Consider the following 144179-nt stretch of genomic DNA (forward strand, 5'->3'; position numbering starts at 1 on the left):
GGTTTTATTCAAAAATGGTTCAAATGGCTCTAAGCACTATGGGACTTAACATCTGAGGTCATCATTCTCCTAGAACTTGGAACTACTTAAACCTAACTAACCTAAGGACATCACACACACCCATGCCCGAGGCAGGATTCGAACCTGCGACCGTAGCGATCGCGCGGTTCCAGACTGAAGCGCCTAGAACCGCTCGGCCCTACCGGCCGGCGTACGGTTTTATTATTACTTATTTCAAACATAGTGCTGTCATTTTTGTTTTACGTCTCATTTAGTAAGATAAGTGGATCTAAAAGATAATCTAAAAATTTAGTTTTGGCATGGAAATTGGTTTTTACTCAATGATTCGAAAAGTAAAGAACGTAGCTTCATGAAAAATTTGACCACTTGTTTTTATGATAAACTGAACCCAGTTCTTAGGTAGAGCTCTCTAACTTCACATTCTTTCGAGATTTCGAAAAACGTGGAATGGTTCAAGAAGTAAAAGAGCTACCTTCATGAAGAGCTCTATAGAATGTTTTTATAACTGACTGAACGTAATTCCAATATTACACCTTCCTGTTTTTAATATTATGTACTTTTAAAATTATCGAAATAATTGAATTTTTAAAGATATTGACTATCAGATCAGGCAGAGACTCAAAACATTTAACATTGGCTTAGTTTTACATAAACAGGCCAAGTTTTATAACAGTATTTAAACATGTAATTTTACTTAAGGTTACAAGGCCTGCTCTTTGATATTTGTCGAGCGACAGAGAAAAATTATTAACCCTCTCGCTTCATTATACGCATTGATAAGTGCTTGCTTCTCCACAAGCTGGTAGTACAGCAGAAGGTATCCCAATTGGAAATATTTTGAGAGGGTATTTTTCAGTTCTTACACTTCTATTACAACCAATAGAAACCTCCTGAAAGCGTTGGTCAGAACTGGGTTATGGGAACTATTTTTAATTTTATTGTCGGACAATTTGTCACAGATGAACAATATGAGGGAGGAAGATATTAGTGTTTAACGTCCCGTCGACAACGAGGTCATTAGAGACGGAGCGCAAGCTCGGGTGAGGAAAGGATGGGGAAGAAAATCGGCCGAGCCCTTTCAAAGGAACCATCCCGGCATTTGCCTGAAGCGATTTAGGGAAATCACGGAAAACCTAAATCAGGATGGCCGGAGACGGGATTGAACCGTCGTCCTCCCGAACAATATGAAGATCTAGCTGTTGCAGCATAGCCCAGGATGGCCATTATAACCAGCCAAAGGGCATACTGGCCAGCCAATTGCATAACTCTTCAATTTTTAGCTAGAGAAATCCTTGTGTAGCATTCTTCAATGTAACAGTCTACCATAGTGGTGTAACAGATTACTGCATGCTGTAATATAATCCAACTATTCATAACTCCATCACAGAAAGAGGAGATGCTGGCTCAAAACACCATGGCAGAAACAGTATAAAATACTCCTAGCTCAGATGGTAGCAGTACTTCACTAGTCCTGTGTATTCATTAAAAATCAGAAATGGAGCGAGTACTAGTCAAACGTGGAGGGTTGCATTTCTTAGGAGTCAAGGCGCTACTGTGACGTTTCTGCTATACTGGCTTCCTTTCTTTCTAGTTCAGTTCTGTGAGTATCACAAATCTGGGAAAGGTGGCTCTGCTGATCGCTGCCTGTTTGTCGACTCTTTCTCTCTTACTGAAGCGTGTAGTGGTGTAAGGCAAGTTGTCTTTTTGGGTAGAAGTTCAGTGCACGATCCTGATCTTGCTCTTTCAATGTAGGATTGGCAGTGCCATATGACCCATTGTTGGGATCAGTTGGCCTCCAAAAAAGCTACTTACTGTGAGGCTGTGCCGGGTGCAAGACTAAAATTAAGTGACGCGGTATATGTGCTTCATTACAGGAAAAGTGATGTCTAGAAAAAGTCCGATACTGTGGTTCACTCTTCAGACAAAAGACATACAAAGGTCGCAGAATGCAAACAAAATGCTTGTACTCTTGTTTACTCCACCTCCATCAAGAGGAAACATGTTTGCTCCGCCGAACTAAAACGGGCTGCTGGATAACATTAATGTTGCGTCCCTGCGACCGAAAAGCGCGCTATTTCCGTACACTTTCAAATATCACAACTTGTGTTTATGGGCTAATATGGAGTTTGGTGCTTATCAAACATTTCTGTATCGTTTCTAAGACTGCTGTAACTTTATTTTAATAATTAATCACCATTTAGAGAAAACAATTCGTCCTTATGTGCTGTTTTATGCACTGTCATCTCAGATTTAGCAGCTCGTCAAATCTCTGAGTAGAGGTCAAATATTAAAATTATTCTTCGAAATAGTCTTATACAATACATACACATCGCTATTTACATACACATACATACATAGGGGAAGCTCGATCAGAACAGAAACTTGGAGGAGAAAGGGACTAGGTGTTTGCACCCTAGAATCACTTTGCAGAACTATCATCCAAGCCACAAGGTTGGTAAGAAGCCATTGTCGAAGAGTTCATCTTTGCTTGTGGTTCCAGTAACCTGTTTGCGCTTGCTTTTCGCGTGTGTATTGCAATATTAGTGGCTCTTTATCTGCTGTGTAAGAGAGAACAGTTTATCTACTAGTCTTCTCTTTCTTAAAATCTCAAAACGCACACTAGGTCGTTTATTTTAGTGCGTTTAGAGATTTTTTTTTACATAGCGCTTTGTGGGTTTTGAACTGTACCGAACCTTACAGAGCTGGGCGGAACAGACAGGGCCGCACAGACCGACGTTTCGTTTTGCCTCACATAGTAGAATATTCTTTGCCAGTTTTGATTTTTTAGTACTCATGTTTATTCTAAAACTTCTAGGATACATAACTGTATTTTCAGGTATTCCATATTTTTTTAATAGTGACGATTCTTCTTTTTTCGTAGATGACCAGAAGATACGAGCACAAAACTAATCGTAAGAGTTGGTCTAAGGCAGACGTGGACGACTTAGCGACTGCTGTTTGGAAAAGGAAATGGGCTGTATTCAGTTCAATGTACGTAAAAGAACTCTACATTGGGCAGTTCTGAATGGTTTTAAAACGAGACATTTGAAGCTGACAAATCAAAAGAAATTTTTGTTGTGTTTTCTACAATAAGCAAGAGTTAGAGCTTGTTGGTTATTTATAAGATATGATAGATCGTTAGGACTGAAAACAAAGACGCTTAGAAGATTAACTTTTCAGTTGAAAGAGGGAAACAAACTGAAGCATTCGTTTAGTAAAGAACTGAAAATGGCGGGTGAAGACGTGATGGATCAGTTTCCTTCAATGCGTCTATCATTTTGCCACTTATAAACTCATATAGTTTTTGCGTTTTTGTGTGTAAGGAAACGTAAATTAGTGATAACCCTTACACTATATTAAAGTTATGAACATAGTTCCGTTCTGCCGATGTCCTGGGGCACAATGGACCAATTTTCAGATTTTTGTAATTTTCTTGTACCGCACTCTTGCCTGTGTGTCTTCGCATCTGATGCCTTTGTTTCATTGTTTAAAGTAGGTATTAGATGTCAGATACTTTTTAAAACTTTCTCGTTGCCGTTTTAATTTAACTATCATTTTAATGTTAGCGTTACTACCCTGCCTGGAGTTACTCTACATGGCAGGTATAAACTGCGCAACAGAATTACAGGTGGGAGTCCTAGGTGCCTTCAGGTAGGCAGCTACTATACTTCCTTCCGATACCAGGTGCCTACCTATAAGCATCTATTGCTGTTTAACGGGTCCTCTCTGTAAGGGCACATTTTTAAATTATTAATAAATGTCGGGAGGTGCAGCTGAGGTACTGCCAAATTGAGTGGTGGGGGGTGGGGGAGGGGGGTCTTCAGAAGGACCCTTTGCCGTTGCATTTTCGCCTGTGTCAGCGTCCCAGTCCTCCGTGATCACGCCACAACAAGGTGTAAAACAGGAGGGCATAAAAAGCATAAACACCCTTGGCCGCTTCCGATCGAATTTCGTCGTAGGGTTCTGAACGGTGGTTCCAACCTGTATACAACAGCAACCAATGAGGTCACAATGCACTCGGGAGGGCTGCGATCACGTTCAATGGAGGCGCAGCCCCACAATGTCCTTAGGGAAAAACTGAAACCTTTGGGGATGTCACCAGCGTCAAAGGCTGTTAAGGAAAGGACATCGTCCTGCTGCTCACTGCGCTGAGAACCGTCGCTTTCGACAGCGAAATGTGCGGAAATCAACGCCACAAGGAAACGAGTGATTTCATTGGCGTCATTTATGCCACCCTCTGAGGCCTACTCGTGCCGATCCTCAAAGACGGTGTGTGTGGTGCATTTTCCTCGGCCACCCATAAGAAAACCGCGTGATTTCAGCAGTGGGTGTCGCCGTTCGGACCTCCACCACAAAGGCGTCAAAAGAAGGAGTGAAATGTGGGTAAGAGAGTATTGACATTCTCATCGTGTGAAACGTCCACGGTGGCGTCAGGTATAATTGTGATGAAATATAGTGCCAATGTGACATCATTAACCTATTTTACAACTCACGTGAACTTCTGAGCCCTGGCCTTCCGTTTTGTGTGTGTGTGTGTGTGTGTTTGTGTGTGTGTGTGTGTGTGTGTGTGTGTGCGTGTGTGTGTATCGACGAGTGGTTGTTTGAAGCGTCGTCGAGCCAGAGAATGTCATCGCAGGGCGCCATGATTTTGCAGCATTAACGACGAAGGCCTGTAATGTGATTTACTCACGTAGACTGTATAGTCTTCACTGATCTGTTTTTCCTTGTTAATCGAATGTTTATGTTGTTCGCGAACTGCAGTAGTTCCTACACTTTTCACGATAATTAAGGCCATAGAAGCATAATCTTGTCATAATGTACTTCTGACAAAAAGCTATTATGGTAGATCGAGTCCGACGTTTTGGGCACTGGGTTGTGTTGTTTGGGGGAAGTGACCAAATTACGAGGTCATCGGTCTCGTCGGATTGGAGAAAGACGGGGAAGGAAGTCGGCCGTGCCCTTTCAAAGGAATCATCCCGGCATTTGCCTGGAGCGATTTAGGGAAATCACGGAAAACCTAAATAAGGATGGCCGGGCGCGGGATTGAACAGTTGTCCTTCCAAATGCGAGTCCAGTGTGCTAACTACTAGGCCACCTCACTCGGTCCGGCGTTTTGTTAATCAATTCTCTGTATGTTCATCTATTCAGAGATGGTTGCGGGACTCGGTTGTTCGATATAGTATGTCAAATGAAACACCTTCCAGCCGCCTAGTTTACAAACTTATTTTATTTGGCTACCAGTTTCTGCGATTTACTACGCTATCTTCAGGCCCCTGGCCGATGTGTTGGAAGATTCCACTTAGGTTCTGGTCAAACCAGCGACCAGCAGTACTGGTATTAGTAATACCTGAACCCAGGTAGAATCTTCCTACACGTCGGTCAGAGGCCTGAAGATGGCGTAGTAAATAGCCGAAACTGGTAACCAAATAAAATAAGTTTGGAAACTAGAAGGCTGAAAGGTGTTTCATTTGAAATGTTGTTAAATATGCCTTTTGCGCTCTCGTGGAGGTATTTGCAGAGAAACTTTATTCCCTCACACATATTTCTTTATATCTAACAGAGAAGTACCAGTTTTATATATGAAGCTTTAAGAAGTTTTTAGTATATGGGTAACGAAATATTTCTTTCATTCCCTATTTCCCCCCTTAGGAGTTGAATTTTTGGAAACATTGAAACAAGTATTTTCCCCTTTCTAACCGAGAAGTTAAACACCAATTTTCAATTATTTAGCATTAAAAATGATTTCACAATGAAATATTTTCATTAAATATTTCACCTCCTATTTCACCCCCTTATGGGTTGAATTTATAAAATCACTGAAACACAGAATTTTTTATTTCCAACGGAGAAGTCAAATTCAGATTTTCATAAATTTATCTTTAAAACTGCTTTCGTAATGATATATTTTCGTAAAATGTTTCATCACCTATTTAACCCCTTTAAGGGTTGAATTTCCAAAAACACTGAAACACGTTTTTTTATTTGCAACCGAGAAGTCAAATTCCAATTTTGATAGTTGTACATTTAAATCCATTAATGATTTCTTTATTGAAAAAAAGACTTTCATCCACATAGGGATTAAATTTACAAATATACTGAAAAACGCATTTTTTTTATTTCACACTGAGAAACCAAATATCAGTTTTCGTAGGTCTAGCTTCAAAACTGCCTTGTTGTTGTTGTTTGATGCAGCTACCCTACCCTGTACAAGATTCTTCATCTCTGAGTAACTACTGCAACCTCCATCATTCTGAATCTGGTTAGTGTATTCATCCCTTGGTCTCCCTCTGTGGTTTTTTCCCTCCATCCTTCCCTCCAATACTGAACTGGTGATCTCTTGATGCCTCAGAATGTGTCCTACCAACCGATCCCTTCTTCTAGTCAAGTTGCACCACAAATTCCTCTTCTTCCCAATTCTATTCAGTACCTCCTCATTAGTTACGTGCTCTACCCATCTAATCTTCAGCATTCGTCTGTAGCACCACATTTCGAAAGCTTCTATTCTCTTCTTGTCTAAACTATTTATCGTCCATGTTTCACTTCCATACATGGCTACACTCCATACATGTACTTTCAGAAAGGACTTCCTGACACTTAAGTGTATACTCGATGTTAACAAATTTCTCTTCTTAAGAAACACTTTCCTTGTCATTGCCTTAAAAGCGACATATCTGAAAAACATTTACTCCCCCGTTTCGTCCCTTAGACATGGAATTTCTAAAAATTCATTCATAGGCGACGCCTACAGTATAACATCAACGCCCTCTACAAATTTAAAGTTAAAACCGACAAACTGGAGGGACGGATTACAGACGGGAAATGGAAGAAAAAAGGTCCTTTTAACATGTGTCCCGAAATGAACGGTTGCATGCAACAACAAATCGTCCCGAAACGCAGTATAGTGCTGAAACGCACCCAAGTCACAATAAATGTTCAAAGTGGCCTCCGTGGGATGAAATGCACGCTTTTACACGTTGCATTGCGGACCACCGTCTCTTTCACACTTTCTGGCCTCTTTCCAAATAGCATCCAAGGCGTCATGAACACGCTGTTGAAGGGTTTGCACATCAGGAACTAGTTCAGCATACACAACGCTTTTTAATTGTCCCCAGACGTAGAAATACCCGAAGTTTAGGTCCGGTGATACAGCAGGCCATTCCTTCATGCAGAAACCACATAACCTCTCATGTTGCCAAAGGTACATCATCAAGCAGCCTAGGTAGAAGTCCAGGTACGTTCTTCCATCGAGGAGTAGTGGAATACCCAGTCCAAGTGCATGGTCACCGAGAATCCCTGCCCACCCATTGATGCTGAAGCGATGCTGATGAGATGCCTCTACCATTCCCCGAGGATTGTCTGTAGCTCACATATGACGATTATGCATATCGATTAGGCCTTTTCTGGTAAAGGTTGTTTCGTCAGTAAAGAGCACTGATGACAGAAATCCGATAATTGTTATGGTCTGATGCAAAAACCATGAACAAAATCCTTTTCGTAGAGGGAAATGCGCTGCTGATAAACCTCGCACTCGTTACAGCTGATAGAGATAGTAATGGTTATCATGCAGGATACACATAATCCTACTTTGGCTTACAACTACTTGATGGACCACTTGCCTGAAGCTTGTACTAGGGTTCGTCTCTGTATCCTGTAGAACCCGGTCCTCCAGATCTGTTGTACCCACAGCCTGCCCCCTCATTACATGTTCGCCTGTCTTATAGGACCCATGATGACACAGATGGCCAAAAAGGGCTTCAAATGATATATGATGTGTTTTGTGTCTGTGAGGCTACTTGTTTTGGTGTAGCTGTGCTTCCCCTTCACCACTTCCGTCTGCTCGGCCGTTCGCAAACACCATCTAGGCTTGTTCCCGACGTGAAACCCGGACCATTCTGCTGCTTACAGTACGGTACGTCAATCGCACAGCCTGCAGAACACGAGGAACACACGGAAGGCGGTCAGAAGAATTATCATTCGTGAGCACCATATAACGTGGTAACGATGCATCCTAAGAGACATGTTCATAGGGCCTTTTTTCTTTCATTTCCAGTCAGCCATCTGCCCGTCCAGTTTGTCGGGTTTGTTAATGTGCACGCTAACAATGGTCACTACTATCCAATCAGTCACTATATAGCTATTTACTAACAGCCATGCTCAATGCTTGGTAATATAGCTGCAATATCGCAAGTCCTCAGTTATATTACTGACTCTCTATGCTGGTAGAGTTCACTTGAACCCTGCAAAACGTACGCAACGATTTTACGGTTATATCTGGGCGGTGGCGGTAACCTGTGAGTCAATTTTCCGAGTGTACAGAAACAGAGACTGTGGAGATGACGTCACAGGGTCCCCCGGCAAATTTAAAGCGAGTACACACAGCTCATTTCTGATCTCTAATATTCATCCGGCATAGTCTTCGCGACAATCATCAGTTGGTGTGTGGCTAAGCAGCCGCAGCCACAACGAGCAGCATCTTCAACTGGGTCAACCCACTGATTTGTGCGCCGTCAGCTAGCCCTGATGCTTCCAGGCCTAGAGCTGACACCACCGGGGCGGGGCCATCCTTTGGATGCCATTGGCAGGCATCGAGAGTACTGGGTTCGACTCAGAGCATCTCCACACCCCTGCCAAACGCCGTTTTGGTGTTCACCATTCAGCAGTCTCACCATACCTACTGCAAAATGGACATCCAGCTTGCGTCGCCCACGCCGCGTCGCTGGGAGCCCTTGCTACACTGACACAGCATTCTGCTGCCTCAGTGAACCCATTCGCTGGTGCAGCCACTGTCAGCACCTGGGTGAAGCTATCGACTTACAGTATCAAAGTACCTTATAATAAGGAATGTTTTATTCTGCAAGCATCCTTCACTCCGTGCTCGCCTCGATACTGGAACGTCTCGTCTCACAGACTCTTGCACAACCCATTCTGTAGACAGATGTGATCGTCCTGCAACAGTGATTTTAGCATAGCTCTCAATGGAAGCACGAGACCATTACATCATAGTGTAAATACAGAGGTTTTTGTTTATTTTTCTTCACAGTAAAGCTGGTGACTTAATGTCCAAGGTACCAGGCTAGTTATAATTTAACTGACGGTACTCTGAGAGTTGCAGTGCGGGCTTTATACATCGCAGGACGTTGAAACATCGTACGTATGTTCATTAACTCGTGTGCTCACAGTGTATGCCAGAAAAAGTAGTGGTCCCACTTTCTGCAACCAGGTGAAAATATGGCCTTCTAAACAGTCAGAGTGTGGTGTGGGTGCAGGAAAGTGGGAGGAACGGTCCAACACGTCATAACGGTTGTTCTGGCACTTTTATAGGATATGATCACAAGTTACAACATGTCTCCCTAGCTCAGTAACATGCTGCGTCCATAAGCTCCCAGCATATCCGCTGTAGTTTAGAGCTGTACGTCATCGTACGCTATCCTTTATATCAGGACGAGGCCGCATACTTCTGTGATAAACATGATTTTTCAGATATCCCCGCAATCAGAAGCCTGGGCCACACATTTAGAAATTTCCTAGAGATAACGCGGTTTTTACTGAAGTCTTCTAGAAGCAAGTCTTTCACCTGACAAGCGACATGTGGTGTCGCCCCATATCGTATGAAAATACTGGTGTGGATACAGTTACACTCTCGCAAAACTGGAATCACTTGTTGCACAAGGAGGTCCTTATGACTTACAAATGTCACTGTATAGCTGTCATGTCCATGAGGTGTCATCTCACCGAAGAAAAACGGATCAGTAATGAAGGAGCCACTGAAACCACACCACACAATCATATAAACTGAGTGCAGCGTATATTCCTGCCAAAATGTGAAGGAGTAGAATACTGTATGCGACAGTTCTGTTCAGTCACGCCACCGTGCAGAGATAAATGTGCTTCGTCCATCCAAAGAATATTCCCTGGCCACATGTCATCCACTCCCACGTGTGCGAAAAATCGAAGGGCAAAGTCGCAGCCTTGTAGTCTATCTTGGGGCTTCATTTGGTGCACATTCGGAATCTTGTACGGATACATGTGTAAAAGTGCCGCAAAATCTTTTGAACTGTTGACTAGGGGAGAGACAATTCCCGTGACGCATCTCGAGCACTTGCTGCAGAATTTGAGGCGTGTGCTGCACGGTCGGCTATAGCTTCAGCAAGTTACACAACAACTGGAATGAGAATGGGCCGCCTCCCTCTCTCTACTGCACTACCTAATTCACCTGTTTCTTCAAATTTCTTTACCATATTCTTTAGCCCATTATTGGCGTTGGGTCTCTTCACAGTTGTTTCTGTCGGTGACATTCGCGCAACGCAGTGCTGTTACTGTTGCCCTTCTCGTGAAACAACTTTACCAGTGGTGCACGGTCTTTCTTCTCAATTTCCACTGCATTTCACACGAAATACTTCAATCTTTTTAACCCTTTATGACAGTAGTCACTCCACAAAAGAAATTAATATGCATCGCCAAGCGACATATAACGTGTTGACATTAAAACAGCAAACATTTCAGATTCTGACTGCTTTCAGCTTCGTATTTTCACCTGGTGGCAGAAAGTGGAACTATTTTTTATTTTTTTTTTTTTCACCACACTCCACGAGCGAACCGATTAATGAACATATCAAAGGCGTTCAGCATGCTGCGATGTGTACAGACCGAGCGTCATCACGCAGAACACCATCTTTAATTATAACTACCGAGTACCTATCTGATTAATCCAGTCGGCAGAGGAATACTTTTCTGTGTGTTTGATTATCTACAGCTAAGAGCAGGAACAGAGCATTATGTCTTAGATACGGCCCGTTACAGAGAGTTGCGATTCGTTGCAGCCAAATGTTCCAGCAGGCTGGAAGTGGGATATAGGGTATACGTATAAAGAATATTTTGGAAATTGACTTCAATTCCAGCACTCATCTGGTACCCAATGGAAGCCTCCTAATAACCATGGTAAGAACTTGCAGACTGAGATTATTTTTATTTATTTCTGGGCCAATGTTATCACTTTCCCAATAGCAGATATATATATATATATATATATATAGGGTGTTACAAAAAGGTACGACCAAACTTTTAGGAAACATTCCTCAGACACAAAGAAAGAAAATATGTTATGTGGACATGTGACCGGAAACGCTTACTTTCCATGTTAGAGCTCATTTTATTACTTCTCTTCAAATCACATTAATCATGGAATGGAAACACACAGTAACAGAACGTGCCAGCGTGACTACAAACACTTTGTTACAGGAAATGTTCAAAATGTCCTCCGTTAGAGAGGATACATGCATCCACCCTCCGTCGCATGGAATCCCTGATGCGCTGATGCAGCCCTGGAGAATGGCGTATTGTATCACAGCCGTCCACAATAGGAGCTCGAAGAGTCTCTACATTTGGTACCGGGGTTGCGTAGACAAGAGCTTTCAAATGCCCCCATAAATAAAAGTCAAGAGTGTTGAGGTCAGGAGAGCGTGGAGGCCATGGAATTAGTCCGCCTGTACCAATCCATCGGTCACCGAATCTGTTGTTGAGAAGCGTACGAACACTTCGACTGAAATGTGCAGGAGTTCCATCGTGCATGAACCACATGTTGTGTCGTACTTGTAAAGGCACATGTTCTAGCAGCACAGGTAGAGTATCCGGTATGAAATCATGATAACGTGCTCCATTGAGCGTAGGTGGAAGAACATACTACGAAACTAAAATGAGCTCTAACATGGAAATTAAGCGTTTCCGGACACATGTGCACATAACATCTTTTCTTTATTTGTCTGTGAGGAATGTTTCCTGAAAGTTTGGCCGTACTTTTTTGTAACACCATATATATATATATATATATATATATATATATATATATATATGTTTTAACTTTTCGATGATTCGATGAGAACTGTATGCACTGTCCACTCTGTGTCATTTAGGCTATACAGGCGAGCTGTGAGTGGGAACTCCTCGCTGTGTCATCCAGAATGCTGAAGCACTTGCAGATAGGAAATTTCGTTCTTAGTCTCTAATTACACGGCACATGTGCTCGTGTTAAAACAATCTCGCCGTTACTGCAGGAAGAGTAGCGAGTGGCGGAAATGGCAGCAGTCAGCCCACAGGCTGGCCACAGCTAATTACAAGTCTGGGGCCGGGGCGGGCAGGAGCAGCGGTGACCGGTTCCAGCTCCAGCCTCCAGCCTCCGGCTCCAGACCACCAAGGCCACACAGCGCCCAGCCAGCCGTCCACCTGGAGGAGCGCCCGCCGTTTGTTCGGCGCCCCTCCCCCGCATCCGGCCGCCGTGTTGTTGCACGTCCCGTCACAGGGACCGCGAGCATACTTTACAGCCTCGGTAAACACGGCCGAAAACCAGCCGGGCATATTAATGCCCGCGATCGACCAATCGCCAGGATGTCTTATATCGCGCAGGCCTCGCTTTATTTTGTGGCGGAGAGGGCGTCCGCGTGACGTTGGAAAACCCCGCGGTCGCGGCGAGTGTTGTCCGTCCAGTCGTCCGGTACTAAATAATACTCTGGTCGCTGGGCCGTACGTCTCACTTTTCCATTACGCTTCTCAGATCGAATATTTATCGTCTTCATTATAATGGAAGTTCCCCTGCGAGAGAGGTCCAACTGGCGGACAGGGGACGGGCAGGCTGGTCCCTCGAAAGGTCTAGAAACATGAGCAGCGCGAAGGAGCTGTTTCACCGTTCACTCACTGCTGCTCGGCAACTATTCTGAACCTGATTCTCTGCGATTTATTGTCTGCTGCACCTATATAAAAGTAATTAACATATGACTTGTTCAGTCGCTGGAGATAAAATATTTGGCTGTAACGTTGATGAACAGCGCATTGAATTTATGCCTACCGGAAAGCTGCATGGCGGCTATCGGTGTAGCAGACCGTGCCTCATTCACATCCTGTCACTTACATCACACTTACTCCTACATTCAGTTGTAAGTGATACATGGTATATCTAGAAAACAGTTACCTCCGGTTTGTTCAAATAAAGCGGTATACAGTAGATCTTACGTGGAGAATAATGTTTGGGCTATCTTTACATATAAGTCCCATCCGCTCTAAGAAAGCGGGCATTCCTTCCCCTTTTGAATAATGATGCCGCTTGCTATGATAACCTTGTTGCAATATTTTATTTGATAGCTATGTCATTCTGGAATCCGTTGCCGCATATGATGAATAGGCTAGTATGGATGTGACATGTGTGATAACATCAGGATGTAATATCTCTTTAGTCTCCGCCTCCGAAGAAGCTATAAATCAAATGAATAATTTTGAAATAAATAAAGCTACAGTCAGTAACTAAATGCAACCTACTATTACATGGACCACAGATCATAACAGTGATTCATCTCTGGCATCCATTTGTTTTGTCTTCCTCTTTCCGAAGACGGAGACAATGAACAAAGAGAGTCAGTTCTAGTACACCATTCTAACAGATAAGTGGCATTAGCCTTCTCGTCCGACGTTAACAGTAATTTAGTGAATGGAAAATACATTCGGCCATCACGAACAACTTTATGGAAATGGTGGAACTTGATATATAAATATTAGAAGAAATTGTTATCCAGTCGCACATCATCAAGGAAGGTTAAATAACAAAACTTTTTAAAGGACAGAATTCAAAGAACTGAATAATAATATACAATGCGAAAAAAGATTATTATAAAGACAAATGTCGATCACACATGAGGAAAAACTGTCGCTGTTTTTGTTTTACTATTCATTTCTCCTCTGCGACCTGATGAAGTATTACATCATGGTCAGACAGAGAGCTAGAAATTAGATATCGGATTGTAGAGGTGTCCAGTTGCGGATATAGATTCAGGATATCACGTGGTCTTCAGGGCCTGGTCGCGCTGTTTTAGTTCTTAGTGAAACGTAGGAAGAGGTTCAAGAGAATCGTCCAGAGCACGTAAATGTGGGATTCTGAAATACCTACTGATAAATGACGATGCGTGTCTCAATTTCTCGAAGACTGTAAATACTGTGTTAATGACTACCACATTAGGCAGTCCAGTTTAAGACGAATTGACATCTGCAAAAAGTGCCATCAGAGAAGCTTTACACTCGAAAATATGTACAAGGAATGTAACGGTATTACACGTTCCCACCTCTCGCCGTTTAACTCCGTTTTAACAGGCCTCGGAAGGCCCAACGGTACTGACCGACCGCCGAGTTATTCTCAGGCTTCAGGCCGGCCGCGGTGACCGCGCGGTTCTAGGCGCTTCAGACCGGAAATGCGCTGCTGCTACTGTCGCAGGTTCGAATCCTGCCTCGGGCATGGATGTGTGTGATGTCCTTAGGTTAGTTAGGTTTAAGTAGGTCTAAGTCTAGGGGACTTAAGACCTCAAAGGTTAAGCCCCATAGTGATTAGAGTCATTTGAACCATTTTGAACCTCAGGCCTCAGACGTCCTTGGATGCGGATATGGGGGTACGTGGTCAGTACACCGCTCTACTGGCCTTTGTCAGCCTTCCTGACCGTAACCGCTATTTTCTCTATCAAGTAGCTCCTCAGTTGTTCTAACAAGGGTTGTGTGTATCCCGCTTGCCAACAGCGCTCAGCAACAGGATAGTCCACCATCCAAGTGCCACTGCGCCAATACCATCGGCTCTCGGCATATGAGGACACGAAATTCACCCAGGAACATTGTCGAACATGATCGATTTGGTGATCTGGGTGTTAAATATGGTGTGGGAAGGCACAACGTCGCACGCGTGTTGTGACCCTCCAAATCCTGGAACATAGTACATTCAATATTCAATGTAACTGCGTCCGTCCTTTAGGCCTGCATAGGGACCTGGTTTATTATTATGGATGACATCCCGCGACCGCTCCGAATAGCGCAGGTAGAGGAGCTCCTTGAACGAGAGGATATTCGGCGAACGGACTGACCTACCAGTTTCCCCCAACCTAAATCCCATCAAGCAAATTTGGCGTGCGGTGTGGAGACGAATCGCAGCACGTCCGCATGCACCAATGATCGTCCATTAGATGTCAACTGTGCTGATGGAATAATGGATCGCCCTGCCGCAAGTACTCCTTACCAGCCTCGTAGCCAGTATAGGAGCACGTTGCAAAGCATGGTGCGTTTTTGTTCGTGATGGTCACTCACCCTAACAAAAATCTGTCCGAAAGAACAGATACCATCTTCATATAGTTAAGGCTAACCGGCCATTGACCTTCTGTGCGGGTGCACACGTATTGCCCGAACTCTTACGGGACTCGGTAGGATTGTCTGTCGCGAGTAATGAGTGTAATGGGCAGGACACTACGAATGGTGTTTGTGGACACTAAGTTGGGTATGTGGCTCTCACGGGGAGCGTACAAGGGATAAGTCCCGCCAGTCGCATTATCCTATGTGCCCTCGGTGGCTCAGTTGGATAGAGCTTCTGCCATGTAAGCAGGAGATCCCGGGATCGAGTCCCGTTGGGGGCTTACATTTTCAACTGTCCCACGTTGATATATATCAACACCTTTCGGCAGCGTAGGGTCTTGATTTATCATTTCATCAATGATTGCGGTGACTTCAGTGTAATTGGTGTAACTGTGGCCTTTGAATCAAAGCGTCATTTCTGTTCGTCTCACTGTGTAATCTTTCAGTTACTTTCCGTGCCATATTGTAGCAGTTGTTTCTACGTATGGTCCAAGTTTCACGAGCTGTGTTCAAAATGGTTCAAATGGCTCTGAGCACTATGGGACTTAACATCTATGGTCATCAGTCCCCTAGAACTTAGAACTACTTAAACCTAACTAACCTAAGGACATCACACAACACCCAGTCATCACGAGGCAGAGAAAATCCCTGACCCCGCCGGGAATCGAACCCGGGAACCCGGGCCTGGAAAGCGAGAACGCTACCGCACGACCACGAGCTGCGGACCGAGCTGTGTTACTTAGCAGTGACACATCATGCCAAAGTTACTTCCGCTCTTAAGCTTTGCACGCCAGTATATTTTTAACATTTCGTTTAGCCCGTTAAAGAGCACGTAGAACAACCATTTAACTAGAGGCTATCCGTTCTCCTTATCTTCCCTAAATTTCTTCATCCTATCACTATGGATCCGTCGACGTTCTATCGACCATGTGTTTGCTATTTTTAGAGTTTTCTCTGTCAGTCGTTTGGGCGGGAGAGCTTATGAGAGTCGATCTTCTGTTTGTATTGCGTCCGTGTTGTTGCCGGCGACGGTATCCTTCTGCTTGGCGGCTTACCATCGTAATTTAATTTTCTGGTACCCGTTTATGGTGACGAAAATTTTCTTGGCTAGCTGTGGATCGTCCATTCGGATCATATGTCCCTAAAATTCAGGTGTCTTTTCAGTAAACGGTACACAAATTTTCTCCATTTTTGCCTGTCTTTGTACCGTTTGGAATTTGCATCCGAATACTTTCCGCAACATACGTTGTTCCAGTTTCTCGATGATACTGACGTATAGAACTTCTGAGAGAGTGACTCTTTGCGAGCAAATTATTTTTATTTGTGTGCTAAAGGATATCTTGTCATAAATATTCTAGGTGATTGTGTAGATTTTACACAGCTTTTCTGTGCAATGGTACCTAATGGTCAATGCTGAGTAGTTGCTATTCTACACAACAGTCCATACAAGCAAACCAGTTGAGACTTTGCCTAATGTTCCTAGTACCTTAGGTAATTGGGTTATGCACGGATTCGTTTAAAAAGATTGGCCCGATGTAGTCATAGATAGAGCCGCACACGTCTCCTTTCATGCGCCACAGCTAGTTCGCTGCAAATAATCACCTGTACCTGTGATCCTTCAGTCAAATAGTCTATGCACAGGCTAGAATTACGAATTAGTAAAAGACACAGAAATATAAAATAAAAGATAAATGAATAATTTAATAAAATGGTTATATTCTAACGTCTAAAATTGATGTTAGATGACAGAAAATTATTTGGAAAATGTTTATTCAAGAAAAGACATCTCAAATAGACGGAAACTGGTCGTACGATAACCAGTTGAGAGCATTACGAGATGGTAGCAAAATCCCCTAACTGAATTATAATAACGTGAAAATGAACTCCGTTTCGTAATCACAACACACGAAATGTTTACCAACTCAAAACAGTTTAGTGCTCAACGTGATGATATACAGTTTGACACATGCTACACAAAGAACAGTAACTCATACTTTGTGTAGCCTCACCTCCGTAATACAAGTAGAAAAAGTTAAAATGCTACACCAGACACCTCTCGAAATATAAAGGCTTTCAGAGAAATGTAGCAGCCGTTCATAGCCCAAAATCAGTCATCTACAAGACTGAATCACGCACGTCTCCATAGACAGGTCTACTTTCTTCCTGCACTCGATATGAAGAGTCCACAACCGTTCCCTTGAGCTCTTCGTTCGCAAATCTCCGGCCTCCACTTGACTCATGTAATGCTATGCTACTGTTTGCTTTTCCGTTGACTAAAGGCTGTCACTACCAAAAATAAATCGTTGTTAAGTTCTACAGACATGGTCTGACTCAACATGACCACTTCCTTATCCAAACTAATGTATTACAACAATATTTAAATAAAAAATGTTATAAAGATTTAGTTGCAGTCGGATCATTTGCAGTAAATATAAATAACAGTTGATTCATAAATTAATAAGCCAGTATTCTTGCACAAGTGTGCTCGTGATAAACGACAACATGCTGTTATTAAATATTGTTTAAACAATTATGTATGCCTTCTTGACAGAAGCGCCATTTGGTTCCCTTTTCAATTGTTGTGTCCGTTAACAACGCGATGGAAACTTTTAAATTAGTACAATTTTTAAATAACATTTGTTATCAACATTTACATAAAGTTACTGGAAAAATACACTCCTGGAAATGGAAAAAAGAACACATTGACACCGGTGTGTCAGACCCACCATACTTGCTCCGGACACTGCGAGAGGGCTGTACAAGCAATGATCACACGCACGGCACAGCGGACACACCAGGAACCGCGGTGTTGGCCGTCGAATGGCGCTAGCTGCGCAGCATTTGTGCACCGCCGCCGTCAGTGTCAGCCAGTTTGCCGTGGCATACGGAGCTCCATCGCAGTCTTTAACACTGGTAGCATGCCGCGACAGCGTGGACGTGAACCGTATGTGCAGTTGACGGACTTTGAGGGAGGGCGTATAGTGGGCATGCGGGAGGCCGGGTGGACGTACCGCCGAATTGCTCAACACGTGGGGCGTGAGGTCTCCACAGTACAACGATGTTGTCGCCAGTGGTCGGCGGAAGGTGCACGTGCCCGTCGACCTGGGACCGGACCGCAGCGACGCGCGGATGCACGCCAAGACCGTAGGATCCTACGCAGTGCCGTAGGGGACCGCACAGCCACTTCCCAGCAAATTAGGAACACTGTTGCTCCTGGGGTATCGGCGAGGACCATTCGCAACCGTCTCCATGAAGCTGGGCTACGGTCCCGCACACCGTTAGGCCGTCTTCCGCTCACGCCCCAACATCGTGCAGCCCGCCTCCAGTGGTGTCGCGACAGGCGTGAATGGAGGGACGAATGGAGACGTGTCGTCTTCAGCGATGAGAGTCGCTTCTGCCTTGGTGCCAATGATGGTCGTATGCGTGTTTGGCGCCGTGCAGGTGAGCGCCACAATCAGGACTGCATGCGACCGAGGCACACAGGGCCAACACCCGGCATCATGGTGTGGGGAGCGATCTCCTACACTGGCCGTACACCACTGGTGATCGTCGAGGGCACACTGAATAGTGCACGGTACATCCAAACCGTCATCGAACCCATCGTTCTACCATTCCTAGACCGGCAAGGGAAGTTGCTGTTCCAACAGGACAATGCACGTCCGCATGTATCCCGTGCCACCCAACGTGCTCTAGAAGGTGTAAGTCAACTACCCTGGCCAGCAAGATCTCCGGATCTGTCCCCCATTCAGCATGTTTGGGACTGGATGAAGCGTCGTCTCACGCGGTCTGCACGTCCAGCACGAACGCTGGCCCAACTGAGGCGCCAGGTGGAAATGGCATGGCAAGCCGTTCCACAGGACTACATCCAGCATCTCTACGATCGTCTCCATGGGAGAATAGCAGCCTGCATTGCTGCGAAAGGTGGATATACACTGTACTAGTGCCGACATTGTGCATGCTCTGTTGCCTGTGTCTATGTGCCTGTGGTTCTGTCAGTGTGATCATGTGATGTATCTGACCCCAGGAATGTGTCAATAAAGTTTCCCCTTCCTGGGACAATGAATTCACGGTGTTCTTATTTCAATTTCCAGGAGTGTAGTAAACTGTTCGTGAAATGACTACTCAAGAACGACAATATGTGAGGTACTCCGCTGTATTCGTTCGGTGGAGAATACAATGTTGTGAAAAGCAAAATCTAATGGTTCAAATGGCTCTGAGCACTATGGGACTTAACATCTATGGTCATCAGTCCCCTAGAACTTAGAACTACTTAAACCTAACTAACCTAAGGACAGCACACAACACCCAGTCATCTCGAGGCAGAGAAAATCCCTGACCCCGCCGGGAATCGAACCCGGGAACCCGGGCGTGGGAAGTGAGAACGCTACCGCACGACCACGAGCTGCGGAGTGTGAAAAGCATTTTAGTAATAAGAAAACCTATAAAAGATGTCATAAGTCAATATATATATATATAAGATACAGATGAGTGGCTTTCGGGAATGATAGCTATCATGCAATGCCATGGTTTGAAATATCGTTTGTTGAAGTCACATAACGTGTTTAAAGATGTTAACTCAGAGGTTCATTGTGTAAACGTTTATATATTCACTGTGAAATATTGACTTCTGTAGTTTTAAATGTGTTGAAACATTGTTGTGTCACTGGATGCACCTCATTTTTCAGGCATCACTGATAATTTGATATTTGGATTAATATTCGAATTTAAATTATTAGAGACTCTCAGAGAGATGTAAGAAGCCATTTTTCAGCTTGTGTGGCACCCTGCAATTTGTGGCGCATCTCTTGCACAAAGGCCATGCGAACATTAGCCATCCAGATTATCAGTTATTATACCCATTTCCAGAAACACGCTCCTTTTCTCTGCACCTGAGCTCGCCTGGGGCGGCCGCGTGACTCCTCGTCCCACCCACTCGCACCCAGGCCAGTAAACAAATTCAGCTCTCCTCAGTACCAGCCCTGGTAGATGAATAAGTCACCCACATACTCGTAACGTTACATCTTCATGTGTTTTATAGCTTAATTTGACGTTGTCAGTATTTGAAATAATTTCATCTAAGTACTTGATTTTATAAACCTCAGTGGAATAGCCATATTCGTGGTGTGGAATCCCAATCTGCCTGTTTGAAGTCCATGTAGTATGTCTTCTCCTGACAGATTTGGAGATCAGTTTTGACAGCGGTCTCATGAAGTTTCTCGGGGTGTGCCTGATTTCAACAACAGTCCAGGAAACAATTATTGTTAGATCACCAACAAAGGCAAGACACTTGAAACTGATTCTTTTACTATTTGATCTCATATTTATTTCAGATATTTCTTTTGCCGTGTTTTGATGATACCATTGAGTACTTTTTTTTTACTTACTCGTTCAGCATTTACAAAGTCAATCATCAAATTTAATGGTTAGTTCAATGTATTAAGTGCAATATTTTCACACGTCCTGTTTGAATTACAATATTTCTTACAAATTTTCTCAGAATTCTATCCTATATTACAAATACTGCTTAGCCTTCCTGTGACTGTGGTAGGGGATCTGTGTGTGTCCATCAGTCACCCTCACAGGCGTATAACCCCCCCCCCCCCCCCACATGTAAATGGTTCATTGACTGGTTTTCATCCAACTCACATCCAAAACTGCATCCAAAACTGCTCGATAAGCCCTATTTCTTAATTATTTGCTTACATCTATTAACTGACGTTGCGACACTATTCAAAGCCGCTCAGGAGTTCCCCTTTAGGTACAATTCTTCATTCTTTTTGTTGGCATCACCCATCCAATTTCGATTCTTATTTCCATTTACAGCTCAAATTTATTTCCAAGCTGCCTTGAGTCCAAGCCTTGCAGTTCTTCGCCCATTTTCCGGTAGTTGTGAGGTAGGCTGAAGTCGGTTTGTAGACGTCAGATCTTGGCGTACAAGAAGTACAGGGATGTCTAGGATTTTTCTGTATGCTCTTGCAGCTAACTGTGATCGCCTAATTTCAAGCTAGGACCTGGAGCCAGGCGAATGGAGTGGCCCTGAGTGTTATGGAATTTTTCCAAATAGCCTTCTCCACTTGGACGTTCACTTTAGCTATGTGTGCATTTCTCATTCAGACCGTTCAACACTATTCAGTCACACTAGGCACAGCGCCTAGAGCTGAAGTCCTCAATGTGCTCCTTCAACATCTCCACGTCATTCCAACCAGTTTCGACAGGATAGCGTTGCGGGATTTTAGTTTCTGTTTTGTATCTTACAGTTGTGATCTATACGTTTGAGTGTATTCTACGAGGGTGAGTCAAATGAAAACCTTAAATTTGTAATAACAAATCGAAATTTCACTCCGTTATCCTTTAAGTTGGTAAGCTTGCTAGAAACAGCGTGCAGAATGGCCTGTAGGTGGCAGCATAGTAGAGATGCACACATACCGTCGCACTATCAGTATAAAGATGGCCGTCCCACTTGCGACTTGGACCAGGGAAGAACAGCGTTCTGTTGCAACAATCACAGACCTGCATTTTGAGTGTCTTCCTCATCCACCATACTCACCAGACCTTGCCCAAAGGGATTTCCGTATCTTTGGAGCACTCAGAGACGCAATGGGAGGAAAGACGTTCCGTTCTGATGAAGAGGTACGCCACGCAGTGCATGAGTGGCTGTGTGGACTACCAAAGTACTTTTTTCTAAAGAAATTTATGCACTTTGTAAGCGCTGGAGGACTTGCATTGAGCGAGGGGGAGATTATGTTGAAAAGTGATACAGCTTTGTACCACTTCTGCACAATAAATAATTGTTGTTGTTGTTGTTGTTGTGGTCTTCAGTCCTGAGACTGGTTTGATGCAGCTCTCCATGCTACTCTATCCTGCGCAAGCCTCTTCATCTCCCAGTACCTACTGCAACCTACATCCATCTGAATCTGCTTAGTGTATTGATCTCTTGGTCTCCCTCTACGATTTTTACCCTCCACGCTGCCCTCCAATGCTAAATTTGTGATCCCTCGATGCCTCAGAACATGTCCTACCAACCGATCCCTTCTTCTAGTCAAGTTGTGCCACAAACTTCTCTTCTCCCCAATCCTATTCAATACCTCCTCATTAGTTATGTGATCTACCCACCTTATCTTCAGCATTCTTCTGTAGCACCACATTTCGAAAGCTTCTATTCTCTTCTTGTCCAAACTAGTTATCGTCCATGTCTCACTTCCATACATGGCTACACTCCATACAAATACTTTCAGCAACAACTTCCTGACACCTAAATCTATATTCGATGTTAACAAATTTCTCTTCTTGAGAAACGCTTTCCTTGCCATTGCCAGTCTACATTTTATATCCTCTCTACTTCGTCCATCATCGGTTATTTTACTCCCTAAATAGCAAAACTCCTTTACTACTTTAAGTGTCTCATTTCCTAATCTAATTCCCTCAGCATCACCCGACTTAATTTGACTACATTCCATTATCCTCGTTTTGCTTTTGTTGATGTTCATCTTACATCCTCCTTTCAAGACACTGTCCATTCCGTTCAACTGCTCTTCCAAGTCCTTTGCTGTCTCTGACAGAATTACAATGTCATCGGCGAACCTCAAAGTTTTTACTTCTTCTCCATGAATTTTAATACCTACTCCGAATTTTTCTTTTGTTTCCTTTACTGTTTGCTCAATATACAGATTGAATAACATCGGGGAGAGGCTACAACCCTGTCTCACTCCTTTCCCAACCACTGCTTCCCTTTCATGCCCCTCGACTCTTATAACTGCCATCTGGTTTCTGTACAAATTGTAAATAGCCTTTCGCTCCCTGTATTTTACCCCTGCCACCTTCAGAATTTGAAAGAGAGTATTCCAGTCAACATTGTCAAAAGCTTTCTCTAAGTCTACAAATGCTAGAAACGTAGGTTTGCCTTTTCTTAATCTTTCTTCCAAGATAAGTCGTAAGGTCAGTATTGCCTCACGTGTTCCAACATTTCTACGGAATCCAAACTGATCTTCCCCGAGGTCGGCTTCTACCAGTTTTTCCATTCGTCTGTAAAGAATTCGCGTTAGTATTTTGCAGCTGTGACTTATTAAACTGATAGTTCGGTAATTTTCACATCTGTCAACACCTGCTTTCTTTGGGATTGGAATTATTATATTCTTCTTAAAGTCTGAGGGTATTTCGCCTGTCTCATACATCGTGCTCACCAGATGGTAGAGTTTTGTCATGACTGGCTCTCCTGATGCCATCAGTAGTTCTAATGGAATGTTGTCTACTCCCGGGGCCTTGTTTTGACTCAGGTCTTTCAGTGCTCTGTCAAACTCTTCACGCAGTACCTTATCTCCCATTTCATCTTCATCTACATCCTCTTCCATTTCCATAATATTGTCCTCAAGTACATCGCCCTTGTATAAACCCTCTATATACTCCTTCCACCTTTCTGCTTTCCCTTCTCTGCTTAGAACTGGCTTGCCATCTGAGCTCTTGATATTCATACAAGTGGTTCTCTTCTCTCCAAAGGTTTCTTTAATTTTCCTGTAGGCAGTATCTATCTTACCCCTAGTGAGATAAGCCTCTACATCCTTACACTTGTCCTCTAACCATGCCTGCTTAGCCATTTTGCACTTCCTTATTTGCAATAATATTTAAAAAAATATTTAAGGTTTTCATTTGACTCACCCTCGTAGTAGCTGACTGAAAATAAATGGAGGTAACACCTGCTTTTATATAAAAATATTTTGAGATACTAGTAGACAAATGGATAAATAGTAGTTGAAGAACAGCAGTTTAAGTACTTTCACCTTTAATGTGGAATTCTATTATGGAGCAACGAATGGCTCATTGACAAGGATGATAGCCGCTCCGATGTTGTTGATTCTCAGGCGAAATACTCGATATGTATTTAAGAGCGTAGTGGAACTGCGACAAAAGATCTGCGTGAGAGTTATGTACTCCTTCGATTTATATCCTTCTGATACTGCCTGCTGAATAAAAGCACCGATAGTATAGTGTATGCATACAGGCGAGCGATTACTTCCTTTCCACTGAAATGCAGATACTGCCACACATCTTTATTACAAAAAGGGAACGTAGTGAGCAGTAAAGCCTTTGTGTGGCGCGTCATCAGGAGACATAATGGCAGCCGGATGCCAAAACCGGTTCCCCTGGCGAGCCGCTATTTACATTCTTACGGCTCCACAACATCTCGCGCAGGAGAAAAGCGCGACGCCGTAAAGGCATTCCCCCGGCCCTTAATACGCGAGGCGGCGATTCTGCCGACCTCGAGATACTGCGCCACGTCTTCGTTGCTGGCCAGCGACTCTTTCGATCCTGAGGCCAAGCAACTCGCTGAGCTGTTTTGTTTCATTTGGCGGAGAGCTGTTTGTGAAATATTTCCTCTGCCGCGCATCTCTGCGTGTGTCCCGCGGATTACGGCCGTCGGCCAGAAGACGTCTGCTGATTGCTTCTCCCCGGAAAATCCATTACTGCTGCCGACTGGCCCCGGCAAAGCAACGCGCTCGGCCAGTTACGCATCTTGGACGGCCGAGATGTAATTTCCTGGCCGCTGACTACTCGCCAACGTGCCTGCGTCGATTTTCTTGCCCTCCCGCATTTCGCACTGATTCAGCATCTCGGAGATCTTAATCTGCAGGACGCAACGGCGTCTTTAAGCCTCTATACGGCGGTTTCCGTGGCCAGTATCGGACGAATTTGCCATCGAAAAGTTGGTGGTGAAATTGGAAGCGATGGCGTAAAGATATTATCGAGATTCGTTATCTCTTCAGTCTTGATCTTAGATTTTGTGAGTGAAAAATTTGTAACTGTGGTCAGTGCATTTCTCTGGGACAAAATAAGAGCTTCTCTTTCTCCTCCTCCTCTACCTCCTTCCCAAGCAAGGACTAGACCATAGGGCCTGTTCCGACAGAACCATCTCTTCCTCGGCCACTCACATTCCTCAAAAGGACACGCATAAATCTTAGTAGCCCCTACTTTGAGAAACGTTGGTCCCCCTCAGTCACTCCTCTTACTCCTATGTATGTGACTATCTCTCTCTCTCTCTCTCTCTCTCTCTCTACCTCTCCCTCTGCCTCCATTCTCCCCTTGATATTTTTCATTAATCACTTTAGTTATTTGCTTGTTGCCTTTGATATTCTCCAACTTAACAATAACTTGCTTAATTCACAAAACTCAGTAGATCCACCCAAATAAAGCCGACAAGTTTTACTGTATGTCTACCTGATACTACACGTATTTGTTCACATTATTACGACTATGTCTATCAGCTAATGTTTAACTCGTTATCAGTGTATTGCTTCAGCATTTACTTTGTTATAACACGTAACAGATGTCAGTTTAACAAACCAACAGCTCTAGCATACCCAAAATTGAGCTCCCTGCGCCGCAGCCCTTTCGGCCTTTATCTCTGAACCCCAGCCAAAATTGTTATTTATGTATAATTTTACAACCATTGACAACATAATTAAGGCACTTAAGGTTTCCAACATAGCACCTGGTTACATAAATGAATACGAAATTTAAGCTATATGAACGTGAGTGAAAAGCCTTTGCATACCACTTGAAATATCCACTCTAACATTTCCATTAATCAACTCTACCGAAAATCTCCACAATTCTTTCAAACTTACTCTGAAATAATATGTTCTTTTGCTATATGTTCTTTGCACTTCGAAACATCCAGACACCATCCTTCTTTACAAAGAGTAACTGTAACAGTTTACATGTGATGAATTACTACAGAGAAAATAGCCTGTGACCACTAGAGGTTTTCTGCTTTCATTGTTTTATTTTTAGGCAAAAAAATCCCCTAAAACTTGCTCTGAAATAGTGTTTTGTTTCCCTACCAGACAGCACTACAGGTACTCCAAAGTCGTAACACAACTCATACATGTCATATTAACACATATAAATCCACCTGACAGTGGAGGTGTAAACCTTTGAAATGCGTTGTGAATAGAAGCAAATAGTGACGGCAACAGTAAACTTGTTGTATTATTCAAAAAATACTGAATTAAAAAAAAAACTGATTTAGCAAATTTCAGGACATGGTCAGAGCGAATACTATTTAGGTTACAAAATAACTGAAATAAATGCAACACTTGTTGTTGTTGTTCTTGTCTTCAGTACGAAGACTGTCTTGATTCAGCTCTCCATGTTACTCTATCCTGTGTAAAGCCTCTTCATCTCCAAAAGACTACTGCAATCCACATCCACATCGATCTGCTTACTGTTGTCGTCTCTTGTTCTTCTTCTGCAATTTTTAACTCTTCACACCCCCTTCATTGATGTTACAAAATGTGTCCATCAACCGATCCCTTCCTTTAGTCAAGTTAAGACAAGTTAAACTCAGAATTAAACACTTGAAAATTATGAAGACAGTGTCACTCGAACGTGAAAACGTATGTCGTAGCCGATTGTGGATCTAGGGCTACATAGAAAAGAAAACTATCTCTCTGTTTTTAGTGATGAAAGAGGCAATAGCTTATTTGATCTCTCTGTTTTTAGTGATGAAAGAGGCAATAGCTTATTTGATAGTGTATGGTATATTAACACATATATTGCATCACATTCTAAACACATTTTATTCGGAAATCCTTAATAATAAACTGAAATTACCATTATTTCTCGAAGGCATGAAACTAATATGGTTTTACTTTTAGCAGTTGCAAACTGTGTTGTGGGTGTATGTGTGTGCGCCAAATCCCAAAGCAAATTCTTTTACAATTCCTGTTACTGTGTCTCTTCTAGAATGGCTTTGCATAACCTACTATTAAACACAGAAATGACAGTGCAAATTACTTGATGTGTGTGATATCAAGTAATCTAAATTTCGTCTGATTATCTCCAAACAAATGTAAAGAACGATTATCAGTTATACTCCGAATGACTTTCTTGTGAGACATTCACATACAATGGCTAGCTGTTGCGTAACAAAAACTGTGCTCTGTTACAAAATGCATCCGTTAAATTTATATGAGATTTTGTAAATGAACACTGTTGCCAATTTTCTTTCATAGGTTCTTTAGGTCCTAGAATTGTTTTTCCCTTCGCAGTGGATAACTCGGCTCTGCTGTATGCACTGAAAAAATGATGAGCTGAATGATGAACTGTAATAAATCAGTGTGCGGCATCTTGCGTTTTTAATTCTTTTACCAGGCTGCATTAGCAAATTGAACTTTTTTAACTTTTTGTTTTTCTTTCATGATGATCACTGTTCATGCAATGGTGCAATTCGCGAAAGTGCAACAACATTTTTCATTTCAACAGTGAGGAGAATCTTCAGTGAAATGTTACGTAAATAAGCTGAAGAGTATTTTTCAATTAGATGGAAACCTTTTAAAAACACAGAAAAATTTTTGAATAATCTGAACTATTACTGTTTCTTAACATTTACTTTCTCAGCGTTTTCATACGCAATACTGAATACTTTTTACAGTCATATACTTTTTTTAGTTACGAAAAATTTACTCTTTTAGATTTCTAATGAAATATCTATAAGTTAATCTTGCTGGGGGAAACTAATTAGAATACTGAGTACATGACTGATAGTTCTTCCTGGTTAGCCAGACGTAGATTTCATAAAACACAATGAAATACTTATACTACAATAATTAATAAACTAGTATTTGCAGCAAAATAAACTCAACGCAAATTATCTCTTGTTTGAAATGAGCTGTATCACTCTACAGTCCTATCAACTCATCTTCTATCCTCAATTAAGCATCCTGGAACATATGAAACAAAATTCTGCCCCACAAAGCCGCCTTCCAAGGTTCTCATTCTGCAGTGAAATAACAATCTCTCTCACTCTCTGGCCGACAACTGGTTCCCACTCGCTCGCTTGCGCAACCTCTACTCAATTTTACTACAACATCTGGTAGCCAAAGAGCACATATCACTCATGTGTTCTGACGCACTGAAATGATCGTGATGGCAAGCATTACGAACGCCTGTGATTTCTTTTGATATTTTCATTCAAAGATACACCAAGTGGCAAACATAGCAGACAAACTGCAATTTCTCCTTATATTTACATTTTTACAACCATTTCTCCTGATACAGATACATTTCAGACAAATTAACACTGTGTTAAACAGTACATAATGAAGCGAGTAACAATAGTTTTCTGGTTGGGGTGTGGTGGGTACAAAATATATTTACCACAAAGAAATATTTTTTTCTTTGTTACTCCGACACAGTATTCATATTACCATCTGGTCTTCTTATCACAATAAATCAGTCACAAGATCGACTGCTACTTTGCTCAAAGAAGAACCTACCCCAAAATCCACACACATTTGTATGCAAGTTTCTTCTTTCAAGGCTCTCTTCCATTTCAGAAGGCTTAGAGAAACAGTCCTTTCTCGATCGTAATATCCTGTATTCTTTGAAGAATTTTTGCCTGCTGCCTCCAATTTCACCTCGGAGCTTATTTCTTGGTAGACATCAGTATGCTTCTTGCTCCACCTGACTTCTCATTGTTTTGACATTCTGGAGTTTTTCACTTTGTGCTGTTGCAGAACTCAACATACTTCGGAAATTGCAACCTGATTTGGTGGGAAAATTCCACTCAATGTGAAACATTCTGTAGCATTTGGGACTGTAATTCCATTTTCTCTGGCCTTTTACAAGAAAATACCAAACTGCGTTTTTGTTATCGCCTGCTTTTGGATGTCTGAACACCCGTTGATGGCACGTTCGATTATAGAAAGATGTTCAGTGGCCTGAAAACTGTCTTGTTAAAAGGTGAGAGTACATGTGTTGCATGATTGGAAAAGGTATAAACCCACAATTTCATGTTCATTTCAACATTAAAAAACTGCTACCGATTCTGTGTGGTTCGTGTAGCATTCCATCAAAGGCCCTGCAGGTCCCGCTGGCTTGAATTTCGAACAATGTTTTATGCATGGAAAAAATGCTTCCTTGTCAACCATATTAGTAACACAGAAATTTTTTAATGTTTCTCTTAATTGACCATTTTAATCAAAGTAAACAACGAATACAAGAAGAACCTGGCAAAAAGTTAACAGTCAATTGTTTTAAAGAGGTGGTTTCACTTTGGTACCTATCAGAGAGACAGTTTTCAACCACCCATCATTTAATGAGATATATTGCAAACCCCAGTGGTAGCTATACTCATAACCCCTCAAAACTAATTGAGGGGAGACCGCTTCTTTAATATCCACCCCTTAAATTTCAGTTGTGCACAAAGTTAAATGGATAATGCGAAATAACAGCCCTCAGCTTAGACCTTGAAGTTGGCAGTTTCCATAAATCTGATTGTGATTAATTCTATCTGACTGGAACAGTATTTATTTGGATGTGATTTACTGCGAGTGAGGGTATCTACCTCAACACAGGTTTACTGAATTCAACTTAATATAGCTAAGGTACCGGCCGGCCGGAATGACCGTGCGGTTCTAGGCGCTACACTCTGGAACCGAGCGACTGCTACGGTCGCAGGTTCGAATCCTGCCTCTGGCATGGATGTGTGTGATGTCCTTAGGTTAGTTAGGTTTAAGTAGTTCTAAGTTCTAGGGGACTAATGACCACAGTAGTTAAGTCCCATAGTGCTCAGAGCCATTTGAACCATTCGAACCAGTTAAGGTACCAAACAAAATCGCTGATTAGTTTGATTAGTTTAAGCCTCAAGAATATTCACAAGCTCATATAATTATTAAACAACATATGCATTTTACTATGATAACTGTAACAAATCTCTTTCGAAACACAGGCGTAAGTTTCAGTGGATAGCAGTGTTACTTGCCCACCTACGGATTTACTGCTTGCCCGTCTGAGAATTTACGTTCTAATGCAGTACAACGATGATTGCAGTCTACATTATTCTACAAATAGCTAAGCAAGACAATGGCTGTGTGTCCAATTCTTACTGTTTCCAATGGCCTCTCCACACACTTGGGCTTGCATTTGTACATAGCGCCTTCGCAGTTCTGCAAGTGGGAATGTGGCATCTACGAAAAGTGATTTAAATTTAAACACATAACGATAAATTTGGCATGCAATTTCGGTTACCGTGTTTCTGACTCACGTTACTCCACACTAATTACAACCTTTGGCTATCCTCACAACACTTCTACTTCCGTGTTTCTGACTCACGTTACTCCACACTAATTACAACCTTTGGCTATCCTCACAAAACTTCCACTTCTAAAATATTGTAATCAATGCACTCCTTTAAAATTGTGTCTTAGCTATGTGGATAAATATAATATTATTATTCTTTTGTTATTTGGCACAACTATAACATCGATGTTGCGTTTAAAAAATCAGATACTGTAACATTAAATTTCGCATTTGATGTAACACTAAAGCAGAGCAGAGCAGAGCATGCTAGTTCATATGCGGCAAGTGGCCAGACAAGGTGAGCATTCAAAACGCACTACAGGGTGCCAACATGACACGTCTGCGATAGTTGCACATCAGCACTTGGAGCAAACAGAGGACACGCGTATGGGCAGGAGAGCAAATTTAAGGAGGGGGCGCGGGGGAGGGGGGAGGTATTGCAGTGTAGCGAACGAGGAAAGGGGTTAGGAGCAGAACGAGCATACATGAGAAAATGTAAGCGGTTTATTTTATATAGCCATATGAAACTCACAATTTGGTCGTAAACAGTAGCTTCATGTGAAGAAAACGTTCACAGAAATTTAGAGTAATTACAGACACAACTGCAAATTACAAATAATAAAATTCATCGTTCGACTTAATACTGTTGATCTTTCTCTGTAAGTATTTCCACACACAAAACGTATTTAGAAAATGCTCCACCCAACGTTTCTTGATTTTCAGTAGCCGTCTCATATATCCGTTTGTCTAATCTATTACATTAGTTCCCAATTCTGGTTGTGATTTACGGTTAGCTCATTTCAAAGATTGTAATGTTACATAATTTCTATGGAAGGAAGTGGAATACCTCACTCCACCAAAAACAGAGGTGAAGTGAGAGGGAGAGGAGAGAGCGAGACTATTCATCAATAGAACAACGGGGAATTCGACAGTATTCTATAAACTCTCAGTATATGCAGTATTTTTGTCAGCCTCTCCTAAAAGTACTGAGAGTGTCATATGGAAAAGCCACAGCACATATAGTGAAGAAGAAATATGGTTAGGAAGTGACGACACGCTTTCAACTTAAGAAGTGCCGACGCACAGTGGTTCTTTTTTTTTATTTTATTTTCCTTTTCTTTGGCAAGTGCTGCACAGCACTCACCGAAATTCTGGGAAGCGCTGTCGTTAATCTGAGTGAATGGGCCGGGACCAAACAATGAAGGCCATTAGTTGCAAACAACAAAGGGAATCGAAGCAACGGCGTTGCTCCTATAGCAAGGGAGAAGTGTCAACTGTAGCTGAAATAACGCTCCTTTCTTGTCTCTCGTCCTGCTTCTCTGGACCGGAGAATACGTGCGTTTCTCTTCTTCTGCTCCCACTCTCTGCCGTTCCTCATGTGATGTCGTCTGTCTCCTTCTCTCCTGCTTCCTTTCACACTTCGCCTGATATGGATCTTCATGCTTCTTACAGCTGATGTAATGCTTCCAGTCCTAATTCTCTTACAGTAACTTAATCTTAGCATAATTTCAACGAAAGGTTGTAATGCGTAATTTATTAGTTAGTCTTTTCCAAGTCGACGAAGACTGGCAAATTCTACGGTTAGATTTTTGAGAGAATGCTAAATTTTTGTACCGCCTCGTGGACCTTCCTTTATTTTTAATGTTCGAAACCTACATTTACATTCTCCAAACATTAAGTTGAAGTTTTAGACAGTGTAATTATATATATGAACTATGACTATTTATGGAAGAGACAAGAGTCCCAGCCCATGTGCTAAATGCTGTTAAAAAGCCTCTTTCGCTAAATGAAGGCCAAAGCAGCAAGCTAATAACTGTAAACAAAATTGTCTTTTATCGTCTGCTCTCGAATTTACCCTCTGTAGGTGACCAAGTAATCATAACAATCTGAAATCATCCAAGAATTATGCTTAAAAATGTAAACGTATGTTTTGCAATATCTGTGCATAAAACTATGAGACAACAATTCATCAGGAAATTCTTACAAGAGTACTACCTTAATAGGAGACAAGTCACTCAAAATGTAGACAATTTCAGAGACAATGACATCTAAGCTAAATCACCGCGTAGCTTACGGAGCACAGAAAATAGCCTCTTGTTGGAAACCCGAAGTTGGGCAAGTGATAATACTTTTATAGTGTCACGGCAGTTTCTACAATCTTTCGTGGAGCAGAGTAAGTATAGATCACTAATAGAAAAACAAAAATGAAAACTCTATGAAACACGAATGCGGTCTCGAACTTCGATTTTAGGTTTGGCGTGAGCTGATCATATACGAAATGAACATGTACGACTTAGACGAAAATAAGATGCTGCAACAAACTCAAACGCATCAAATAAAATGCACACTTGCATGTGTGTGCGTGCGCGTGCGCGTGTGATTAGCACATAATTATGAAACCATAATGAAATTTAAATGAGGAAAACCACGGGCTTTGAATACCTTGTTGCTCTAAAAATTCGACAAGACTAATCCCTCAAACTGATGATGACACCGTGAGACCTGAGTTTCTCCTGGCGTACATAACTTTCAAATAACGTCCGGGAATTCATCCACGTAACACTTTCAGCGACTTTGCCAGCTGAGCTGTCCCATCTTGAAGTTACATTTCGTCAAAATGGTAGCCAGATTGAACGTGCGTTGCGCTATCGACCAACTGTACATCGGGTGATTGATGATAATTCTGAGTCAACACCTGAGTCTGCTGCCTTTTTGCCTTACGCAGGAAACACTTCCAACAAGAACGGTCGTATTTTACGGAAACGCGATGTGAAATGTGTTTTCCGACCTCCATCTAAAATTAGAGCGCTTTTGAGTTCTGTTAAGGATGATCTTGGTCTGCGTAAGGTGGGTGTATATCGTATTCCTTGTAGCTGCGGCATGGTATATATTGGTCCAATTATCAGGACCGTGGAGGACCGATGTACTGAGCATAAACGGCACACACGATTACAGCAGCCAAGTAGATCTGCTATTGCCGAATATTGCTTGGATACTGGTCACCCCATGTTATATAATAACACCTAGATTTTGGCATGCAAGTCCAGCTATTGGGGCAATGTTATTAAGGATGCAGTTGAGATTAAATTAGCGAGCAACCTCGTTAACAGGGATGGAGGTTTTTGTTTAAACTCTATTTGGAATCCGGCTCTCTCCCTTGTCAAAAAACAGGGGAGACAGAGTCAATGCTACCTCACCTGCGAATTCGTAGTCTCACTATCGATAGCTCTGACTTTGGTCATCATTGGTGGCACTAGTGTTCAGTGTGTGTGTTATCTTTCCTGCTTCAGTCCGAGAACCGAGGTTTTAAATTTGCGTGTACGTCGCCTGTCCGCTGCAGTTTGTCTTGAAAATGGCGGGGTGTTCTCCCGCCGAAATATCGGCGGTCGCTGAAAGTGTTACTTGGCTGAATTCCCGGAAGTTATTTGAATGATGATAACGCTGACTGACAGATACTATTCTTTCAGCTTATTTTCCCACGTAAATTGAAATGAAAAGTTTAGCAAGTGTGTGGCCTGTATGTTTACATGTGTTCATACGAGTACAACAGGTGAACTGGTTTTCCCTGCGAGAAATAATACCTATACAGTGTGATTCAGGTGTCCCTACGTATGGGTTTCATACAACCCACAACACCTTCAAATATGACATCCAAGATTTTCGTACCTTCTCTATCGCTAGAGGCCATGATTTCCGAATTATTAAAGAAAAACGTACAAATATGAGCTTAAAACGTCTTTTTTCTCAAATAGCTTGGAAATAGTGGCCCCTAGCGAAAGTGAACAGAACAAATTTCAACTAAATTAAATTTCATATAATAAGGTCCTGTTCGTTTTTCCCGTGAGCCTAATAGTTTGCACATAGCGTACGAGAGAATATGAAAATCTGACGTTTGGTTTTTTAAGGGGTTGCGAATTGCATAAAACCCATAGGTTTTGGCAACTAAAGCAACCCTTATGATGAAAAATATTTCATACAAGCATGAATCACTCTGGTGAGTGATTAACACTGTAACAAGTAAATTGAGAGAAGACTGTTTAGGGATTCCAGACGTACAAGGTTACATTCGCAGCTCATTTGCCGAATGAAGGTCACTGCCAGCAAATAGAGTTTTAAGTACTGTAATAAGCTGATAGACAGCAGGCATGTATTCTTTGTGATTCTCTTAATACTGGAAAACATTTTGATAGTAGCCCTCACTTGCTTTCAAATGATTTTGCACAGTTAAATGGCGCCTATACTCGGTGGTAAGAGGGGGCGGGGGCGGGGGCGCGGTCCCTGCCTAGCTCTCAGGGAAAGGAAAATAAATATTGTTATCAGGTGTTTTTCTTTCAAGAAAAGGAAAGAAAGAAATACATTGTTATCAGGGTTTTTCTTTCAAGAAAACCGATTAAGAATTGGTATTCTCATGTCTTTAACACTGTCGAAACTGGAACTTTTTTATGGACCCTTACAAGTAACTATTCGTCTTCCAAAACATTGTAAGTACTCCATTTCTCCAGATCAATCCACGCTCACCCCTTACAGTTTGTCGTATGGGCACCATTGGCACAGTTTATCAAGTTATTTTTAAAATGGCCTAATCGTCTCACACTGTTGCCAACACTGTTGTTGCGATTACCAAACCATCTATTCCGCTCTCGTAGCTCCTCCGATATTCTATTTTAAAGTATTTTAATGTTTAACATTCTGTATCAAATTATTATAATGTTTGTCAGTCTTTCATTTTTTCTCGAAAATTTGAGTTTGCACCTCAAGTAACGTTAATTTCAAAAACTCTTACTTCGTTTTATTCTCATGGCACAGTTTGATTCTACATTTGTAAACACGTTTATCTCTTACATTGTGCCTACATACACACAATATCTTAATATTCCTTCTCTGTTCAGCCGCTTCCATTTCACAATTAAGTTTACTGTTACGTCTCTAGATAACCCAGTCATTGTAGCTGTAATAAGTAACGGGCTAACACGAAGTTCTGTAGTTACACTGCCGTCCGGAGTGGCCGAGCGGTTCTAGGCGCTACAATCTGGAACCGTGCGACCGCACTTTGTAAGGCATCCCAGATATGCTCAATAATGTTTATGTGTGGGGTGTTTAGTGGCCAGTGGAAGTGATTAAGCTCAGAAGAGTGTTCCTGGAGTAACTCTGGAGGAATGAGTATGAGGTGTCGTATTGTTCTGCTGGAATTGCCCAAGTTTGTCGGAATGCACAATGGATATGAATGGGTGCAGGTGATCAGATAGGTTGCTTACGTACGTCTCACCTATCAGAGTCGTATCTAGACGTATCCTATGTCCCATGTGAGTGGCCCACACCATTACCGAGCCTCCACCTTCTTGAACAGCAGTGTCCTGCTGACATGCAGGGTCCATGGATTCATGACGTTCGCTCCGTACCCATACAAGTCCATCCGCTCAATACAATTTGAAATGAGACTCGTCCGACCAGGCAACATGTTTCCGGTCATTAACAGTCCAATGTCCGTGTTGAGGGGCCCAGGCGAAGCGTAAAGGTTTGTGTCGTGCAGTCATCAAGGGTACACGAGTGGGTCTTCGGCTCTGAAAGCCCATATCGATGATGTTTTGTTGAATGGTTCCCACGCTGACACTTATAAATGGCCAGTATTGAAATCTGCAGCAATTTGCGGAAGAGTTGCACTTCTGTCGCGTCGAACTATTCTCTTCAGTCATCATTGGACCCGTCCTTGCTGGATCTCTTTCCGGTCGCAGCGATGTCGGAGACTTGATGTTCTACCGGATTCCTAACATTCACGCTATACTTGTGGAATGGTCGTACGACAAAATTCCCACTTCATCGCTACCTTGGGGTACTGTGTCCCATCGCTCGTGCGCCGAGTATAACACCACGTACGAACAGTGTGACTATGTTGTTTTTGTTTTTTTGTTTTTTTTGTGATATCTATAAATGACGAAAGAAAGAGCTTTGAAATTCTTTTAATGGCACAAAAAAGAACTACAATAATACATCCAATCAGCATTCTTTCTCTCCTATTTGTCATACTCGTTAACGTCTGCTTCTACAAAATATTTGTATTACAAAAAGATTTTTCGTGACTTTGTAATGCAATATCATTTAAATAATCTCAATGGTGTAGGGTTAATTAGAATACTGAACACATACTGACCGTTCTCCCCGACTGCCAACGCTTAGGTACTATTAATCACAATTAAATCCTTGGACAGCATTAATTACTCAACTCGTGCCTGCAGTTTCCAAGCCGCGCGGGGTTAGCCGAGCGGTCTTGGGCGCTGCAGTCATGAACTGTGCGGCTGGTCCCGGCGGAGGTTCGAGTCCTCCCTGGGGCATGGGTATGTGTGCTTGTCCTTAGGATAAATTAGGTTAAGTAGCGTGTAAGCTTAGGGACTGATGACCTTAGCAGTTAAGTCCCATAAGATTTCGCACACATTTTTTGAGCAGTTTCCAAACTGCAAGTAAGCATTATTTTTATGAATTGTTGTCTCTTTACAGCCTGAAGCGCCAAAGAGACTGGTATAAGCAAGCGTGTTCAAATAAAGAGATGTGTACACAGGGAGAATACGGCTCTGCAGTCAGCAATGCCTATATAAGACAAGTGTCTGGCGCAGTTGTTAGATCGGTTACTTCTGCTACAATGGCAGGTTATCAAGATTTAAGTGAGTTTGAACGTGGTGTTATAGGTGGCGCACGAGCATTGCGACACAGTATCTCCAAGGTTGCGACAAAGTGGGGTATTTCCCGTACGACCATTTCACGAACGTACCGTGAATATCATGAATCTAGTAAAACATCAAATCTCCGATATGGCTGCGGCTGGAAAACATCCTGCAAGAATGGGATCGGCGACGACTGAAGAGAATCGTTCAACGTCACAGAAGTGCAACCATTCCGCAAATTGCTGCAGATTTCAATGATGGGTCAACAACAAGTGTCAGCAAGTGCAACCACTCCGCAGACTGCTGCACATTTCAATTCTGGGTCATTAACAAGTTTCATCTTGCGAAAAATTCAACGCAACATCATCGATATGCGCTTTCGGAGGAGAAGACTGACCCATCTACCCTTGATGACTACATGACACAGAGTTTTACGCCTCGACTGGGCCCGTCAAACACAGACATTGGACTGTTGATGACTGGAAACATGTTGCCTGGTATGCCAAGTCTCGTTTCAAATAGTATCGAGCGGATGGACGTGTACAGGTATAGAGAAAACACCATGAGTCCATGGACCCTGCATGTCAGTAGGGGACTGTTCAAGCTGGTGGAGGCTCTGTAATGGAGTGAGGCGTCTGCAGTTGGAGTGGTATTGGACCCTGATACGTCTAGATACGGCTGTGACGGGTGACATGTACGTAAGCATCCTGTCTGATCACCTGCATCCATTCATGTACATTGTGCATTCCGACGGGCGTGAGCAATCCCAGCAGGACAATGCGACACCCCACACGTGCAGAATTGCTACAGAGTTGCTCCAGGAATATTCTTTCGAGCTTAAACACTTCCGCTGGCCACCAAATTCACAGACATGAACATTATTGAGGATATCTGCGATGCCTTGCAACTTGCTGTTCAGAAGAGATCTCCATCCCCTCGTACTCTTATGGATTTATGGCGAGCTCTGCAGGATTCATGGTGTCAGTTCCTTCCAGCACTACTTCAGACATTAGCCTTCATCTTCAGGTTATATATCACAGAATAACTCAAAAAGAGATCTCTGTGCGGCACATCTACTATCCAAGCTGCCCATTCCGCCATGATCCAGCATCCTTTCTCCACGACTCCACAACTACCGATTCGACACGATTGCTGTTAGCTTGCCCACGCTTTTTCTCAATAATGTAACCTCTATAAACCGGAGACTGTGTATCGCTCATGTGTTCAGCATGCAAAGACGTTGTAAGTGACAATATTCCGAACAAACGGGAAATTTTCATTAAATTTGAGTATAAAGGTGCACCAAATGGTAGTATACCAAGCTATGTGTGATTTAATACTTCCCGTCTACACCAAATCCTACTTTGTGCTTCCTCCGTAACGACATCGAAGTTGAAGCAAAATAAAATCTGTGCTTCTTTTTTCTTTCGAGATAGGTTGTTCAATAGTTTTGCTCCCTCCGTTGTATATCTCATTTACGGATCGTAAGAATGGAACAGGGATAGGTTGGTGGCTGAATCATTGCAATTTTTTGGGTACTCAAGTTGCAGGCCTTTTTACCGACGCTTACACAAAAGAATATGAAGGCGTTGGATCTCATCAGAAAGCTGTTTACATCATCATATACCGTCTTTTCTGAATTACATCACATTGTAATCGAGTTTCCTGTACCCACAGTGGTCGCTATATCTGGAGACACTGTTCGTTCAAACTATAGCCGCTGGACACAGGTATGGGGGCTAAAATTAAAGAAAACAGAAGCTTTTTGTTGAGCCATTCATCATTACGGGAAATCAAGAGTCCCTGTCTAAAAGACTCGAAGAGACACTCAAACCCCAGAGTACGAGCCCACCAATCAATCTTGCATAAAGTAGCAAAAATCTCAAATACATCGTGTTGGGGGTGTAACTGCAGATAGCTCTACTGATGACCGAGGACGGTGTCTAACAGTGTTTACTGAATCTGCGTGACTAATAATTATACCTATTATGAGCAGTATGTTTTTAGGTTGGTTAGTACCTCCAAGTACCCATTGCACAACCGAATCACTAATGCTTATTTTTCCTTGGGTTGTAGGTTAGTTATTGAGATGTGGATGCATGGACATCAAATGGATAGCCTATACTGACAAGTACAGTCCCCTTCACAGTGCAGTAACGACATTGCACAGAACGCCAGGTAGTAATTAGTGTCGTTTGTTCGCGGGAACAGAGTTGTATGAAGAGAAGAAACATTTAACACACTGAAGCAGGCACGTAGTAAGGTACCAATTATCACAATATCTGTACCTATGCCCCAAACATTCTGCATACCAGAGTAGTTTTTAGAAATTAGTTGCATAAAAGACTCTGAAGGGGAAAACATCGTAGATTTATCAACATCACAAGACGTGCAGCCCTAAACCAAATGGAACTAAAGAAACCAAAGAGAGATTGGGCAACTATCACGAGCAACTTAAAAAACGGAGCATTACCGACGCACATGATAATCGTTTGGTATGAAGTTGCTACGCAAACGATCCCTCTTTGCGAGAAGTATGCATCCCTAGCTCACACGTTTGTTTGTGAAGATCAAACCCGAGTTAGGAAATGGACTTACAAAACTTTAGTGTTCAGATATTAAATTTCGTTACATGAGTCATACTCCATGGATCATTCGAAAATGAGTATTTGCGATGAACAATTTGCTCAAGGGAAATGTAGTAGGCTGACTTTAATTTGTTAAAAATCCTGCTATTAGACTATTAAATTGAACTGTAAGTAAAAATAATTTGTTCTAAAATCTCCATGCTGGTATTCTTCAACAGTGTAGAACGTATTTTAAAATTCCACTCTTATTTTCCATAAGATATTTAAAATGCTATCGAAACATATTTAAAACATGTGTACTTGTGTATCGGAAATCTTCATTAGTTAGAGTTAAACCCTTTAAGCATTCGCAAGGGCTACAATTAGTGCAATTGCAACAATCATAGTTTGAAGTATTTTTCAAAAAGGATAATACTTATTAAGACTAAGGCCATTTATGTGAATCTGTATTGTGAAATAGTTTTCAAAACACCAAGATGTTTAAAGAGATCTCTGAAGGACGTTCTGCAACAGAAACCAAATATCATTCTAATTACATGCTTCTTTATGATGAATATGTATCTTTCTACATCGAATTTCTTCAGTAAATTATTCCGTAACTGATTATCTATTGCAAATATGCTAAATAAAAGTTTATTCAGTATTAATTCGTTAGTGTAGAGTTACAATCAAACATACTGCAAATGTAGCTGAATTAAGACATTTCATTGACTCTAGAATGCAGGTTGTTCAATCAGGTTGCGACGCATATATAGTCCCAAAACGTATCTGATTCTTCATTGTTTCGTTGTTTGAGGAAATCATAATTCAAAATTGTTAAGGCTTTCGTGACCACTTGTTGACAAACTGCCTATTAGCTTCTGTCTCATCAGTAAAATCATTAGATGAACGTCAGCCGAAGGTCCCGAGACAGAAGCCAATAGGCAGTTTGGAAATCATAATTATTGGTTGTGCGTTTTGTTACAAGTCCCGAAATGATATTTTAAGCTTTGTCAAACAATTCCACTTGTCTTGAAACACCTGTTTTAAGTACAATATTTAATTTGTGGTCTACTATCAAGAGCACTACTATCACTTTTATTCCCACGTTTATGTCATTCACTTAAAGAACGTCTTCTAACGAGACGTATTTAATCTTCAGCCAGGCGCAAGAGTTGCGGCAATTAACGATTTTATCTTCGTTCTTCAAAAGAACTCTTACCAAGATGTAGCGCTTACTACTCTTTCTAAACTCGCGAATAGTGGTTACGACAACAGTTATTCCGTGAAACTGTTATGAAATGACTACGAAGTGGCATAACATTGAACAATCAAGCAACACGCAGATTTGAATATAAAATGTTACCGAAAGTCCTCACGCCACCAAGAAATATAAAGCCACTTAACAAATAGGAACTAAAGCCGGTTCATTAAACAATAATTTAGTGCGGTCGTAACATGTTTTTATGGCCGCACTGAATCAGCAGAGTCGTAATCCTTGAGCGATACTACGGAATGGTGAGCCACAAATTTTCGTGCGCGGACTGTAACTGGCGCATTAAAAGCTTCTACATTCTCCGTCCCCGCATTCGGAGACGGGAAGTTTCTTGACATATGATTATAAAACCTGTTGATATGATCACATCCAGCAATAGTTCCACGAAATTGCTCCTTGCTCCAGGAGGCGCTTTCGTTACCAAAATAGAGATATTCCTGGTAGGACAAGGGAAGTAATGGTTCTGACCTAGAGAACACTATTTACTACTCACAAGAACACTGTTTACCACTCACAAAAACCGAATAAAGATTTGCATTAAATTTCGAGACCCCATATTTCCTCTCAAGTAACATATGCTAAACATTATCATCTCTTTTACCTACGCATACGTTCTGTGAAAATATTCAGAGGTCATATTCTCCTCGAGTATTATACCTACGCACGTTGAGAAACGCCTGACAATTTTTTGTGGTAACTTTACATTTAGCGGACAGTTGGAGCTAAGGAAATTGATCAAGCGGAAGTTGCTTTCCTTTTCTGATAGAGCAGTCTTTTCTACAGTCTGTCGCAGAATTTTCGGAATTATGCAGATAATATATAGGATCATAAACTGAGGACTTTGAGGAGAGGGCCTAATAGCAGGGAATTAATATTTAGTTTGTTACTGACGTAAGCAGTTTACACAGTTTACACCCTGTAGCAGCTACTGGGGCTCAAAGTAGCTTTCCAAGGTGACGAGCGCCCGTCTCATTGTATGCTTTACAACATAATCCATTCCATAATTGAACTATGGGTTCGAAATCTCATAGCGCTGTGGTTTCCACACGTTACTTATGACTAGTAACCGCTACCCCCGGTTCTTAAAATTAGCGAACAAAATGTGTTGCGAATAGAGTTTGTAGGAAAGAAGCAATAAGTTAAAATGCCATGCCTGTTTTAGTTCTTGAACAGCAAGAATGTTGTAATCGATAAACTTTTCACTTTTCGTATTCTTGTGCGACGTCAAAGAGGAAAAGTTTCGAAAGGTTTGAAATTATGCGTAAGGTTTGTTTGGAGTATCTACACTACTGGCCATTAAAATTGCTACACCACGAAGATGACGTGCTACAGACACGAAATTCAACCGGCAGGAATAAGATGCTGTGATATGCAAATGATTAGCTTGTCAGAGCATTAACACAAGGTTGGTGCCTGTGGCGACACCTACAACGTGCTGACATGAGGAAAATTTCCAACAGATTTCTCATACACAAACAGCAGTTGACCGGCGTTGCCTGGTGAAAAGTTGTAGTGATGCCTCGTGTAAGGAGGAGAAATGCGTATCGTCACGTTTCCGACTTTGATAAAGATCGGATTGTATCCTATCGCAATTGCGGTTTATCGTATCGCGACATTGCTGCTAGCGTTGGTCGAGATCCAATGACTGTTAGCAGGATATTGAATCGGTGGGTTCAGGAGGGTAATATGGAACGCCGTGCTGGATCCCGACGGCCTCTGTATACTTTGTAGCAGGACGTACAAGTGATGAACGCGGTCAGGGAAAAAAGCGAGTGTCAACTGACGATATTGTTAAGTGAATGGATCACGTGATACGAGAAAGTCGTCTACGAAAGGCAGTTCAGAACGAACGGAGAGGAATCTTGTCATCAGGTATTGTGCTTCTTGACAATGCTCAGCTGAACACGGCAGCTGCAACAAAGACGCTCCTACAGCGTTTCCGATGGGAAGCTCTTGATGACACACCATTCATGCTGGACTTGGTTCCCTCTAATTCTCATCCCCTTGCTCACATGAACCGCTGGCTAAGAGAACAGCATTTTGGCGCAGGCAACGAACTGCAAACCAGCATCGAGACTTGGTGGTTGGCTGCCTTCTGTGACGAGCGGATCTGAAACTTGATTCCACGCTAGGACAAATGTCTGCAGGATGTTTCCGCAATAGCGTGCAAAAATGTAATATGGCATAGGGAATGCTCCACTGAACAATTTGAGGTAGGAACCTGGGGTCGTTGAAGCCAGCTTAAGCAGATATGGAAGTAAATTGTCTACTGCTTTGTCTAGCATTACTGTTTTCCAGCTTATTTACAACTAACATTAGTACGAGTGTAAACGCACTGTGCTGTTTATTTAAATGTACATTCTTTATTTCCTGCAAGGAAACAAGGAGGACGAACTTCATTACTAGGGTCATGATGCAGGTTTTTTTTTTTTTTTTTTTTTTTTTTTAGTTCCCTTGTCCACAAGATGGCTGTGTTGTATCGTATTTACATTGTCCAGTGAAAGAACGTCTTATGAATCAACGACAGACCCATTCGTTACTCAGTGCTATTGAGAGACGACAGAACAGTACGATTGAGCAGTAGCGGTACATTATTTCCTGGTCGCTGGACTGGAAGGGAAGGTCCCATTCCATGGCCTGCCAGGTCACCTGACCTGGAACCGCTTGATTATTTCCAATTGGGGTATCTAAATTCACTTGTGTATGAGACCCCAGTGGATAAGGAGATAGAATCAGTTGCCATAATGGTAGCTGCATCTGAAATGATCCAAAACAAACCAGGAATATCTTTCAGGATGCGTCAGAATCCTGTTCGCCATTGTCTTGGTTGCACTGAGGTTGATGGCCGTGAGTTTCAGTACATTTGGTAAAATTCAGTACAAATGGTACGTTTATTGTTTCAATGATGATATTTGCAGTCAAATGTAGCTAATGTAAGTAAAGAAAGTACACAGTTATGTGATTTTATTCCTGTTATCTCCTTAAGCTGGTTTCTCCAACCCTATGTTCCCTACCTTAAATTGTCCCGTGGAGTATCTTCTATGTATTGTTAAATTTTTGCACGCTGTTACGGGAACACCCTGTATAATCGGAATGGCGACTGTGTACAGAAGTAAGTGGAAGGTGGAGCCAATGTTGCAAATAAAACATTCTTTATTTAATTAATTTATTTATTCAACCCGACTTGGTAAAGGCCATCAGGCCTTGTCTTACATCAGACCAGGTTTTCACTCATAACTGACGTAATAGTTACCTAAGAAATAAAAATTTCGATATGACAAATAGTATTAGAATGATTTGAGTGTGTGAGGTGGCAATATGAGTAAATTATGTTGACAATGAGCTGATAACGTTAATATTGGAAGATTCGTACTACTGTAACTGCTGCCACTAATAGTGATGTTAATAATAATAATAACAATAATAATAATGACAATAATAAAAATAATGATTGTGGCAGGTATATGAAGAATTTATAGGTGCACAAAATCGATGTTTTCTGATATAGCAAGTTCTGAACAAAGGAAATGAGAAAGATGAGGTTTGAAAGAGGCATGTACTAGGGTAAAAAGTGTGTACAGTGACAATGATAATGCTTATTGTCGCTTTAGTAGATACGTCACTGACTATCTTCTAAAGCTGCAGATATTACTCAATTCTCTGATACAATGCGGGAGATTATTCCTGATTCGGGTATCTGCTACTAAGAAGGATATCAAGAACGGTGGAGGGGAACAGAAAGAATTTTGCTCTGACGGTAACGGTCGTTTCTTCCACGTTGTTGATACGAGAGCGTTAAGGTCGAGGAGAAAGATCAGAGACATTCTTCATTCACAAAGCAGTGGAGCAGACAGAGGATATGGAAATCTCTATGCTTGTCGCACGCAGCCAGTAGCGCTGTGCACACAATGGTGAAATACGAGCAAAAAGTCAAACATCACACATAATGAACACAGGCATTCAGCCGGCCGGAGTGGCCGTGCGGTTGTAGGCACTACAGTCTGGAACAGAGCGACCGCTACGGACGGAGGTTCGAATCCTGCCTCGGGCATGGATGTGTGTGATGTCCTTAGGTTAGTTAGATTTAATTAGTTCTAAGTTCTAGGCGACTGATGACCTCAGAAGATAAGTCGGATAGTGCACAGAGCCATTTGAACCATCTGAACCACAGGCATTCACAACCAGTCCCAAGCGCTGTGAGCTTTCCTCAGAAAGGCATTGCACGATAACCTCGCTGTAACCAATAACTGAAGGTATAAGTGTTAGTACAAGCTTCTTTTTCAGGTGGAAAAAATGGATGGGGCCCCTCCTCGCCCACACCAACATGGTGACCAAACCAAATATTCTACTGTCACATCCGTATAACATGTTAGTTTTCAAATCGTGAGTCACAGGATGCGGGCTGTGATGTTGTCCTTGCGTCTGGGTAGGATTACCCATTGACATGGTCCAGCAGGAGACAGGAAGTGGACGAAAGCAATCGAAGGGTAGCGGTTTGTAAGGACAGAGGGGAAAAAAAGTGCCAAGGCACGCGACAAGGAGAAAAAAAGACCTCTGCGACTCTAGGACGGGTAGTAAGGGCAGTAGCGGCTTGCTAGCTGCGACAGTGCATGCAAGGTGTGGTTATGTTAGTGTGAGGTATCGTGCACCGTTACCTTTGTCGTTGCGGGTGCTCGTTGTAGGACATGCTGCGGCTGCTGCGTCTCTGTAGCAGTTCAAGATCGTCACTCCGTCAGGAGAGAAGTTGATATTTGTATCATTTACGGTCAAAGATGGTAGAGAGTCCCGATATTTCGGATTAATTAACCTAGGATGACCAGACAGTACTGCTTGGGTTTGCATGTGCTCTGCTATAACACTACATTTTGCGCCCATTTTCATAGAGCACGTAGGGCTTTTTAAAATTTTCACTGTGGTTTTCATTTTGGGACCAACTGGACCTTAATAAATATTGCACCGTGTGAAAAAAAAGTTGTTTGCGTAATAGAGGGACCTGAAATTCCATAATTTCGTCTGCAAACACAGCTGCAGCTGAAACTTCAAAATCGAATGATTAATATTCCTACACTGCTGGCTGACCGGAACAGCAAGAATGTTGTAATCGATAAACTTTTCACTTTTCGTATTCTTGTGCGATGTCAATGAGGAAAAGTTTCGAAAGGTTTGAAATTATGCGTAAGGTTTGTTTGGAGTATCTACACTACTGGCCATTAAAATTGCTACACCACGAAGATGACGTGCTACAGACACGAATTTAACCGACAGGAAGAAGATGCTGTGATATGCAAATGATTAGCTTTTCAGAGCATTCACACAAGGTTGGCGCCGGTGGCGGCACCTACAACGTGCTGACATGAGAAAAGTTTGCAAACGATTTCTCATACACAAACAGCAGTTGACCGGCGTTGCCTGGTGAAACGTTGTTGTAATGCCTCGTGTAAGGAGAAATGCGTACCATCACGTTTCCGACTTTGATAAAGGTCAGATTGTAGTCCATGTCAATTGCGGTTTATCGTATCGCGACATTGCTGCTCGCGTTGGTCGAGATCCAGAGACTGTTAGCAGAATGTGGAATCGGTGGGTTCAGGAGGGTAGTACGGAACGCCGTGCTGGATCCCAACGGCCTAGCATCACTAGCAGTCGAGATGACAGGCATCTTATCGGCATGGGTGTAACGGGGTCGTGCACCCACGTCTCGATCCCTGAGTCAAGAGATGGGGACGTTTGCAAGACAACAACCACCTGCACCCACAGTTCGACGACGTTTGCAGCAGCATGGACTATCAGCTCGTAGACCATGGCTGCGGTTACCCTTGACGCTGCATCACAGACAGGAGGGCCTGCGATGGTGTACTCAACGACCAACCTGGGTACACGAAAGGTAAAAAGTCATTTTTAGGATGAATCCAGGTTCTGTTTACAACATCATGATGGCCGCATCCGTGTTTGGCGACATCGCGGTGAACTCACATTGGAATCGTGTATTCTTCATCGCCAATCTGGCGTATCACCTGGCGTGATGATATGGATTGCCATTGGTTACACGTCTCGGTCAGCTCTTGTTCGTATTGACGGCACTTTGAACAGTGGACGTTACGTTTCAGATGTGTTACGACCCATGGCTCTACCCTTCATTCGATCCCTGCGAAACCCTCCATTTCAGCAGGATAATGCACGACCGCATGTTACAGGTACTGTACGAGCCTTTCTGGATACAGAAAATGTTCGACTTCTGTCCTGGCCTGCACATTCTCCAGATCTCTCACCAACTGAAAACGTCTGGTTACTGGTGGCCGAGCAACTGGCCCGTCACAATACGCCGGTCACTACTCTTGATCAACTGTGGTCTCGTATTGAAGCAGCATGGGCAGCTTTACCTGTATACTCCATCCAAGCTCTGTTGGACTCAATGCCCAGGCGTAGCAAGGCCGTTATTACGGCCAGAGGTGGTTGTTCTGGGTACTGATTTCTCAGGATCTATGCACCCAAATTGCGTGAACATGTAATCACAGCCGGCCGAAGTGGCCGTGCGGTTAAAGGCGCTGCAGTCTGGAACCGCAAGACCGCTACGGTCGCAGGTTCGAATCCTGCCTCGGGCATGGATATTTGTGATGTCCTTAGGTTAGTTAGGTTTAACTAGTTCTAAGTTCTAGGGGACTAGTGACCTCAGCAGTTGAGTCCCATAGTGCTCAAAGCCATTTGAACCATTTTTTTTTGTAATCACATGTCAGTTCTAGTATAATATATTTGTCCAATGAATACCCGTTTATCATCTGCATTTCTTCTTGGTGTAGCAATTTTAATGGCCAGTAGTGGAGTTAGTTCAAATTTGTGCGGACAGCACAGTGTGAGGAGGCCTCCAGCTGTGTGAGGTACGGGCCAGTATGGGAGCGATCGCAGAAGTACAGCCGCAGCCCGCTGGTCAGCAGAGGCAGACAGCAGACCGGTCGGGGCCGGGTTCGCGTGACAGCTCATTACCGGACCGGCTGCGAGGCTCCTGAGTCACCGACCAGCCAGCAGCTGACGGATGGCCCGCCGCTGCGCTGACAGGCGCCGCGCCGGCGCACACGCGCTGCCGGCCCACCGACCACCGTGCGAAAAGCGACCGCTGACTCGTTCCCACCGGCACCACCACCGACACGTTAACCACGTCCCACACTCATTTGAATAATAAACCACCGCTAACGCAGTGTCCTGTAAATTGCACCCAGTGAAATCCGCATCCAGTGAAATTGTTGTCCAGGGACTGGTTTGATGCAGCTCTCCATCCTACTCTAGCCTGTGCAAGCCTCTTGATCTCCCAGTACCTACTGCAGCCTACATGAATCTGCTTAGTGTATTCTAGAGATGGGCAAAACTGTTCTTTTCAGAGATCAGATCAGAACTGTTCACTCCCTGAAATTAATTAGCTCTTTTTCATGACTCACCACTCATTTACAATAGAAAATAAATGGAAGGCACATTGCCCTTTAAACTTGGTTTATTCCAGTACTATACCTGTATTTTGATCTTATTTGATCCTATTTTGAAGTAACACAGATAATGAGTAAGAATTTTGTATTGTTTATTGAAATTTCCACGATATGACAAAGTTTTTGATTATTGATTTATTTTGCACTATCGTCGTTTTTTGGGTGATCGGAAAATGTTGTAACTTGAGATTTACATTAACAATACATTTGGCTATAATGTATTAAAATTTCGTTAACCTCATACAAATACATCACATGCCATATATTTTTAAAATGAACGTTTCCTTCTGAAGACGCCTAAAATCGCAAAATCCGTACCAGAATAAGAAAAAAAAATATAAATTTGACTGTAAGACAAAAGTGCTGCATATAGCCTTACGCAGAATAAAACAAGGAAAATATTGGTGTATCATATTTTGCGATACGTTTATCGGTTCGCTCGTAATTAAAGCGTAAATTCGAGTGTCCATAATAAAAATCCTATAGTAAGAGGAGTCGTCAGGAACCTAATCTGATCAGTTTAAACAAATAAAAATAAAATAAAAATAAATGATGTATACATAACATAATAATGTAATATACATAGCGGTATTACTACGAAGAACAATATCCAGTAGAGACGAACTCCGATGCAGAAGCACTGAGTCGAGCAGGTCGAGCTGCGAGCTGTATTACTGCGTGAGCTGAGACCGCAGAGACCAAAGTGGCACCTGAGTTGCTTTGCTCAACGCTCTGGCTATAGTCGAGAACGGTGGGGTGAGGTGGGGTGAGCGTTGAGCGGGCGAGTTCCGAGGGTGGGGGGAGCGGTGAACTCACCCGCTCCGAGACACATCGTCCGTTCCCTTGCGAGCAGGTTGTTTCAAGTAGTTCCTATGTTATCCGCTAGGTGGCTCTCTGTCCTGTTGCTCGCATCAACTGCCCAGAGGACAGGACGTGCGACTGAAACGAGCGCCGACAGAGTGCGATGCGAAGTTAAGGTGCACCAGGCTGTCACAGCACGCGGCAGACGACGCACAGAGACGGCGGCACGGCATATGTGAAACACAAAATCCAATGGGGCACTGCACAATGCAGGCAGCCAAGGTAGAAGCAGGGCAGAGGCCGGCGCTGGCTGTGTTGTGTGGCGTGCACTGTGCTGTGACCAGCAGAGGCGCCGCTGATATGCTCCGTCTCTCTCTCTCTCTCTCTCTCTCTCTCTCTCTCTCTCTCTCTGCCGTGGGAAACGTTTGGAGCTACCGTTCTTTTTTTATGAATCACTGATTGTTCACTCCTTTGATAGATTCAACTCTATGTATCAGTTCAGGAGCGGATCCCCCATCTGTAGTGTATTCATCTCTTGGTCTCCCTCTACGATTTCTACCCTCCACGCTGCCCTCCAATTCTAAATTGGTGATCCCTTGATGCCTCATAATATGCTCTACCAACGGATTCCTTCTTCCAGTCAAGTTGTGCCACACATTTCTCTTCTCTCCAATTCTATTTAGTACCTTCTCATTAGTTATGTGATCTACCTGTCTAATCTTCAGCATTTTTCTGTAGCGCTACATTTCGAAAGCTTCTATTCTCTTCTTGTCTAAACTATTTATTATCCATGTTTCACTTCCATACATGGCTACACTCCACAGAAATACTTTCAGAAGCGACTTCCAGACACTTAATTCTATACTCGATGTTAACAATTTTCTCTTCTTCAGAAACGCTTTCTTTGCCATTGCCAGTCTACATTTTATATCCTCTCTACTTCGACCATCATCACTTATTTTGCTCCCCAAATAGCAAAACTAATTTGCTACTTTAAGTGTCTCATTTCCTAGTCTAATTCCCGGAGCATCGCACGATTTAATTCCACTACAATCCATTATCCTCGTTTTTCTTTTCTTGATGTTCATCTTATATCCTCCATTCAAGACACTGTCCATTCCGTTCAGCTGATGTTCTAGGTCCTTTGCTGCCTCTGACAGAATCACAATGTCATCGGCGAACCTCAATGTTTTTATTTCTTCTCCATGAATTTTAATTCCTAGTCCGAATTTTTCTTTTGTTTCCTGTACTGCTTGCTCAATATACAGATTGAATAACATCGGGTATAGGCTACAACCCTGTGTCACTCCCTTCCCAACCACTGCTTCCCTTTCATGCCCCTCGACTCTTATAACTACCATCTGGTTTCTGTACAAACTGTAAATAGCCTTTCGCTCCCTGTCTTTTACCCCTGCCACCTTCAGAATTTGAAGAGTATTCCAGTAAACATTGTCAAAAGATTTATCTAAGTCTACAAATGCTTGAAATGTCGCTTTGCCTTTCCTTAAACTATTTTCTAAGGTAAGTCGTACGGTCAGAATTGCATCACGTGTTCCAACATCTCTACGGAATCCAAACTGATCTTCCCCGAGGTCGGCTTCTACCAGGTATTCCATTCGTCTGTAACGATTTCATGTTAGTAATTTGCAGCCGTGGCTTATTAAACTGATAGTTCGGTACCAGTGAAATTAGCACACACAAAAGATCGACATAGCGTCCACTAATTCCGCCCGTCCAAACTCCGCGACTTGCCCTACAGGTAGGGGAGCTGAGGATCCGTAACTGCAGGCTCTTACGTCGTGTGCTCATGAAGTGGAATGGAGACACTCGAACAAGAACAGTTGTAAAACTTAGATTTGTTACAATCAGAGGTGACGATAATCTTTCTTAATTTTATTTACACTGAAGCGCCGATGAAACTGGTATAGCCATACGTATTCAGATACAGAGATATGTAAACAACAACAATGCGTCGCAGCGCTCGGCAGCGCCTGTATAAGACAACAAGTGTCTGGAACAGCTGTTTGATCGGTTACTGCCGCTACAATGGCAGGTTACCAAGATTTAAGCAAGTTTGAACGTGGTGCTATAGTCGGCGCGCGAGCGATGGGACACAGCATCCCCAAGGTAGCGGTGAAGTGGGGATTTTCCTCGTACGACTATTTCACGAGTGTACCGTGACCACCAATAATCCAGTAAAACATCAAATCTCCGACACCGCTGCGGCCGGAAAAAAGGTCCTGCAAGAAGAGGACCAAAGACGGCTAAACAGGATCGTTCAACGTTACGGAAGTGCTACCTTTCGATTTCAGTGCTTGCCCATCAGCAAGTGTCAGCGTGCGAACCGTTCAGCGAAACATCACCGATATGGACTTTCGGAGCCGAAGGTCCACTCGTGTACCCTTGATGACTGCACGACACAGAGCTTTACGCCTCGCCTTTAACACCGACAATGTGCTGTTGATGACTGGAAACATGTTCCCTGGTCCGACGAGTCTCGCTTCAAATATTATTGAGCGGATGGATGTATATGGGTATGGAGATAATCTCATGAATCCACGGGCCCTGTATGTCAGTAGGGGACTTTTCAAGCTGGTGGAGGCACTATAATGGTGTGGGGTGCATTCAGTTGGAGTGACATGGGACCCCAGATACGCCTAGATTATTGTGCATTCCGACGGACCTCGGCAATTCCAGAAAGACAATGCGACACGCCACACGTCCAAAATTGCTGTTGAATGGCTCCAGGAACACTCTTCAGAGTTTAAACACTTCCGGTGGCCAACAAATTCCCCAGTTATGAACATTATTGAGCATATCTGGGACGTCTTGTAACGTGCTGTTCGGAAGAGATCTCCACCCCATCACAATCTTACAGATTTATGGACAGCCCTGCAGGATTCATGGTGTCAGTTCCCTCTAGCACTACTTCATACATTAGTGGAATCTAGATCACGTCGTGTTGTCGCACTTCTGGGTTCTCGCGGGACCCTACATGATATTAGGCAGGTGAACCAGTTTCTTTGGCTCTTCAGTGTATTTATGTTTTTATTTCTTTTTTCTTATATCCAAAGCTTTATCAAAAAGCAATGGAAATGATTCAAATGGATTTTCACAATCGTTTATCTTCCACTCGACAAAGCATACTTCAAAATAAAGTGTAGCCTATGCCCATCCTACAGCATATGGTACACTTGAAACTTCCTGGCAGATTAAAACTGTGTGCCCGACCGAGACTCGAACTCGGGACCTTTGCCTTTCGCGGGCAAGTGCTCTACCATCTGAGCTACCGAAGCACGACTCACGCCCGGTACTCACAGCTTTACTTCTGCCAGTACCTCGTCTCCTACCTTCCAAACTTTACAGAAGCTCTCCTGCGAACCTTGCAGAACTAGCACTCCTGAAAGAAAGGATATTGCGGAGACATGGCTTAGCCACAGCCTGGGGGATGTTTCCAGAATGAGATTTTCACTCTGCAGCGGAGTGTGCGCTGATATGAAACTTCCTGGCAGATTAAAACTGTGTGCCCGACCGAGACTCGAACTCGGGACCTTTGCCTTTCGCGGGCAAGTGCTCTACCATCTGAGCTACCGAAGCACGACTCACGCCCGGTACTCACAGCTTTACTTCTGCCAGTACCTCGTCTCCTACCTTCCAAACTTTACAGAAGCTCTCCTGCGAACCTTGCAGAACTAGCACTCCTGAAAGAAAGGATATTGCGGAGACATGGCTTAGCCACAGCCTGGGGGATGTTTCCAGAATGAGATTTTCACTCTGCAGCGGAGTGTGCGCTGATATGAAACTTCCTGGCAGATTAAAACTGTGTGCCCGACCGAGACTCGAACTCGGGACCTTTGCCTTTCGCGGGCAAGTGCTCTACCATCTGAGCTACCGAAGCACGACTCACGCCCGGTACTCACAGCTTTACTTCTGCCAGTACCTCGTCTCCTACCTTCCAAACTTTACAGAAGCTCTCCTGCGAACCTTGCAGAACTAGCACTCCTGAAAGAAAGGATATTGCGGAGACATGGCTTAGCCACAGCCTGGGGGATGTTTCCAGAATGAGATTTTCACTCTGCAGCGGAGTGTGCGCTGATATGAAACTTCCTGGCAGATTAAAACTGTGTGCCCGACCGAGACTCGAACTCGGGACCTTTGCCTTTCGCGGGCAAGTGCTCTACCATCTGAGCTACCGAAGCACGACTCACGCCCGGTACTCACAGCTTTACTTCTGCCAGTACCTCGTCTCCTACCTTCCAAACTTTACAGAAGCTCTCCTGCGAACCTTGCAGAACTAGCACTCCTGAAAGAAAGGAGCACCGAAGCACCGAAGGTAGGAGACGAGGTACTGGCAGAAGTAAAGCTGTGAGTACCGGGCGTGAGTCGTGCTTCGGTAGCTCAGATGGTAGAGCACTTGCCCGCGAAAGGCAAAGGTCCCGAGTTCGAGTCTCGGTCGGGCACACAGTTTTAATCTGCCAGGAAGTTTCATATCAGCGCACACTCCGCTGCAGAGTGAAAATCTCATTCTGGAAACATCCCCCAGGCTGTGGCTAAGCCATGTCTCCGCAATATCCTTTCTTTCAGGAGTGCTAGTTCTGCAAGGTTCGCAGGAGAGCTTCTGTAAAGTTTGGAAGGTAGGAGACGAGGTACTGGCAGAAGTAAAGCTGTGAGTACCGGGCGTGAGTGGTGCTTCGGTAGCTCAGATGGTAGAGCACTTGCCCGCGAAAGGCAAAGGTCCCGAGTTCGAGTCTCGGTCGGGCACACAGTTTTAATCTGCCAGGAAGTTTCATATCAGCGCACACTCCGCTGCAGAGTGAAAATCTCATTCTGGAAACATCCCCCAGGCTGTGGCTAAGCCATGTCTCCGCAATATCCTTTCTTTCAGGAGTGCTAGTTCTGCAAGGTTCGCAGGAGAGCTTCTGTAAAGTTTGGAAGGTAGGAGACGAGGTACTGGCAGAAGTAAAGCTGTGAGTACCGGGCGTGAGTCGTGCTTCGGTAGCTCAGATGGTAGAGCACTTGCCCGCGAAAGGCAAAGGTCCCGAGTTCGAGTCTCGGTCGGGCACACAGTTTTAATCTGCCAGGAAGTTTCATATCAGCGCACACTCCGCTGCAGAGTGAAAATCTCATTCTGGAAACATCCCCCAGGCTGTGGCTAAGCCATGTCTCCGCAATATCCTTTCTTTCAGGAGTGCTAGTTCTGCAAGGTTCGCAGGAGAGCTTCTGTAAAGTTTGGAAGGTAGGAGACGAGGTACTGGCAGAAGTAAAGCTGTGAGTACCGGGCGTGAGTCGTGCTTCGGTAGCTCAGATGGTAGAGCACTTGCCCGCGAAAGGCAAAGGTCCCGAGTTCGAGTCTCGGTCGGGCACACAGTTTTAATCTGCCAGGAAGTTTCATATCAGCGCACACTCCGCTGCAGAGTGAAAATCTCATTCTGGAAACATCCCCCAGGCTGTGGCTAAGCCATGTCTCCGCAATATCCTTTCTTTCAGGAGTGCTAGTTCTGCAAGGTTCGCAGAAGAGCTTCTGTAAAGTTTGGAAGGTAGGAGACGAGGTACTGGCAGAAGTAAAGCTGTGAGTACCGGGCGTGAGTCGTGCTTCGGTAGCTCAGATGGTAGAGCACTTGCCCGCGAAAGGCAAAGGTCCCGAGTTCGAGTCTCGGTCGGGCACACAGTTTTAATCTGCCAGGAAGTTTCATATCAGCGCACACTCCGCCGCAGAGTGAAAATCTCATTCTGGAAACATCCCCCAGGCTGTGGCTAAGCCATGTCTCCGCAATATCCTTTCTTTCAGGAGTGCTAGTTCTGCAAGGTTCGCAGGAGAGCTTCTGTAAAGTTTGGAAGGTAGGAGACGAGGTACTGGCAGAAGTAAAGCTGTGAGTACCGGGCGTGAGTCGTGCTTCGTAGCTCAGATGGTAGAGCACTTGCCCGCGAAAGGCAAAGGTCCAGAGTTCGAGTCTCGGTCGGGCACACAGTTTTAATCTGCCAGGCAGTTTCATATCAGCGCACACTCCGCTGCAGAGTGAAAATCTCATTCTGGAAACATCCCCCAGGCTGTGGCTAAGCCATGTCTCCGCAATATCCTTTCTTTCAGGAGTGCTAGTTCTGCAAGGTTCGCAGGAGAGCTTCTGTAAAGTTTGGAAGGTAGGAGACGAGGTACTGGCAGAAGTAAAGCTGTGAGTACCGGGCGTGAGTCGTGCTTCGGTAGCTCAGATGGTAGAGCACTTGCCCGCGAAAGGCAAAGGTCCCGAGTTCGAGTCTCGGTCGGGCACACAGTTTTAATCTGCCAGGAAGTTTCATATCAGCGCACACTCCGCTGCAGAGTGAAAATCTCATTATGGTACACTTGACGGCAAAAAAAGTGGGTCACTGCCGAATACAACCAACATAACGTAGCTGTGTTGCAGATCCTCTAAACACCAAAACCCCGTGGGGTACAGTCGTTTGACTACACACAATGGGTATCGCAAGAGACTACTAGAGACCAAAGGTCTTTATGGCAGTCAGTCTAAGCGTCAACTATTATCGTCATACAAAACATATTAGAAAACCCGTTCTTAGTGATGAGACACCCCATAACACTCATAAACTAACCTTAATTACAACAAGTGATATTCCAAAAGTTCTGAGAAAACGGATTATTTTAAATAGATCGTACAGTAATCCTTAGTCAAAATTAAATACTTGAGCCAATATATGCAGTTACAAAGCTGTACGGCAATTGGAAAAAAGTTTTTTTCTCTCGAAAAGGTTTTCCATCCACGTGCTGAAAGTCGTTCAATGCCGAGTGGCCCTGGAAACAGGATATTGGACGAACCAGTAAAAAAACGCGATTAACGGCAACAAGCACTCTGTGGAAATCTCAACATTACCAACTAATCACCAGTAATATCATCGTTCTCGTAACACATCAACAGCTACGTGTACACAAATTTGAACTTTAAATGACATGACCAACGTCGTCGTTCTGGACCTGGATTCAAACCCAGCACCTATAGCCATTGCCACCTAAGCTAAGCTTTGTTTGTGCCTTATTGAGACCCGATCAATAGGCTTAAACAGACGTGAAGTATAGACGTTTGCACCAGTATCAGATATCACTTCAGATCCTGAAAATAAATGACGAAAATGTTTGTACTGAACTGGGAATCCTGTCATAACTAAGCTAAGCTTTGTTTGTGCCTTATTGAGTAGGCACAAAGAGACGTGAAGTATAGACGTTTGCACCAGTATCAGTTATCAATTCAGATCCTGAAAATAAATGACGAAAATGTTTGTACTGAACTGGGAATCCTGTCATAACAGTTACCTTCCTTGGAACTACCCCCAACGACGTTTAATATGGTGTCATTCACAAGGAACAAGGTGCGCTCATGTTTAAAATTGAAATGCCATCATGTAAAGCTTGTGACAGGGATGCGAACCCAGCACCTAATCGGATTGTTAACGAAGTACGTAAAATCAGAAGTTAAATATCAAATGTTTTCACCAATAGCGAGATGTTGGAACCTTAAATGACTATAGAATAGTTTTTGCCTGACTGGAATTCGAACCCAGCATATAGCGCCGTCGTTTTCTAGCCAGGAACAGATGGTAAATAGCTATCGTTGGTTCACCAGTAGCGAGATGTGCGCATGTTTAGCTAGACATTAGGTGACGAAAAGTTCTGTGCTGAATGAAATTCAAACCCCGCACACGTGGATATGAAGACACTTTAACTATCAAATTCTTTTCCAATAACAGCTAGGAGTGGCATGTTTGTACTTCCAATGATGTGATGGAAAATACTTTGCTGGCTAGAAATTGAATCTACAACATATCGTCGTTGGTGATCACAACGAACACAGCGTCAAACCCAAATCCGTTTTCGCCAGTAGGATGGAGAGGAATGTTTGAACTTGAAAAGATGTAAGGAAACGTTTGATCTTGTAATGTTGTGATAAAAAGCTGTGAGTTGAAACGAACACGTTACAGCTGACAACGCACGAAGAGACGTTGAAAATGCAACTATTTTTCACTAGTAGCTCCGAGTCCACATGCTAGGGCTTGAAATGAAATAATGAATATTTTGTGCTGATCAGGATTCGAAACCAGATAGGTGCCTTTCGAGGAGGCCTAGAAGAGTTTGAAATCTTGGGGAACACATTGAAATCGAATTCGAATCCCAGTCCAGCACCACAATTTTCAACGTCTCAGTCTCAAATAAAGCAAGAGCATTGTGAACTTACATGACCATTGGTTCATTAAATTAAATACGTTTTCTAGTTTACGACGGCTTGCTGGTGACAGAGTCTCTGCCTTCCGGGGTTTCTCCATCTGTCACAGCTCAAACGAATGCCGCTCTGTCCCAGTCGGCAGCGAAGGGATGTTATCTTTACTGCGGATATTGAACTACGGAGCTTACTGTCGTTCTGCACTTGGCGTTACTAGGGGTGAAGGAGAGTTACTTGTGTGTGTTAAAAATCTACGCCTGACGTGAGATGTGAATCTACACGTTTTACACATCAATACAAAATTAATCCACCAACCACTGAACCCCCTGCCAAGCACATAATTATGAATTGCAGAGTATTCCTTAGATGTAGATGCACATGTCAAGGGACGGGTAACAGGAAGGGGGGCGGGATCTGGGAACGGATAGAAGTGCAAAAGTGCAAAATATGAGCGTGAAATGCTTGCAAAGTATTGCTTACTTATATGTGTGCCACAGTTCGTTTTATCTTAGGACCGAGAGATAAGGAAGGACTGTTTTCAGAACGAAGAATGGGTTATAGGGAAGGAGAGATCAAAGAATACGATTTCATAGGTTTTGAGAGGAATGATAGAGAGTAAAGACAGCAGCAATTAAAAGAGAAAATGTAGTGTCAGTGGAAACCACTAGATTTGTTTGTAAAGTTTTGGGGGAATGGAATAGAAGGGCACTTGCGGCGATAGTGTCAGGGAGAGTGTGAGAGAGAATAGAGTAGATATTAACAACGAGTAAACATAATATGAAATCATTTGGGTATTGTGTGGAGGACGGAGGGTGTATTCATGGATGAAGGGGAAGAGAAAGATATATTTGAATTAACGAAAACTACTGTGACCGAGTCCATCTACGCTGATTAGTTTGTAAGTATCTAGACAGGGTATAAATGAAATCAAAATAGAGTATTTAACGAACTGTATATTCAAAAGAAACCCACTTGAATTACAAGGCAACTCAAAGGAAAACTAACCCATATTGTATCTTTTCTGTCGCCACGCGATCTTCCAATAGCTTCCAATGAGGAAAAATGACGTAAAAGAAGACATAACAAAACATTTTAAGGACTCTAATATTTTATCCAGAATCCTCCATTATTTTGTACTCCTATCATGCGTCTTGGCATAGAATGTATAAGCCTTCGAACGTAAGAGCCTGAAGAAACAACTTCCTCCCAGGCTTCCAGGACGCAGTCCCAAAGAGCGTCTGCAGTAGTTGGTTGGTTTCGTGGCCAGTTCTCTTTTAATTTTCTGGCGACCTCAGCCCACATGTTTTCCATGGGGTTCATATCAGCTGCCCGTGGCGACAAGTCCATGGCGTTGACGCCAATCCTGGAGAGCCGCTGCTGAACAAATGCAGACTTGTGAATGGGAGAATGGCACTCTTGCAATGTGACGTCCCCTTCTGCGTACAGCATGCGCACTGACGGAAGCATCACATTTTTCAATATGTGGGCATACTGCGCGCTGTCCAGAGTTCCTTCTATGCCGTGAAGAATTCCCGCCCCTCTCGCAGAAATCCAACCACAGCAGGTAACAGATAGCCGGCCACTTCTTCTCGTCTTGGTTACATATTTGGGTCGATGGCGAGTCCCTTGCGGCCTGTAAACGATTCGTGGACTGTCGTTACTGGTGGAAAACACCTTCTCACCAGTGAAAATGACGTTGTCTCACGACGCCCTCATATGGAGCTCCGCAAATGATAGCCGGTATAAAACGTTGTCTTTGATGAGCTCTTGTTTCACGGAAGATCGTCGTGCATGCAGTCCAGCATCCCTCAGCCTTCGGCGAATCGTGTCACTGGAGCCGGGGAAGTTTGTCTCCCGCCGCAACTGCTTCACGTTCAGAAAGGGACTTTCTCTGCTCCTAGACACTAGATCCCTTCTTCCTGCTCTGAGCTCACTCGCTTCCTGCCTGAACCAGGAGCCCTTTTGGTGGTGCGTCTTTCAAGGCAGATCCTCCACCATCTCGTTGCAGTGGTATGTGGTACGCCATACCGTCTGCCAGCTTCTCTGATGGAACATCCTCCTTCCTCAATGAGAGCGACGACTCTATCTCGAATAGACGTCTCCCAGTGAGCCATTACGGCAGACAGCCTGATATGTATTTCTGCTTGCCGCTCTTATATTGATGCCAGGAGAGGAGGTCAAACGGAGCGGCAGAGGCAGAGGCATGTGGCGCAGCCGTGCTGGCTCGTTCCAGGCTGTTGGCTCACCAACGCCACCGCCAGCTCGCTCACTTCCGTCTCGCCTCGGCCAGCCTGGCTAGTCCGTAGCTCGCGAGCCGTGGTTAGTACAGACCCGGGCCGCAAGGCTACGATCACCCCTTGAAAGATCAAAAGTTACACCCAACCTACCCAAGTCTGTAGTATAAACTAACGCAGCTACAGCTGTTATGCTGTAACATGTGCAGGCACACCTACAGTTGAGGATTCATTCAAATATTTGACGAACAATACGTTCAAAAATACATTCTTTTTAAACATAGCTACCACAAAATATTTCACCTAGCTAGCAATAGCATGACGCAGGAAACTATTCTTTCTTGTAAGCGCTCTGCATTAATGTAGCCTTAAGAAAACGTGTATTCAACCACGACAACTAAGCGGAATGTAAAAGTAAACAGGTTTGGCGGCAGCTTCTCCAAATAATAGTATATACGTAGTATATAATACATGGTTTGTGCACTTATAACATAAACTCAGTGTCTCTGAAACAATACGTGCTGCACGACGGAAATTACTTTCTCCTGAGGCACTCCATTTACATCTCAATGATACACGACTACGAGAGAACATTGCTCTTTACGGCAGTCAATCCACTTGTAAATTAACACCATGATATCGCAGATAGGGATGAGAAAGGCCTTAAGGTTTGCAACTAAACATGCTACTCCTAGCTACTACTGAATAAGAATTTGATTCTTAATGTGTCTTCATAACCGACTCTCAGTCAACATAGAAGTTTTCGCCGCCTTATTTCTAGTCAAACGTGCGCACATCTCGCTAATGGTGGACCAACATTCGACATTTCTCGTCTGTTCTTGGTTAGACAACGACGGCGGTAGGCGCCGGGTTTGAACCCCGGTCAGGCAATACAACTTCAGTAGTAATTGAAGGTTCCAACCTCACTACTGGTGACATACAGTGATATCTACATTCTGATTTTACGTACCTATTCAACAATCCGATTAGGTGCTGGGTTCGCATCCTTGTCACCAGCATTATATGATGGCATTTCAATTTTAAACGTGTGCATCCTTTGTTCCTTGACAATGCAACAATATACAACGTCTTTTGAGGTTAATTACCAAGAAGGTAATTGTCATGTTAGGGTTCCTGGTTTCGAACAAACATTATCGTCATTTACGTTCAAGTTGAGAATTGATAACTGATACTGGTGCAAACGTCAATATTTGACGTGTCTTTCTGCCTAGCGATCGAGTCTCGATAAGGCACAAATCTTTGCTTGGTTAAGAATGGCTTTACATTCTGGGTTTGCATCCGGATCCAGAACTAAGACGTTGGTCATGTCGTTTAAAGTACAACTTTGTGTACAAGTAACTGTTGATGAGAAATGTGAACTATGATATTACTTGTGATTCGCTGTTAATGTTGGGATTTCCATAGAGTGCTTGCCGCCGTTAATCACATTTTCTTTTAACTGCTCAGTATTACATAAAGTTGATGCGAAACCACTCCCCGTTGAACGTTGAAGGACAGCAAAGAACTTGTTTCCAGTTGCCATACAACTTTATAAATCCATATACTGTCTCAAATATTTAATTGTACGTAAGGATTACTGAACGATTTATGTGACAAATTTAGTTGTGCCATAATGTTTGAAACGTCACTTATTGTAATTAAGTTTAGTTTACAAACGTTAAGGACTGTCTGATCTCTTCTGTACTATCGTGGTGTTACTTTACATCTGGACGGACTGTCATAAAGACTGGTGTTCTCTAGTAGTCTCTAGCGGTACCCATTGTGTACCTTACAACGATTGTACTGTGGAGGGTTGCGACGATGTGCAACACAGATATGCTATATTGGTTGCATACATTCAGGTGCAGCCTACACGTTGGAATTCAGGTGTGACCCACTTTTTTGCTGTTCAGTGTACATGTTATGTCCATAAGAGGCGTTATCATTCTAAAGAAAATGCCATTTTGCAAGTATTCATAGCGATAAAAATTCGAATAAAACAATTATTTGTGTCAGACACTTTCTGTTTAATTCCACGACGCGTTTTGAGCGTTTATACTTTCATCTTTAGGTGGAAAACAGCGATATTTTCTTACATGAGTACTAGCTGGATACAGCTAATTGTTTGTTTTAGTTTCATTTTGAAGCTGTTCCAGTGTACCGAACGCTACAATTCGTCATAAATGAACATTTTCGACTTGATTTTTCACACAGAAACACGAACCACTAATATTTATTTTAGTGATTCGTGTTTCTGCAACTAGTTATTTGTTTTGGCTACATTTTGAAACTGTTCCTATGTACACAGCGCTGCAGTTTGCCGTACATTGACATTTTTTACTTGATTTTTCTCACTGATAAACGAACCACTAATATAAATATTAGTGATTCGTATTTCCATTTGTGTGTGTGTGTGTGTGTGTGTGTGTGTGTGTGTGTGTGTGTGTGTGTGTGAAAAATCAAGTCAGAATAATTCATTTATGACGAACTGCTGCGTTCTGTACACTGGAACAGATTCAAAATGGAACCAAAATAAACAACTAGCTTCATCCACCTGGTACACATATAGCAAGATATCGTTGTTTTCCACCTCAAGATGAGAGTAGAACCTCTCTAAACGCGTCGTGGGAGAAAATAAAAAGTGACTGACACAGATAAATTGCTTTATTTGAACTTTTATTGTCAAAAAAGTTGCAGTTTCCTTAAAAAAAACTCCCCAACATGGACGACATAAGGTTATTCAGGGTGAATCAAAACTCCACTAACAAAATTACGGAGGTTATCCAGAGATATATTTAGAGTGTTTTGGAATAAATGACATATGGTCTTCGGTGGCTGGTTACAGAGTGATTACCATTCGTTTGATTTCTTAGTGCTGTTATCGGTATTGCATTGAAAATACCTGCACAACAGTGAAAATGTCGGCGGTATGCGCTGTATGTCTTGTTTGGAAACAAATTTGTTTTCACTCACGGTAACAGCAAAACCTACTCTACTCTTCGCCCTCAAACTTGCGCTCTGTTTGCTCGGTCCAGTCTGAGGTGGGAGTTTGCGTTAGTGTTAGTTGTACCTCAACGATGATACAGCATAGGTTTACTGACGAACAATCCACCGATATGCATCTCGTCTATGGGTTTACAGAATGGAATGGGAAAACGTCGCGATGACGATATGATCAGCTGTTTTCGCAGAGGTGGCAGTCACATAACAGCAGGTTTTGCATCACTTTCTAGTTGTTCCATTGTGGTGATTCCATATTACCAGGCTCGTAGTATTGTGAAACGATTTTCACAGACACAAAGAAAATTCTAGTAACAAAGTCATAATTACATTATTATTTTGTAGCGAGCCACTAGATAAAGGCGGAACCTCATACCAAAATACTCAGAAAATATACCTGAACTAGCTCCGAAATTTTGTCGCTGGAGTTTGGTTCGTACTGTGTAGGTGACATGACTTCTTCTCGCACTCATACCTCTGTGTGAGTCCTCTATGCGAAACTTAAAAACACGAAAACAATTTTCTTATAACAATAATTCTACATCTACACCTGTACTGTACAAACCACTTGAATTGCATGCCAGAGGGTACTTCCTGTTTTACCAGTTACTAAAGTTTCGTAACATGTCACTCTCCTAAGGAACAGGGGAAGAATGGTTGCTTAAACGCATCAGTGAACGCTTTTATTAGTCCAAATTTGTCTTCGCTATCCCTACAGTATTCCTAAATTCATCGTTTAAAGCTAGTTCTTGAAACACTAATTAGGCTTTCTTCAGGAGTCTTCCTGTTCAGTTTCTTCAGCATTTCCATGACGCTCTCCCGCAAAGCAACCAAACCTGTGACCATTAGTTGCTGCCTTGACATCTACATATACATCTATACAAATACTCCGAAAGACACCAAACGATGCGTGGTGGAAGGTACCATGTACCACTACTAGTCATTCCCTACCCTGTTCCACTCGTAAATACAGCGACGGAAAAACGTCTATCTATATGCTTCCATGTGAGCCCTGATTTCTCCTATCTTATCTTCGCGGCCCTTACCCGCAATGTATGTTGTCGGCAGTGGAATCGTTCGGCAGTCAGTTTCAAATGCCGGTTCTCTAAATCTGCTCAATACTGTTCCTTGAAAAGAACCCCGCCTTCCCTCCAGGGATTGCCATTTGAGGTCCTGAAGCATTTTCTTAACACTTACATGTTGTTCAACGATAACAAATCTAGTAGCCCGCCTTCTGAACTGCCTCGATGACCTCCCTCGCACCAGCGTCCTATATGGGGTCGCCTTAATGTGTGAACCACACTTTCTCAAAATTTTCCCAATAAACTGAAGTCGACCATTCACCTTCCCTACCACAGTTCTCACATGTTTGTTCCATTTCATACGACTTTACTGCGTCAAGCAGTACGCTACAAATACTGTATCTGAACACTACAGGTCCGTTCTTCCTATCAATCCGAATAAACTTACATCTTTCCACATTTAGAGCTATCTGCCATTCGTTACACCACCTTGAAGTTTTGTCTGAGTCGTCGTATACCTTCCTACAGACATTCAACTTCTACACCTTACCCTACACCACAGCATCATCAGCATATAACTGCAGATTGCTGCCCACCTGTCCACCAAATAATTTATGTATACAGAGAACAACAGTGGTCCTATCACAGTTCCCTGGGGCACTCCTGACGATACGCTTGTCTCTGATGAACATTCGCCGTCGAGGACGACACATTGGGTTCTATTACTTTCGAAGTCTTCGAGCCACTCACATATCTGTGAACTTACTTCGCATGCTCGTGTGTTCGTTAACAGCCTGCAGTGGGGTATTGTGTCTAGTGCTTTCCCAAAATCTAGAAATATGGAATCAGCCTGTTGCTCTTAACCCATAGATCGCTGTATGTAATGTGAGAAAAGGACAACCTTAATTTCTCTGCATACGTTCAACATCCAACGTCATTCCTATTTGATGCATGTCCCATGCATTTGAGCAGTATTCTAGAATGGGTCGTACGAGTCTTCTGTATACAGCCTCTTTCGTTTACTCATTGCATGTCATAGTATTCGACCAATAATCCGAAGTCTGACAGCTGCATTACTACAACTGGGCCTACAAGTTCTTTCCACTTCGTATCCCTCCAAATTGTCATTCCCAGGCAATTTTAGCAGTTGACCGATTCCAATAGTGACTGGTTGGTACTGTAGTCACAGGATACTGCGTTGATTTCGTTTCGTGAAGTGAACAATTATACATTTCTTAACATTTAAAGCAAGCTATCAACCTTTGCACAATTCTGAAAACTTATCAAGGTCTAACGGAATACATTTGCAGTTTTCTTCGGATACTACATTATAAACAGTCAGAGGGCAAGATACTGCATAGGCAACCCGCAGAACGACACCACATAGTATCGTTGTGTGCGACGCTATAACGCAATCGAGCTGTGATCCACAGGGGCGCAAAAGGTACGTCCCCACAGAGCATCCCAGGGCGCCTCTGAGAGCTACATCACCAAGAATCGCTTCTCTGCATCTGGCAAGACCAATATCACAAACAAAATTTACAGTTTCTCACACACCATGTCCTATGTGCTATACATACGTTGCCTCATCAGGGTCAACCTTACGTCGACCACGTGTCCTTATAACAAAAGTCATAGTAGCATTTGAAAGCAATTTAGGTATCGTGCCTTAATGACATAGTGTGTGTGAAACTGTAAATTTTGTTGGTGATATGACTGCATATTTTCATAAATAAAGTCTATGATCTTAGAAGAAAACTATAAGTTGATCCTACTAGAAGCCGAGAAGCGATTCTTGGTACTGTAGCTTCCAGCCACACTCTGGGATGCTCTCTGTGTGGGGCACCCCTGTGCATCTGTGTGATGCCTGCAACGGCGATCAGCAATTAGAACCTCTGTCATAAGAAACACAAACAGTGGGATAAATACATCTACATCATTATTAATTCCCTAACAAACTATTCTACATTGTTGTTTCCACTTTTGGTAGTAAAGCATGAAGATCCGCCAAACAAAATTAAGGAATTAGTAGCAATTCCTGCTTCACGACGACTAGGTCACCATGAAGCCATCGACATTGTAATCACCAATATTAAGCGTGCAGCTGAACCAAGAAAGAAATACCAGAAACAGGTAAGTCATCTCCACGAATTCAAAATCGGTGAAAAGGTATTGGTATGTATTGTGAAGGTATTGAACAGAATTGGGGAGAAGAGGAGTTTGTGGCACAACTTGACTAGAAGAAGGGATCGGTTGGTAGGACATGTTCTGAGGCATCAAGGGATCGCCAATTTAGTATTGGAGAGCAGCGTCGAGGATGTAGGCTGCAGTACGTACTGGGAGATGAAAAAGCTTGCACAGGATAGAGTAGCATGGACAGCTGCATCAAACCAGTCTCAGGACTGAAAGCCACAACAACAACAACAACAATGTACACATTATCTTTTCAACGAAGCTAAAAAAAGCTGGAACAAGTTCGAGTTGCCGTGAAGTAGTCCCTACAGAATAGCACATATTCTGCATCCAAATGTTGTTCACATAGAAATTCTGCTTAGGACAAAATCACGACGGAACCATCATATCAGTAATGTAAAACGTTTCATAGAATGAAATCATTTTTACTACATTGTCACAGCGTGACATAATAATGCCTTCGGTATTTACCTCTAACTTTAGCACCTTTATTTCCACTATGCACCATGTATTTGTTATTTGTCTTGCAACTCAGTACCATTTTATGCACTACTATGTTGTTACACATAGCACCTTTTAGGTAGAGACAAGATTTCACATGCTTACTCTATATTGTCATTACTATTTACTCATCATCCTCATTCACTGTTCAGAATAAGTTGTTATCATGTAAAGTAGAATAAAAATAAGTAAACAAATATACATTTTAAAGCATCTAGGATATGCAACACATTAATGAAAAATGAACGAAACAAGAAGGTCATCGTTTGTTATATACCAACAATTTTTTTTCTTGCAAGTTTTGTAGATAACAACAAAGTATAAACTTAAGGATAACATCTGTATACTAAAAACTTATTTATATGCTTTCACTAATCAATTCTTGATAGTAATACCAAGACTGACATGTACTAATGAGTTTTCTATGTATGCTACATACAAGTTTTAACTTGATTGTGGCAGTATTTTATGAAGTGATAATAATGAAGACACAGTGATGTTCTGTTAATGATAAAATGATTATATTTGAATGATAAGTGATGACACAGAGGTCACAATGTTATAATGAGAAATATTTTATGATAATTTGAAGTTAATGAAAACAATAATGGATTAATAGAGATACAGATATTATTTTTTCAACTATTCTAGAAGAACATGACATTATTTGGTACACTTATCTATTACTCCTTGTATTACAAAGAAAAGATTTGCTTTTGAATGGTAGAGTAGTCATGTATGTTCTACTGCATACATGGCATTTTTCTTAACTAATCATGCTTTTACATAATATGTACACTAACATTTACCACCTGCTGATATTACTTCTGTTTGCATTAACTATGCCATTAACAATTCCAGTGTAATAATTTCCTCATGCTTTATAGGTACAATAAGCCATTTCTCATCACCCATTTTTTTTCTTGTGTATACTTTGCAATCTATGCTTGCACTATATGCTTCTAGTTGTTAAGTTATTCTGATTTCTTCAATATTTTCGTTTATGTGCTTAGAATAGTCTTATGGCCACACAATTTTAACTTGATTTATTTTGGCTTACCAATTAAACAACTATGGACGATAATGATTTTCTTTCGCAGAAAAAGTGCACTTTTCTTTGCCTTATTCCTACTTTTCCCAGTAGTTGTACACATTCCTTACACCTAATATTATCATTTTATTTTCACTTCTCTGTATGAGGTATATTACTTATGTATAGTCAATATTTGCAACAAATACTATTTTCAGATCTCAAGTGTTGTAGAGATGTTCTACTATATTGATCTTTCTTATGAGCTCTGACAGCATATAGACTAGTTAATTATGAACTATGTATTTTGTCATTTATGACTGTCAATTTTCACGTACTGTTCTCTAGAACTATTGCCTGTATACACTACATTTTCAAGTCTACTTGCTGACACTGCCACTGTTATCCTACATATAATCACTACTGTTTTGCAGACAGTCACTACTAGGAAATGTTTTTATCACTAATACCTCAACTATGAGTCTAAGACATACTCTGTGTACCAAATTGTTAGATACTGAACTATGAACACAATTTCTCACTTAAATATTGATGGCACTGAAATAAATAATGCAGTTGTTACATGCATAATTTTGTATTTATATCCATTACTGTCATACTTTGCAATCTTAAAAGCATTTAATGTCTCTTTAAGTCCCATTTTCTCTTTTAGTTTTTGTCCTGCTCTACCTTATCCACTGAGATGTCATGAAACATATAGTTGTTTACTTGTCTGCAACAAAATAAATATATGCAAGATTACTGATGTCGACGATATTACACTACGAATGAGTGGTTTTTAATGACACCATTCACTGCACTCACAACTGTACTAAAAAGAACTTAATATATAATTGGCTGAGTTGTCGTTGGGCACCATACCTACCACTGCCGCCAGTGAGTCTGCTCAGTGCAAAACCTCATTACTTTGACATACCTAGCAATGTTCAAAAAAAAAATTCAAGGTAACATGACTTAAAAAAACTATTCTCTGATGAAGATATATGAACCAATGTCTATGGCTCCTCGATTTGAAGACCATCCAGACTGTTACTTTACTTCAAGCTTAACTTTATTCTTGCCTTTTACACTCTATATTTTATACTCATGATATAGCTACACTGTGCTTTGTGTAATAATGTCTATAACTAGTCATAACTATGGAAATGAGCGTTATAAATGGATGCTTGAACTCTGCACAAAAGCAGTAGATTTTTTAACAATTTTGTAAATACTTAGTAATGTTTTTCTATTGCTCCATACTGTATTACTCAGGTTGTTTTAAATCCCACATATTTAGAAAAGAGCGAGTTGCTCATACTATTGTATTTTTCTTAGATATTAAGATACATTTTAAAGTTTCATAGTGCACATGAGCACTGTCATACCTGACAATTTGTACATTCATGATTCCTAACTGCAGGTGTTAGATGCTTAAAGAAAATGTTTCACAAGTTAACCATGATACTTTCATGTTATTCATAGAGCCAGATGCTCACAAAGATTTGTATTCCTTTATTACTTCTCTCTTTCATGCTACGTTTCCGAACTTTTATCAGCCTGTAATTATTCAATGTTAAGGAACTGTTGTGTTATTATGGCCAATTCCCATAACAACCCTGACAAATTCTTCAGAAGGAGGCAGCAGGGCTATGAAAGGCATATACACACAGTAAAATTTTGTAAGAAAATTTTATATTGAACCACAGATGGTCAAATGTAGTATCGATTGTGTAGTACCGTCGCTGCTCAGCAGCGATCTCTTTTGTTTAAGGTGTTATGGGTATTGTGTTAGAGTAACTTTAGATAAGAGATGGATAGGGGACTCTCAGGCGTAAAGACGTCCAATGATTTTGTAAAGCTAACGTATAATAAGTTTACTGTGAGTTAATTGTGAGCATTATTAATTTTCAAAGGGTCAAAATACAAGTTTTAAGGTTAGTGCCATATTGTGACTTACCACAAGTCAATATCATTTCGCAGATCCATGTCGTTTTTGACTAACTATTTTGCTCAAGAAGTTATTGTCTCAGTCATATTCGATTTCATTAAAATATATGCTAAACAACAGCCTTGCACAATAGTTGTATGCTAACTATACAATTACAGTACTAACAGAGATGAGTGCAAAGAGCGTTACCATTGCGGAAATAAAGGTAGGAAATTTTATTATTTCAGGGATAGTATTAATGAAGCACATTTACCATTATCTTCTAATTGATAAAGTTTTGTTTTATTACCAGGGCCAATTCCAAATTAATAGTGTTGCACGAGATTCATTTTTTGTTTACGTAAATGCATACAGTTATGATGTGGTTATTGACAATTTACATTTTCGAAGTCAGAAAAGTTCAGTACAGGGCAAGGCGCATAAGTAACGAGATAAAATACACGTTCGCATGCCATTCCCATTCAAACAGATGTGTTGGAGGCTACTGTCGATTACTTAACTGGAGATGTACATATTTCAAGTTGTCTGCAACCAAACTGTGTTCCCTGTCCTCAAAGAACTATCAGACAACACCAACCCATAAACATCCTGAACCCTCCCCTTTCCACACACGCACAAGCACACACGCAGGCTCAGACACACACACACACACACACACACACACGCACACACACACACACACACACACACAAACTGTACAAGTTCACCGCTATTTACATACACGAACACACACACGAAAAATAAGTAAAATGAAACAAATAAAGATAAAAGTAATAAAGTAGTCCCCAAATTTAAACAAACACCCATTCACCTATACCAAATGGCAGATACACCTCACAAAGATTCAAAACTCCGCCTTCCCGAATTTTAATTACCTTTCCAAATTTCCACGCTCTTCCGTGCCCAGCTTGCTCAACGCACAAACTGAAGAGCTTCGGAGCTAGGCTAAAACCCTGTCTCACTCCCTTCTCTGTTTCTGCCTCCCATTTACGTCCTTTGCTTCTTTTTACTTCAGTCTAGTTTCGGTCCCTGTATTTTACGCCAGCTACCTTCTGGATTTCAAAAAGTGTATTCCAGCGTACATTGTCCAAAGCTTTCTCTATTTTTACTAGTGCTGTGAATGTATGTTTACCTTTCTTCAGAATACCTAATGAGATAAGTCTTAAGGCTATAATATGTCCTCTCGTGTTCTAAATTTCTGCGGTACTCAAACTGATCTTTCTCGATATGGTCTTCTACCAATTTTTCCATTCTTACATAAATGATTTGTGTCAATATTTTGCAACCGTGAGTTGTTCTGCTGATATTTCTGTGCCATTCTCTTCTGCAGTAACTAATACTCAGTAATGGGAACGATTTCATTCTTCCTTAAGTCTGCGAGGATTTCGCCTTTCTTGCACGTGAGGTGGAGTAGTTTTCTTCATGGATGACTCACCAAGAGTCTCAATAATTCTGAGGGAATATCGTCTACTGCAGTAGGTTTGTTTAGACTCAGGTTTTTCAGAGCTATGACAAAATTTTATCGCTCTATAATATCTCGCATCTCATCTTCATTTACTTTCTCTTCTCTTTCTGTGACTTTTCTTCAAGTTCATTCCTATTTTATGGGCCTCTTATACATTTCTTCCACCTTTCAGCTTTCTCTTCTTTACTTGCCGTCTGAGCTTTTGGTAGCCACATAGCTGCTTTTCTTTCTCCAAAGTCTGCTTAATTTTCCTTTAGCCGCCATCAACCTTTATCCACCCATTAATAAATGAAATAACTGTTCTGCATCAGTCCGCGATCATTGGGAATGTTTTATGCATAAACCCGTAATTTTCTTTGTTTGTTACTCTCCTTCGGCTACTGGCATCATCAGACATCAGAATGCTTAGAACTTGCAGATTGACAATGAACTATGTTGTGCAAATTCAAAGATTTGTTGAGCAGACTGTAAAAACGTGTTTTGTGTCACGTGTCTGCAAGCAATGCAGACCAATTACATCCCATGAAAGTTTTTTTTGGTGCTCCGTTATTGTATGAAAATCATATTAATTACATCTATGGACCGTTCTTGCATGTGAATTTGTGGACCGACTACCGATGTGAGTACGCGATTTTGCAATGACTGTGGTTTTATTCTTTTCCACCAATGTCAACTTAGTCAATAAAATAGCTCGCATTCCATTTGAAATCTCAGCTGTAACAGTTTCCTTCAGCCAAAATACAGAGTCACGTACAGCAGCAGTTCATTTCAGCCAGTGGTACCTGTGGAAGATCTAACTCCTCGTCTTTCACTGCGCTGGGACAACTACTTGGACTGCAGGCATCAGGTCAGTAGAAATTAAACTGTGATCATTCCTGAGGTGTAAATAACCAACTGTGAGCTCCACACAGACTCGCAGTTTCAGTACAAATGAGGTCAGTAGCGTGACACAGAGCAATTTTCGTAGGGAGAGGGCTATATAACCATAATTTAAAACTGAAACCTTCGTGCTAGGCTTACATACGATCGACAGAATCGAGATACACTCACACGGCATATATTCGAAAATACTTAATTTAATCAAACTACTTTTGTATAATAGACCCCAATACGCTACTTCGTGATGTGCGTGCTCTTCAGAAACGAAGGTAAAGGCGTGATAGCAGTAAGAATGAAGAATGAGGAATACAGACACTGCAGTGTTTTCTGGGTAACTGCAAATACCGCTAAAAATGTAGGAAGGCGCAGTTTATATTCAAAGGAGACCTTGTACGAACGCCTTTCAGCACTTCAGCACTGCTTGCATGTTTGAATTTCCACCATATTTATATATTTAGTGGAAAAGTGAAAAAAGAAGAAAACTTAGAGTTTTGTGTCTCGTGGAAAACAAGGCGATGGGAGACAGGGACAAAGTTCAGGTTGGGGAAGGATAGGACAGAATTATTTATCAAAGAATCTATCCTTTTATTTGCGTTGAGCCAATCAGGGAAATCACCAGGTACCTTGTAAGGAGTGTTTCAGAACTCTCCATTACGTTGATTAAATATTACATTGAGTATCTAAAACAATATAGCCAACTTAAGACTATTCTTCGCATTGTGTAAAATTGGAAATAAATAAGCACTCAGATATCGATAGTAATAACCTGAGGGTGAAACATGGGAGCGCAATTCCAAGTATTGTTATGAGACGAGTCAGTAGTGTTGGTCGAGAGCTCGGGAGACACCTCGGTGATGGCAGATCTTACCACAATCAAGGCCTGATTTCATTTATGTGGCCAGGAAATATTCAGATAACTTAACTACGCCTGAAGATGGAAATCAAGACAAAATGACAAGGATTTTCGTAGAAAATTTAATGTAGTAAAATTATGTACTGGGGTTCTTTTCCACTGGAGGCCTCAGTTTTCTAATTATTCATAGAAAACAAGTTTGAAGGTAAATTTTGTATGTTTTTCTTCAATAACTCGAAAATTACAGCCTCCACAGTAAACGTATCCCAGTACAAAACCTAATTACCTTAAGTTTCTTACAAAAATATCCTGTTCATTTTTTCTGTAGGACGAATACAATGAAGCGCCAAAGAAACTGGCATAGGCTTGTGTATTCAAATACTGAGATATGTAAATAGGCAGAATATGGTGCTGTGGTCAGCAAAGCCTAAATAAGACATAAAGTGTCTGCCACAGTTGTTAGATCGGTTACTGCTGCTAAAATGGCAGGCAATCAACACCGGGCCATCAAGAATTGTGAGCGTGCCATCCATTCAAGGAAACATCATCGAATATGGGCTATCGGACCCGAAAGCCCACACCTGTACCACCTGTACCCTCAATGACTGCGCGACAGAAAGCCTTACGCCTCGCCTGAGCCCGTCAACGCTGGCATTGAACTGAAAACATGTTGCCTGGTCGGACGAGTCTCGTTTCTAATTATATCGAGCGGACGGTCGTGTACTGGTATTGAGACAATCTCATGAATCTATGAACCCTGGATGTCAGCAGGGGGCTGTTCAAGCTGGTGGAGGCTCTGTAACGGTGTGGGACCACGGATACGTCTAGATACGACTCTGACAGGTGACACGAATGTAAGCAAACTATCTGATCACCTGCATCCATTTATGTTCACTGTGCATTTCGACGGACTTGGGCAATTCCAGCAGCAGAATACGACACCCCATACGTCCAAAATAACTACAGAGTGGCTCCAGGAACACTCCTCTGTGGTTAAACACTTCCGCTGGCCACCAAATTCCCCACACATGAACATTATTGAACACATCTGTGATACCTTGCAACATGCTCTTCAGAAGAGATCTCCACCCCCTCGTACTCTTACGGATTTATGGGCAGCCCTGCAGGATTCATTGTGTCAGTTCCCTCCAACACTATTTCTGACATTAGTCGAGTCCACGCCATGTCGTTTCACGGCACTTATACGTACTTGCGGGGGCCTTATACTACACTCCTGGAAATGGAAAAAAGAACACATTGACACCGGTGTGTCAGACCCACCATACTTGCTCCGGACACTGCGACAGGGCTGTACAAGCAATGATCACACGCACGGCACAGCGGACACACCAGGAACCGCGGTGTTGGCCGTCGACTGGCGCTAGCTGCGCAGCATTTGTGCACCGCCGCCATCAGTGTCAGCCAGTTTGCCGTGGCATACGGAGCTCCATCGCAGTCTTTAACACTGGTAGCACACCGCGACAGCGTGGACGTGAACCGTATGTGCAGTTGACGGACTTTGAGCGAGGGCGTATAGTGGGCATGCGGGAGGCCGGGTGGACGTACCGCCGAATTGCTCAACACGTGGGGCGTGAGGTCTCCACAGTACATCGATGTTGTCGCCAGTGGTCGGCGGAAGGTGCACGTGCCCGTCGACCTGGGACCGGACCGCAGCGACGCACGGATGCACGCCAAAACCGTAGGATCCTACGCAGTGCCGTAGGGGACCGCACCGCCACTTCCCAGCAAATTAGGGACACTGTTGCTCCTGGGGTATCGGCGAGGACCATTCGCAACCGTCTCCATGAAGCTGGGCTACGGTCCCGCACACCGTTAGGCCGTCTTCCGCTCACGCCCCAACATCGTGCAGCCCGCCTCCAGTGGTGTCGCGACAGGCGTGAATGGAGGGACGAATGGAGACGTGTCGTCTTCAGCGATGAGAGTCGCTTCTGCCTTGGTGCCAATGATGGTCGTATGCGTGTTTGGCGCCGTGCAGGTGAGCGCCACAATCAGGACTGCATACGACCGAGGCACACAGGGCCAACACCCGGCATCATGGTGTGGGGAGCGATCTCCTACACTGGCCGTACACCACTGGTGATCGTCGAGGGGACACTGAATAGTGCACGGTACATCCAAACCGTCATCGAACCCATCGTTCTACCATTCCTAGACCGGCAAGGGAACTTGCTGTTCCAACAGGACAATGCACGTCCGCATGTATCCCGTGCCACCCAACGTGCTCTAGAAGGTGTAAGTCAACTACCCTGGCCAGCAAGATCTCCGGATCTGTCCCCCATTGAGCATGTTTGGGACTGGATGAAGCGTCGTCTCACGCGGTCTGCACGTCCAGCACGAACGCTGGTCCAACTGAGGCGCCAGGTGGAAATGGCATGGCAAGCCGTTCCAGAGGACTACATCCAGCATCTCTACGATCGTCTCCATGGGAGAATAGCAGCCTGCATTGCTGCGAAAGGTGGATATACACTGTACTAGTGCTGACATTGTGCATGCTCTGTTGCCTGTGTCTATGTGTCTGTGGTTCTGTCAGTGTGATCATGTGATGTATCTGACCCCAGGAATGTGTCAATAAAGTTTCCCCTTCCTGGGACGATGAATTCACGGTGTTCTTATTTCAATTTCCAGGAGTGTATATTAGGCAAGGGTACCAGTTTCTTTGGTTCTTCAGTGTAGTTTGGTCGTAGCAAGGTGAGAGAAGATGAAAATCTTGCAGCTGGTGTTTGAAAGTGTTGCAGATTGCATAACACCCACAGGTAGGGCAACTGACTCACTATACAGGGTGGTCCACTGATCGTGACCGTGCCAAATATCTCACTAAATAAGCGTCAAACGAAAAAACTATAGAGAACGAAACTTGTTTAGCTTGAAGGGGGAAACCAGATGGCGCTATGGTTGGCCCGCCAGATGGCGCTGCCATATGTCAAACGGATATCAACTGCGTTTTTTTTTAAATAGGAACCCCCTTTTTAATTACATATTCGTGTAGTACGTGAAGAAATATGAATGTTTTAGTTGGACCACTTTTTTCACTTTGTGATAGATGGCAATGTAATAGTCACAAACATATGGCTCACAATTTTAGACGAACAGTTGGTAACAGGGACGTTTTTAAAATTAAAAGACGGAACGTAGGTACGTTTGAACATTTTGTTTCGGTTGTTCCAATGTGATACATGTGCCTTTGTGAACTTATCATTTAAGAGAACGCATGCTGTTACAGCATGATTACCTGTAAATACCACATTAATGCAATAAATGCCGCACCATGCATTAACCCGCCAAGGTCGCTGATGCTCCACTTGTCGCAGCCATCATGGATTTTCCGTTGCCCAATAGTGCATATCATGCCGGTTTACGTTACCGCTGTTGGTGCATGACGCTTCGTCGCTAAATAGAACGCGTGCAAAAAAATCTGTCATTGTCCTGTAATGCCGGCCTGTGTGGTCGAGCGGTTCTCGGCGCTTCAGTCTGGACCCACGCGACCGCTACGGTCGCAGGTTCGAATCCTACCTCGGGCATGGATGTGTGTGATGTCCTTAGGTTAGTTAGGTTTAAGTAGTTCTAAGTTCTAGGGGACTGATGACCTCAGATGTTAAGTCCCATAGTGCTCAGAGCCATTTGAACCAACCATTTGTCCTGTAATTTCTCTTGTGCCCAGTGGCAGAACTGTACACGACATTCAGATTCGTCGACATGGAATTCCTAGTGCATAGAAATATGGTACTGGTGCAATCGATGTTGATGTAGCATTCTCAACACCGACGTCTTTGAGATTCCAGATTCTCGCGCAATTGTCTTCTATTGATGTGCGGATTAGCCGTGACAGCAGCTAAAACACCTGCTTGCGCATCATCATTTGTTGCAGGTCGTGGTTGACGTTTCACATGTGGTTGAACACTTCCTGATTCCTTGAATAACGTAAAACGTAACCATCCGGCGAAAGGTCCCCACACTTGGATGATGTCGTCCAGGATACCGAGCAGCATACATAGCACACGCCCGTTGGGCATTTTGATCACCATAGCCATGCATCAACACGATATCGACCTTTTCCGCATTGGTAAACGGTCCATTTTAACACGGGTAATGAATCACGAAGCAAATACCGTCCGCACTGGCTGAATGTTACGTGATACCACGTACTTATACGTTTGTGGCTATTACAGCGGTATCTACCACAAAGCGAAAAAAGTGGTCCAACTAAAACATTCATATTTCTTTACGTACTACACGAATATGTAATAAAAAATGGGGGTTCCTATTTAAAAGCCGCAGTTTATATCCGTTTGACCTATGGCAGCGCCATCTAGCGGGCCAACCATAGCGCCATCTGGTTTCCCCCTTCGAGCTAGACAAGTTTCGTTCTTTGAAGTTTTCTTCGTTTGACGCTTATTTCGTGAGACACTTGGTCCGGTCACTATCAATGGACCACCCTGTATAATATCGAAACCATGGTTCTGTTTGTTTTTTTCCCTCTTTTTACTCAGTTAAGTACTATCTAACTGCTTATTAAATAACGTTTTTCGTATTAATTATCGCACTGTGAACACATTTCCATTAACAGGCCACTGTTCTGGCCGACCGCAGTGGTGAGATTGTTAAGGAAGGCTGGTCCGGCCATTTCGATCCGTCATGTCATTTAGCTGGCTGTCGAACGGAGCTGTCGTTTCCAGCGCAACCAGACCGAAGAGTGCATGATGTGTGCCTCTGTCAGGAAGCCTCCATTTGCTATAATCTATCGCATTTTCAGCCGAGCGGTTAATGTTGATGGATGCTCTGCACTGCACAATATCCCAATACGGTCCCTAATACTCCATTATCACGGCCCGGTCTCAAATGTACCCTCAAATGTACTGAGAGTCGACAAGTGAGAAACGATGGTGAAATGGTCTTCACCGACTCCTCGTTCTAAACTATATCTGCTTTTCGTTATTTTTTCTCCGCATAACTACCATCAGTTTATTATACTTTACTTTTATCTTCGATACACAAAATGAAGACCGGAAATCGTCGATATGGTCCTTCTGTCAGCTGGTAATGGGTGTAGTGTTGCAGTGTTACACTATGAAATATTGTTTCTATAGTGTGTTTAGTGTCTAGTAGTGAAAAGTGAATTAATAGTGTAGCGCTGGATGTTTGCATTATTAAAAAACATGTTTACACAACTCTATTGTACGCGCCGAATGAGGCAGCGCTGTTTTAAATAGACTGGCCTTGTAATTTGAAGCCATATTGATCATTACACGACCGCTAGATTTTCAAAAATATGAAAATGCTTTCAGACACGGCTACGAGTCACAAGATTTGGTGACTACTAAATTATTTATTTGGCAACATGTTTCGACATGATACCTCATCATCAGGCTATACTGACATTACAAAAACTTTAAAATTTCTTTGTATGATTTTTGTGATTGTACATTGATCTGCTGTTCACATGAAAATTTTGTAAAACGATCACCGACTTTGTTCTTGTGGCGTGGCATTTTTCTTGTGGTGTGCTGATGTTATTTACATGACTCTCTTGGATATCTTCACGGTGATCACAAACTTTACAAGAGTGATCTCGTAACACGATAACACAAAACAAACCAGCAGTGCAGGAACAAGATGGCGGTCAAAACAAGGTTAGTTTCGATTTGATTATCGGTTTGTCGATCCTGGTGTTGTCAGTTGCAATATCTTCCGCAGGTCTTCCTGTCGTAATACATTACAGAATGTGCGACTGTGACAATTTTATAATACAAATGACTTTATAAAGACTTCTTGTTTTAAGAATTACAAAGATATTTCTGGGGTATGTACTCACATACAACCTTAATGTCCTGTACTTAATATTTTAAGATTACTGAATTAAAATTCGGAAAGAAGCATGAATTTTGAACTCTGTCATTTCATTTAGAATCTCGTTTTTCGACTTTTAGGTAGGGGGTGAATATTTCCATATTTCCATTCCCCATCTCTTTTCCAAAGTATACAGTACTTCCAGGTCGTTGCCTATTGGAACCTCGTGTCCTCTTTCATTTACATGTTTTGCTGCAGCAGACTTGTTACATTTATCCGGTCTGTAACAGTCAACGTTGAACGGAATGGACAGTGTCTTGAAAGGAGGATATAAGATAAACATCGACAAAACTAAAGAAGGATAATGGAATGTAGCCCAATTAAATCAGGTGATGCTTAGGGAACTAAGTTAGGAAATGAGACACTTAAAGTAGTAGATAAGGTTTGCTATTTGGGGAGAAAATTAATTGTGATGATCGAAGTAGAGAAGATATAAAATGTTGACTAGCAATGTCAAGGAAAGCGTTCCTGAAGAAGAGAAGTTTGTTAACATCGATTATAGATTTAAGTGTCAGGAAGGCTTTCCAGAAATTATTTGTATGGAGCGTAGCCATGTATGGAAGTAAAAGATGGACTATAAACAGTTTAGACAAGAAGAGAATAGAAGGTTATGAAATGTAGTGCTACAGAAGAATGCTGAAGATTAGATGGGAAGATCACGTAGCTGATGAGGAGGTACTGAATAGAACTTTGAAGAAGAGGAATTTGTGGCACAATGTGACTAGAAGAAAGGATTGGTTGGTAGGACATGTTGTGAGGCATCCAGGCATCAGCAGTTTAGTACCAGAGGCCAGCGTGGAGGGTAAAAATCGTAGAGGGAGACCAAGAGATGAATATACTAGGCAGATTCGGAAGGATGTAGGCTGCAGTAGGTACTGGGAGATGAAGAAGCTTGCACAGGACAGAGTAGCATGGAGAGCTGCATCAAACCAGTCTTTGGACTGAAGACCGCAACAACAACAACAGCAGTCAACGTGTTCTTCGCAACGGGTTTTAAAGTTTCTTCCACCTTGGACAATGTTGTAGTGGTGCAATGACTGTATGTAATTTCATAAATTTCTGATTTGCTCAATTTCTCTGTAGGTCGTATGATGTCATGGACAAGTTTCTAAGTTTTTGTCGGTGACAAAAGTGATCCTGATCTCTGTATTTTAAACAGGCTGGCTATTTTGCCTGAAAGAACTCCTAAATATCTCATCGTTAAATACCTGGATCTCTGCATGTTGGTTGGGTGTGGGAGGGGGGAGGGCGGTTTGGCTGACGTAGCCACGTTATTTGTTTGGTTCGTTTTTAATTATGATTTGTGAAAGTGTTTTATTTCATGTTTATGATATCCTTTGCTGTGTGCAATGTATCTGATAGTGTTTATTTCTGTCTCATATTCAGCAGCATTGAGTGGAAATTCCTATGCTCTATTTAAGAAGGACCTGACTGCAGCTTGTTTAAGTGACTTGCGGTGCGTGGAAGATTTATTACACGTAGTGTCTGTGTTTGTTGGTTTCCTGTGTACATCGATGTTCACGGTCTGGTTTGTGTTGATTATGGTCATGTCTAAAACATTTATTTTGTTATCTTTCTGTTGTTCTATGCTGAAAAGAATGTTACTGTGTAACATTCAATAAGTTACTTGTAATTGCTTTTCAGTGCAAATTTTCTGTGTGTGGGTGGCGGAGGGGGGCGGTGGAGGAGGGAGGGGTTACGTATGTTTCTTGCCGTTATTAAATGTCTTACTTAAGCGCTGTGACTTCTTATCTATTCCTGGTGCTAATAGGTATATGTTACAGGTATCAAAGTCATTCTAAGCAGAAGGATCAAGAGACGGACTATTGTCAGGAGAAAGGTCAGCAAGTACGCTGAAGGACCAACCATTTGTAAAACTAATACGAATGTGGCCCATAACCCCTCCCCCTCCCGCCATCCCCCACCCCACTGCCCACCAATTTAAGTACTGTTGTTTATCCCTTGGTTGTCAATGGATTCGTAAGGATTGTATTTGTTGTTTAGTTGATAGTCTTGGATTATTTCTCGAGCCAGCCATTTGTTAAATTGTGTGTTGCAATTATTTATTTTAAGGAGAAAACGTCATACCTGAAGATTCTTGCAATTCTTTGTACATATTGTTAATTGCCAAAATTATTTTACTGTCAGCAATCAGAGTTGTAAAGCTAATAATTTTCTTTAATGCTGGTTATCAGAGATTCTTTAAAGTTTTCTGAACTTTCTTTGTTCAAGTGTTTAAAAGTTTTGTAGACACTGACAATAAATCTGTTTTTAAGCAGCGTTTGTAAATTGGCTTGGCACATTAGCACTCTCCTGCTGCTCCTACCATTTCATTTTCCCACTGCTGGTCTCTCTTCTCACTGTCACTATCTCTCTCTTCCTCGTTGTCATTTTCATCTATTTTACCTGTCAACCACTTCCACTTTCTCTTTCTCACCCACTGGCACTGTCTCCTTCACCCTTTCCCTGGCTCTGTTCTCACACTGCCACCTGTGTTCCACTACCACTGTCGTCCTAACTTCCTCTTACAATGCCGTTGTTTCCTCCATTCTTTCTATACCACAACAACTGTTAGTATCTTCCAGTATTTACTACTTTTCCGTCTCTTTCCCACTGACACTGTCTCCTTCTCACTTAGCATGAAAAAGTGGGAATACTTTCGCATGTCAAAATTTTTGAGAATATTTTTAAAGGAGCTGAGGAAGATAATCAGAGTTTTCAGTCAGTGTTCCTTAAAAAACGGGAGCATATTCGCCTTTTTTGAGCTCCGATAGGAGCATTTATCCGATGGTTCTTTTCTTTTCCAGCTGCAGTAAGGCATGTCATTCACAAAAAATAGCTTTATGGGTCAGTAAAATTTTGGTAATTTACTTGTGAGAAATTGAAAGAATGCAAACTATATAATTTAACACCGCATATCGGACTTCATATGCACAAATATTTTCCATGTGCTTCATTTTTATAATAAAATTGGGTTCCCAGAACCCTTCTAATGATACTGGAGATACTTTACAGCACATTTCCTCAAGCTACGTCACTTTATAAACTAATATTTCACCTCACACCGCATTTTACGCGTAAAAGTAGGGTAAATATGAACCTCTAGTTCTCAAAACGGATTTGATACACAGCAAAATAAAACATTACGCACATCTGCTAAGCGGAACATGTAGACATGTGGTAGTCATTTTCAGTGCATTGCTACTGCAATAGCCCGCTGTCAACAGCCATAGTGATCACATTACCGAATGATGTACATGAACAGCATATTCATAACGAAATCTCCCTCGAACATGTTAACATAGCTCTTTATCTCGAAGCTGAAAGTTCGTTGTAGATAACAGAGTAAGACGCGTGACGAAATATCGATCATGTAATGTGATCTGCGGTTTAGTGGGTATTTTCCCGTACGACCATTTCACGAGCGTGCCGTGAATATCAGGAATCCGGTGAAACATAAAATCTCCAACATCGCTGCGGCAAGAAAAAGATGCTGCAAGAACGGGACCAACGAATAATGAGGAGAATCGTTCAACTTGACATAAGTGCAACCCTTACGAAATTGCTGCAGATTTCAATGCTGGTCCATAAACAAGTGTAGCGCGCGAACCATTCAACGAAACATCTTCGATATGGGTTTTCGGAGGCGGAGGCCCACTCGTGTACCCTTGAATGACTGCACGACACAAAGCCTTACACCTCGACTAGGCTCGTCAACACCGACATTGAGCTGTTGATGACTGGTCGGACTTGTCTCGTTTTAAATTGTATCAAACGGATGGACGTGTACAGGTATGGAGAGAACCTCATAAATCCATGGACCTTGCATGTCATCAGGGGACTGTTCAAGCTGGTGGAGGCCCTGTAATGGTGGGGGACGTATGAAGCTGGAGTGATATGGGACCCCTGATACGTCTAGATAAGACTCTGACAGGTGACACGTACGTATGCGTCCTGTCGGATCATCTGCATCCATTAATATCCATCGTGCATTCCGACGGACTTGGGCAATTCTAGCAGGACAGTGCGACACATCACACGTCCAGAATTGCAACAGAGTGATTCCAGGAACACTCTTCCGAATGTAAACACTTCCGCTGGGAACCTAACTACGCAGACATGAACGTTATTGAGCATATCTAGGGTGCCTTGCAACGTGCTGCTCAGGGGAGATCTCCAACCCCTCGTAGTCTTACGGGTTTATGGAGAGTACTGCAGAATTTATAGTCTCAGTTGTGTCCAGCACTACTTCATACATTAGTCGAGTCCATGCTACGTCGTACTGTTGTACTTCTGCATGCTCTCGGGAGCCCTATGCGCAAGACGCAATCAATACCTTCACTGCCCGATAACAACGGTGAAGTCACTGATGACAGTGCCACTAAAACAGAGTTGCTAAACACGGTTTTCCGAAACTCCTTCACCGAAGAAGACGAAGTAAATATTACTGAATTCCAATCAAGAACAACTGCCACGATGAGAAACATACTGGTCGGTATCCTCCGTGTCACAAAGCAGCTTAAATCACTTAATAAAAGCAAGGTTTCCGGTCCAGAGGTTGCTCTCCGACTATGCTGATACATTAGCTCCATATTTAGAAATTATATACAACCGCTCGCTCACAGAAAGATCCGTACCTAAACACAGTAAAATTGCTCAAGTCATATCAATACCCAAAAAGTGAAGTAGGAGCAATCCGCTGAATTACAGGCCCGTATCACTAACGTCGATTTACAGCAAGGTTTTGGAACATATACTGTATTCGAATATTATGAAGTACCTCGAAGAAAACGATTTGTTGACACACAGAAAATATAATTCTTGCGAAACACAACTAATTCTTTATACTCATGAAGTAATGAGTGCTATCGACAGGGGATGTCAAATTGATTCCATATTTTTAGATTTCCAGAAGGCTTTCGACACCGTTCCGCACAAGTCTTCTAACCAAACTGCGTGCCTACGGAGTATCGCCTCAGTTGTGTGACTGGATTCGTGATTTACTGCCAGAAAGATCACAGTTCGTAGTAATAGACGGAAAGTCATCGAGTAAAACAGAAGTAATATCCGGCGTTCCCCAAGGAAGTGTTATAGGCCCTCTATTGTTCCTGATGTATATTAACGACATAGGAGACAATCTGAGTAGCCGTCTTAGATTGTTTGCAGATGATGCTGTCATTTACCGTCTTGTAAAGTCATCAGATGACTAAAGAGAATTGCAAAATGATTTAGATAAGGTACATGTATGGTGCGAAAAGTTGACCCTGAATAAAGAAAAGTGTGAAGTTTTTTACATACTTAAAGAAATCCACTAAATTTCGATTAAGCGATAAGTCACACAAATCTGATGACTGTAAATTCAATTAAACACTTAGGGATTACAATTACAAATACCCTAAATTGGAACGATGACATGTATAACGCTGTGGATAGAGCAAAGCAAGGACTGCGATTCATGGGCAGAACACTTAGAAGGTGCAACAGGTCTACTAAAGAGACTGCTTACACCACGCTTGTCCGCCCTATTCTGGAGTATTGCTGTGTGGTGTGGGATTCTCGGATGACAGATGACATCGATAAAGTACAAAGAAGGTCAGCTCGTTTTGTCGCGAAATAGAGGACGTAGTGCCACAGACATGATACGTGAATTGGAGTGGCAATCATTAAAACAAAGGCGTTTCTCGTTGCGACGGGATCTTCTCATGAAATTTCAATCACCAATTTTCTCCTCCGATTCCGAAAGTATTCTTTTGGACCTACCTACATAGAGAGAAACGATAATCACGATAAAATAAGACAAATCAGGGCTCGCACAGAAGAATTTAAGTTCTCGTTTCTCCCGCGTGCCATTCGAGAGTGTAACGGTTGAGAGACAACTTGAAGGTGGTTATTGAACCCTCTGCCTGGCACTTTATTGTGAATAGCAGAGTAATCACGTAAATGTAAATGTAAAAAATTTGGCAGGTGAACCAGTTTCTTTGGCTCTTCAGGGTATTACCGTTCCTAATACGGTACAGGAAAACCGTTGACATTGAGACAGCTTCTAGTCGTGTCGGAATGGATAAATACAGGTCCTGTAAAATTTGCAAGGGAATCTTATAGCAATCCTTCTTGAAAACAGTGGAAATTTCAGGTCACAATGATGGAAGTGAATAGCGGTTACGCACCCTTCTCTGGCGACCGTGGTGGCCAGGAATGGTGTGATAATTCGTCCTGGTGCTCACTAAACCAGTACTGGACAATGCGATGCGTGTGAACAGGGGCCATGTCTTCTTGCAGCACAGAATCTTCACAGGGAAACTAAAGTTGTGCCATGGGATGGACCTTATCAGCCAAACTGGTAACATAACCATTGACAGTAACACGATCTTGCATCGTAACCACGGGGCTCATGGAATACCGCGATATGGCTGCCCAAATAATCCAATCCCCGACTTGTTTCTCTCTTGGAACATAGATTCTCCCAGAAGATGGAAACAGTGTGAAACAAGACGCGCCCCACCAACTTACAGTCCTCCATTGCTCCACTGTCCAGGATATACGCCTTTGGAACCATCTGTTCCTTTTACGTTTATTTGCATCGCTGATGAGTCGTTTTGAAATTCCAGCTGGCCCTGCAGCCCGCTGCTTATGTAGTTCCCTTCGAGTTGTTTTGGCTCTAAGAGGATTTTCGCGAGTGCGACATTCACTTCTGCAGTGCCAAGTAGGGCTGCTGTCGCTAATTTTCCGTCACAATTCTCTTCAATGACCGTCCACCACGATCACTGAATACACATTTTCATCCGCGTTATGACTTTGCGGATGACGTTTCTCAGCTTTCCTTGCAGTCGGTATAAATCTTCGATACGGTGCCTCTTGAAACACCAAACACTGTGGTTACATTGGTTGCGTAAGCACACACAACACGAACACGAACAATTTCCCGATGTTCGACATAATGCACAAAACCTTGTTGTGACCACGAGTGACACTCGCCACATACTGAGGACGTTGCGCACCTGCTGTTTGTACTCAAATATAACGAACGGCCTGACCTGCTGGCTTGTCTAGTATCTGCGTTATCGTGCAGGTGTGCCTTTCTCCAGATGTTTCCATATTTTTGGGCAGCCCCTGTACGTCCTGAATGTGGCACTAAATGATTGTCTCTGGTAGCAAATACATTCAAATATCGATCGTACATAAATGTTTTAGAGGTAAATGTCTTTTATGTGTGGCAAAAGGGAATATCTACGTATTTAAAATCGCTTTTATTGCACGTTAACCTTTAGAGCTAGAGTACATCACTTGTTAGTGAACAAAACAACAAAGTACGAACTTTCGAAACAGTGGACCAACTTCGTGACTGTAGAAAGGTTTTTAAGCAGATAGATCTCAATATGTCGTTTTTAGCTGTGTGAAATCGTCCAGTCTACATGAATGTTAAAATCCATTACTATTCGTGCTACGCTGTATATAAAGAACTTGGTGGATATTGTCGGAGGCTCCGTGGGGCTGTTATCCACTGACCCTATTGTATACAGGATCATTAGAACTGCAGGAAACCGGAGAGAGTTGCAGGGAAATCAGCAGGGGATCGGCGACTGGTTAACCAATTGGCAGCCAACGCTCACGTAAATACATTAGGCTTATTCTAAAGCTACATCTACGTACATACTCTGCAAATAACCGTGACGTGCATGGAAGACGGTACTTAGCGAAGTAGCACGCACAAGGGTTCCTACCCTTTCCAATGGCGTATGGGGTGCGGGAAAAATGGCTACTTAATTCTGAAGTAATTAATCTAATCTTGTCTTTGTGATACCTAAGGGAGCGACATCCACATCTATATCTACATCTACATCTGCATCTGTACGCTGAAATACACTGCGAAGTGCATGACAGGGGATGCGTCCCATTATACTGTACCAGCTATTAGCCCTTTTTCCCGTTTAATTCACGTATGGAGCGCAGCAAGAATGGTCGTTTAAATGCTTAATCTAATGTTGTCCTCACGATCCCTACGGAAGTTATATGTAGGGGGTTGTAGTACATTCCTAGAGTCATCATTTAAAGCCGGTGCTTGAAACTTTGTAAGGAGGCTCTCTAGGGATAGTTCACGCCTTCAAGATGATGCCACTACAATTTCTTCACCATCACTGTATCGCTCTCCCCGGATCAAACAAACCTGTGAACATTCGTACAGCTCTTCTCTTCATACGTTCATTATCTCCTGTTAGTTCTACTTGTTACAGGTCTCACACATTTGAGGAATATTCTAGAATGGGTCTCACGAGTGATTTGTAAGAAACATCCTTTATAGACTGACTGCATTTCCCCAGTTTTCTGTCAATAAGCCAAAGTCTACCAGTTGCTTTGCTCACGACAGATCATTCCATTTCATATGACTACAAAGTGCTGCACCCAGGTATTTCTATGAGTTAACCAATTCAAATAGAAACTCAGTGATATTACAGTCATGGGATACTACGTTTTCTTGTTTTCTGAAGTGTTCAGTTTTCCGTTCCTGTACAGTTAAAGCAAGATGCAAATAGTTGGACCGTTTGGAATCTTATCAACGCCTCAGTGAATATCTATGCAATTTCATTATAGATAACTGCAACATCCGCAGAAAATCTGAGGTTACTTTTAACATTGTCCAGAAGGTCGTTAATATACAACATGAACGGCAAAGGTCTCAACACACTTCTCTGGGGCACAGCCGAAGTTACTTCCCCGTCTGTTGATGACTCTCAAATGGTTCAAATGGCTCTAAGCACTTTGAGACTTAACATCTGACGTCATCAGTCCCCTAGACTTAGAACTACCTAAACCTAACTAACCTAAGGACATCACACACATCCATGCCCGAGGCAGGATTCGAACCTGCGACTGTAGCAGCAGCGCGGTTCCGTACTGAAGCACCTAGAACCTCTCGGTCACAGATGACTCTCCATCCAAGAAGAGTTTCACCGTCCTTTCCACAAATTTCACTTTTGATTTGCGTCGTTGTGATACTGAGTCAAATGTTTTTCAGAAGTCAAGAAATCTTGACTGCATTTATCCAAAGCTTTAATTATGTCACGTGGGACAAGCGCGAGTTGGATTCCACACGATAGATATTTTCGGAAGTCATGGTGGTTAGGAAGAAGGAGGTAATTCTGTTCGGTATATCTCATTACGTTTGAACACAGAAAGATTTTTTGGATTCAGCAAAAAATCGGTTACAGCTCGATTACACTACTGGCAATAAATCACTGGAAATATTAACAAGCATAAATTTAGTTGGAATATCCGTCTCAAGTCACTTAAAGCGGAACGATCGCGTAAAACTATCTGACAAAAACCACCCGAACCCCGCTACGGAATGCAGAATTGACCGCTAGATCACACGAGAGGCGCACCTGCGAGAATAAGAGGAGGCGGGGAACATTCTGCTGTCGGTAGAGAAGCAGTAACGCCTGAACGGACCGGTCGGGATCGCTCAGTGACGTCCAACATGGACTAGACAATGGACGCCACCTGAGTAACAAATCAGTCACAGACGTTCCAATCCTTCTACAGTGACCCAGATCAACTGTTGGTCATTTGATTTTGAATCTGAAATGCGAATGAAGAGGGACAGCTATAACAAGACAGGGGCCGGCCAGAGTGGCCGTGCGGTTTTAGGCGCTACAGTCTGGAACCGAGCGACCACTACGGTCGCAGGTTCGAATCCTGCCTCGGGAATGGATGTGTGTGATGTCCTTAGGTTAGTTGGGTTTAATTAGTTCTAAGTTCTAGGCGACTGATGACCTCAGAAGTAAGTCGCATAGTGCTCAGAGCCATTTTAACCAATTTGAACAAGACCGGGCAGGGCTCATGTGCTGACGGACAGGTATCGTGGAGCGTTCCGGAGGACAGTTCCAAAAATCACATGAAATCAGCGAAATGAATCACTCTTGAGTTCCAGAGTCTACCAGCAATACAGTTAGCGCAAAGACTCTACGTATGGAATCATAAAGAATGGCGTACAATGGTCAAGCAACTTCTCATGAGCGACACATTTCTGTAGTCAATGCTAAGCTCCGTTTAAGATGGTGTGAAGATGCTGTGAAGAGGGGCACCACTGAGCAGTGTGTGACTGGGAACGAGTGATCTGGTGTGAGGACTCACGCTGTAGCATTTGGCAGTCGGACGGAATGCTGTTTATTTGGTAAATGTCTGCAAGACTTTACCAGTCATCGTGCAGAGTGGTAACACTGAAGTACAGAGCAGGTCGTAATACGGCATGGGTGTGTTTTTTGCAGTTACGTTGTGGGCCCTTATTAAGCTTAAGAAAACACTAAATCCCGAAGGATATAAATAACTTTTATTGCATTGTGTAATGCCTACAGTAGACTAACAGTTCGGTGACGATGACTGTATCAGAATGCACAACTCGTGTAAGCCGAAGGTTTGTGGACAATAACAGTCTTGAAATGGGCTGGCCTGCCCCGATTCCCGACCTAAAAAGTTAGAACCCAATAAAGTTAGAATTAGGACTGTTGATAATCTAATATCGGGTGCCCGATATGGTGCCATTAAAAGTGTGGAGACGTAGAACCACTGGCACTACCCCCCACCCGCCACCCCACCCCTTATAATATCGCTGCCCTATCGCAGCAAGAACAACTATATCTTTGCCATGTCAGTACACTGTAATAGGCGCTCTGTGCTACCAGCATTGTGTATACGCTACGAGAATAAAACTATTCGTAGTAAGTGACGGGAGTGCGAGCGATTATTTATCGACGTAATTACCACGCCCGTTCCCCACTACCTGCAAAAGCATATCGTTATCGGCTTTCGCCATATCGAAGACAGGAATCGATATATTGGAGAATTAAATATCGACGTACCGGCCTATAAAAATATCGGTTGTGCGTTGTAAATATAATGCCTGTTTTAGAGCTGTAAATTTAAGCACTGATTTTTATTAGACATTTTGCACGTCAAAAAGCTAGCAGTCTGCCTATCCCCACTAGAACAAGAATTGAGAGGAAAACGATGCATGTTCACGCTTGGCGATAACCCCTTTGCTAACAATGGTAACTGCATGTAAGTGGCACAATAAAAGGTGTCCGTCGTTCAGTTTCGTCATCTATCAGATTTGTATGGAACACTTCATGTCGGCATCCCTGTTTTTTTCATTTCTGCCAACGCCAGCGACCTAGCGTTGGTAGCGTCAGAATTGCGTCTTGAAGTTAAAACTTTCCGTTTTATTGGTATCGTCGAACACCGATTTCATCAGCAGTTCCCCTCACACGCCTCCCCCCACCACAAAGACCAGTCTTGTAATTTAGATCTTTCCTCGTCATTTTCAGGAAATGTTTTTGAATAATGCTGATGTGAACAAATAGAACGCTGGTTCGTTAATTTTTATTTATTATTTAATGCAACTGGTGTACTACTTCTTCAAGTCGGCCATTTTGTTTTACCATTCACACTGCCACGTCCCACTCACCCGGATTCCTTCTTTCTGGCTGCGTGGGGTAGCCATGCCGTCTTAGGGGCATTGCCACGGTTCGCGCGGCTCCCCCCGTCGGAGGTTCGAGTCCTCCCTTGGGCATGGGTGTGTGTGTTGTTCTTAGCGTAATTTAGTTTAAGTTAGATTAAGTAGTGTGTAAGCCTAGGGAACGATGGCCTCAGCAGTTTCGTCCCATAGTACTTACCACAAATTTCCAAATTTTCCTTCTTTCTGCCACCTATATTTGCTTCTCACAGTCAAAGAGAAAGATTGGAAGCGATGAAAGCTCAAGAAGCAGTAAGACTCGTTCACACAGTGAAAGTAAAATTGCATTATCCTGCAATTTCAAAAGAACAATTTCAAATATTTTCCAAAAATTGAGAAAAAATACAATATAAAATAAAAGCATCGGCCCTAGATGTAGCTAATTCTATATCGATATAGCGCTATATCGTGAAAAACGTAACGCATATATATATATATATATATATATATATATATATATATATATATATATATATATATATACACCGATATCCCTATGGAAAAAAAATCGATCTATCATTAATCGATATTTTATCAACAGCCCTAGTTAGAACGTCGACTTCGGTCCAGACCCACACATCCAACATCACTTACTTCTATCGTTTGTCGCGCGAAGTGGCCGCGCGGTTAGAGGCGCCATGCCACTAATCGCACGGCCCCTGCCGCTGGAGGTTCGAATCCGAACGAGTGTGTGTGTGTGTGTGTGTGTGTGTGTGTGTGTGTGTTGTCCTTAGCGTAAGTTACTTTAAGTGGCGTGCGTGTCTAGGGACCGATGACATCAGTAGTTTGGTCCCTTAGGAATTCACACACACATTTGAACATTTTTTCTGTCGTTTCGGTTCTTGGGGAGGAACGGGCTGCCACTCCTCCACAGGCATTTACACATCTGACTTAAAGTATTCCCGGCCGTCATAAAGGTGAACTTTTGACACTACCCATATTAATGTCCGCTAATAGGTGTCCGAATACCACAGGTCAGACAGTGTAATCGTAGCGAAAGCAGATACCAGTCTGAGGTTCATTGAAATAATAATAAATAAGTTCCTCATATAGACCATGAAGGCCCAAGGGACGTCTACGGGCCCCCGTGTCATCCTCTGCGTTCCGCAGTCATGCAGATGCGGTTTGGAGGGGAACATGGTCAACACACAGCTTTCCCGACCGTTCTGCCGACTTTCCAGACCATGGAGCCGCTACTGTTCGGTCAAGTAGAATCTCAAGTAGCATCACGAGGCTGAGTACACCCGGTACCAGTTCTCCCACGAATAAGAAGTCCGTGGCAGTAACGAGAATCGAAGCCGGGCCCTCCACGGGGCAGACATCTACGCTGACCTCTCACGTACAGAGTCGGATTTCATTGGAATAATCCGGAGGGAATACGGCTCATTAACGAAACAAGTCTCCTGCAAACGATTCGTTCGAACGATTCTTGAGTACTGTTCATCAGTCTGGGACACGTACAAGGTAAGATTAATAGAAGGATGTACACAACTGACCCGTGGAATAAATTGCTGTTTTGAAGAGCGCGCCGCAGCGCGTTGTCTGAAGCAGTCACCCTCCGTTTCTGGCGGTGGCGCCGCTGTGGCTATGGCAGCTTTGGTGTCTCCCTCTGGTGGAAAAGGCGAAAGGGTGCCTGTTCACGTGCATTTAAGGGGCGCTATGGGCTCTCTAGGACAGGATACGGATCCTGTACACCTCCCGCAAACTCGATCCTCTTCACCCGCTTGTCTCACCCATCCTCTCCCACCCCCGCCCGCTGCCGTGCCTGTATTCCCACGTCCCACCCGGTCTCCATCTCTCCACCCTCCTTACCCTCTCCCAAGGTGGCTTCCGCCAGTACCCCCTCCCTGATAATGTCCTCCTCCCCTCCATCTACCCGTCCTATCAACTTTGATCCTCCCCCTCACTTCCTGTGTCCTTTCCTTTAGGCACCCTCCCTCCCTTCTCTTTCCTTTTCCCCCGTCCCCCTTCCTCCGCCCCTCTTCCGCCGGGCTTCCCCTCCCCCATCCTCCCTCCCCCTCTCTGCCCTGCCCATGGCATCTCTGCTCTCCCCTCTCCCTCTCCCACTCCCCTTCCTCCCCCTCCTCTCTTGGCAGGTCCTCGGACTCGCACACGCTCAGTGAACATTCGCGCGCCGGAGATCATCACCATCAGTGTCTCGTGTGTGTGCCTTCGTTTGTGTTTAGTGGTCTTTCGCAATCACGCCACCACTGTTCACGTGTGCCGTCACCGTCATCCATGCTATGTGCGCCGTGTCAACAGGTTTTAGTGTTTTTTCTTGTCCAGCGTGAACGGCTTCATGTATCTTGATTTTGTGTCTACAGTTTTTACCCGCCATTTTTATTGTATTATCTGTCACTACTTTATGTCATTTATTGTACCACTCGCGGCTGAAGAGCAGCGTACTATGCTGCTGACAGCCCACCTTTGTACATGGTGTTGAAAATAACAATAGAGGAAAAAAAAAAACTCTCTAGGACGGAGTCGGGTTAGTTGGTCAGCCGGGTCAGTGTGGGGCAGTCAGTGTCTGTCTGTCGTCCAGAGTGCTAGTATGTGTTAGGCCGCCAGTCTGCTCGAGTTTGTTCAGGCAATCGGCATTGGCGGTTGGATCGATCGGTTGGTCGGTCGCGCACTGGGACACAAGATGACTTGTCCGTCTTGAGCGTTCGCGCATGTGAGGCCGCCACGTGAGTCCAGTGGGCCGCCCCGTATAGCGAGGGGTAGTGACTTCGCGGCCGACACAAGAGCAACAAGAGTCAACCTACGACATCGGTCTGACCGGTGCGAGCTGCAACGCCGTGAGGCGGGAGATCGGCGAGCCTTCCTGCGTCCGTTGAAGCGGCTGGCAGCGGACGGTCCGGGAGAGCGTTTTGGGGGTGCAGCGTCAGGTCTTCGCTAGACATTGCAGTCTATTAGAAGTTAAATGATTCGTGATATGTTGTTTCATTAACCTGTTAAATTCTACTTGTTTTCTTGGTCAGTCTCTCGTCCCCAGCTTGCTCGTCTGTCACCCGTCCGCATTTGTTAGGCAGTTAGTCTCTGTCTGTCTGTCTGTCGGTCTGCCATTCGTTAATAGCTGCGTCTGTCATGTTTGTTGGATTCGGTGTTAACGAATTTATTGCTTAAGGTGTAAAGGCTGAGTTCCTGAAATATGTTTTTATTTTGTCTATCATCTTGAGAGGCGGTATATGTGTAATGTAGACCATGTTTGTACATTTTATGTAAGACTGCATTTCATGGGTTTTTATTTAAATAGTCATTTTAGTATATAAAGTTACCACCCTTCCACCGTAAGAGTTTTCTTTTAAAAACAAGTTGCACTTTCGGTGGCAAGTAATTTTTTTAATGTGAGTTTTTTGTACCATTTCCATCCCTCCTACGGGGTGCATAGTTTATGTGTTTGTGTGAGTTGCTAAAATTTTTAGTTTAAAGTAATCTGGTGTGTTGCAGATTTGCACCAGTGTTTTTAAATCTTGTTTTTTTTTTTAAAGAAAGGGTTTTTTAGGAATAAAATTTCCATTTGTTGAAAGAAATTTGTTTTCATCACTTACCCATTGGCAACTACTTCCACGCTCACATAGTGTGATTAAATGTGTTAATGTTCTTGACGAATCGCTAGTAAATAAAGTAAATTCTTTAAGAAAAAGGTTTTTTAAAGTAAATCCACAGTTCAACGACGTTAAGCGACACGTTTCTGCACGGTTTCACTGAATAAGAGCGAGAGCGCTACGAAAGTGTTTAATGAAACTATAGTGGAACTCGCTATAAGAAAATCGTTGTTACCGTGATGAAAATTGATGTCAAAATTCTGTGAGCTTAAGTTCCAAGCAGCGTCAGTCAACGTGTTACTTTCTCCCACATTATGGGAATATCAGCGAAATTAGAGCTTATGCGTGGAGCTTACCGACAGGCGTCCTTTCTGCGTACCATGCTCGTGTGGGAAAGAAAAGGGGTGGGGCTACGGGGTGGTATTGATGTTGAAAGTGCCACATGCTGTAGGCTGGGTTGCTAAGTAATGACGTAGATACTGATGAGCTTATCTGAATAGTCCGATAATTCTACCTTCCACATCACTTCCTTTCAGCATAACAGGATGATCGTGTCTTTGCGTCATTACGTTAGAGCGGGAAAATTCTCTTACTGAAACACAAAAAAGGCGAATATGCTTCTGTTTATTAAAAGACACCGGTTGCAAAGTGGGTAACAGTTGCCTCATTCCACCTTCCTCAGTATCTTTGAAAATTTACCCCGCTGCTTCTGTTATCACCCCAATGTCACTATCTCCGTCTTCCTCGTTGCCATTGTCATAGACTCTGTCTCTCCTTATCTATGACTTTCACCCACTTCCACTTTCTCCTTCTCTTTATTCCTCTCCCACCGTCAATGTCTCCCCTTCTTCTCTCTCACTGCCATTGTCTCCTTCGCTCTTTCTATACCACAATCACTCTGTACTACCTTCCAGTATTCCAGTATTTACTACTTTTCCGTCTAATGGCACTGCCACTGTCTCCTGTCTTAACATAAAAAATCGCTAAAATTTTTGGAAAAATTTTTGAAGGAGCTGATGAATGTAGACTGAAGCAGCTCCTACCCCAGTTTCCAGTCAGAATTGTTTAGTAAACAGGGGCATATTCGCCTTTTTTGTGTTCCAATAGGAGCATTTTTCCTCAGGTTCCCTTGTTTTCCCTGATACATCAGGGCGCGTCACTCATAGAAAAACACTTCATGAGTCAGCAAATTTTTATAGTTTACATATGCGAAACTGAAATAGCGCAGAGCTATATAATTTCAAACCTCATATCGGATTTCATGTGCTTTAGCACTATAACTACATGAGGTTCTCAGAATACTTCTTTTGATAACGGACGCTTTAGAGCATATTTCTCTGTGCTACGTCACTTCATAAACTACGTTTTCGCTTCACACCGGATTTTACGTGCATATTTTACTTGTACAAGTGGGTTAAATTTGAACTTCTGTATCTCGAAAACGGACAAAGATATGAGTAAAGTTTCAAGTCCATTCGAGATCGCGATCTTAGGGATGTATCGTAAAATTTTCACCCGTTTGCTGTGTATAGCCGTCCTGGAATCTGTGGCTCGTTTTGGAACCCAAAAACCATATTTTTCGTGACTCCTCAGGAGCCGCCTATGAACTAAATGATTCCTCTATAAGCCCCTTTAGGCGTGCTTTAGACCACGTCTGATGCAAAAAGAGCCAACTGGTTTGCTACATTTGACTGAGTTGGAGGAAGTATGTAATATTCAGACTTTGATCCTGTTGTGGAGGATAGCTATCGTAAGACGACCTTCGGTTGGATTTACAATAGTCTCTAGCCCAAGGGCCTTCCAAAACACTTGACCCTACCTTTCTATTACCAGTAGAACCCAAGGCATGAGTGCTGGAAAAAATCCGTTTTCACATGCGGCGTTTTGGAACATATATGCACATAGGCAGCGCATGTGTCACATACGTACCGATAAACACCCTGTGAGGCAATAAACGATTGACACCTGAGGCGTTTACGAAGTGTGTAAATAAAGAAATGAGACGATTTTCTCAGCTGTTCCATACCGATAACGTTGCAATCTCAAATTGCCCCACTTGAAGTGCTTGCCCTGGTAAGACTCACAGCGCTTGAACTGTTCTTCCTCTCCTCATAGAAGTGCTGGAACTGGGTTACTGGAAGAACTTTCATCTAGTTGGTTACAGATATTTGAATGATGCCCAGAAGCATGTTTTCAGCCTCAGAAAGAGAAAAGATCATAGGAGTTCCTGTCGGGCGAGTAAGGGAACCGAGGAGCCAAAGGAATGTTCTTATTGGACAAAAAACGGTTTACTGAAGTTGCTGTGTGACAGCGTGCGTTGTCATGGTGCAACATCCAAATGTTTTTCATGTTTGGTGTGACTTGCATAACCCTTCTGCGCAGTCCTTCAAAAAGTTTGCGGTAAAGTGTTTTCTAACCCCTTGTCCTTCATGAATGATTTTGTGACCATCACAAATGCATATCAGCCAATTTCGAGCAGATTTTTCTCATCGCCAATTCATTGGTCAATATCAGAGGAACTGTGACGTTGGTGTTACTTAAATTCAGCTCTCTCTCAATCATTCTCACTGTCAACCGTGTGGATCTTCACCCGCGAGGTCCCGGATTCTGTCGAAAACTGCGTCGATTCTTGAAACCGAAGGACTTCAACTGCAAGGTTCATCTTCAATTGACTGTCTTACTCCTGAAAATGCCCAAACCGCCAAAACACTTGGGCCCTTGGCAAGTCAAGCATTCTGTCCAAGTCTGAAACCCGATCGCACGCGGTTGTTCGAGATTCGTGCCAATAATTGTCAGAACGCACAAGCAAAACCCACATGACTAAAAGAAACATACAGACAACCAACGTAACGCTAGCACGTTCCAACGCGTGCTGATGACGTATCGTACTTTCACCTGTCTCTCCTCCAAGTCCGGCGTCACCAGCGTTGCTGGATCAAACGCTTCGCCGTCGGCCACCTTAATTTATTTACACACCTTTTCATTCATTGTTTATCGTTATGTGAAACACGATATTATGCGGCGTGAACAGTATTTCTTTCCTCCGCAGTAATACAGTTCCGAGGTGATAGTAACGGCACCCAGTGAGAATCGCTCAGTTTTGTAATCATGGTTGTCACAAATGATGGAAGTGGACTTACTGTGTCGGTGTTTTGGGTGACGTGCAAATTTTCATAATGATCGGATGAAGACGGCCAGTCATGAGCCCCATGAAGATAGCCATAGTGATTCTTCATTTGCTCACTTCGTAAACTAATCTGCGTTGGAGCCGTGCTTTCTGCGATGTATTAATGTCCGACTCTGTAAATATGAGTGTTGTGCTATTAGGTTCCTGCTTAACCACGCACTAGCAAATCGTGACACGTTCGTAAAAAAAGAGCATATTATTTATGTCACACAATGGTGTAAATATGACTCCTACTTTAGCTGTACTATTAGGTTCCTGACGAACCACATACTAGAAAATCGTGGCATATTCGTAGAAACACCATTCCACTAGCTCATTTTTCAAATGAAATCGATCCTATATGAGTTATGAACGATCACGAAAACTCATTAAATGTTCTCACGAATAAAGAACAAGCTGAAGAATACGAAAATACCTAACTTTAAAATCCATCGTGACCAAGTTAGCGTACATAATCTTGAAACAATCCATCTCGAATCGAGACTAATGAACTACCATCTTATTCCGAAAAAACGAACAAAACAAGAAATATACATTCAGCAGATATCATTACCTACTGTGGACTCTGCATATGAATAAATAACAAACTAAAAAATTGTATCTAGCATAAAACCTAATAGTACAGCACTAATAAAACTCAACATAAATTATAAATTCCTACGAGGCAAACGAAATATTAGCTAACTTTATTTACTAAACCGAGGAAATGAAACACGATATTCTCATTGATTATCAACATCTGTGTCAACACGACACAAATAAAATAAAAACTATTTCGTTTACGAAACGAAAGAAATGAAGACCTACATTCTCAATGGCTATCTCCATCTGGGTCACGATTGGCCGTCTTATTGCGCCGTTAGCAACATCTACACGCAATAAAAGACTGTGATTAAATTGGGACCTAAAAGCGCAGCTTAAATTGGTACTAGTGAAAAGAGCAGCAATAAAATTTATAACCTTCGTTATACCAAATATTTGACTGTTTTCTTCCGAATGTGTTACCATTTCCGAGGTATGGTTATGTTGGGACCTAATATCTCAGCTTAAATTACTGCAAGTGAAAGAAAATATTAGCTTAATTCATATTGGAATTATAGGAAGTTAAGAACGAGCAGTGTGATCGTCTACCCACGTCCGACTCATGGGTCGCTTCGCATTATTCATCACGCTACTAACAGCAGCACGCAACGTAAAAGCTGCGCACACCGTGAGTACACTTCACGCTGTTCCTATTAGTTGAAAAATTAGAAATTAGATTAGTACTTGTTCCATAGATCATGAATACGACACTTCCTAATGATGTGGAACGTTTCAGGTTAATAAAAGGTGTCTATACGAGATATTACATTACACAAAATATTACATGACACTTTTTTGTGGGGGTTGGGGAAATTACCCACTTACTCTATCCAAAAATTCATCTAGTTGTTTCTGATGACTGTTTACTCTGACTCTGACTATTTCTCTCTTCTCTTTCTGTGGGACACGAGAGTATTCGAGGAGTTGGTATCTATAATATGCACAGCGGAATATAAATTTCTCACCTTTGACTCCACGTGCTGTACGGGGAACCACCCCTGATGGCTACTGACGACCGACGGTGCTGAAGGCTCCACGTACGGGGCTGCACGATGAACTGGACCATCGCTAGGCAACGGCCCGCTCGGAAGTGATTGTTTGTCTCAAGCATCATCGGCAAAAGACAACAAAGCCGACGTAATTTGTTCTCCGTGCTGTTGTACTCACTTTTGCCCAGCACATTTCTTTCACTCCGAATTGATGCTATATCTCTAAAGCCCACGTTGACAAGCGGCCTTTAAGACCTAATCTTTCTCCCTACCTTAATGACTTTTGAGATAATATAGTGACCGTATGAACGTAGTAGTCAAGGAACACTGCTATATATATATAAATGTGGAACAAAGGTACTACCTATCTTGATCACTTCCAGTCAAAACCATGATCTTTTCAGCATACACAATCTCATCAAAAGTATCCGGACATCCCTTTCTAAGACGGAATTGAGCACTAGATATCACGACACGCGGAACTGCCTGTATAAAAGGAGACCAGGAGTATTGTGCTCTCTGTAGAGAAGTACTAACAGAACAATGGATCCGTTAGCAGAGCTCAGTGGTTTTGAACGTGGACTAGTCATTGAATGTTACCTGCTTAACAGATCCATCAGAGACATTTCAACTCTTTTAAAGGTGTCCAGGTCAGCTGTTGGGATGTGACTGTGATGTGGAAACACGAAGGAACAAACACAGATAAACCAAGACCGGACACACCTCATGTACTGATGGACATGAACCGTCGAACATTGGTGAGGACAACTGTAAAAAGTCGTATGAAACCGGAGGAATGAATAACTCGTGGGTTTCAAAGTGTTACCATCAGTCCACGTAGACCAATGTCCGTGTGGAGGGAGATAAAAAGAATGGGGTACAACGGTAGATCAGCTGTACATGAGCCACACATTTCTGTACTCAGTGCTAAGCGGCGTTTGAGGTTGTGTAAAGAGCGACGCCACTGGATAGTAGATGGCTGGAAGGAGTGATTCGGAGCCATCACTCCCGCTGTACCCCGTGGTGATTCAGTGGATGCGTGTAGATTTGGCGAAACCCTGGAGTACGTTTCCTGCCATCATATGTGCCAGCAAGTTTGCCAACAGTGAAGTACGGAGGAGGTGGTTTACTGTATTGGGGTTTCTCCATGGTTAGGGTATGGTTCCTTTATTGGGCTTAAGAAAACGTTATATGCGGCAGAATCTTACAGCAGTGTGAGTTGAGCACAGTCGAGAAACAGCGCCAAGTCGACGACAATTTATATCAGCACAACATTCGGGTCAATTCTAGTGTCCGATACAACCCGTCGGCTTTGACCAATGATGTAATGTGTGATGTTATTTTGTTTATGCGGCAGATATCTGTCGATGAACGTTAAATGATTTTTCTGGATTTCCTCGTTACGCGCGTATATTAAAAAATTCGATGTCGGTTGTTTTGTTTTCGTCTCGTAATTTGTTTTTGGCATCTTTTCTTAATGCAAGTAGCTGTGATTTATAAGTAGTCGTGATTTATAAGGTCTTGATTTCTGACGCTCTTCGTTATGGATGAGTCAGTTGTTTTTACTGCGAAAATTCTGCTTCAGAAAATGAGTGACTGTAAATCAACTATAAAATTTTTTCCATCATTGGGTGTAATTGCTGAATTTTGCAAGTGCAGTGTCTGTGGAAATTATATGGTTATGACGAAGGTTGCGTCATCACGAACGTCCGACGAATTCATGTGGAGGTGCAGAAAAAATAACATATGGAGATCCATCCACAGGGGGACGTGATTCAAAAGATCGTGGCTGAATTTAGAAGTAATTGGCTTGCTAACATACAATTTTTGCTATGAATATTCTTGCAAATCTGTCATGCACGAAGCAGGGGTTTCGTGTGGCACTGTAGTCGACTGGTTCTCGTTTTGTGCAGAAGTCTGCAGGGAATTTATAACGTATAGGGGGTCATTGAGGGGGCCAGGGGCTATAGTTGAAGTAGATGAGTCACATTTTGGAAAGTACGAAAGGGGGCCAGAGGTGGTTGGGCTTTAGGTTTTTGGAGTAGTAGTTTCTGGAGGAGATTGTGCTGATGTTGTATTTGGGATTGTACCAGATCGGACAAAGGAAGTCTTGACATATTTAATAGAAGAATATGTGTAAGAAGGTTCTATATTCATGTCGGATGGATTTGATTCGCAGAAGGGGTTGGGCGAATGGGGTTATCATCATTTGATCGTGAATCACAATATTCAGTTCAAAGATTATAAGACGTGAGCATGTACTAATATTATCGAGGGTTATTGGAGGGCTGTAAAATCTGTTGTCGGTCGGGGAAAGAAAAGGATTTCTGTGTTGAATACTGTTATTGTTTATTTCTTGCATTTTTGAAAGTAGTCATCAAAATGTACAAACCTCGTTTTGTTAATTAGGTGTTGGTGGGTCTGATACTTTTTCTAGTTTTACGTTGCGTTTTTTTATGTTACTGTATTGTGCGAGTATTGCGTTTTTGGTTTCTCTGGAGGGAGGTTTTCTGTTGTTTTAATATTTCCTGGTTACAATCGTGAGCCGAGAGGTACTGCTGTGTCTTTGCCGGAGGGTTTATGTTATTGACTCGTGGTTTCATTTTTTTACTATTTTAAAATTTTGCGTCTGGTTGAATGCGGGTGATAGGGAAGAACTGATTTGGGTGGTACCACATTTGTGCTTGGCAATTTGTGATCCCATTATTTTTTTCATTAGTTATTCTGGATTTTGGTTCTTTCGTTACAGTTTGACCTTCTAACATTATTACTTCCTGTTATGACCTTATTTAATTCTTGTCAACCTCGATCTTTGACTCCTTTCGAAGTTCATATGCGCTAAGTTTCTTTTTATGTAGCCACTTTTATGTTTTACTTTCCGATGTTTCCGCTACACTTCTCTTATGTTTACTGTCACTCCTTGTGTATCGATTTTACTGAGTGTTATTTGGAGCTACTGTAGCTGGTGTGAACTTCGTGTAGTATAGCTATCGGTTCCAAGGTTTGGTCATTTTTGCGTTTCATTTCTTTGCGTGTGCAGTAATGTGTGTAAAGAATTCATTTTTTAAGTCTATTCGTATTCTGTAGTTCACTAACGAGATCATTTTTTAAGCACGTTTCTGATATGTTATAAGATTCTTGCCCAAAAAAAAAACAGTAAAATTGGAATCGGTAACTAGAAATGACCTCCTACATAAGTTGCTTCTAGTTACCGATTTCAACTATTCGACGGTTCATTATTTAGATCGTTTTTGCAGTACGTGTGGAAAATATAATATAATATATGTGCTCTTAATTGCTCTCGTGTTCTTATTTATTTCAGTCATCTTCAACTCGTTTAAATGAAATTCGCGCGTAAATAACAGTCGCGTTAAATGTATTATTTTATGGCATGCTACATTCTTTTGTTAAAGGTTCTGAACAAGAACTGCAATGTTCTGTACACAGTCTTAGCCAGCACTGCCGAAAATGTGGCATAAATATACCCACTTGGAAAACTAAGATAATGATTTACTGCGAAAAAGAGTCGCCATGATCCAAAATAGACTTTGAGAACAAAAACGTAGAACATGTTTCCACCTTCAATTACTTAGGGTATAAAATCGCTCATGATAAAGCAGAGTCACCGAGGAAAAAATAAGCTGCATGATGTCAAGCAATATGTGGAACAATACCTAAAATGTTAATAAACAGAAATAGGTAGAAAACCAGAATTAAGTTTTTCAGTAGCATGACAGCTATAACACCGCTGAATGGATGTAAGGACTAGTTACCTACAACAAAGAAAATAAGTGCAGAACCGTGAAATTATACGCCTAATGAGAAGTAAGGTGTGTAAAAAGGCAGACAGGTTTATGAATGTAAATACAAAACAAGATTTATAATAACGATCAATCAGCATCTACCTGTACCCACTGTAAGGCATCTTCGGTGTGTGGCTGAGGGTGCTTCTTATACCACTGCCACGCTCCCCTTTATAACTCAAGTAGCGAACTGTGCAGTGGAAAAATGATGTTGGTAAGTTGCAATATGAGTTCCAGTATCTTCAATTTATGGTCTTTTAGCGATGTAGAGAGAAATAAAATCTTGGTTCACTTTCCGATGGACGTACACTTTCAAAATACACACATAAAAAAAGTTTGTAATCACACCAGTTCCAATACCTCCTGAAGATAGATGTTGACTGTGGATATTGTATCACAGACACAGTCCCTTTGACTGTTCAGAGATGTCACAAAACCAGCCAAAAGATGTAAACAAACACCCATGAGCAGCGCCTATTAGACGGAGGGGTCCGACAGCCGTTCAGTTAAAGTCATTCCACCAGGAAGGAGTACACGGCTCGTGTTGTCTGTAGTTCAACCGAGCCTAGAAGGTCAATAACGCTATTTGATCGCGTCCGCATTGTTACTTTGTGCCAGGAAGGGCTCTCAACAAGGGAAGTGTCCAGGCGTCTCGGAGTGAAACAAAGCGATGTTGCTAGGACATGAAGGAGATACAGAGAGACGGGAATTGTCATGACATGCCTCGCTCAGGCCGCTCAAGGGCTACTATTGCAGTGGATGACCGCTACCTATGGATTACGGATTGTAGGAACCCTGACAGCAACGCCACCATGTTGAGTAATGCTTTTCGCGCAGCCACAGGACGTCGTGTTACGACTCAAACTGTACGCAGCTTATCTCCCGACGTCCATGGTGAGGTCCATCTTTGCAACCACGACACCATGCAACGCGGTACAGATGGGCCCAACAACACGCCGAATGGATCGCTCAGGATTGGGATCACGTTCTCTTCACCGATGAGTGTCGCGTATGCCTTCAACCAGACAATCGTCGGAGTCATGTTTGGAGGCAACCCGGTCAGGCTGAACGGCTTAGAGACACTTTCCAGCGAGTGCAGCACGGTGGAGGTTCCCTGCTGTTTTGGGGTGGCATTACGCGGGACCGACGTACGCCGCTGGTGGTCATGGAAGGCACCGTAACAGCTGTGCGATACGTGAATGCTATCCTACGACTGATACTGCAACCATATCGTCAGCGTATTGGCGAGGCATTCGTCTTCATGGACAACAATTCGCGCCCCCATCGTGCACATCTTGTGACTGACTTCCCTCAGGATAACGACATCGCTCGATTAGAGTGGACAGCAGACTCTCCAGAAATGAACTCTAGCGAACATGTCTGGGATAGTTTGAAAAGGTCTGTTTATGGACGACGTGACCCATTAGCCGCTCTGAGGGATCTTCGCCGAATTGCCGTTGAGGAGTGGGTCAATCTGGACCAACAGTGCCTTGATGAACTTGTGGATAGTATGCAACGACGAATACAGGCGTGCATCAATGTAAGAGGACGTGCTACTGGGTATTAGAGGTGCCGGTGTGTACAGCCGTCTGGACCACCACCTCTGAAGGTCTCGCTGTATGGTGGTACAACATGCAGTGTGTGGTTTACATGAGCAATAAAAGGGACGGAAATGATGTTTATGTTGATCTCTATTCCAATTTCTCTCGGAACCGAGGTGATGCAAAACTCTTTTGGGGTATGTAATAACAATATTAAGTCACACCACTGTCCACAATACCTCTCCTGTAACATAGACTTCTAGAGCATAAGCTAACCGCGACGCTTTCGCGTTTAATAGACTAACTCATGATGAGATCAGCTGCTCTTCTTAATATCTTCAAATGTTCTTTATCAGTCCTACCAGCTATCGGCCGAACATGGATTTGTAAACTAGCTCTTCCGACAATGGGCCATTTGTCATGAGGAATCTTCTAATAAATCTTAGTCTGATATCTGTCTTTTCTGTGATTGTTTTATGTGGTCTCTCTACTGTAAATCATTGCATACGCATATGTGTCTCACTGCTTCAGAAATGCGCTTCATGCTATTGTATGATTCCTACCACCTAAAACCTGCTCCAGCATTTTCCGCCACTGCCATCTACTGCCAAACGCCGTAAGCAAGATTGTAGACCTGATACTTCCTAATTTGCCTCATTGTTTGTTGCGGTGACGATTGAGGAGGTTTATTCTGTGGTACGAGAATACCTCCTCAATTATTGGGACACAATTAATTATGTGCAAATAGTGATACAATGTTTTTTGATTCTCCCACGAATGTGAGATTTTGCACTAAGTACGTATGACTTTTCCACTCTTCACTTGTCTGGAATGTAGCCTTTTACGGAACTGAAACGTGGACGATGATTATTTCAGATGGGAACAGAACAGAAGAGCTTGAAATGTGGTAGTAGAGAACAATCCTGAAGAGTATATGGGACAATTGAGTACCGGTAACTAAAGAGGTGCGGAAGCTAACTGGGTGAAATGTGAGGGGTAAAAATTGTAGAGAGAAGCCGAGGGAGGAATACACTGAGCAGGTTCAAATGAATGTAGGCATCAGTAGTTATTAGGAGACGAAGAGTCTTATACAGGATAGAGTAACTTGGAACGATGCATCAAGCTAGTCTTCGGACTGAAGACCACAACACTTCCTGCAACTGCGCCTTCCGTGAAAAGCTTGGGATACTCAACAGCTTCCTTCTTTTTTTTTATTTCGTTTTTATTTCACAGCTTACTGCTTCATTCTTTTACCGAATGAAAATCCAGAGTTTAAGACAAAGGTACACAAAATCGATGAAATTCAGAAACGAAAGTATAGTGTTAACGATCAAATTACGAAAATAAGTCTCGGTCATCCGAAAATTCCATTAATTACTGTCAGCAGACCCTCTCTAAAACTTAGTCGGTATCTAGTTACTCGCACGATTTGGAGTTGTCTAAATTGAGTACTCCGGCAAACGAACGCGGACTGCCGCTGTCACCCCGTGTGCGATAAATTTCAGCTGTCCAGCCGTCCAGCTGACTGAAGAGACGTCTGACTGCATTAAACGCGACGCCCGTGACGCTGGGCTTAATGGAGCCAACAGTTCACATGGTGCAGATATACTGTACTGGTTGCGCGCTCTGAATGAGCAGCGCCCGAGCCCTCTGTCAGAATCGCAGAGATCCCACACATAAGCTTACTGTTAATCCGGTGATATAGATCGTGTTGTAACATACACTGACGAGCCAAAACATTATGATCACATGCTTAATAGCTTGTTTGACCGTCTTTGGAACGAAATACATCACTGGTTCTGGATATCAGAGATGCGACAGTTTGTTGTTAAGTTCCTGGAGGTATGTCTACACACAGCTCATTAAACTTTCCATATTTATCACGTTATAATGCGGAAACTAATTACCATAACAGTACCAAACGTGGTAGCATTAATGTCCACAGTATTGGGTGGATGATTTTCATGTGTCACAGCGCCACCGTCCAGTTCCTACTGTAGCCATCGGGTGCCGTGATCAGTCATGGCGACTCATAGTCTCACTCACCTGACCAGTCGCAGTGTACTTATAGACGTGTCAGCATAAGCTTGTACAAAAGGAGCAGGGCATTATTGGTGAGCCCTATTACCAAAACTTAATGCTCCAGCTGCACTTCGAGAATATCGCCGGCTGAAAGGATTACTGGAGGGTCCTGATTCTCCACCTGCTGCGCAGAGCATGATGAAGAAATTCGAACCAACTGGAGAACTGGGCGTCGCTCCGGAAAGAGGCTGACAACAAGTTGCACCACAAGTGGTTGACGGAACAGCTGTTGCTATGGCAGGCAACACTGCTCGCGATTCCCGATCGTCAGGCGGTGCGCTTGCTGTGTCACGACAGTTGGACATCCCGTGGTCCACTGTATGGAAGGTGCTTCCAACCATTCTCAAGTGGTGTCCATACAAGATCCTTATCATACAGCAGCTTGGGCTACAGCAGGCACAATGACGTGGTGATTTCACTCTCCACTTTCTCGTAAGGGCTGAAGTTGACAAGGGCTGGCCCTTGACCATCCTGAGGACAGACGAAGCTCATTTGTCTCTGACGGGTGAGGTGAACACACATAATTGCCGATTGGGAGGATCTAAACCTTCAGTCACTGTGCATAAAGTTCTTCTGTATGGTGAATGTGTCACATTATGGTGTGGCTTCACGACTATGTTCATCATTGGCCCATTATTTTTTGAACAGGTTTGTAATCAAGAACCATAGACGTGCAGTGGGACTGACCAATGTTACTGTGAGGTGCTTCGCCAGCATGTCATACTCGCCCTACAGGAGAGAGACGCATTGAACTCAACAGTTTTCATGCAAGATGAGGACCCAACGCACATCGCTCGTGAAGGTCATCTGCTTCTCCGAAACACATTTGGAAACGATCGAATTGTCAGGCGATCGTTTCCAAATACTTGGCCAGCACGATCACCTGATCTCACTCGCTGTGATACCAGGTTGTGGGTCTACCTAAGGGATAGGGTTTACCAGGGGAACATTCACACATGCGCTGATCTGAAGCGCAGCACATCAATAGACGCAGCCAGAATACCCACGGACATGCTTCGTTCTACTGTACAGAATACAATCCTGCGCTTTCGGACTCTTCTGGACACATAAGGGCGCCATTTTGAGCCCCTTTTGTAGCAGTAATGTTACCAGTATGTAATGGTATGATGTATCGTAGAAGCACATTACAAGTGTTTCAGTTGAACTGATTCTGCATTATTTCTCTTCCCCATGTCCTTGACATTAATGGTACCCAGTTTAGTCCTCGTACCGTAATTAATTTCCGTGTTATAACGTGTTAAATAGGGAAAGTTTAACTACAATCACCCTGTAATTCCCGCAAATAAAGGGCCGCTATTTGCGTACGCGATGATGGCGCCCGATAGCTAATCAGATGGATTCCATAGAATTTATGTAGGTGAAACTTGTCACCGAGACATTAACGTGAGTTCACTATAGTGTTCGTCAGACCACTGTAGCACGGTTCTGGCTGCGAGACACGGAAAATTATACTGCTGAAAATGATATCGCCATCGGTGAAGACATCAATTATGAAGGGATCAGGCGGTTCGCAGATGTCGGCGTGTCTTCGATTGCTGCCACAGGTTGCACGCAAGCTCAATAGAATATCTCCCATAGTATAATACTGCTTCCATAAGCCTGCTTCCATGGGGCGCTGCACACTTTGAGCCGTCGTTCACTTCCAAGACGGCGTTTGTGGAGACGACCAGCAACCTAGAGTAGCAAAAACGTGATTGACCCTAAGAGTCGACACGTTTCCATGGGTCGACGGTCGAATTCCGATGGTTCCGTGTCCACTGCAATCGTAAATGACGGTTTTGTTGGGACAATATGTAAACACGTAAGGATACCTGCCACAAAGCTCCGTGTTCAACAATGTACAATGAATTTTGTGCTCCAGAACACTTGTGCTCTATCGACAGAGAACTCACAGATCACCATCTATCCTACTTTACAGAGCAGAAAAGCCTCGGAACCCTACGTTCTGTGAAGAATTGAGGACGTCCAACTGGGAGTTTCACTTTTCTGTCTCTTTCCGAAGATGATCACGACAGTAGCACGTGAACATTCGACCAGCTTCACCGTTTTCAAGATACTCGTAACAGGGTCTGAGTAATAATAATCTGCCCTTTTTCAAAATCTCTTATCTCAATGGATTTCTCCATTTTCAGACCATATCTTCACCAGGGAGATCCCCCTTCCGCGTATGCTCCCCTGACACACTTTTGCTACCGAGTCACATGCCTGCACCGCCACCAGGAGGCATCCAACGTCGCGGTGGGCAGTGGTCATAATGTTTTGGCTGATCTCTATATTTCCACAGTCTAGATAACTTAATTGTGGTACTCAGTAAAATTAAGTAATTAGAAGAAAAATAGTTTAAAAAATGAAAACAATGATGATATGTATATTTTTGATCGAGCAGCAAGTATCTGAAAACTGTGGCTGCACAGTATTTCCATGAGCGACATATCTACTCATCTAATATCTGGACTAAAGCTATGTACACTGACGAGGCAAAACATTGTGTTCTCCAGTTTAATAACTTGTTGATCCATCTTTGGAACGCTATACCTCACCGATTCTGCGGATCATCTGTTCTACAGTTTGATGGTAGATGTCCACCCACAAGTCACGTGATTTCCTTAAACAGCTGACCGCTGATTTGTGTAAGCAATGATGGTGCCTAATAGCGACACAAATGGGTTCTATTGGACTCACATCAAGCGTATTTTGTGTCCAAGACGTCAACGTGGTTACATTATCATGCTCCCCAAACCACTGTACCACGGTTCTGGCTGTGAGATACGGACAATTATCTTGCTGGAAGATGACATCGACGACGGAGAAGACATCAAGCATGAAAGGGTCCAGGTGGATCGCAACTGTCAGTGTGTCTTCGAGTACTACCACAGTTGCCATGCGAGCAGAGCAGAATGTATCCCACAGCATGTGATTGCTCTCACCATCCTGCGTCCTTGGCGCCGCGCGCATTTCGAACCACCGTTCGTATGGATGACGGTGTTTGTGGAGACGACTATCGACCTAGTGTAGCAAAAACGTGAGTCATCCGACGAGGCGACGTGTTTCCGTTGATCCAAGCTCCAACCTCTACGGTCTCTAAGCCACAGGAATCGTAATTGGCGATGTATGTAAAGTACACCAGTGGCAAAAAACAGTCAATACCGTCACTGTGCGACAGCGATGGACATGTTACCGATGATTGTGCCACTAAAGCGGAGTTACTAAATACAGTTTTCCGTAATTCCTTCACGAAAGAAAATGAAGTAAATATTCAAGAATTCGAAACCAGAACAGCTGTTAGCACGAGTGACATAAAAGTAGATATCTTAGGTATTGCGAAACAACTCAAATCACCTAAGAAAGACAAGTCTTCCGACCCAGATGGTGTACCAATCAGGTTCATTCCAGAGTATGCAGACACAATAGCGCCCTTCTTAGCAATCATATACAACCGCTCACTTGACGAAAGGTCTGTTCCTAAAGACTGGAAAGTAGCACAGGTCACAACAATATTCAAGAAAGGAAATAGGAGTAACCCATTCAATTACAGACCCATATCACTGACCTCAATTTGCAGTAGGATTTTGGAGCATACACTGAACTCGAACATTATGAATCGCTTTGAAGAAAATGACTCATTGATACATAACCAACACGGATTCAGAAAATATCGTTCTTGAGCAACACAGCTAGCTCTTTATTCCCATGAAGTAATGAGTGCTGTCTACAAGGGATCACAGATCGATTCCCTATTCCTAGATTTCCAGAATGCTTTTGATACCGTTCCTCACAAGCGACTATTAATCAAATTGCGTGCATATGGAGTATCGTCTCATTTGTGTGACTGGATTCGTGATTTCCTCTCAGAGAGGTCACAGTTCGTAGTGATAAACTTTAAATCATCGAGTAGAACAGAAGTGATATCTGGCGTTCCGCAAGGTAGAGTCATATGCCCTCTGCTGTTCCAGATTTACATAAATGATCTAGGTGATAATCTGAGTAGCCCCCTTAGATTGTTTGCAGATGATGCTGTAATTTACAGTCTAGTAAAATCATCTGACGATCAATTCCAATTACAAAATGATCTAGAGTGAATTTCTCTATGGTGCGAAAAGTGGCAATTGGCACTAAACAAAGAAAAGTGCGAGGTCATCCACATGGGTATTAAAGAAATCCGATAAATTTTGGGTACACGATAAATCGCACAAATCTAAGGGCTGACAATTCGACTGAATACCTAGGATTTACAATTACGAGCAACTTAAATTGGAAATACCACATAGATAATATTGTGGGGAAGGCGAAACAAAGACTGCGTTTTGCTGGCAGAACACTTAGAAGATGCGACAAACCCACTAAAGAGACAGCCTACATTACACTTGTCCGTCCTCAGCCAGAATATTGCTGCGCGGTGTGGGATCCTTACCAGGTAAGATCGAGATCGACGGAGGACATCGAAAAAGTGCAAAGAAGGCAGCCCGTTTCGTGTTATCGCGCAATAGGGGTGAGAGTGTCACTGACATGAAATGCGAGTTGGGGTGACAGTCACTGAAACAAAGGCGGTTTTCTTTGCGGCGAGATCTTTTTACGAAATTTCAATCACCAACTTTCTCTTCTGAATGCGAAAATATTTTGTTGACACCCACCTACGTAGAGACAAATGATCATCATAATAAAGTAAGAGAAATTACAGCTTGGACGGAAAGATTTAAGTGTACCTTTTTCCCACGAGCCATTCGAGAGTGGAATGGTTCGAGGACCCTCCGCCAGGCACTTAAGTGCGAATTGCAGAGTAACCATGTAGACGTAGATGTAGATGAACTCGTAGGGGTCGTCTGCTGTGGAGCCACAGGTTCAACAGTGTGCTCCGAAACACTTATGCGTGCACCAGCATTATGCTATAGTTGTACTTGAACATTCGACCAGCTACGCCGGTTTCGAGATACTCGATCACAGGCTCCGTGTAATAATAAAATCACCGTTATCGAAATTGTTTATGTCAATAGATTTCCCCGTTTTCAGGCGCGTGTCGCCGGTGGAATAATTCCCCATCCGTCTTTGATCCACTTATATACTTTCCTAAGCGTGTCATGTCCCGCAACGCCATCAGGCGAAATCCAACCTCGCGGTCGGCAGTGGTCATAATTTTTTGGGTTATGAGTGCACATAATGTTCTAGTCTTCTCTCTATTTTTCTCGTAACGGCACTTAAAAATCTAGTAGCATCTGACTACGTGATTAATCAGTGACAACTTAAGTTAGCCATGTCTTTTAAACACCTTTTTTTTCCTTCTTGGGGGACTACAGTCATTTAGAACTTTCCGGGAAAATTTCCCTCATTCGATTATAAATTACTATTCATTTAGTTCACGCATTTATGACTTCGGCTTTATACACATTCTCAAGCGCATGTTAGAGTGAAAATTTACATAGTACGTATATAATGTAGGTCATAGGAAGAAGAAATAATTACCTGTTTGAAAACGGCATTTATATGTTACAATACCCCTGGCGTAAGTGACATGTCATCGCCAAAAAAACATATTTTTGGTCTTATAAACCAGTTGTCGTAGTACACGATAGGAGGACATATCGAAGATACATGATATGGCTGACACTGTGCACAATGAATAGCAATTAATACACAGCATGGTATATTTAACAAATTAGTACATTGCTGTGACTTGCATTCACCTCAACTGTCGTTAACTTTAGTCGAAACGGCAGCATATATCTTAAGAAAGCAGGACCACCGTGTGAGGTACATTATCTTCGAATTACTAGAAGCGTTACCAGGAATGGGAAGGTAGATATTTATTTGGCTGAATGCTTAATATAGTCTTGTAACACACGTTCATAACATACTCTTAAAGAGATACGATGCAATACACCTCCTCAGAGTAAAAATATAGCCGTTTTAGATGAACAACAAAATTTGATCTCGAAATGATCACGTTTTCTAGGACTGTGTAGGTAATGTCATTGAGCAGGTTCCGGCTCAGGATTTTTCAGATGTGACAGTTTCTGAGTTGAGTCCTGTGGCACTGCCGTCAATTCACGTGTACCCTGCGTGTTACTGCATATGTGCGATTACTTTTATTTTAGACTCCAGGAATCGGTTACTTACGAATTTATATACAGCAGAATGCTGAAGATTAGATGGGTAGATCACATAAGTAACGAGGACGTACTGAATAGAACTGAAGAGAAGAGAAATTTGTGGCACAACTTGACTAGAGAAAGGGATCGGTTGGTAGGGCATTTTCTGAGGCATCAGGGGATCACCAATTTAGTACAGCGTCAAGGGTAAAAGTCGTAGAGGGAGACCAAGAGATGAATACACTAAACAGATTCAGAAGGATGTAGGTTGCAGTAGGTACTGGGAGATGAAGAAGTTTGCACAGGATAGAGTAGCATGGAGAGCTGCATCAGATCAGTCTCTGGAGTAAAGACCACAACAACAACAACGAATTTATAAATTCGCATTTGTGCGATCAGTTTCGAGATCTAATTTTGTTGTATGTACAAAATGGCTATATATACACTCTGACTACGCGGTATTACATTGTATCTCTGTAAGAGAACGTGTATTACAAGGATATGAGAAACACATTGCCAAATAAACATCCGTCTTTCCTTTCCTGATAATGCGTGTGTTTCTAAGAATTTAATTATAACCACCTGATAGAAAGTGCGATTATTTAATGTTTTGCATTTGGGCGCTATCATACCCAAGTGACAGCACACGTCTGTAACCCATAATGCTTACATATTTTCACGCGAAGTTAGATATTTGTTACACCCTTCCAGGTTCATGTATCTTCAACTCGTTTTTGATACAACTGTCATATACACTGCAAAAAGTAAGTATTTCCTTTTTATGTAATGCTCCATAAATTTCACTACCTGGTTACGTTATTAGTTGATGATAACATTGTGCATAACACAGCATTTCTTTTAATTCAGGCCAAATCCGGATTAACTTTCATAGGTAATCTGCATCGTCTATGAAATCCATAGTACGAACTTTTAATCCTCTTGTACATCATAAATACAGGAGAGTTTCTATTATTATTGCTCAGCGGTTAAGACCCCTAGAATATCCACTGCAAACTATTCGGACTGAGTTTTGTGCGTAGGCTTTAACCAATATCTACATCTACATAGATAATCCTCAAGCCGCCGAACGGTGCCTGGCTGTGGGTACCCTGTACCATTACTAGCCGTTTCCTTTTCTGTTCCACTCGCAAATAGAGCGAGAGTAAAATGACTGTCTATATACCTCCGTACGAGCCCCAATTTCTCGTATCTTATCTTCGTGGTCCTTACGCGCAGTGTAGAATCGTTCATCCGTCAGCTTCAAACATCGGTTCTCTAAATTCTTTAATTTTTTTTTCCTCGAAAAGAACATCGCCTTCCCTCCAGCGATTCCCATTTAAGTTCCTGAAGCATTTCCGTAACACACACGTGTTGTTCAGATCTACCAGTAGCAAAAGCTAGCAACCTGCCTCTGAATTGCTTCGGTGTCTTCCTTCAATCCGACATGGTACGGATCCCAAACACTCGAGCAGTATTTAAGAATAGGTCGCACCAGCGTCTTATATGCGGTCTCTTTTATAGATGAACCACTCTTTCCTAAATTTCTCCCAGTAAACCGAAATCGACCATTCGCATTTCCCTACCACAGTTCTCACATGCTCGTGCCATCTCAAATCGCTTTGCAAAGTTACTCTCAGGTATTTACACGACTTTACTGTGTCAATCAAGGCACTAGTAATACTACATTACAGATGTGATCTTTCTGCTTATACGCATTAACTTATATTTTTCCACCTTCAGAGCTAGCTCCCATTCATCACACGAGCTAGAAAAATTGTTTAAGTCGTCTTGCAGCTTCCTCCAGTCACTCAACGTTGACACTTTACCGTACACCACGGCATTATCATAAAACAACCGCAGTTTGTTTCCACTATGTCCACCAAATCATTTACGTGTACAGAGAACAACATCGGTCCTGTCACTCTTCACTGGGGCACTCCTGACTATACCGTTGTCTCTCATGAACACTAGCCGTCGAGGATAACATACTGGGTTCTATTATTTAAGAAGTCTTCCAACCACTCACATATCTGAGAACTTTCTCCATATGCTCGTAGCTTCGTTAACAGCCAGCAATGAGGCACCGTGTCAAACGCTTTTCGGAAATCTAGGTACGAGAGCTATTTGGAAAGTAAGGAACGATAGGTCGCGAAATGGAAATCACAGTGAAAATCAAAACTGTTTTATTTGCAACAGTTGGCTACAACTTCCAGATACTTATCTCCATTGTCGCAGATCCGACTTAGACGTTTGTCGTAGCGTTGTACCAACTTTCTAATACCCTCGTTATAGAAGACAGCCGCCAGTGCTTCCCGCCAATTCTCTATGCTGGCTTACAGCTCGTTGTCTGTGCCAAAATGTTGTCTTAATAGGCAACGGTTCATGTGAGCAGAGATGAAACTCAGAGGAAGACAATTACGGACTGTATTGTGGGTAATCAAACATTACCAATGGAAAAAGATGCAGGAGCATCTTCATTGCCCCTGCAGAATGCTGCTGATAATTGTCTTGAAGAAGAAACCGCACGACAGTTATGTAGTGTTGGCTGCATAGCTTCAGGCGAAATTCCTCGCCAGGCTTGGTGGGAGACACTATTGTTCTAGGTGTCTTAATGTGCTCCCTGTGCGTTCGGAACTAAAAAGAACGACGTAACGCGATAGACGGGAATACTAGAGACACTGCCCAACACACCTGTGCAAAACTTCATCGTATTTTCACTGTGGTTTCCATTTCGCGACCGATCGTTCCTTACTTTCCGAATATCCCTCGTATATGGAATCCATAGTTCGCAATATATCATGTGAGAAAAGGGCAGGCTGAGTTTCGCACGAGCGATGCGTCCGAAAACCATGTTGATTCGCAGACGTAAGCTTCTCAGTATCAAGAAAGTTTATTATACGTGAACTGAGAAGATCTCAGATCTCTAAGACGGTAATCTGGAAGCCGAGCCCTCAGTATCAGTTGCCAATTAAGATAGGCACTAAATTGAAATAACAGTCACATCTGGCAACACGGATGAGGCAATGTAGTAGAAGGGATGGGCAAAGCAGCTGCACATAGTGTTAATATAGCCTTAACCTCCTGTGCAAGACATTGTGCACTGTTGGTCGCCCTTCACAGCTCTCTGAATGGCATACGCACCGATTCTGACTGACCCCTGGCAAACGCCTTTTTTGGGTGGTCCACATTGACGTCTCAAACAGACAGGCAACCCGCCCCTTTTTTGTGTAGAACAATCCTGTTTCCACAAATAATGTATGGCAAGCCCCAATAGTTGGTCCAGAGAGTGTTTACCTTCCATACCGTGTTCGAGAGTTTCGTTGCACTTGCGTTGTGGACGCCGTCTGTATGAACCAGGCTACACACTGAGCTTTCTCCTGCGGCGTCTACAGTTGATTAGGTTTTAAAATTCAAATTTGCATCAAAATTGCGTCACCTAGAAAGTAAAAGCAGAAACTTCATGATTTATCTGATTACATGTTGAAAATCATTTGTTAATATCTGGTATGTCTAAAAGTTATTAAGGTCTTAAGCTGTGAAGATAATTTGTGAACACCCTGTTCTTCGTACTTCTGCGTCTTCGTAAGACACACACAAAGTATCTTCCCAAATATGGACCTGGGGTTCGCTACATTTTAACTGGTAGGTGCAGTATATGGTGTGACGCTTTTTTCTTTTTTCATCAGTCTTACGATTGTTCATTCCTCTCTTCTCTCGGGCCAACCTCTTCATCTCAGGGTAACACTTGCACCCCACGTTCGTAATTACTTGTTGGATGTATTCCAAACTATTTTTCCCTCTACAGTTTTCTAGCTTGGCTGTTTTACTCAAGCAGTTTCTCATTTGGCTTTGTGAACCGCTTTCCAAATCTTACAGATATGGAATCCAAGCCCTCAGGGTCAGTCACCAGTGAAGATAGGCTCTCAAGCAAAATAACAGTCACATCTCGCAACACAAATGAGACGAGGCGATAGAAAGGATTATCCTTTTTATTATTTACTCTCAAAATATCCACACCTTATTTCTGCAGATTTTACAGTTTCAAAAGCCCTGCTTTATAGAACTGATTAGGAAATGGGTTTATAATTTTTTCACAACTTGCTCTAATTATTGATTATTTTCATTTTGTTGTCAACGAATGAATGCAAAAAATGAATGCAAAGCATAGATGTCAGTCAGCGAAGATGACACGACACAGAACACTATGGAGGTGCAGAAGATACATTTCCTGAGCCCTAAATACTGCCGGAGATTCTTTTGGACCACTAAATTGCTAATGTTTCCCTTGAACTGTATGTAATTACGGCGATTGATTGGTACGGAAACAGCGAGGGAAGGTAGTACTTACAAGGAGACGAGCGTTTACTTATAAATCAGAAAAAGGTGGCTCGAATATACGGTAGAGAAGGGAACAGGTCAGCTGAGACGCTTATCCAAGGACGGCGGAAGTCCGTGAGCTTTATATTAACTGCATGATTAAGGCTGTTCCGGGAGAAGTGGATAAAATATTCCGTTGGGATGTTTCCGTTCGTCTTTCATCATCCATAGAGCCGTGTTCAGCGGAATGACAAAGTCGCGTGAATTGTAGGGTGCTACCGGAACAACTCTTTCTCATACCTCTCCGCAACGGCTCAGTATTTCACGGCAACCACTGCTTAGAGTATAATAAAGTGTGAGAATTAATAAAGTGTGAGAATAATTTGATTGAAGAGATGAAACGAAATATAAATGTTTTCCCCAATCAATCACGTATCAATACTGGTACGAATTTAAAATCTTAAGCAAGCAGTTGTGCAGGAGATTTTCACTATTTCCAAAAAAAAGAAAAATGTTTACAGCTGTTGGGGGAATTTTCTTTCACATCCAGGATATACCAAAATTTTCAAGTCAGTTACTAGCACATAACAGCTACTTTGCGAACAAAAACATAAAGTTATTGCAAAGAAAAGAAGCGGCATTTAGGACATGTATCTGATTTTCCGGTATACCGAAGCCACAAAGAACGTGTATTTGAATTAAACAACAGGGCCACTATTTGAGTTGATCACTATGACACTTTGACACTATGTTATTTAGCGATGCGCTGTAAACCGTGTCTTAGCTTTCTGATGTGTGGAAATCTGGGGAAGACATGTTGGCGAAATGAATTTTTGCGTAGGACAGTGATGCCTAATCGGATGGCTCAGTTGTAAAGGTCCGATTTTGAGCCACCATTCGGCACACAATTTTGCTTATCAAGAAACTTTAGCTTATTTTTCTATCAAATACGTAACCTACATTGTTCCGAACAGGACTCATGTAATAATCTCCTCATACATTAAACATTCGACATCAAGAATAATACATCCGTCAAGCATCTGAAACACAATTCGATTTTGATATGGAATTTTATGCAAGGTAAACAAGAGCTATCTGATATATGACGTCATTTCGAGCGGCAACTGCAAAACACCTTCATGCACAGCTACAAAACCTCCAGTTGGTTGTTCAAATATTTCTTTAAACACAGCGATTACTGTTCCACGTGCATTTAGCACAGTATTACAAGTTTTAGATAACTTTGTTAAATATTCGAAGTGACAAAAATAAAACCGAAAAACCAAAAATAAAATTAAAAGTTAGAACAAAAAAAAAACGAAATAGGTCCATGCCATGCATGGCTCGCTTATGATCCTGGGTCTTTCTCACGTGTCTGCAATACATATCAGATATGATATAATTAAAATACAAAATAGAGAGAACCATTGGTTCTTTAATCGTCAGAATGAAAGAAAACCTTACAGAGTGTGCTCTCTAAATGCACGTACTTGGGTTATAATCGAAGTACTTTACGTCACACAAATGTTATTTTAACCACTACTTATTTGTGTGGTAGAGCAGTGTGGATAGGGCCCCCTTATGAATCTTGTTTAGTACACGTTATAAAGAAACAAATCTTTCCTTATCTTTCTACGAGTGTATTGCTCTACGTCACTTTCGTGGTTAACATATATTAGACATACAACATAACCTTCCGTTCAGGTTTATCTCTGACCAATCACGCATGAGCTGTCACTGTCATAGTTCAGTACACTCTTATATCTGTAAATGACAATGTTCTGTGATTACTGTTTTTTAACACTTGGTGTCATAACTATGATTCTAAAGTCCGATAACGTAGTGAAACTACGGGTATTTATCGTAGCATGCTCTCCCTCATTGTATAGTTAGCGCTTCTAACATTACTTAATTTGTTATTAAGTTTATTATATATCAGGCTGAGCTTTGTGACAGCGCATAACAGAATGTCAGTCATTTGTGCATATAGCCAACAGGCTACGCCCAAAATATTTCTCTTATAGTACTTCAGAAGTCTACCACACTATGATGTGCTCGATAGAGACATAAACTGTATTATGCATGTGATACTCCTGACGAACATGCACTGACGTACAGTCGTGGACAAAACGAGCGAGACCCCTCGCCTTTCCGGTATGCTGATCCGCACAGCTTTAAAGTCTGCTACACAGCATAACAGGCAAGACGACGAAGTGCTACCAACATACTATGCAAATTCGCTCAGCTGATGTGCTGAGCTAGCTAGCACTGGAGAATCTCACGCTTCGAAGACGCCACGGCATCGTCTGCCACCACTTCGTGGGAAACGAAATACCTCAAGTGTAAGCCAATGTGTTGTATTCGCATATCTGTGACTATGAATCTAACGTGTGGTTATGGATAGCACGTATGCTCAGACTGCGAAGCTAACATCATGAATAAAGACAAGGGGAAATGAATTAGGCGTCCTCACTCTTCCGTAACATCATATTTTAGTTATTGAATAACTTTTTAGCATCACCAGACGATATTAACAGCTTGCCGGCGCGGGTTAGCCTTGCGCTCAACGGCGTCATATCGCGGACAGCGCGACTGCTTGCGCTGTCAGTTCGAATCCTTCCCCGGCCATGGATGTGTGTTAGGTTAGGTAGGTTTAATTAGATCTGGGTCTAGGGGACTGATGACCTAAGCAGTTCGGTGTCATAGTTTTTAGAGCCATTTTTTGACCTTTCGCGTAAATTTTCTTTACATTAACGGCCGTATCTTTAGATTGCGTTGACATAGACGCTCACTTTTTTACAGCACCAAGGGACCGTCTACCGCAGGAAGTGCGATACCTTTCCGCTTATTATGTCTACCCGTACTCGAGGTAAACGGGTTTTAAGGTTTGGGTGGACAGACAGACGGTCAAGAAAGTGAGACTAGTAGGGTTTCATTTTTACCGATTTAGGTGAAGAAATCCTAACAACGAAAATAGCTACGACAGTTACTGAAGATGATGACCGCATAAATCATTACCCCTACTCTTTATTCGAAATGTTCCAGATGCAGTCGATACATCAGCATATTAATCGTAGCTACGCTTTCGATCCAAATCACGTTTACAGGAATGCAAATAAAATCCATTTGCCTATACACGTTGTAATTCAGATCCCAGTATTAATGCCACCGAGTTTTAGATGTGCGAGCATTCCCATTGCTAGCTATCTTAAGGAACACTTCGGCTAATGAACGTTTTCTGGCTGTAGCACGTCTTATGGAGAATTCGAAACATTGTGGAATACGTTTGGCAGCTACGTCGCCGTTTAGTTTCTGGGGTGGTGCAGAATTATCCTTCTAAATTTACTCCCTAATAACATTTTTTTGTTATTTCGATAAACATCCCGAATGACTGTCACATAAGTGGTGACATAAAGATAGAAAATTCATGTTTTTGAGTCCAGAAAGCTCTGTGCAACAGAAACTGCAGATCATTTTGCCATTTTCATTGCGAAATTGCCGGTTTATTCGTGTCTGGAGTAATAATAGAGTACTGTTTGCCTGGGGTGTCTGCTAGCGTAGTATTCGGCTACGGTCGCAGGTTCGAATGCTGCCTCGGGCATGGATGTGTGTGATGTCCTAAGGTTAGTTAGGTTTAAGTAGTTCTAAGTTCTAGGGGACTGATGACCTCAGCTGTTAAGTCCCATAGTGCTCAGAGCCATGTGAACCATTTGCTAGCATAGAGAAAGGTGTTTGCTACTGCAAGGGAGGTCTGGTTTGTTTTCGGTTCTAATCTCGATGGAGGCAGATGGACTATCAGTAAAGGAATTTTAAGAAATTATCGCGCCCACAATACGTTTTATTGCTACCTTTATTCTGTACCCTCTGTGGATGTCGATATGAAACTCTTGTAGAATTTCATACTTGTTACTGCCTACTTTTTCCGCTTCTGTCAATAATTGAATTGACTTAAGTGTGGCACTGAATGATTTTTAACTGAATTTCGTTATGAATCTTCACGCATTACTAAATTTGCACACTTTCATGGTAGGTCAGCAACGGTAATTCAGTATGACTGGTCTGAACTTTGACACAGACCATTTCGCGGATGAACGCACATAATATTTTGCTAATTCGTAACGATCTGGGTACTTTGTCTTACTAAAACAGTTATATTATCTCGATAAGCTGAAATTCATTTTTATTAGTACAGTTAATACTAATTATCATTTCTTCTTTCATTTATATCTTATATTTAGGTGTTGTGGTTAACACACTAATCAGCATTAAGATAGTCTTACACATGACTGAAAACAGTCTGACAAATTTCGGATAGTTTTTCAATTTCACGCCTGTGCATGGTATGTTGGCAGCACTTCGTCTCCTTGCCTGTTATGCTGTGTAACGGACTTTAAAGCTGTGCGGATCACCATAAAGAAAAGGCGAGGGGTCTCGCTCGTTTTGTCCACGACTGTACATCCCAGTTTTCCAGCATGAACCAGTAGAGGCTATCTATGTTAGACCATGGTATGGTAAATTCTGTTTGGTGTTGGTCATGATTAAAAAAATTTGTAAGGGGGCTATCCGGGGTTACTTTGAAGTTTGTCAGCCAGAAATTGGATTATTTATATTCTTTACGTAATCAGAATATCCTTTTCTTCTCCTCTCCCCTTTTTTTACGCGTGAATTTGTGTGAAGCCCATCTAACAGCATGTTCAGATTGTCACGTAATTACACTCAGACTAGAAAACTGAAAAAGTGACTAATAATTCAAATTCACACAGTATGGTCCCTAATGCTGTACATGTGGATATGGAATCAACACGAAGCACAACTTCTTCAGCCTCATAACTCACAGAACATAAAGAATTTCGATCTTGCATTAAGCGCGATTACTTTTCCTGACGTAGTTCTCAAAGACAACAGCGAATTTACTCCACATGACCATGTGACATGGGCCACTTGGCCTCATCATCACAAAGCACTTCGGCGAAACTGAAACTGAAAGAGGTCGTTTGATTACAAAATCATAGGCATTTCAACAAATAAAAGACCAACTAACATCCTGAAGTTTTAGGTAAGATGGTTAGCCAGAATATTAGCACATTTAAGGAACATTGCAATATCTTCGTTGGGCCCACACCTCCAGTGGCCACCAAAGTTCCCAGACATGAACATTATTGATCATATCTGGGATGTCTTGCGTCGTGGTGTTCAGAAGAGATCTCCACCCCTTGTACTCTTACAGATTTTTGGACAGCCCTGCGAGATTAGTGCTGTCAATTCCCTCCAGCACTACTCCAGACATTAGTCGAGTCCACGCCTCGTTGTGTTGCTGCTCTTCTGCGTGCTCGCGGGGGCCCTACACGCTATTAGTCAGGTGTACCAGTTTCTTTGGCTCTTCAGTGCATTTATGTGCGTTTTTATCACATTGTGGCTATGTGGTTAAATTTTATCATGTGTGTGTTTTAGAATAACTAATCAGAGTTACCAAGCGATGTCTGAGCTAAGCTCAAGTTGGTTACCTTAAGTCCGTGCTTGAGAAAATTTGAAATGTATTTGTTCCAGGTCGTTGAATGAGAATTTTAATTTGTCCCTATTTTCACAGTTTAAACTTTGTTATAATTAAATGTGTAATGACTGGAACTGTAGTGACCTGGGTTGAGACTTCCACTGTTGTCGGGATGATGGAGTGTAGAGTGCAGAGGAGCAGACCAGTCGGCACACTGGGTGCTAATGACATAACATTTATTCATTAACATATGCAGCTATACATATTCCCTCCTGTGTAAGTACCTAGGTCAGCGGCGGTGCAGCATCGCGTCCTCGTTAGTTTCTGTGGTCTCTTAGAGAATTCCTGCAGCCGTCGCCCTTGGAATGCGGCTCAAGTAATCAAGGTATTGTGCATGCAGGTGGCAGGCCTCAGAGGCGAACGGCGCAGCCCGTTCGAAAGGCGAGGCTGACCAGAATGGACACTGCCAATTACCAGAGCACTCTCGTTGGCGTCGAAGGCTTTGTGTTCTGACAACCCGTCAACAGCTCTATATGGTGTGGAGATAGTCCACAGCAAAGCCTTTGCACCAGAGAAGGACGGTTTGTCGACGACTGCTTACAGGTACCAGTCAAGTGCAGCAACAATTAGGATGCATGCTAAATAATGCGACAGGTGTGCAGTGTGTCAAGCAGCAGACTTCGGCTCAGCAAGCTGTAGGGAGAAGGCTTCCAGCAGAAGACTTCAGTGGTTGTGTGGTCGGCAGTTCACAGTATCTGAGTCTGGTAGAACAGACAAGTAGCATACTCGAAGGTGGACGTCATCTTGGCGACCGGTAGCAGCGCACCACAAGCTTCACCTCATAGCTGGTGGCTGGTGTACTGCAACGTAATTATTGAATTCAAAGGCTTGGAAGGCCAAGTATTTATTACTACTGGTTTGGGGCTGTGAAGATATGTCACGTGGCAATGGGGCTCTCGCAGACGGAAAAAAAATCACATTTCCAAAAAATAATTAATGTAGAGTAATGAAATTTCGAGAATACATTTGTCTATGTGACATATTTAAGTTATTTACATTGCAGGGCCAGAGCTTAATGTAAGCGCGAAATAAGCCATTGCAAATGTGAAATGCTGGTACTTTAATAAATGGTGTTGAAACGTCCCCTTAGAACAATTTATACCGGACTTTGCTTAACCTGACACACAATATTATTTAGCGCAACGCAATCTGACTTTCAAAAATCCCTACAAAAGAATGGCCCTGACTAACATTAACCTATACCTTTCACAAATCACTTACCTCACAATATCTTCGTTACTGGAACTACTGCAATACAGCGAGCGCCACTACTGCCAGCTAGATAAAAGACTCAAACTACGGATGGCACTAACTACTGATAGTGATAGTTAGCAAATGAAAGATTTTAAAAGAGAACAAACAATGTATTTACCTTAATATCATCACAAGTCATAATATATGTAATTTCAAAACTCCGCCATCTCTCTCCTCACATTCATCACTGCTGGCGGCTCACCTCCAACTGCGCAACGCTACGCGCTGTTCACATCCAGCTGCCGCTGCCCAACACTACATTGGCAGACAACAATGCAAACTAGCCACAGACTGCACACAGCACAGCCAGTGATTTTCGTACAGAGCGCTACGTAACGTTGCCAATAAGAAAACATAAACAGCCTACTTACATAGCCCCCATGCTCCCCACAAAAAATTTTACAAAATATTTTTGGGCAGTGGCCAATAATGATTTGAAAAAATTTTTCATAATTACAATAACAAAGATATCAAATGCACACACTTATTGATACAATGTTGGTCAAAAGCTAAAATTTTCTCACAGTCGATAAAGACAGTCCTGGTCATTCATCACAGTAAAACTGCCGTTTCTTTTATCAAAGTCTGAGCAGTAAAAGACAATGCACACGGAAGTAGTGGATGTCCATGCAGTCTTGAAGAAGTAGTGTTGTCCTTCCAACAGAAAGACAGTGCTGACTCTTGATATGCTGACAGGTAATGGGCCACAACAGAGCAAACCCACAGCAGAGTCAGTCGAAGTTGATGAATATTGGTAGGTAGGTCATCACAGAGTAGACCCACTGTAGTCCTGGTAGAGAGTATGGTATTGGTGGGCCACCAGAGGTGCAGACCCACTGCAGCCCTTGTAGAAATTGTGGACAGGCCCACTGTAGTCCTGGTAGAGATTGTGGTATTGGTGGGCCACCAGAGATGCAGACCCACTGTAGTCCTTGTAGAGATTGTGGTACTGGTGGGCCACCAGAGATGCAGACCCACTGTAGTCCTTGTAGAGATGGCCAGCAGCCATCTGTTGCAACTGTGCAGGTGCACAATCACCATTGAAGAGTCTTGTGGATAATAGAGCAAGTCCATAACCACCACTTCTGCACTCACAAAGTTTTTGGAATTGTCCTTAGAACCAGCAATGCTGTTATCCAGTCCCTTGCTGAATTACTAACACACGTGCAAACACTATCAGTCCCTACTTCTCACATATTGTGCATTACTATGACCAACAGAAAAGTGTGCAGTGAAATGTAACTTACAAGTTACTTAATTTCATTAACTGGTGTCAATTACCATTTTATAACATAAGAATACAATTACAAAGGTACAAAATACATCATTAAAGAACATAACAATACAGATAACATTTGTAGTACAAGCTTTACAAAAGAATCGAAATAACATATACATCAGTGTTATAGGAATTATGACATAAGCAAATACGTAAAAGATCAGAATAATTATTGAAACATCAACTTCACACATGAGCATTAAAACAAAACCGAATAAATAATGTCTAAGCATCTTTACAAAGTAAATAACAGAGTATTAGAAAAATTCTACAACATAGCTCTCATCAGCTAAACACATAAAGACAGGAAAAACACAAATAAACAAGGGTACACAAACACATAGTGGGATAACACAAAAGGAAAGGACAGGGTTTGTTTCATTGCAGTATTTTGCAAACAAAACTTTCTTTGCTTCTTGGAGATCTCCCTTTATTCATCATTATTCCCAAAAAGTCCTATCTAAGCCTGCTTTCTGTATTCTGTTCACATCCTCTGTCAAAAATAGTTTTTCTCCACTGTGCACTACTTTTTTGGCCGAACTATTTTCTTATAGCTTCTTAATGCCTTTCTTCCAATTCATCATAGTTAGTTTCTTATATAGTGTACCCCTCTTAAGCTAACTTAAATCTACTGAGCTCAGATATATATACCAAGGGACGAGGCAATGCAGCATCACATAAAACAATTAATATAAACAGCAATGTAAAAAAACGCAGATTTGTGAAGCAAGCAGCATTAAGAAATTAGCAAAGCAATTGTAATATTACAACTAGTATAAGGCAATGTGCAGCAAACAATAAAAATAAATCATTAGTAAAACTGGCTTAACAGAATAATACAAAGTCAAATTCAGTAGCACTATGCCTGGCAAACAGCAGCAGCAACTTATATCTAAACATGACATAGCTCAAGCAAAAAAAATATTACAGTATAAACAACAATGCAGAAAAGGAAAATGTCTATTCACATCTTAATGTCTATGTAATTAAAGTGGTGTACCACAACAACTTATTGTAAATAAAATATTACCATGTACTTGAAAAGAAAATTATGTGTCCAGTTACTGTTACTAGTCCCTTCTTATTGTTCTTTCCTTTCCAAGTGCTCCTTTTTTAAAGAATGTGGAGATCTGTTGACAGAAAGTGTTCACATTAGCAAATGCATTTAAGTTTATTTTATAAAACTAATGCTGTAACACAGCTGGAAAACAGGTATCAAATGAAATAAGCAACTACGAAAAGCAAAGCATAAAAATATCATTCAATAGTCATGTGACATGTCATAAGTTAGTAGAAATTCTCTCAACTCTCGTAGAAAGACGCTTGTCGTAATCAGGTGTGCAGATGTACGAATATATCCCATCAATTCATAAGCATTTCAGTAATTAGCACAAAGTACGAGTAATCATATGTTTTCAAGTAATGAGCGTGTAATATTTGCGATGCTTTCTACAAAGGAATGTCAATAGCGAGGTTAATGGTCTCCTTTTTTTTCTCTACCTCTGCCTCTGGAAGGCGCACACACTAATGGCATTCTTTTGTCAGATGACTACCTCTCAGCTGGGCGCCCAAAACGCATTATGTCAAGGTCACTTACATTTCTTACTGAAATGTTTATGACAGCAGTTTCCGCTACAGTGGCAGTCTCATATAAAAAATTTCACAGGTCAAGAATTAGCGTTACAAATGTGTAGAAACAAAATTCTGTAAATATAACAATGTCCAAAAAATTTTCGCCAGCATTGTGATACATTCACGCATTTACACACATTTCATAACTCTTAAAGTACGATTCTCAGTTTCCAACATCCTTTTTCACAAGTCAAGAGTCCCTAACTTCTGTTCATTATTCATATACATATTCGTCGACACTTTTTCAATATTTCATCTTAATAAGTATGTAGCATAATCAAATTCCTCATATAACATCGGCTTATTGATCATAAACATACCTCAACAGCATAATACACATCGTCGTCGTAAAAATAACATCATAACACCTCAGTCAAATCTCAAAAACTTCGTAGCTTCCTCCAATAATTTCAAAACCTAAAAAGAATTCTCTGCTCATTTAAATAGTGTCATCTACCTCAAACGTACTTTAAAAATCATGATCTCATACCAAATATATCATTCAAAGTTCTCATAATATCACAATGGGTCTAAAAAATATGAACATTTCACAAAGTACAGACAAAATACAATTTCGTAAGTGTGAAGTTATCCAACGGTGTAATTGAGTAAACATGTGTCACTGATGTAGTAAAAAGTTTGTCTCTCTCAGTTAAATAATCAGATAGCTGTGTAATATGTGTGTTAGAGAAATATGGTACCGATGTGTAAAGTTGTGTAAGCAAATACCATATTAGCTAGGGCTCCTTGTGCTTGCCAAACACATGGTACACAAAGTAAGCGTGTACCCCCCTGAGGATTAATGTAATTATACCCTCAGGTGTTACAGATTACAGCAATGGAATGAAATGTATCAGGGAAAACCTTTGTATCATTGTACTTCAAATATCTTTAAAAATAAATGATTTAAGTACAAAATTAATCACTCAAATACGTGTCCTGTAGCGCTAAATGTGCATCTTGTTGTAAGATAATCTCTGTGGAAGTGTCGTAGATATTTCCTCCGAAAGCTAAGTTCTGCAGAAGCAATGTACTTACCTCATGATAAACAAAAGTGAAATGCTTTGCGTATAGATATCTTAGTTATTATGCTTATTGTTGTGATGAAGAAAGTACTGTGCTGTAACGTATTGTTGTGCTACAGAAAAGGCTGTCTCCTTGTAGCTATACCACAAAAGTTACTACTAAAACATGTTTTACTTTCCAGAATAATACAGAAAAACTGTGCAGATGTAAAACAGAAACACCGCAAAAGCAACATTGTAAATTGTCGCTCATTAGTAGCGTCGTGATAAAATCGTGTAGCTGTCACATAAACTAACCACTGTCTCATCTGGCATGTCACTGAAAGTACCTTAAATCCAGAATCCACTCTCAAGCAAACCAAAATGTTGCATGAAAATTTCATTAGCAGTGCCGGTATATGTTCCAAGTATGTGAGCCTTATAGTCGTTACATAATCGTGCAACTAACAAGCAAGAATGCACACACACAATAACACTGTGTCATCTGTTCACAATAACAATGCATTCGTAATTTCTGTTTAAATTAGTTCTCTTGGTTCTTGACTGGATATTTAACTTCAAACATTGTAGCATGATAACAGTTTCTAAGTGCGACAATGCATACTAGAAATGTGAAGTGAAATGTTTTATGGCAAAGACAAAGTTAAAAGCAGATTATCTCTCAATAAATGGTTTTACATGTGAAATGTGGTGTAAACCTTTACTCTTCCTAGTACGCAGAGTTTCAACTTCAACGCAGTTATCATGTGGTATACGTCGGATTCTGTTGGGTCCATTGTAAACTAGAAAGAATTTGTGACTCAAGTGTTTCTTCTTATGTGACAATGAATGAGCTTTAATGAGAACTTTCTGACCAATACATAATTTCTTTGCATTTGCTTTACCGTGTAGTTTTCTCCTTTTGTCTGCTGCAGATTTTATATTTTTAAGAGCCAAATCAATTATGTCTTTGTGTCGAAGTTTACGTGTATTCGGGAAAGGTACAAGCTCTCTGATTCTGTTCGGAGGTTCTACATTCTTCAGTACAAGAGTAGGTGGTAAAGCAGTGGAATCATGAGGCATTTCATTCAGCACATTTTGAAATAAGTGTAAATATCTGTCCCAATGCTGATGCTTTCTGTGACAATAAAGTCTGCAAAGCTTATTGATTTCTTTCATAATCCGTTCAGACGGTTACAATGTGGTGAATACAATGAAATAAAAACAGGTTTGATTTTATGATTCCGAAGCATGTGTGACCAAACAGCAGATCTGAATTGCGGTCCGTTATCTGAAATGACTTTACTAACGTGTCCAACTTCACGTAAGAAATTTTTAACAAAGGCGTTGGATACAGACCGTCCAGTAGCTTTACGTAACGGAGTGAAAGAAACAAATTTTGAAGAAGTTCAACAGCGACTAGAACGTACGAAAATCCATTCGATGTTCTGACAAGGGGTCCCAAGAGATCAACAGCAGCAAATTCTTTTAATTTAGAAGGAATAATAGGAAACAACGGAGCACGATGTGAGATAGTAGATGGTTTCGCCTTTTGACAAAGTTTACAAATAGACAAGACTCTTCGAATTCTCTTTTCCATATTGTTTAAATAACAAGTCGTTCGAAGAATATGATAACATTTTCGTGGGCCAAAATGTGCGTAGCTGAAATGAATGTACCAAATGAGCTTATTAACAAAATCGTCTGGAATGCAAAGTACCCATAGCTTGTCATCAACAGTGCAGCGTTTGAAGAGTATGTTGTTTCTAACCAGGTAATAATGCCGAATCTGAGTGTGTGTCTTTTCATGCCATTTACTTTTGATGTCTTTCCAAATCGGATCTTTATCTTGTTCATGAGCAATGTCCCTTAAAGATGTGGTGATGAAGTTTTCAAAGGCGACTTTCTGAATGTAAAGAATACTGAAATTTTTCTCGAGGTTGCCTTCTGTGCTACTTTTCTCAAGCCCAGCCGGTGCGCGTGACAGCGCGTCCGCAACAATGTTCTCCTTGCCGGGAATGTAGACTATTGTGAAGCGGAATTCTTGCAGAAACAATGCCCAACGTTTTAACCTATCATGATTTAATTTTGAAGACATAAGAAATTGTAATGCACGATGATCACTGTATACTTTTACGTGCTTACCAGAAAGAAAGAAACGGAATTTGTTAAATGCCCAAACGATAGATAAAGCTTCTAATTCAGTAACGGAATAATTTTTTTCAGATTTTGTTAGCACTCGGCTAGCAAAAGCAATGGTTTTCTGAACAGTAGTGTCATTTTCTGTGGCTTCTTGAAATAAATGAGCACCAAGACCGACTTTAGAAGAATCCGTGCTAAGGCAGAAATCTTGTGACAGATCTGGATGAGCTAGTATTGGCGCGTTAAGTAGCGATTCTTTCAAAGAATTGAATTCCAACTGTGCTTGTTCGTCCCAGTTCCAAATAGTATTTTTTTCAGTGAGAGAACAAATTTTTGGTGTAACTAGAATTTGCATATTCAGAAAACGACGGTAAAAATTTACGAGACCTAGAAAACTGCGGACTTGTCTTTTTGTGGATGGAACTGGAATGGCTCTGATTGCTTCTAACTTTTCAGGATCCGGCTGAATGCCTTCAGAAGAAATAATATGTCCCAAAAACCTCACCTTTGACCTACCGAATTCAGACTTTTCCTAGTTAACCGTAATTCCAGATTCTGCAAAAATACGTAACAAACTGTTGAGGATGCGATTGTGTTGTTCCCATGAAGCTTCTGCTATCAGAATATCGTCCATATATAAGGTGATGTGACGTTTTAAGAACTCAGGAAATATGGAGTTTAACCCACGAATGAATGCTGCCGAAGAAATGTTCAAACCAAAAGGAAGTTTCCGAAACTGATAACAAACACCGAAACAAAGGAAAGCTGTGTATTTTCTACATTCTGGATGAAGTTCGATCTGATAAAAGCTGGATCTGAGATCAATGGAAGACAACACTTTTACACCATTAAAATTTTGAAGAAGTTCTTCCATCGTCTGCGGCCTGTCTGTTTCAGGAATAATGATAGTATTGATTTGTCTCGAATCTAAGACAAGCCTGATCGATCCATTTTTCTTCTCAACAACATGTAATGGGTTGTTGTATGAGCTTACTGCAGGCTCAATAATGCCCTCATTAAGCATAGATTGTATTTCTGTTCTAACACGGTCCCTATAATGCGCCGGAATTACGTATGGTCTAACACAAAATTTAGTATGCTCACGAACACGAAATTGGTATTGAAATCCCTTGATTCTTCCTGTTTTGTGAGTAAAAACTGTGGAATGTGCTTGTAAAATCTCAAAAAGGTCCTGGCTATCAGTGTCATTACAATTCTCAATTGTTTGAATTTTATTCTGAATTAACTCATTAATTTCAAATATGCCATCGATGTCATCCCTGTCAGTACTTGCAGAGTGATTGTTAGTGTCTAGTTCCGTAGAAAATTCCGAACTGTAGTCTAACAGAAGGTAAAGCCGATTAATTTCCTCATCATGGTTTGAGAGCCAGTCTTCAAATTTCAAAGCTATTGACTTACCTTCTTTCTCTAAACTTATTTCAGCATCGTGAAAGCTTAAGATTGCTTTGTATTCATTCAGAAAGTCTACTCCCAGTATAATTTCCGTCGACAATAATGGAACAATAAGAAAGTTCATAGAGAAGCTGTGGCTTTGGCAAAAGAATTCTAAGTTGGTTTGTTGGCATACATCTACACTTTTTCCAAAGATTGCACCTTGTAATTTAATCTTACGTAACGGAAGTGTGGGGCAATCGTTCGATTTGTTGCATTTGCTAAAAGCTGTTTCACTAATTACTGAAATGGGATTGCCAGAGTCAAGTACTGCCGTAAATTTTACGTCATTTACAGTAATGTGAATCACAGGATATGCAATGTTGTTATGTTTTACGTCGTGTTCCTGGAGTAAGATGTCCCTAATGTCTTCCATTTTTACATAATTACTAGCTACGGCAGCTGCGTCGTCAGTTTCATAAGTACGTCTTGTGGCTGCCAGCGGTGTGAGTCATTGCCTATTGTCTCTTTGATGGCGCGCGTCGTTATTGGGATTAGGAGACCTAACTTCCACAAATTCACGTTGTCGAGAGTGCTCTGCTCTGTTTAAATCCCGCCAGTTCTGATGCAATTCAGGTCTGTCGTTACGATCATATCGTCTGTCGTCATGTCGGTAGATTCGATAGTTTCTTTCTTGTTGGTCACGTGGTGGAGAATTTCTCCCTGAATCGTAATTGCGCGCTGGACCGTTGCGTCTAAAGTTATTCTGTCTCCCTTGATAATAATTATTTTGGTTCCCATATTGTCTGTTTCTCTGATTGTCTCTGTGATAGTCATTACCGCGGAGAGGTGATCTTTCCCTGTAATTATGACTACTCTGCCAACGGTTGTCATACGTTTGGTGCCTGTTTTGGTCACGATTTGTGTTGTGAGAATAGAATTGTCGTATCCAGTTATTGTTTCTGTCGTCACGGAATTGTGACGGATGTGACCTGTAGTAATTGTTTCCCTGTTTTCGCATCCCGCGACTGTCAGTGTCAATTTCTAATTCTTGTAACAGTCCCTGAAAAGCTTCAATGTCGTCTTTGCAACGTCCTGCTAAAATAATATGTCGTAAATGTTCAGGCAGTTTGATTAAGCAAATGCGGATGAGTTCTGAGGGGCTGTATGGGTTTGACAGGTACTGATTCTTGTGCAACATGTCTTCAAAATATTTCACAAGACTGGAAAATTCAGATTGTTCGAAATGTTTCATCATTATGATGTCATGTTTTACTCGGTCTTGTGTGGCTTGAGACCAATATGCTGAGAGAAAGGCATGGTAAAATTCTCCTTCACTGTGGCAATCGTGAATGCATTCTTACAGCTGGTTCATTCTCTAAGTAGCCACACATAAATTCTAACCTGTGCTCCAATGACCAGTTGGGAGGGAAACAATGAGAGAATTGATGGAGCCACGCTTGTGGATGAATGTCGTTGGCAGAATTCTTAAACGTTTTGAATTTACGTGTAGTAATGAACAGCTTATAGCCAAAATCATCGTGTCGGCGAGTAGTATGTCGGTCATTGTTACGTCGTGTCGGCGGTTCGATCTCAAAATTCGGTGCACATTGCCAATTTCTTTCATAACTTCCGAAATGCCCTGTGTTATTATTTTGTGGCTGTTCCGTATTTCTATGTCCCTCTTCCCGTATTGGAGTGCGAGTGTCCTCTGAAATACGTAATTCTTGTATTACCTGTGTCAACTGATCTTGTACTTCCCGGATTTCTCTTTTGTACTGTGTATTGATTTGATTTTGATTTTGTTTGAATTTTCTTATTTGTTCATACTCTTCTGTGTCAGTGAAGGCTACGGGTCTTGTGTCATTGAGATCATCATCTACCTTTGTAGATAAGTTAGTGACCTGATCCGAAAGTTCGGCTACTTTCTCCGATAGTGTACTTATTTCCTCCATGTGTCTTTCTGAACCAATTTTCAGGGTATCTACTGTGTCCTTTAAGTTTTTCTGAGTTTTTGCAAGTTGCGTAACTGAATCGGTAGATGCAACTGAGTCAATTTTAGCTTGCAAGGTGTTTTTCATGAACAATAGTTTGCAGTTCTTTTATGGCTGCTTCGTGATTCTGTAATGCATTTTCATGACGCGAAAAAGTAGGTTGGAAATGCTCACAAATCTGTGTTTTTACGTCATTACAGACTTTTTGACATTTCGATTCGATGTTATGTAACTCAGTAGTTAAATCTTCACGTGTTTGTTCAAGTGTGGTGTCTAACTTTTGAAGATTTTGTTACATTGTGTCTAACTTTTTAAGATTTTGTTCCACTGTGTCTAACTTTTTAAGATTTTGTTCCACTGTGTCTAACTGTTGCTGTGTTTGTCTCTGGTATTGTTCCATTGTGTCTAACTTTTGAAGCTTTTGCTGTGTTTATCTCTGATTTTGTTCCATTGTGTCTAACTTTTGAAGATTTTGTCCCATTTGTCGCATTAATTGTAATAACAATGCATTAGTGTCTGGAATCTGTTCCTCTACGCTTTTCGTCAGTGCATTTGCACCAGCAACATTCACATTTTGACAAGCAGAAAATGTGTCTTGACTCATTTGAGAAAACGGTGAGGACCCAAAACCTAAGTCTACAGTATTTGCAATATTGTGTTCTGTCATTTCGGATTCCTGAGGGGAGCTGTTGCCGACCGATCGATCGATAATGCTTCCCTGTTGACTAATTGTTTCACTGTCTACACCATTGTTTGCAGCCCGCTCCATTTCCCTATGTACAATTACCAAATTACTACTTTCAACATTAGTTAATTCATTACTCGGTGGCGCTAACACACTGCTTTCGTCTTCACTGTCATTTCTCAGTTTACTTTGGAGCCTAGTATTACGTTGTTCACACGCCATTATTGTCACAATATTTCACACGACAACGCAAAAAAAACACAATTTGAAGAGCAAAAATAAGAGAACACATTAACATAGAACTGAAAATAAATCTAGTTAATTGCAAGCGCAGCTGCGAAATACTTGGTGCAAATCTACATGCATGCCACAACTGTTTTACTGTGCAACAATGAAAAACCACAACTACCAAGGAAATTCTCTCTATAATTACGCGCTAGCAATAAACAAAAGCTACACTAAATACACAAACTACAAGAAAAAATCAGAAGATTCCAGTGAGGTATCTTAGGCTAAGGGTCGACATATGAAACGTCCCCTTAGAACAATTTATACCCGACTGTGCTTAACCTGACACACAATATTATTTAGGGCAACGCAATCTGACTTTCAAAAATCCCTACAAAAGAATGGCCCTGACTAACATTAACCTATACCTTTAACAAATCACTTACCTCACAAAATCTTCGTTACTGGAACTACTGCAATACAGCGAGCGCCACTACTGCCAGCTAGATAAAAGATTCAAACTACGGAAGGCACTAACTACTGATAGTGATAGTAAGCAAATGAAAGATTTTAATAGAGAACAAACAATGTACACTCCTGGAAATGGAAAAAAGAACACATTGACACCGGTGTGTCAGACCCACCATACTTGCTCCGGACACTGCGAGAGGGCTGTACAAGCAATGATCACACGCACGGCACAGCGGACACACCAGGAACCACGGTGTTGGCCGTCGAATGGCGCTAGCTGCGCAGCATTTGTGCACCGCCGCCGTCAGTGTCAGCCAGTTTGCCGTGGCATACGGAGCTCCATCGCAGTCTTTAACACTGGTAGCATGCCGCAACAGCGTGGACGTGAACCGTATGTGCAGTTGACGGACTTTGAGCGAGGGCGTATAGTGGGCATGCGGGAGGCCGGGTGGACGTACCGCCGAATTGCTCAACACGTGGGGCGTGAGGTCTCCACAGTACATCGATGTTGTCGCCAGTGGTCGGCGGAAGGTGCACGTGCCCGTCGACCTGGGACCGGACCGCAGCGACGCACGGATGCACGCCAAGACCGTAGGATCCTACGCAGTGCCGTAGGGGACCGCACCGCCACTTCCCAGCAAATTAGGGACACTGTTGCTCCTGGGGTATCGGCGAGGACCATTCGCAACCGTCTCCATGAAGCTGGGCTACGGTCCCGCACACCGTTAGGCCGTCTTCCGCTCACGCCCCAACATCGTGCAGCCCGCCTCCAGTGGTGTCGCGACAGGCGTGAATGGAGGGACGAATGGAGACGTGTCGTCTTCAGCGATGAGAGTCGCTTCTGCCTTGGTGCCAATGATGGTCGTATGCGTGTTCGGCGCCGTGCAGGTGAGCGCCACAATCAGGACTGCATACGACCGAGGCACACAGGGCCAACACCCGGCATCATGGTGTGGGGAGCGATCTCCTACACTGGCCGTACACCACTGGTGATCGTCGAGGGGACACTGAATAGTGCACGGTACATCCAAACCGTCATCGAACCCATCGTTCTACCATTCCTAGACCGGCAAGGGAACTTGCTGTTCCAACAGGACAATGCACGTCCGCATGTATCCCGTGCCACCCAACGTGCTCTAGAAGGTGTAAGTCAACTACCCTGGCCAGCAAGATCTCCGGATCTGTCCCCCATTGAGCATGTTTGGGACTGGATGAAGCGTCGTCTCACGCGGTCTGCACGTCCAGCACGAACGCTGGTCCAACTGAGGCGCCAGGTGGAAATGGCATGGCAAGCCGTCCAAAGGACTACATCCAGCATCTCTACGATCGTCTCCATGTGAGAATAGCAGCCTGCATTGCTGCGAAAGGTGGATATACACTGTACTAGTGCCGACATTGTGCATGCTCTGTTGCCTGTGTCTATGTGTCTGTGGTTCTGTCAGTGTGATCATGTGATGTATCTGACCCCAGGAATGTGTCAATAAAGTTTCCCCTTCCTGGGACAATGAATTCACGGTGTTCTTATTTCAATTTCTAGGAGTGTATTTACCTTAATATCATCACAAGTCATAATATATGTAATTTCAAAACTCCGCCATCTCTCTCCTCACATCCACCACTGCTGGCGGCTCACCTCCAACTGCGCAACGCTACGCGCTGTTCACATCCAGCTGCCGCTGCCCAACACTACAATGGCAGACAACAATGCAAACTAGCCACAGGCTGCACACAGCACAGCCAGTGATTTTCGTACAGAGCGCTACGTAACGTTGCCAATAAGAAAACATAAACAGCCTACTTACAGTGTAACCGACAGGCTGTTGAATGCAAGCATCCAAACATCCATGCATAGTAACTTCCTGGCAGATTAAAACTGTGTGCCGGACCGAGACTCGAACTCCGACCTTTGCCTTTCGCGGGCAAGTGCTCTACCATCTTTTTTCGATTTTGTTCGTTGTTTATCGTTGTGTTTGGTCGTTGCGGACGTCACATGATATCCGTTCAAGTTCGTTTGTTGATTTTTTCACACAGTTTTTTTTTATTACAGAGGCCAACCGGCTCTCTGACCGAACACGCTGAGCTACCGTGCCGGCTTCAACTGAGCTGCTCAAGCACGACTCACGAACCGTCTTCACAGTTTCAGTTATGCCAGTACCTCGTATCCTACCTTCCAAACTTCACAGAAGCTCTAAAAATGGTTCAAATGGCTCTGTGCACTATGGGACATAACATCTATGGTCATCTGTCCCCTACAACTTAGAACTACTTAAACCTAACTAACTTAAGGACATCACACAACACCCAGTCATCACGTGGGAGAGAAAATCCCTGACCCCGCCGGGAATCGAACGCGGGAACCCGGGCGGGGGAAGCGAGAACGCTACCGCACGACCACGAGCTGCGCACTCACAGAAGCTCTTCTGCGAACCTTGCAGAGCTAGCACTCCTGCCAGGAAGCTTCGTATCAGCGCACACTCCGCTGCAGAGTGAAAATCTCATTCTGGATCCATGCATTGTGTTGTACAGATGCTGGATGTCAGTTTGTGCAGTAGAGTTCCGAGGCCGTCGGTCAGTACAGGGACGGCTAATGTAGTTTGTGAATCGCGCTCGCGTTGTTATCAGATGATGTCCCACACGTGCTCGATTGAAGACAGATCTGGTGACTCAACAGGTCAAGGCAGCATATCGATACTCTGTAGAGCATTGGGGTTACAACATCAGTACTTGGGCTAGCGTTATCCTGTTCGAAAACACCCCACGGAATGCTGTTCCTGAATGGCAGCACAACAGGTCGAATCACCAGATTGACATACATATTTGCAGCCAGGGTGTGAGGCATAACCACGAGAGTGCCACTACTGACATAAGAAATCACACACCACACCATAGCTCCAGGTATAGGTCAGACTGGTTAGGTGCAGGTCCTCAATTGACCTCCGTCAAACCAACACACGGTCATAAATGGCACCGAGGCAGAACTCACTGTCATCAGAAAACACAACAGACATCCACCCCACCCTATAACAGTTCTCGCTTGACACTACTGAAGTCCAAATGGTGATGGTTTGGTTTTGTCCTTGAAGTAACCGATTTGTAACAGTTCCTTGTGTTATTATGGTGCCAACTGCAGCTCAGTTTCCTACTGAGATACCGGACGGTTCAATCCCGCGTCCGGCCATCCTGATTTAGGTTTTCCGTGATTTCCCTAAATCGCTCCAGGCAAATGCCGGGGTGATTCCTTAGAAAGGGTACGGCCGAATTCCTTCCCCGTTCTTCCTTAATCCGATGAGACCGATGACCTCGCTGTTTGTTCTCTTCCCCCAAACAATCCAATCCAATTGCTACTGTAGTTGCAGTGGGACACTCCAGAGCCACACGCCGAATATGATGGTCTTCCTCTCGGTAGTGCCACGTGGTCGCCTGGAACCCTATCCTTTTAGAACCGCACATTCACGTGACCATCACTGCCAACAATCACGTATAGTGGCTACATTCCAGCCATGTCTTTCTGCAATATTTCGGAAGGAAGATCTAACTTCTCGTGGCCCTGTTACACGACCTCGTTCAAACTCAGTGAGGTTTTGACAACAGCATCATTGTAGCCTTGAAGGTATTCTTTACTAGCCTCAGCTCACCACGTCCAGTCTCAAAATTAACTAACGCTCACGACCGTTAGCGCCTGTATTTAAAGCAAACCTGATTTGCATCTTCGTAGTGGTGCTACTAGGGCCTGGTGCGAAAAGTGTGCAGAGAACATTTTTCATTGTAGAAAAACGCCTACTAACTTTCGTTTATGTCACACAATTCTTTCTTGGTGTTGCGGTTTAAATATAAATGAAAAATATGAAACTTTTACCTGTGAATTCTTTACAGAAATGTGTATTAGTAGTTGTTACCTGTTAAATCACCTGTAACATGTTGTGTATAAGGTGACTGGGTATCGTTTTGTGCGTGAAGTACACTCCTGGAAATTGAAATAAGAACACCGTGAATTCATTGTCCCAGGAAGGGGAAACTTTATTGACGCATTCCTGGGGTCAGATACATCACATGATCACACTGACAGAACCACAGGCACATAGACACAGGCAACAGAGCATGTAAAATGTCGGCACTAGTACAGTGTATATCCACCTTTCGCAGCAATTCAGGCTGCTATTCTCCCATGGAGACGATCGTAGAGATGCTGGATGTAGTCCTGTGGAACGGCGTGCCATGCCATTTCCACCTGGCGCCTCAGTTGGACCAGCGTTCGTGCTGGACGTGCAGACCGCGTGAGACGACGCTTCATCCAGTCCCAAACATGCTCAATGGGGGACAGATCCGGAGATCTTGCTGGCCAGGGTAGTTGACTTACACCTTCTAGAGCACGTTGGGTGGCACGGGATACATGCGGACGTGCATTGTCCTGTTGGAACAGCAAGTTCCCTTGCCGGTCTAGGAATGGTAGAACGATGGGTTCGATGTCGGTTTGGATGTACCGCGCACTATTCAGTGTCCCCTCGACGATCACCAGTGGTGTACGGCCAGTGTAGGAGATCGCTCCCCACACCATGATGCCGGGTGTTGGCCCTGTGTGCCTCGGTCGTATGCAGTCCTGATTGTGGCGCTCACCTGCAAGGCGCCAAACACGCATACGACCATCATTGGCACCAAGGCAGAAGCGACTCTCATCGCTGAAGACGACACGTCTCCATTCGTCCCTCCACTCACGCCTGTCGCGACACCACTGGAGGCGGGCTGCACGATGTTGGGGCGTGAGCGGAAGACGGCCTAACGGTGTGCGGGACCGTAGCCCAGCTTCATGGAGACGGTTGCGAATGGTCCTCGCCGATACCCCAGGAGCAACAGTGTCCCTAATTTGCTGGGAAGTGGCGGTGCGGTCCCCTACGGCACTGCGTAGGATCCTACGGTCTTGGCGTGCATCCGTGCGTCGCTGCGGTCCGGTCCCAGGTCGACGGGCACGTGCACCTTCCACCGACCACTGGCGACAACATCGATGTACTGTGGAGACCTCACGCCCCACGTGTTGAGCAATTCGGCGGTACGTCCACCCGGCCTCCCGCATGCCCACTATACGCCCTCGCTCAAAGTCCGTCAACTGCACATACGGTTCACGTCCACGCTGTCGCGGCATGCTACCAGTGTTAAAGAGTGCGATGGAGCTCCGTATGCCATGGCAAACTGGCTGACACTGACGGCGGCGGTGCACAAATGCTGCGCAGCTAGCGCCATTCGACGGCCAACACCGCGGTTCCTGGTGTGTCCGCTGTGCCGTGCGTGTCATCATTGCTTGTACAGCCCTCTCGCAGTGTCCGGAGCAAGTATGGTGGGTCTGACACACCGGTGTCAATGTGTTCTTTTTTCCATTTCCAGGAGTGTAGTTGGATATAGCTCACAGACTAAGGAAAGATACAGAGTCAGATACCACATGCCCGTCCCCTAAAATGAGGGGAAACGTCATACTGACAGTTAAAGAATTTTTGTCTGTAGTTATTTACGTTTTACAACTTCCATGTACTAAAACTACGCCGTTTTAAGGCAACGTGACATTAAAGATCCATCAGAAGTGTATCGTTCTCGGTAGTGTTTATTGTAATTTAATGTCGGCTAATTACATGTAAGTGATTAAAGCGTTCAGAAGATCTTGACATAAAATACAAGATCACCTGTTGTAGAAGTTAAGTGTAGCGTAGTTGGTAGAGGCGCCGATTTACAAAACGTCTTTCTGTCACTGAGACGTGAGCGGCTCGTGTCCATGCCGTTTCTTGCTTGACAGCTTCTGCTTACGTAACTGTCGCCTCGACTATCGCCTCGTTTCTTATTCGATTTACTGGCATCACTAACAAGGGAACCTCCCCATCGCACCCCCCTCAGATTTAGTTATAAGTTGGCACAGTGGATAGATCTTGACAAACTGAACACAGATCAATCGAGAAAACAGGAAGAAGTTGTGTGGAACTATAAAAAAAAAAAAATAAGCAAAATATACAAACTGAGTAGCCCATTACAAGATACGCAACATCAAGGCAAATGTGAGCTCAGGAGCGCCATGGTACCGTGGTTAGCGTGAGCAGCTGTGGAATGAGAGGTCCTTGGTTCTAGTCTTCCCTCGACTGAAAATTTTACTTTTTTTATTTTCGCAAAGTTATGATCTGTCCGTTCTTTCATTGACGTCTCTGTTCACGGTAATAAGTTTAGTGTCTGTGATTTGCGACCGCACCGCAAAACCGTGCGATTAGTAGACGAAAGGACGTGCCTCTCCAATGGGAACCGAAAACATTTGATCGCAAGGTCATAGGTCAACCGATTCCTCCACAGGAAAACACGTGTGATGTATTCTATTCGACACTGGTGACGGCATGTGCGTCACATGAAAGGAATATGTTGTCGACCGACCTAACTTGTACACTTGGCGAATGGGTAAAAAGATTCTTCTACCTTGCCTGATTTAGGTTTTCTTGTGGATGTGATAATCACTCCCAAAAAAAGTGATCGCATCGAACGGACAGATAATAATTGACTGAAAATAAAAAATTAAACTCTTCACCAGAGGGAAGACTTGAACTAAGGACCTCTCGTTCCGCAGTTGCTCGCGCTAAGCACGAGACCACGGCGCTCCTGAACTCACATTACCCTTGATGTAGCCTGTCCTGAGCATGGACTACTCAGTTTGTATATTTTGCTCTTTTTTTTTCATAGTTCCACACAACTTCTTCCTCTTTTCTCGATTGATCTGTGTTTAGTTTTTCAAGGCCTGTCCACTGTGCCAACTTATAACTAAATCTGAGGGGGGTGCGATGGGGAGGTTCCCTTGTAAGTTGTTGGCTTGCCTACCCGTGAGTGGCAGCAACAGCGCGTATCGATGAGAGCACTGTCGTATTATCTTTGAAGCGACCGCTAGTATTTCCGGCTCGTCTTGCGTCGGGGGTTCAGTCGGGTCGCAGAGCCAGTGAGGTCCGGGCAGCCAGTACTCGCCCGACCGCTGCCGACACACATGCACTGTCCGACGGAAGGAGACTGGAGCGGGAACGACCGTCGGTTGGTCGTTCGGTCGGTCGTCTCATCGGACGACGTGTATTTGGTCGCCGACCGCTTATGGAAACTCAGCGTGTGTCCACTTGTGATTCGTCCTTGTCGTTCCACAGTGATTGGTTTTAGGATTGTCGGAGTTCTTGGTGCAAGTGTCTACGTGGAACTGTGTGCAGCTTGTGTGATTTCCACTGAGCAGTTATGAATGCTGTCTGAGTACTGGAGTGGGTAGTCGGTCGGTTGGGGCAGAGCAGCGAGTGTATGTTTCCTGGCCGTGTTGGTGTTGTCCGGCACGGCGTGTAGTTCGACACCCTTTGGTGTTGTTCATATTTTTGAGTGGTTATTGTGGCTTGACTGTTTTTAGGCGCCAATTATTAAGACATAGCCCTACTGCGATCCTCGTCCTCGCTGATATTTTTGGTTGTCGTGCCGTTGGTCAGGTGGAAGGGAATTGATTGGGTTGTTGGTTGGTTCTTCAGCCGTCCCTAGGTCGTGCTGCAACCCCATTTTTTTGGCGTTACGCTTGGCTGCCTGTCTCACCTACACTGTTCTTAGAGTTTCCTCCCCAGGCCAACACTTGGAACACTTCTGAGCACCACTGTTCTGTTGTTTGTGATGGTGATTTTCTTTTGTCGCAAGTACTGTGCCAGGCCTTCAGCCGTGTATTAATTTTGTCTGTTCTATGTTCAGTATATGGCCTTCAGCCGAACCTTACGTGAAGTATTTTAAGATTAGTCCATCAGCAGTGTTTTATTTAAAATTCTTGTTTGATCTGTATCTAGGCCTTCAGTCGCATTTGTTTTGAAACTGGTCGCTTTCAGCCGTAATGTGTAAATTCCTGTCTGTAAGGTTTCTCTTCAATTACCTTGAATTTTTAAAATGGCATTCAGCCGCACTGTGTAAATGCTTATCTTAAGGTTTGTCTTTTATTATATTGAATAATTGTTTGGGCCTTCAGCCGTCAATATATTCCAAGTTTTCTTAAGATGATTTTCTGTTGTACTGTGTAAATGATTGTGTTTATAGGTTGCCTTTTACTATGTTGAAATATTATTTGGCTTTCAGCCGAGGAATTAATTTAAATTTTCTTAATATGGTTCTTGGCCGAGATTTGTAAATCCTTGCCTTTTAAAGAATTTCCTTTGCTGATTTGAAATATTATTTGGGCCTTTAACAGAGAAAATATTTTAACTTTACCTATGTAAGGCCTTCAGCTGTTTGTCCAAATTATTGTGCCTTAAAAGGAATTATTTGAGGTTATGTTAATTTTACTTAAGCAAGGGTTTCAGCCGTTTCTCTAAATCCTTGTGTTTTAAAAGGGATTATTTAAACTTTATTATTGAAAAGTTACTTGGGCCCTCAGCAGTGAATTGATCCTTGATGTTTTAAAGATAAAACTGTGCATTGGTTTTCGAGGAATAAAGTTGTGTGTTCTCGTGTAACTAACAGTAACTTTCCACAACCTGATACGCTATGTCCTGCGAAACCAGATTTCATTCACCTAGTTCTTTTTTCATCTTCACATTTTCAAAATGTTGTGGGACTTCCGTATTAAATTCACAGAAATATTTCGTGTAGTACACGATGTTATGCAACTACACAGCGTTTCAGAAAGTATGACCTGATTTCAAAAGTCCGTATTTATTGACTAAGGATATGCTACAAACATGGAATAAGTTGCAAAATATTCAAACATCAGGAAATTTTAGATATGTATTACAAATGCTCTGTGTGCCCAGCAGCACGAACGGCATCTAGACGATAGCACGAACAACATCAAGACGCTAGCACAAACTTCACACGATGTATCTGCTTTTACAGAAGTTATGGCGGCTGTTATTCTGTTCTTCACATCTTCTGTTTCACGAAATAAAGGAGATATGAACGCACTTTCCTTCACACATTCTCGCAAGGAAACATCACATGCAGTCATGTCCGGCGATTTTAGAGGCCAACAATGCAAGGAAGAGTCTGGGGGTCCCTTGCGCCCCATCCAGCGTTGTGGCAGAGTGTCACTGAGAAACTGACGTACGTAGTTGATCCAATGTGGAGGAGCACCATCCTGTCGGAAAGTCATCGAAGTCCTCCAGAAGTTGTGGAAAAATCCAGTATTGGCAGATAATTCAACACAGGATAGGGCGCCGGGACCCCAGACACTGCCCTACGTTCTTGGCCTCCAAGATCGTCAGACATGGCCTCACGCGATTTTTTCTTGTGGGGATGTGTGAAGGAAAGTATGTTCCTCTCGCTTTTACCTCATGACATAGAAGAAGTGAAGAACAGAATAACAGCCGTCATAACTTCTGTAAAATCAGATACACTGCGTAAAGTTTATGACGGATTTAGCTATCGTCTCTATGTTGTTTGTGCTGCTGCTGGACATGTAGAGCATTTCTAATAACATAGTTAAAACTTTAAGATTTTGCGAGTATTTTGTAATTCTTGCCATGTTTGTAGTATGTTTTTACGAATAAATATGGTTTCTAAATCGGATCATTCTTTCTAAAACAGCCTGTATATGGGCGCCCTCTCTTTGCAGAGAGTTTGTCCGATTTTTTGCAGTTTTATAAGCTGATATTCTTAATGACAGGACATGGCTCGTTCCTGTTTATCTTATAACATGTTTATGTATATGGAGACTTTTATCTATACAGAGGGGTCCAAAAAAATGTATCCACTGCATAAAAGTTCATAGCCGGCAAACTAACTGATGGAGTTGTCTCATCTTTGGTAGTGTAATAGTTTGCAGTTCCAGCAATCGCCACACAAGCGTTGTATTGCGTTGTTTTGTTTTGTCAGATGACAGTCGCCAGATAGTCAGTGTTCTGTTCTTAGTTGCACCTAGTTACTCGGGTAAACATGGCTGGCGCAAGACTTACATTCGATGAAAGGAAGTCAGTTTTGAAGTGGTATTTTAAGTACGAAACCATTAATGAGGTTCAACGGCAATGGCAAAATGAGTATCAAACAGAGCCACCGACACGTTTAACGATTTGTCGCATTTGAGACAAATTTGAAGCCGAAGACTGTGTTAAAGATGTACACAAACAACGATCTGGACGACCTGTAACAGTAACAAGTGCAGCTAACTCCCATCGTTTGTTACAAAAATTCACTCGTTCACCACAGAAGTCTGTGAGACAGTGTGACCGTGAAACTGGAGTGAGTCGCTCAAGTGTTCGCGAATTTTGAAGACAGCAAAGTGGACGTGCTACATTCCACGATTGCTACACGCAATGAACGAGGACGACACAGATCGTAGAACGAACAACTGCGAGTGGTTTACTAACATGGTGCGCAATGAGGAAGAGTTTGTAGAAATGATTTTGTGGTCTGATGAGGCACAGTTCAAACTCAATGGTAGAGTAAATCACCACAGTTGCATCTATTGGGCCGCCGAAAACCCGAACGTACATGTAGACAAAGCCGTGAATTTGCCAGGAGTAAATGTGTGGTGTGGGTTGTCTTACCGGGGCTTGATTGGGCCATTCTTCTTTGACGGTACAGTTACCGGTGAGGTGTACCTCCAGAAGCTTCAGACATCCATTTTACCTGCCATCCGAGACTTTCAACAAGATGGTGCCCCAGTTCACTATCAAAATCGTGTTAGGGCGTATCTCGACGAAAATCTACCAGGA

This window comes from Schistocerca cancellata, chromosome 9 (assembly GCF_023864275.1).
Source record: "Schistocerca cancellata isolate TAMUIC-IGC-003103 chromosome 9, iqSchCanc2.1, whole genome shotgun sequence".
Classification (NCBI taxonomy): domain Eukaryota; kingdom Metazoa; phylum Arthropoda; class Insecta; order Orthoptera; family Acrididae; genus Schistocerca; species Schistocerca cancellata.